Genomic DNA, 121,896 nt, shown 5'->3' on the forward strand with positions numbered 1-121,896 from the left:
ATTTTTTGTAGAGACAGGGTCTCCCTAGTTTGTCCAGGCTTGTCTCAAACTCCTAGGCCCAAGATATCCTCCTACCTCAGCCTCTGAAAGTGCTGGGATTGTAGGGATGAGCCACCATGCCCAGTCTACTTCAGGTTTTTTAAAGATATGAGACATTACACAGTTTAAGACCCTGTATATCCCTCTCCAGAGGTAAGCACTACCCTGAATCTGGTGTATATTATTCCTATGCATGTTCTTATTTTAAAATATATATGTATAAATAAAACGTTGCTGGGTTTTTGTTTTGTTTTTTTGACAAAGTTTAACTCTTGTTGCCCAGGCTGGAGTACAATGGCGCGATCTCGGCTCACCGCAGCCTCCGCCTCCCGGGTTCAAGCGATTCTCCTGCCTCAGTCTCCCAAGTAGCTGGGATTACAGGCATGCACCACCACACCTGGCTAATTTTTGTATTTTTAGTAGAGACAGGGTTTCTCCATGTTGGTCAGGCTGGTCTCGAACTCCCGACCTCAGGTGATCTGGCTGCCTCGGCCTCCCAAAGTGCTGGGATTACAGGCATGAGCCACTGTGCCCGGCCTATATTGCTGGTTTTAAACTTTACACAGACCAGGCTAGGCGCAGTGGCTCACGCCTCTAATCTCAGCACTTTGGGAGGCCGAGGTGGGAGGATCACGAGGTCAGGAGTTCGAGACCAGCCTGGGCAATACGATGAAAGCTCATCTAATACAAAAGTTAGCTGGCCGTGGTGGTGTGTGCCTATGGTCCCAGCTACTCGGGAGGCTGAGGCAGGAGACTTGCTTGAACCTGGGAGGTGGAAGTTGGCGGTGAGCCGAGATCGCACCACTGCACTCCAGCCTGGGAAACAGAGCGAGACTCCCATCTTGGAGAAAAAAAAAAAAACTTTACATAGACCATACCACATTGTACTGCAACTTGCTCTTCTCTCCTCAAATTATATTTTTAAAATTTCTCCATTTTGGAACACTTGGCTTCATTTGTTTGATAGTCTTTGATTATATGAATATATCACAGTCTGTCTTTTTCTTCTGCTCCCTGGCATGCCTCTATGAATACACACATAAGCATTGACAGTTCTTGAAGTGAATTGCTGTATCATAGGATAAGCATGTCTTCAACTTTACTGTATGTTACCAAATTGCTCTCCAAAGTGGCTATGCTGATTGACAATAGAGTAGGAATGTTCACTTTGCTTCACATCTTGACAACACACGATGCTATCAGATGTTTTACTATCTCTAACATAGTACCACATAATAAGTCTTGCTATCTGATAGAACAATCAATCACCTTCCATCTTGTTCCATAAGACTGTCTTCATTATTCTCGTCTTGGTTCTTCCATGTTCTTTAGGATCAGCTTATCAAATTCCACAGAAAGCTCTATTGGGATTCTGACTGGACTTGCTTTGAATCTATAGATTCATTTGGGGACAGAATTGACAGAAGGCAGAAAGATCCATGTAATTGACTATTAGATTAAGAAGATGGGTGGCCGGGCGCAGTGGCTTACGCCTGTAATCTCAGCACTTTGGGAGGCCAAGGCAGGCGGATCACAAGGTCAGGAGATCGAGACCATCCTGACAAACATAGTGAAACCCCATCTCTACTAAAAATACAAAAAAATTAGCCGGGCATGCTGGCAGGCGCCTGTAGTCCCAGCTACTGGGGAGGCTGAGGCAGGAGAATGGCATGAACCTGGGAGGCGGAGCTTGCAGTGAGCTGAGATTGCGCCACTGCACTCCAGCCTGGGCAACAGAGCGAGACTCCTTCTCAAAAATAAATAAATAAATAAATAAAAGAAGATGGGTGTTCTCCTAGCTGGCCACAGTGGCTCACGACTGTAATCCCAGAACCTGGGGAGGCCAAGGCAGGTGGATCACTTGACCTCAGGAATTCAAGACCAGCCTGGGCAACATGATGAACATGATGATGATGATGGATAATCATAACGATATGATGAAAGCATGAGAAACAGTCATGGCCCAACAATGAAACAAATTAAAATGTAGCATAATTTTGTCTTTCTTTTTTTTTTTTGAGATGAAGTCTCACTGTCGCCCAGGCTGGAGTGCAATGGCGTGATCTCGGCTCATTGTAGGCTTTGCTTCCTGGGTTCAAGCGATTCTCCTCCCTCAGCCTCCCAAGTAGCTGGGATTACAGGCATGCACAACCACGCCCAGCTATTTTTTGTATTTTTAGTAGAGATGGGGTTTCACCATGTTGGCCAGGCTGGTGTCAAACTCCTGACCTCCCTCCCTTCCTTCCTTCCTTTTCTTTCTTTTTTTGAGACACTCTCCCTCTGTTGCCCAGGCTGGAGCGCGGCGGCATGATCTCGGCTCACTGCAGCCTCCCTGCCTGGGGCTCCCGTGATTCTCCTGCCTCGGCCTGCCAAATACCTGGGACTGCAGGCGCACACCACCATGCCTGGCTGGTTTTTGTGTTTTTGGTGGAGACGGGGTTTCGCTGTGTTGGCCAGGCTGGTGTCCAACTCCTGACCTCGAGTGATCTGCCCGCCTCGGCCTCCCGAAGTGTTGGGATTACAGACGGAGTCTCGCTCACTCAGTGCTCAATGTTGCCCAGGCTGGAGTGCAGTGGCGTGATCTCTGCTCGCTACAACCTCCACCTCCCAGCCGCCTGCCTTAGCTTCCCAAAGTGCTGAGATTACAGCCTCTGCCTGGCCGCCACCCCGTCTAGGAAGTGAGGAGCGTCTCTGCCTGGCCGCCCATCATCTGGGAAGTGAGGAGCGCCTCTGCCCTGCCACTACCCCGTCTGGGAAGTGAGGAGCGTCTCTGCCCGGCCGCCCCGTCTAGGAAATGAGGAGCGCCTCTGCCCGGCCGCCCCGTCTGGGACGTGAGGAGTGTCTCTGCCCGGCCGCCCCATCTGGGACGTGAGGAGCGCCTCTGCCCGCCTGCCCCGTCTGGGAATTGAGGAGCATCTCTGCCCGGCCGCCACCCCGACTGGGAAGTGAGGAGCGCCTCTGCCCTGCCACTACCCCATCTGGGAAGTGAGGAGCGTGTCTGCCTGGCCGTTGTGCAACCTTCCAAGTGTGAAGTGACAGCCTTCGTTGTGGAATGAATGAAGACACTGGCACTGATTATATAACACCGTGGCAGCTATCTCAAGTCGTTGATGGTGGAGGTATTGGAATTATAGAAGAAAGCAAACACACAAATTTGACTAAAGGCGATTTTGTGACTTCTATTGGCCCTGGCAAACCAAGGTTATTCTGGATGGAAATAGCCTTGAAAAGGTTATATATGAACGTATCTGATTTTTTTCCCCGTATAATTCTTACTTTGTGCATTTGATATTCAGTTGTGTTTGTAATCATGGAAAAATGAAAGCATATATTTTCAAAAAAAAAAAAAAAAACTCCTGACCTCAAGGGATCCACCCACCTCAGCCTCCAAAAGTGCTGGGATTACAGACATGAGCCACCACACCCGGCCAAAATGTAGCATAATTCTGAACAACTGATAAGAATGAAAAAAAGAGAATCCATTTGATCTTGATGCTTGGAACATTCTTACTAGGCTGGCACAGGGTTAATGGCATAGAATTATATTTTTGCCTCTATAGATTCATTTACTGTAACTGATTCTTCAGTAACAATGAAAATAATGTAATGTTTTCAGTTATATGGTTTAGAAACAATCCATACATAAAGCCTGCAAAAGTTAACTATGGTAGACCAGGCACAGTGGCTCACGCCTGTAATCCCAGCACTTTGGGAGACCAAGGTGGGTGAATCACCTGAGGTTGGGAGTTTAAGACCAGCCTGACCAACATGGAGAAACCCCGTCTCTACTAAAAATATATAATTAGCCGGGTGTGGTGGTGCATGCCTGTAAACTCAGCTACTCAGGAGGCTGAGGCAGGAGAATAGCTTGAACCCAGGAGGCGGAGGCTGTGGTGAGCTGACATGGTGCCATTGCACTCCAGCCTGGGCAACAAGAGTGAAACTCCGTCTCAAAAAAAAAAAAAAAAAAAAAAAAAAAAAAAAAAAAAAAAAACTATGGCAACAGAACAGAATATAAATATTAGAAACTTCGCAATATAAAGGAAGTGGTATGGCTGTTGTCAACTGGCAGAAGAGATGAAGGGAAGTACTAGAGAACTAATTATCTTTATATACTGAATGAGTCAAGAGATGAAAATGATGGAATACAATCTAGAATCTTAAACATATTATTTTAAATTATAAAGCTGACCAACAGAGGCACAAAAACTATCAAAAACTGGGGAGAAGATAGAAGAGGGATTGTATAAGTGAACTAATGCCTAATTTTTCATAGTAATTAATTAATGCTGTCTAAACTTGATAAATCAAGTTACTGTAAGCATATTTAGATTGGAGGAAGCCACTTTAAAAACTAAAACAAAAATGGTTAAAAGTGGTTGCCCTCACGTGGTTAACTGAATGTGGAGATAAGAATGAAACAGGGGCCGGGCGTGATGGCTCACGCCTGTAATCCCAGCACTTTGGGAGGCTGAGGAGGGCGGATCACGAGGTCAGGAGATCGAGACCATCCTGGCTAACACGGTGAAACCCTGTCTCTACTAAAAATACAAAAAAATTAGCCGGGTGCAGTGGTGGGCGCCTGTAGTCCCAGCTACTTGGGAGGCTGAGGCAGGAGAACGATGTGAACCTGGGAGGCGGAGCTTGCAGTGAGCTAAGATCGCGCTGCTGCACTCCAGCCTGGGGGACAGAGCGAAACTCCGTCTCAAAAAAAAAAAAAAAAGAATGAAACAGGAGATTTTTATCTTTCACTTGATGCTTCTCTGAACAGACTGATTTTTTAAAAATGATATTTGATAAATGAAATATAAAAACCAAATAAGCAAAAAGGACATCCAATACCATACCCAGGCCAGACAGCTACTCTTTTTTTTTTTTTTCCTTTTTGGGACGGAGTCTCACTCTGTTGCCAGGCTGGAGTGCAGTGGCGCGATCTCGGCTCACTGCAACCCCCGCCTCCCAGGTTCAAGTGATTCTCCTGCCTCAGCCTCCTGAGTAGCTGGGACTACAGGCGCCCGCTACCACGCCCAGCTAATTTTTGTATTTTTAGTAGAGACAGGGTTTAACCATGTTGGCCGGGATGGTCTTGATCTCTTGACCTCGTGATCCACCCGCCTTGGACTCCCAAAGTCCTGGGATTACAGGTGTGAGCCACTGCACCCGGCAGAGACAGCTACTCTTAAAACACTTCAGGCCAGGCGCGGTGGCTCACACCTGTAATCCCAGCACTTTGGGGGGCCAAGGCGGGTGGATCACGGGGTCAGGAGATTAAGACCATCCCGGCCAACATGGTGAAACCCTGTCTCTACTAAAAATACAAAAATTAGCCGGGCGTGGCAGCACACACCTGTAGTCCCAGTTACTCGGGAGGCTGAGGCAGGAGAACTGCTTGAACCCGGAAGGCAGAGGTTACAGTCAGCCAAGACTCCAGCCTGGGCGACAGAGTGAGACTGCGTCTCAAAAAAACAAACACTTCATTGTACACCCTTCCAAAATAGCTTTTCTGTAGTATTTAGACCCCACTGTAAAAGTTGTGAGGTAGGGATATCCTAGGTTAAAGATATACAGAGCACCTCATGAATGTGCGCTAGGTGTGCTCCTATGTGGACAATCATGGCATCCTGATAGTAAGTCATGACTAAAGGCCCCTCATAAATAATATTTAGTCACCCGGACAACCTTACATTGTTCAAATATTCTCATGCAACAATGTCTACCCTTGAGTAAAGATTAACAATGTTGACAAAAGTATTAACAATAGATTGCAGGGTAAAAATACCCTTCTGAGTTAATTTCTGAGAAATCTTGCTACCTGAGAAACAGGAGCATCAAGTGACTGTGACCCCTTACAGGATCCAGTTCCATGACCTACCCACAAAGGTGAACAGGTCTTACCTAGAGAGACGAGAGTCTCATAATTGCTTCTCATCACATGCTTGTAAAGCTCCTTCTGCCATGCCTCTAGATCCTGCCATTCTTGCTCGGAGAAATAAATGGCAACATCCTCAAAAGTCAGAGGTAGCTGAAATTGTAGACATAAGACATATACATTCATGGTTGCTTCAAAATGACTCCAGCTCCTTCTTGTTAATTTAAAAGACTTCTGCAGTGGACAAATGTTTTTGGTTGCTCAGCAGCTTCTTCCTGGAGAACTACTCCTTCTTCTACTCCAATTACATCGTTCTGCTGTTAACCACTACATCCCCCGCTCCACGTTTCATTATGCTTGTTCAAAGTATATATACATATGTAGAGTATGGAATTTTTTTCTTTACAAAATGGGAACAAGTCACTTTGTAACTTCATTCACTTAATATGTCACAGACCTCTTTCCAGGTTAATAATATATATTGAGGCAAACACATTTTTTTGGTAAAGTCACACTATATTCCATGAGTAGATATACCCCACTGATGGGACATATAGTTTGTTTCCCTTATAAATTACAGTATTCAGCCAGGCGCGGTGGGTCATGCCTGTAATCCCAGCACTTTGGGAGGCTGAGGTGGGCAGATCACGAGGTCAGGAGTTCGAGATCAGCCTGACCAACATGGTGAAACCCTGCCTCTGCTAAAAATACAAAAATTAGCCGGGTGTGGTGGCGTGCACCTGTAATTCCAGCTACTGGAAAGGCTGAGGCAGGAGAATTGCTTGAACCTGGGAGGCAGAGGTTGCAGTGAGCAGAGCTCGCACCACTGCACTCCAGCCTGGGCGACAGAGCAAGACTCGGTCTCAAAAAAAAAAAAAAAAGTTAGTGTTCTCATCTGCTTTCTATGTATTAGTGCTTTTACTTCTTCAGGATAAAGTATAAAAGGAGTACTAAATCAAAGAGAATACACATCTTCAGTTTTAATAAATAACATCAGATTGCCTTCCAAAAAGAATCCAGCACATTTACCCTTGCTATTAACATGAGACTTCTTGTTTCTTTATACCTTTGCCAGCACAAGATGTTCTCAAACCTTATTTTTTGCCAACGTGGGGTGGCAAGTTGTATTTCAGTATTTTAATTTACATTAATTTGTAAGGCTGGAAGTCCTTGCCACAGCAATCAGGCAAGAGAAAGAAATAAAGGGCATCCAAATTGGAAAACTATCTGTTTGCCAATGATATGATCCTCCGCCTAGAAAATCCTAGAGATTCCTCCAAAAGACTCCTGGATTTGACAAATGAATTCAGCAAAGTCTCAGGTAACAAAATTAATGTATATAAATCAGTAGCACTGCTATACACCAACAGCGACCAAGCTGAGAAATCAAGAACTCAGTAGTTTTTACAATGGCTGGAAAAAACAATAAAATGCCTAGGCATACACTTGACATGGTTGGCTCTGTGTCCCCACCCAAATCTCCTGTTAAATTGTAATCCCCAGGGTTGGAGGAGGGGCCTGGTGGGAGGCGACTGAATCATGGGGGCGGACTTCCCCCTTGTTCTCATGATAGCGAGTTTTCACAAGATCTGGTTGTTTAAAAGTGTGTAGCACTTGTCCCTTCGCTGTCTCCCTCTTGCTCCATCCATGAGAAGACCGTATGATTGTAAGTCTTCTGAGGCCTCCCCAGAAGCAGAAGACTAAGAGTTACCAGCAATTGGTTTTGAATTTTATTGCTTTTCTAAAAACTGCATTAGGAAAAATGCAATGTATGCAAATGTTTAGTATTGTTTAATACTTGTGTTTATTATGGTTGACTTGGATAAATGGATACTTCCTGAGGCTCACAACTAGGAGTATGTAAATTATATATTTGTTAATTTAAAACACTCTAATTACATAAGCATACATCCCACCTTTTATTGAACTGCCATTGTTACTGCCATATGTCCTTATTTTCTATAAGTATTAAAGTTTATCTTGTTCCAACTTAAATTTTTTTTTTTTTTTGACACGGCATCTCACTCTGTTGCCAGGCTGGAGTGCAGTGGCATGATCTTAGCTCACTGTATCCTCCACTTCCCAGATTCAAGCAATTCTCCTGCCTCAGCCTCCTGAGTAGCTGGGACTACATGTGTGCACCACCACACCTGGCTAATTTTTTTTGCATTTTTAGTAGAGATGGGGTTTCACCATGTTGGTCAGGCTGGTCTCCAACTCCTGATATCAAGTGATCCACCCAGCTTGGCCTCCCAAAGTGCTGGGACTCAGGCATGAGCCACTGTACTCAGCCTATTCATCTTTTATTTTTATTTATTTATTTTGAGATGGAGTCTCACTCTGTTGCCCAGGCTGGAGTGCAGTGGCGTGATCTCGGCTCACTGCAACCTCCACCACCCTGGTTCAAGTGATTCCCCTGCCTCAGCCTCCTGAGTAGCTGGGATTACAGGCACACGCCACCAAACTGGGCTAAATTTTTTTGTATTTTTAGTAGAGACGGGGTTTCACCATGTTGGCCAGGCTGGTCTCGAACTCCTACCTCAGGCAATCTGCCTGGCTGGGCCTCCCAAAGTGCTGGGATTACAGGCGAGAGCCACTGCGCCCAGCCAGCCTAGTCATCTTTAAATTTTTTTTTTTTTTTTTTTGAGACGGAGTTTTGCTGTTTTGCCCAGGCTGGAGTAAAGTGGCACGATCTCAGCTCACTGCAACCTCTGCCCACTGGGGTTCAAGCGGCTCTCCTGCCTCAGCCTCCCAAGTAGCTGGGATTATAGGTGCCGGCCACCACCCCCAGCTGATTTTTGTATCTTTAGTAGATACAGGGTTTTGCCACGTTAGCCAGGCTGGTCTCGAACTTCTGACCTCAGGTGATCCACCCGCCTCAGCCTCCCAGTGCTAGGATTACAGGCGTGAACCACCGCGCCCGGCCAAAGTTTATTTTTATTTATTTATTTATTTTAAATTTTAGTTTCAGGCGTACATGTGCAGGTTTGCTATACAGGTAAATTGCGTGTTGTGGGGGTTTGGTGTGCAGACTGTTTCATCACCTAGGTAATAAGCATAGTACCTGATAAGTAATTTTTCAGTCCTCATTCTCCTCCCACCCTCCACCTTCAAGTAGGCCCCAGTGTCTGTTATTCTCCGCTTTGTATCCGTATATACTCAGTGTTTAGCTCGCCCTTATAAGTGAGAACGGCACTTTGTTTTCTACTCCTGTGTTATCTCACTTAAGATAATGGCCTCCAGCTCCATCCATCTTTCTGCAAAGGATATGGTTTTCTTTATGGCTGCATAGTATTCCATGGTGCATATGTACATTTTCTTTATCCAGTCTGCCACTGATGGGCATTTAGGTTGATTCCACATCTTTGCTATGGTGAATAGTGCTGCAATGAACATATGCAAACATGTGTCTTTACGCACAACAATTTATATTCCTGTGGGTATATATTCAATAATGGGATTGCAGGGTCAAATGGTAATTCTGGCTGGGCATGGTGGCTCACGCCTGTAACACCAGCACTTTGGGAGGCCAAGGCGGGCAGATCCCCTGAGGTCAGGAGTTCTAGACCAGCCTGGCCAACATGGAGAAACCCCATCTCCACTAAAAATACAAAAAATTAGCTGGACATGGTGGCACGCGCTTGTAATCCCAGCTACTCAGGAGGCTAAAGCAGGAGAATTGCTTGAACTCGGGAGGCAGAGGTTCCTGTGAGCCGAGATGGCACCAGCCTGGATGACAGAGCAAAACTCCATCACAAAAAAAAAAAAAAAAAAAAAAAAAAAGGTAATTCTGCTTTGAGTTCTTTGAGAAATCACCAAACTGCTTTCTACAATGGCTGAACTAATTTACATTCCCACCAGCAGTGTTTATGTGTTCTCTTTTCTCTGTAACCTTGTTTTTTTTTAACTTTTTAATAGCCATTCTGACTGATATGGTTTTGATTTGCATTTCTCAAATGATTAGTGATGCTGAGCATCTTTTCATAAGCTTGTTGGCCATGTGTATGTCTTCTTTTGAGAAGTGTCTGTTCATGTCCTTTACCCATTTTTTAATGCAGTTGTTTTTTGCTTGTAAATTTAAGTTCCCCACAGATTCTGGATATTAGACCTTTGTCAGTTGCATAGTTTGCAAATATCCCATTCTGTAGGGTGTTTGTTTACTCTGCTGATAGCTTCTTTTGCTGCATAGAAGCTCTTCAGTTTAATTAGGTCCCATGTGTCAATTTTTGTTTCTGTTGCAGTTGCTTTTGGAGTCTTCATCATGAAATCTTTGCCAGGGCCTATGTCCAGAATGCTACTTCCTAGGTTATCTTCCAGGGTTTTTATAGTTTTAGGTCTTACATTTAAGTCTTTAATCAATATTGAGTTGATTTTTGTATATGGTGTAAGGAAGGGGTGCAGTGTCAGTCTTTTGCATATGGCTAGCCAGTTATCCCAGAACCATTTATTAAATAGGGAGTCTTTTTCCCACTGCTTGTTTTTGTTGACTTTGTAGATCAGATGATTGTAGGTGTGTGGTGTTATTTCTGGGCTCTCTATTCTGTTCCGTTGGTCTGTATGTCTGTTTTCTTACCAGTACCATGCTGTTTTGGTTACTGTGGCCTTGTATAGTTTGAAGTCAGGTAGTGTGATGTCTCCAGCTTTGCTCATTTTGCCTAGGACTGCCTTGGCTATTTGGGCTCCTTTTTGGTTACATATGAATTTTAAAATAGTTTTTTCAGCCAGACACTGGCTCATACCTGTAATCCCAGTAATTTGGGAGCCCAGGAGTTTGAGAACACTCTGGGCCACATAGCTAAACCCATCTCTACCAAAACAGTAACAAAACCCACAAAAATTAGCAGGGCATGGTGGCACATGCCTGTAGTCCTAGCTACCTGAGAGGCTGAGGTGGGAGAACTGCTTGAGTCCGGGGTTTCACCATATTGGCCAGGCTGGTCTCGAACTCCTGACTTCATGATCTGCCTGCCTCGGCCTCCTGAAGTGTTGGGATTACAGGCGTGAGCCACCACTCCCGGCAATATAGTTTTCTTCTAATTGTCATTGGTAGTTTGATAGGAATAGCAATGAATCTGGAAACTGCTTTGGGCAGTATGGCCATTTTAACAATATTGATTCTTCCTATCCATGAGCATTAAATGTTTTTCCCTTTGTGTTATCTCTGATTTCTTTGAGTAGTGTTTATAATTCTTGTTGTAAAGATCTTTCACCTCCTTGGTTAGCTGTATTCCTTGGCATTTTTGACTAGATGTGAATGGGACTGTGTTCTTGATTTGGCTTTTAGCTTGGATGTTTTTGGTTTATAGGAATGCTACTGATTTTTGTACACTGGTTTTTGTATTCTCAGACTTTGCTGAAGTTGTTTATCAGATTAAGGAGTGTCTGGGCACACCATGGGGTTTTCTACATATAGAATCATACAGTCTGCAAACAGGGATAGTTTGACTTCCTCTATTTCTATTTGGATGACTTTTATTTCTTTGTCTTGCCAGACTGCTCTGGCTAGGACTTCCCATCTTTTTGTTATATTCATTATGAAATTTAGAGTTGAGTTTTAAAAACTCTAATGACTCCTTTAAATTTGTCTTAGTCTGTTTAGTATTGCTGTAAAGGAACACCAAGGTGGGGTAATTTTTTTAAAAAAAGAGGTTTATTTGGTTCACAGTTATGCAGGCTGTATAAGAAGCACATCACCAGCATCTGCTTCTGGTGAAGGCCTCAGATGGCTTTTGTTCATGGTGGAAGGTAAAGGGGGCTGGGCACGGTGGCTTACACCTGTAATCCCAGCACTTTGGGAGGCCAAGGTGGGCAGATCACCTGAGGTCAGAAGTTCAATACCAGTTTTGCCAATATGGCTAAACCGTGTCGCTACTAAAAATACAAAAATTAGCCGGGCGTGGTGGCAGGGGCCTGTAATCCTGGCTACTTGGGAGGCTGAGGCAGGAGAATCGCTTGAACCCAGGAGGCGGAGGTTGCAGTGAGCCAAGATCACACCATTGCACTCCAGCGTGGGCGACAGAGTGAGACACACACACAAAAGGTGAGCTGGCATGTGCACAGATCACATGGCAAGAAGAAGCAAGACAGAAGGGGGGATGTCAGGCTCTTTTCAACCAGCTCCCTCAGGAACTAATAGAGGACAGCACCAAGACATTCATGAGGGATCCACCCCCCATGACCTAAACACTTCCCATTAGAGTCCACTTCCAACATTGCAGATCTTTTTTTTTTTTGAGATAGAGTCTTGCTCCATCGCCCAGGCTGAAGTGCAGTGGCACGATCTCAGCTCACTGCAACCTCCACCTCCCAGGTTCAAGCAATTCTGTCTTGGCCTCCCAAGTAGCTAGGACTACAGGCGCCTGACACCCTGCTCGGCTAATTTTTGTATTTTTAGTAAAGACAGGGTTTCACCTTGTTGGTCAGGCTGGTCTCAAACTCCTGACCTCAGGTGATCCACCTGCCTCAGCCTCCCAAAGTGCTGGGATTACAGGCGTGAGCCACTGTGCCCAGCCGCAAATCCAATTTTGACATGAGGTTTAGGGACAAATATCCAAACTGCAGATATAGCAACACTTAAATCAGAAATTCATTATTTTAAGCTTAAGGAAATATAGTCATTTCTGCTATAATGCTTGTTTTGAAACGTGAATTTGTTCCAACATGATTGATATATTAGGAGACAATATATTACAAAATTTTGCATTTGCTTATGTGCAATTCTGTCTATAAGAAACACTAGATTAGTGGTTCTCAATCAGAACAATTTTGTCCCCTGGCAACATTTTTTATTGTTATAATGTGGGGAAGCGGGGTAGCCTACTGGCATCTAGTGCGCAGCAGCCAAGAATAGTGATAAACATCCTACGATGCACAGGACAGCCTGCAAAACAGAAAATTATCCAGCACAGGATGTTAGTAGTGGCAAGGGTGAGAAACTTTGTACTATGTGAACAAACAGAACTGGGCTGCATAGACATACACAAAATGCACACATGCAACACACTTCAAACATCAGATTACCCTGTGTTATGAGCCCTACCTATTCACCACCAGGGTCACAACTTTCCGTCTCATTTCAGATAACCTTCCTTTCACCACTTCACAATAGCTCACAAACTGCAACCCTTGCTCTGCCCACTTCCACAAGCACATTTCAGGTCGTTCTTTTAGGTTTTTTTTTTTTTCTTTGAAACGGGGTCTCATCTGTTGCCCAGGCCAGAGTGCAGTGGTGCCAACGCAGCTTACCATAGCTTTGATGTCCTGGGCTCAAGTGATTCTCTTGCCTTAGCCTCCTGAGTAGCTGGGACCACAGGGATATGCCACCATGCCTGGCTCATTTTCTGTAGAGAGGGGTCTCACCATGTTGCCCAGGCTTTTTGTTTGTTTGTTTTTCTTTCTTTTGAGACCAAGTCTTGCTCTGTCACCCAGGCTGGAATGCATTGATGCGATCTCAGCTCACTGCAACCTCCGCCTCTGAGGTTCAAGTGATTCTCCTGCCTCAGCCTCTTGAGTAGCTGGGATTACAGGTGCCCGCCACCACGTCCAGCTAATTTTTTTATTTTTAGTAGAGACGAGATTTCACCATGTTGGCCAGGCTGGTCTTGAATTCTTGACCTCAGGTGATCTGCCTGCCTCGGCCTCCCAAAGTGCTGGGATTACAGGTGTGAGCCACCGCGCCCGGCCTGCCCAGGCTTATTTCAGGCAGTTTTTAAGGCAATTAAGATAATTTATTAATCACTAAAGTGCATAAAACTGCTTTTAGGTCCTTTCAACACATTACTGATGAGAGTTTGAGTATTGTATATGTAACATTTCTCCCAATAAGCTCTGTGGTTTTTATTGCACAATTTTGCATAGCACTATGATTTTTAGAAATGCATATGCTGTATTATTACAGAACTGAACGTATGTTTATACTTCTGTGTTAAAGGTACTCATTCTCTCCTCTGATTAAAATTCCTTACTTTTAAAACTTTTTTTAATTTTTAGAAGTTTAAAGATCCAGAAAGTTAGAGAGAAAACTATAAGCATCCTAGTATTCACCACTGACTTAACAAGTTTAACATTTTTCTTCAGAGTTCCTTTTAATGAAATAGAATGTGACAGGTGAAACTCAAGTTCTTGTGGTTCCTCTCTTCAATCATGTTCTGATATTGTCACATTCTCCTTCCTTTGTAAAGGCAAACATTATAAATATGGGAACTTTCCAGTTCATTTTAATACATATATGTATCTGTATTCAGTATTACTTTGTGTCTTTTATACATAAATACTTTATTATACTTGTATTCTTCCCTCAACATTTTGGGATCTGGCCCTGTTGAGTTTTTTTTTTTTTTTTGAGTCTTGCTCTGTCACCCAGGCTGGAGTGCAGTGGCGCGATCTCGGCTCGCTGCAAGCTCCGCCTCCCGGGTTCACGCCATTCTCCCGCCTCAGCCTCCGGAGTAGCTGGGACTACAGGCTCCCGCCAACACGCTCGGCTAATTTTTGTTTTTGTATTTTTAGTAGAGACAGGGTTTCACCGTGTTAGCCGGGATGGTCTCGATCTCCTGATCGCGTGATCCGCCCGCCTTGGCCTCCCAAAGTGCTGGGATTAGAGGCGTGAGCCACCACGCCCGGCCCTGTTGATTATATATGTAGCTAATTTATTTTAATTTTGTATAGTGTTCCACCGTCTGAATGTCACAAGTTTGTTTTTGAGATAGAGTCTCGCTCTGTCGCCCACGCTGGAGTGCAGTGGCGCCATCTCAGTTCACTGCAACCTCCACCTCCCGAGTTCAAGCAATTCTCCCTACCTCAGCCTCCCGAGGAGCTGGGATTACAGGCGCCCGCCACCACACTCAGCTAATTTTCGTATTTTTTAGTAGAGACGGTTTTTCGCCATGTTGGCCAGGCTGGTCTTGAACTCCTGACCTCAGGTGATCTGCCCACCTCTGCCTCTCAAAGTGCTGGGATTACAGGCGTAAACCACCGCGCCTGGACTCAATGTCACAAGTTTTAAAATCCATTCTTTTACTCATTAATAATTTATTTTCAGGTCTGTGATTTGGCTGTTTATATCCTTTCCCCATATATATAGGTATGTACATATTTTTGGAGACGGAGTTTCGCTCTTGTTGCCCAGGCTGGAGTGCAATGGCGCAGTCTCGGCTCACTGCAACCTCCGTCTCCCGGGTTCAAACAACTCTCCTGCCTGAGCCTCCCAAGTAGCTGGGATTACAGGCGCCCGCCACCACGCCCGGCTAATTTTTTGTATTTTTAGTAGACTTGGGGTTTCACCATGTTGGCCAGGCTAGTCTCAAACTCCTGACCTCAGGTGATCCACCCGTCTCGGCCTCCCAAAGTGCTGGGATTACAGGCATGAGCCACCGCGCCCGGCCTTATTCATTTAATAATCAGCAAAAATCCTCAACATTAAAGTTTACAAGATAAAAATACCCTCTAAACCTCGATTTCAAGAAACCACTAACTTAATTTTTTGTATCCTCTTCTACTTCTCCCAACGTATCATCTTACACTTACCACAAATCACGCTAGAAAATAAATTCTGACATTGAAGCCCCCGCCAAACACCATTTCAACCATTCGGAATCTGAAATTTTTTGGAACAGTTGTTCTGATTTCGGTGACTATGATGTAAAACTGGTTGACCTGTAACATCCACCTCTACCTTTCTATCCTTTCCGCCGTCCGCTCCCCGCCCGCCTGGCATCCTCGCCCAGGCTCCGCCCCGCTCCTAGGTCGGCCTCGGTCCACGCTCGGCTTTGTCCAGGGGTTTGGCTACGGACAAGCCGCGGGAGCGGAGGCCACCGGCTCACCGCAAGGCCCGGAATCCACACCCCCAGCAGAAGCGGCCTGCAGACTCCTTTCTACCCGTGCACCGCGGGCACTCACGGGGACCCCAGGCCACGGGCGAGTCCAGAACCTGAGGACCCACCACGACCCCGAAACCGGGCGTCCAAACAGGCCAGCCCGCTTACCCGAGGCGGCTCCGCCATGGTCCCCGCGGTCCCGCCCGGCCCTGGCAAAGCCGACCGTCTCCGGCGGCTCCGCGGGAACCGGCCCTGCAGCTCACTGATTCCCCTCCGCTCCGCCCCAACCCGACTCCCACGCACAGCCCGGGTGGCCCCCAAACGCAGCGCCAGCCGGGCGCGGTGCATGCTGGGACCCGGCGCCCGGCCGCGGCTGCCGCTCCGCCCTACAGCGCCTCCTGCCGGCGGGAGAAGCGGGGCTGCCCGAGCGTCGGTCCTCAGAGGAGGGACCGAGGGGCCTGGGCGCCCTCAGAGCCGGCCGCAGCACGCCGGTCTTTGAGGGACCGTCGGATTCCCGGGATCTGGAGAGGGAGGCGGTCAGAGACAAGCCAAGGAGCTGACCGGAGGGGAAACGGAGGGGCAGGACATGGAGAGATCAGGGACAGGGAGACGCGCTTCACAGAAACCCAGACTGAGAGGCAGCGAGAGGGGAGCGTCCGGTGCGGTTCCTCCCAAAGCCGCCCCCGAGACAGGCTTCGTCTGTGAGGGGGTCCCGGGAATCCAGCGAGGCCGGAAAGTGGGTGGGGGGCGCGCGCTGCCCGCAGTGGCCCGGGGCATCCGTCCCGCCGGGGGCGCGGAGGCCATGGGGGCCCCGTGCTTGTCCCGGCGGGGACGCGGAGGCGGGGTCCGCCTACCAGGTCCGGTCGCCGTGGGTCTAGAGCCCTTCTGGGCTCCCCGGGCGGCCACGCTCCTTCCTTAGCAGAGAACGGCCTTGGGCAGAGACCCCATGCGGAAGCCACCCCGGCCTCAGGGCCGCCTGCAGGGACTCAGGGTGGCCCAAAGCTGCGGCCGGGCACCCACGGCCACTGCAGGAGACAGAGATAGGGTGGGAGGAGAAGACGGAGGAGGCTATGACGCAGGGCGTGAGAAACACGAGAACGCAAGAACAGGGGAGAGGTGGGAAGACGCAGAAGGGGAAACCAGGAAGAGACAGAAAGGAGAGAGAGGGCAAGGAAGGGGGTGGCGATTGTCCCCAGAAAATCGACCTCGCATTCTTAGTCATGTCTTAGGTGTCAGGCTAAAGTAGCAAAGGAAAAGTGTGCAGTTGGGAGAGGATGTGCATAAGAAATAAAATAGTCCCTGCACAGGCTGAGGAGCGTGTACACATCTGTGTTTGCCACGGAATTGTGAAATGTACATGCACCTTACTGTTTAACGTTTTTTATTTTTACAACTGTTACACAGTACAATTTTTTTTTTTTTTTGAGACAAAGCCTCACTCTGTCACCCAGGCTGGAGTGCTGTGGCGCAATCAAGGCTCACTGCACCCTCTGTCTCCTGGATTCAAGCAATTCTCCTGCCTCAACCTCCCGAGTAGCAGGGATTAGAGGCACCTGCCACCACGCCTGGCTAATTTTTGTATTTTTAGTAGAGACGAGGCTTCACCATGTTGGTCAGGCTGGCCTCAAACTCCTGACCTTGTGATCTACCTGCCTCGGCTTCCCCAAGTGTTGGGATTACAGGCGTGAGCCACCGCGCCTGGCTTTTTTTTTTTTTTTTTTGAAACAGAGTCTTGCTCTGTCACCAGGCTGGAGTGCAGTGGCGGGATGTCGGCTCACTGCAAACTCCGCCTCCCGGGTTCAAGCGATTCTCCTGCTACAGCCTCCCGAGTAGCTGGGACTACAGGCACGCGCCACCATGCCCAGCTAATTTTTTGTATTTTAGTAGAGACGGGGTTTCACCATGTTGGTCAGGCTGGTCTCGAACTCCCAATCTCAGGTGATCCACCCGCCTCAGCTTCCCGAAGTGTATACAGTACAATTTTTTAATACATACTGCTATGAACTTTTTTTTTTTTTTTAGACGAAGTCTTGCTCTTGTTGCCCAGGCTGGAGTGCAGTGGCATGATCTCGGCTGCTTGCAACCTCTGCCTCCTGGGTTCAAGTGATTCTCCTGCTGGCCGGGCGTGGTGGCTCACGCCTGTAATCCCAGCACTTTGGGAGGCCGAGGCGGGCGGATCACGAGGTCAGGAGATCGAGACCATCCTGGCTAACACAGTGAAACCCCGTCTCTACTAAAAATAAAAAAAATTAGCCGGGCGAGGTGGCGGGCGCCTGTAGTTCCAGCTACTGGGGAGACTGAGGCAGGAGAATGGTGTGAACCCGGGAGGTGGGGCTTGCAGTGAGTTGAGATCGCACCACTGCACTCCAGCCTGGGCGACACAGTGAGACTCTGTCTCAGAAAAACAAAACAAAACAAAAAAAAACAAGTGATTCTCCTGCTTCACCCTCCCGAGTAGCTGAGATTACAGGCGCACGCCACCGTGCCCGCCCCGCTAATTTTTTGTATTTTTAGTAGAGACGGGATTTCACCGTGTTAGTCAGGATGGTCTCCATCTCCTGACCTCGTGATCTGCCCACCTCGGCCTCCCAAAGTGCTAGGATTACAGGTTTGAGCCACTGCGCCTTGCCATGAACTTTTAACTATTAACTTTTTTTATAACTGTAAGTTACATAGAAGTATAACTTCTATACTACTACATAGAACTCCAGATTTTAACATATGTATAAACATGTAACTGACATCATAATCAGACTGTTGTAGAACCCCAAAATCAGGCTTTTGTACCTCATGGGCAGCTGAGGCCAAACACTGAGACACTGGTGCTTGGAGATGCAAAAAGATTTAATCGATTTGGCCAAAGCGAGAAGGCAGCAGAGCAAATCTCTAAAATCTGTCTTAACAAAAGGAAGCAGGGAGTTGTTATGGGGCTAGAGAGTAAGGGAGGGGGAGTTCAGGGAACCAAGGGGGAAAGTCTGTGTTTCTTCAGTCTCTTATAACACCTTGAGCAATCAGGCTTCTGGGCGTCAGGGGCTGGCCTCAACGACCCTAAAGGCATTCCCCCGGCAACAATTTTTCATGACCCTGAAGTTATCTCCTCCTCCTTGACAATTAAACAGTACATCAGCAGTATGTAATTATATTGTGAGAACAAGGAATATGGGGTAAAAAGCAAGTGGTTAAAACATGCAAACAAGCAAGGGCCTGATCAGAATTTTCATTTATTCAGTCCTTAAGAACTGCAGAATGCTGAAGTCTCAAGGGACCCAGTTACAAGGCTATTGGAAGTTTCATCACGCTCTAAAATGCCCTTAAATAGCCTTTTTTTTTTCTTTTTTAAAAAATTGTTGGTCCAGTGCAGTGGCTCACGCCTGTAATCCCAGCACTTTGGGAGGCTGAGGCAGGCGGATCACCTGAAGTCAGGAGTTCGAGACCAGCCTGGCCAACATGGTGAAACCCTGTCTCTACTAAAAATACAAAAATTATCTGGGCGTGGTGGCACGCGCCTGTAATCCCAGCTACTGGGGAGGCTGAGGCAGAAGAATCGCTTGAACCCTGGAGGTGGAGGTTGCAGTGAGCTGAGATCACGCCATTGCACTCCAGCCTGAGCAACAGAGCAAGACTCCATCTCAAAAACAAACAAACAAACAAAAAAAACTAGCCAGGTATAATGGCGGGTGCCTGTAATCCCAGCTACTGGGAAGGCTGTGGTGGGAGAATCACTTGAACCCAGGAGGCGGATGTTGCATTGAGCCAAGATTACGCCATTGCACTCCAGCCTGGGCAACAGAGCAAGACTCTGTCTCAAAAAAAAAAAGTTTAGAGACAGGGTCTTGCTATGTTGCCCAGTCTGGTCTCAAAATCCTGGCCTCAAGCAATCCTCTGCCTGGGCCTCCCAAAGTGCTGGGATTATAGGTGAGAGCCACTGTGCCCAGCTATCTTGTAATGTCTTTTGATCCACCTCCCTTCCTATATCTGTAACCCCTAGCAAGGGCTGATTTATTTCTGTCCCTATAGTTTTACCTTTCAAGAATGTCATATAAATGGAATTATACAGTATGTAACCTTTCGAGACTTATAAAAGTTTACAACATACATCCACTCAGTATACCTTTGAGATTCACCCACATTGTTATTAAGGAGCACCAGCTATAGTGGCTCTCACCTGTAGGTCCCCTCAAGGGATCCTGAGGTGGGAGGATCCCTTAAGCCCAAGAGTTCAAGGCCAGCCTGGGCAATATAGCGAGACCCCTGTCTCTAAAAAGAAAAATAAATGCAGGCCAGGCACAGTGGCTCACTCCTGTAATCCCAGCACTTTGGGAAGCTGAGGTGGGTGCATCACTTGAGATCAGGAGTTTCAGACCAGTCTGGCCAACATGACAAAAACCTGTCTCCACAAAAAATACAAAAATTAGCCAGGCACGGTAACGCCTGCCTGTAGTCCCAGCTGCTTGTGAGGCTGAGGTAGGAGAATCGCTTGAACCCGGGAGGCAGAGGTTGTAGTGAGTGGAGATCACACCACTACACTCCAGCCTGGGTGACAGAGCGAGACTTTGTCTCAAAAGAAAAGAAAAAAATGCATTAGTACTATGGATGTATCACAGTTTGTATAGCCACCATCCATCAAAGGACATTTGGATTGTTCCAAATTTTAGCAATTCTGAAGGGAGCTGCTGCAAACATTCATGTACTTTTTTTTTTTTTTTTTTTTTGAGACGGAGTCTCGCTCTGTCGCCCAGGCTGGAGTGCAGTGGCGCGATCTTGGCTCATTGCAAGCTCTGCCTCCCAGGTCCACGCCATTCTCCTGCCTCAGCCTCCCAAGTAGCTGGGACTACAGGCACCCGCCACCACGCCCAGCTAATTTTTTTTTATTTTTTATTTTTAGTAGAGACGGGGTTTCACCATGTTAGCCAAGATGGTCTCAATCTCCTGACCTCATGATCCGCCTGCCTCAGCCTCCCAAAGTGCTGGGATTGCAGGCGTGAGCTACTGTGCCCGGCCACATCATGTACATGTTTTTGTGTGAACAGAGGTTTTCATTTGTCTAGGATAAATACCCAAGAGTGGGGTTGCTGGTCATTCAGTAAGTACATATTTATAAGAAACAAACCATTTTCTAGAATGGCATGATGCTGTTTTGCATTCCCATCAGCAATGTGTGAGAACTCTAGTCGCTCCATATTCTCCATAGTAGCTGGTATTGTCAGATGTTCTAAGGAGTAGAAAGCCTACAGTGGGCTGTGCCTCATGTTTCACCTGTTTAATCCCAGCACTTCAGGAGGCCAAGGCAGCAGAGGATAACTTGAGGCCAGGAGTTCAAGACTAGCCTGGGCAACATAGCAAGACCCTGTCTCTATTTAAAAAAGAAAAGAAAGGCCGGGCACGGTGGCTCACGCCTGTAATTCCAGCACTTTGGGAGGCCGAGGCAGGTGGATCACAAGATCAGGAGTTCAAGACCAGCCTGGCCAAGATGGTGAAACCCCATTTCTACTAAAAATACAAAAAAAAAAAATTAGCCGGGCACAGTGGCAGGCATCCATAATCCCAGCTACTTGGGAGGCTGAGGCAGGAGAATCGCTTGAACTTGGAGGGTGGAGGTTGCAGTGAGCCAAGATTGCGCCACTGCACTCCAGCCTGGGCGACAGAGTGAGACTCCATCTCAAAAAATAAAAAAAAAAATTAAAAAATAAAATAAAAGAGCCTACAGTGCAGGGCACTGACAACTGAACATGTCAAATAGAAACCTTTGAAACAGCCCACACAGCAAAAATCCTAAGTATGAAATAGTCTTTAGTTTTAGGAAGAAGACATAAAATTTTAACTGCAGGCTGGGTGTGGTGGCTCATGCCTGTAATCCCAGCACTTTGGGAGGCCGAGGTGGGCAGATCACCTGAGGTCAGGAGTTGGAGACCAGCCTAGCCAACATGGTGAAACCCCGTTTCTGCTAAAAATACAAAAAGTAGCCGGGCATGATGTGCACACCTGTAGTCCCAGTTGCTCGGGAGGCTGAGGCAGGAGAATCGCTTGAACCCAGGAGGTAGAGGTTGCAATGAGCCAAGATTGCGCCACACTGCACTCCAGCTTGGGTGACAGCCATCTCAAAAAAAAAAAGAAAAAAGAAAAAAAATTTTTGAGTAGTTTTTCTCAAATTCACTGTTTGGAAAGAAAATGGGAGGGGAAGGGTAATGATACAAAATTAGCATGTCAGAATCACCTGTGACAGCTTTGAAATGTACATACATTCTTTTCCCATCTAGTGGGACTGGGAGACATGATTTCAAGAATGTTTGATTTCTCCCTCATGTGACCCAGTCACAAACCCTGCTTAATCTTCTTTACCTTTTTTTTCATATCCATCCTTTCTATCCTCAGTACCCAAAACCCAATTCATCGCTCCTTCTGACCATTCAAGAAGAATTTCTAGAATGTCTTGTTTTTCTTCCTTTTAGAAACGGGCTCTTGCTATGTCCTCCAGGCTGGCCTCAACCTCCTGAGCTCAAGCGACCCTCCCACCTCAGCCTCTCAAGTAACTGGGTGTGCCACCACGCCTAGCCCTAGAATGTCTTCTATGTCAGGCGTGTGTTAAGTGGAGAAAATGCAAAAACAAGAGCATACAGACGCCCTCCAGGGGTTCAGGCTATGAGGGGAAGCAGACAGGGTTTCAGTGAGGAGTGCTTTAGAGGAAGGAATTTAGAGGTGCTGGGAGAAGAGACAAGCATATAGCTAAAACATTCCTGGTCTGTGGACTGAATCATGGAATGTGAGGGAGGTGAGGTGAGGGAGGGAAGGCATTCCAGACAGACGAGAGTCATGAGAGAATATAATGCACTTGAGAAAGATACATTCTGTGCGATGAGGCTGAGGCTCACATTGTGAAGGTCAAAACTGTAGCACCAGGTCAGGGTCAGCTCACAGGTTCTTCTAGGTCCCGCCACCTCGCCCAGCTAATTTTTTGTATTTTTAGTAGAGACAGGGTTTCACCGTGTTAGCCAGGCTGGTCTCGATCTCCTGACCTCGTGATCTGCCCATCTCGGCCTTCCAGAGTGCTGGGATTACAGGCGTGAGCCACCACACCCGGCTGTTTTGTTTTTGTTTTTGTTTTTTTTGAGACAGAGTCTCGCTCTGTCACCCAGGCTGGATTGCAGTGGCGCCATATCGGCTCACTGCAACCTCTTGTCTCCCAGGTTCAAGCAATTCTCCTGCCTCATCTCCCGAGTAGCTGAGACTACAGGTGCCCGCCACCATGCCCAGTTAATTTTTTTTTTTTTTTTTTGGTATTTTTAGTAGGGGCAGGGTTTCACCATGTCAGGCTGATCTCGAACTCCTGACCTCAAATGATCCGCCTGCCTAAAAATACAAAAAAATTAGCCAGGCCTGGTGGCAGGCACCTGTAGTCCCAGCTACTCGGGAGGCTGAGGCAGGAGAATGGCGTGAATTCGGGAGGCAGAGCTTGCAGTGAGCCGAGATCGCGCCACTGCACTCCAGCCTGGGCGACAGAGCGAGACTCTGTCTCAAAAAACAACAACAACAAAGAGGGGTAGAGTGAGGGTTGATACAGGTGACAAGTCTTACTTGAGGCATTTTGTGTTTGAGATGTTCATGGCACAAGTTGAAAATATGGATTTACAGATTTGAAAGTCATTAGCACATATGTGGTAACAGAAGAGATGGCTGTACCAGATGCAGCTGGGGACAGCCAAATAGTCACGCACACAAACAGCCATAGCTTGCTGCTGGTTTTGGAGGTGGGCGTGCTTCTCCCTCATTCTTGGTATTCCCCCTACTGAGGTGGAGCTCCATGAGCACAGCACTTGCAGCCTCTGCCTCCTCACCCACTTTGCTCAGGTCCATGCGCACGCTGGGCTCTCCTGTGTTAGTTTTATGCCTAGTAAAGGTGTCATGTTGATCTTAACAGTCACACTGGGGGTTAGGGATTCAACCTGTGAATTTGGAAAGGGGAGGGGACATGATTCCGTTCATAACATGGGGTTACATCTTACTGAACGCCTACTCTTTTTTTTGAGACAGGATCTTGCTCTGTCACCTAGGCTAGAGTGCAGTGGCATGATCTCAGCTCACTGTGACGTCCGTCTCCTGGGTTCAAGTGATTCTCCCATTTTAGCATCTCGAGTAGCTGGGGCTATGGGTGCATGCAACCACGCCCGGATAATTTTTGTATTTGTAGTAGAGACAGGGTTTCGCCATGTTAGCCAGGCTGGTCTCGACCTCCTGCCCTCAAGTGAACCACCCATCTCGGCTTCCCAGTGTGCTGGGATTACAGGCATGAGCCACCGTGCCAAGCCCTGAATGCCTACTCTTGAGTAGACACTATGTATTTCACATTCATAATCTCATGTTCATCCTCACATTATAGTGTCCATTATTAACTTGGCCTTTATTTCCAGAATCTGAGTACTGGTCATGAAACAATTTATACTCCCTTACTTAGGTGACCAGATTTGGGGGCAAAGACAGCTTAGATAGAAACTTCTACTTGGCTCCTGATCAGCATGAGCATCTGGAAAGTTCCAGGTAATGCTTACCACAGTTCCTTTCTCCTTTCTTGTTTGTTTGTTTGTTTGTTTTTCTTTGAGACGCAGTTTCGCTCTTGCTGCCCTGGCTGGAGTGCAATGGCGCGATCTCAGCTCACTGCAACCTCCGCCTCCTGGGTTCAAGCGATTCTCCTGCCTCAGCCTCCCAAGTAGCTAGGATTACAGGCGCCTGCCACCATGCCCAGCTAATTTTTTTATCTTTAATAGAGACAGGGTTTTACCATGTTGGCCAGGCTGGTCTCAAACTCCTGACCTCAGGTGATCTACCTGCCTCGACCTCCCAAAGTGCCGGGATTACAGGCACAAGCCACGGTGCCCTGCCCTTTCTCCTTCCTTTTTTTTTTTTTTTTAGACAGAGTCTTCCTCTGTCGCCAGGCTAGAGTGCAGTGGCACGATCTCAGCTCACTGCAACCCCTGCCTCCCAAGTTCAAGCGATTCTCCTGCCTCAGCTTCCTGAGTAACTGGGACTACAGGCGCGTGCCACCATACCCAGCTAATTTTTGTATTTTTAGTAGAGACGGGGTTTCACCATTTTGGCCAGGATGGGCACCATCTCTTGACCTCGTGATCTGCCCGCCTCAGCCTCCCAAAGTGCTGGGATTACAGGCGTGAGCCATGGCGCCTAGTCCCTCCTCTCTTTTTTTTTTTTTTTTTTTTGAGACGGAGTCTTGCTGTCACCCAGGCTGGAGTGCAGTGGCGCGATCTCGGCTCACTGCAGGCTCCGCCCCCGGGGGTTCACGCCATTCTCCTGCCTCAGCCTCCCGAGTAGCTGGGACTACAGGCGCCCACCACCACGCCCGGCTGATTTTTTTTTTTGTATTTTTAGTAGAGATGGGGTTTCACCGTGTTAACCAGGATGGTCTCGATCTCCGGACCTCGTGATCCGCCTGCCTCGGCCTCCCAAAGTGCTGGGAGTACAGGCGTGAGCCACTGTGCCCGGCCAGTCTCTCCTTTCTTAAAGCTATCCCTCCTCCTTGTTCTCAGCTCCTCCCCATTCTCTACCTGCACTTGGTCACTTTCTTCTCCTAATTCCTGCCTCGGCTTGACCTCAGAAGCACTCCTTATTGCTGTTTCTATGCCAGTCCCCCATGTATGGACTGGGAGTGATTCTGTAGGCCACTCCATGTACTGCAATCCATCACCTAGCTCATACTAGAGAATGCCTGTGTTACCAGTATAGCTGAAAAACAGCATTTTTTTTTTTTTTTGTAGATGCGGCTGATTTTAATAAAGGTACCCTCCCCTCACCATTATATTAAATGGAGAAAGTAAAACTTACAGAGCTCTAGTGTCTTGCCCAAGGCCAGAACCAGGGTCTGTTATATTTTGCGGGTCTTACTCTAAGCCCTGTGCTTTTTGGACTATGGCACGGAACTGCCCCTTCTCTTCTGTCTTCTACTCAGCCCCGTGCTTTTGCTTCAGCCACTCAGGGTAATACGTCTCATTGACATTTATAATCCTTTAACTTCTTCTTCGACCTCTTTCTGCAGCACGTGGTACTGTGGGGTACTCATTATTATTATTATTTTCATTTGTTTAGAGATGGGGTCTCACTCTGTCACCCAGGCTGGAGTGCAGTGGTGCAAACATGGCTCACTGCAGCTTTCACCGCCTGGGCTCAAGCAATCCTCCCACCTCAGCCCCCAAGCAGCTGGGACTACAGGTGCAAACCACCATGCCCTGCTAATTTTTCTATGTTTTGTAGAGATGGGGTTTCGCCATGTTGGCCAGGCTGGTCTCGAATTCCTGACCTCAGGTGATCCACTCACCTTGGCCTCCCAAAGTGCTCAGATTACAGGCGTGAGCCACTGTGCCTGACCCATTATCTTTTAAAACTCTTTCTGGAAAGCATTTTTTTAAAAATGTCTTTATTTTCACAGTTTTATTTTTAGTTCTGAATTTACCTGTTAAACTGTTGGCATTTCATTTATCTGATCATTGGCACTTTATTGTTTTTTGAGGTGTACCACATAAATAGCAGCCTATTCCCTACCCACAGGACTGTCCCAAACACAGGTGGCACCTTTTTCCTCTTTGTATAGACGCTGTGATTCTTTTTTTTTTTTTTTTTGAGACAGAGTCTCGCTCTGTCCCCCAGGCTGGAGTGCAGTGGTGAGATCTTGGCTCACTGCAAGCTCCACCTTCCGAATTCACGCCATTCTCCTGCCTCAGCCTCCCGAGTAGCTGGGACTACAGGCGCCCGCCACCACGCCCGGCTAATTTTTTGTATTTTGTATTTTAACACGGGGTTTCACCATGTTAGCCAGGCTGGTCTCGAACTCCTGACCTCAGGTGATCTGCCCGCCTTGGCCTCCCAAAATGCTGGGATTATAGGCGTGAGCCACCGCGCCCCACCGATGCTGTGATTCTTGTAACGACTTTGGTCTCAGCAGATTCTGACTTTGGTAACTGGGGACCACGTTTTGTGCAACACACACAAAATTTATGAAGGCACTCAAATTTCCTAAGGAAGGCTGTAAGTTCTCTTAACAGTAATGTCAAAGCCTGGGTGCGGTGGCTCATACCTGTAATCCCAGCACTTTGGAAGGCCAAGGTGGGCGGATCACAACGTCAGGGGATGGAGACCATCCTGGCTAACATGGTGAAACCCCGTCTCTACTAAAAATACAAAAAACTAGCCAGGCATGGTGGCAGACGCCTGTAGTCCCTGCTACTTGGGAGGCTGAGGCAGGAGAATCACTTGAACACAGGAGGTGGAGTTTGCAGTGAGCCGAGATGGCGCCCCTGCACTCCAGCCTTGGTGACAGAGCGAGATCCATCTCAAGAAAAACAAACAAACAAAAGAGTAATGTCAAAGATTGACAGTCTGAGAGACAGATGAGGGTTTGCCAGAATAGCCTGGAAAATTATCTTATAATGTTAGATTAGGCGACAGGGCAAAAAAAAATAGTGATGTTGAGGACTGACAGTATTTTTCCCTTTGGTATTTTCCTCAGAGACCCTAATGTTAAGTATAGTTCTTTGAGAATTGACCTAACACTGTCGAAAATGCAGAGGGGTTAGATAAATAACACTGCCTGTTACTCACAGTGGTGGATTTTTAGATGATTTAAGTAAAATTCAGAAGGAAAGAACACATGGGTAATCATTTTAACAAATGAGATAGTGGAAGACATTTATGTTTAGCAATATGGAAACATTCCAAGAAACAGAAGCCCTCTCACCATCTGAGAGAAAATGAAAATCCACTATGAGAGAAAACTGAAGACTTTAATACAGATTTAAGTAAAATGGCCTGGTAATGGAAAAGCTGACTGAGGAATATGTTCCTGCCTGTAACATTTCTTCACTCAGGCTGTAGTTTCTGAATTTAATGAAGGGATTATTGGATGACACTGAAGAGATCGTTGGACTAGCAGATCAGTATGAATGTTTCCTCCACAACTGGCAGGTCTTTCCTAGGACGATTATTGAGGGAGATGTCTCTTTGACTGTCTTTGACTGGATTCTTTGGAACTTTTGTCAAGGAGCCACAGAGTTCTGCAGACCACACACCCGTCCAGTGTGTCTGTAGCCAGTATTTTGTGATTTTTTTTTTTTTTTTGAGACAAGATCTTGCTCTGTCACCCAGGCTGGAGTGCAGTGGTGTGAGCATGGCTCACTGCAGCCTCTGCCTCCTGGGCTCAAGCAATCCTCCTGCCTCAGCCTCCCAAAGTAGCTGGGACCACAAGCATGTACCACAATGCCTGGCTGACTTTTATATTTTTTGTAGAGATGGAGTCTTGCAATGTTGCCCAGGCTGGTCTCAAACTCCTGGGCTCAAGCGATCCTCCCACCTGGGCCTCCCAAAGTGCTGGGATTACAGGCGGGAGCCACTGTGCCCCATCTTACCCTGTGAATCCTTTAACCTGCCTCAACTCGAGCCAACAGAACTGCTGGCACCTCCTGAAAGCTGTGATTGCGTGACTGCTGCATGGCCTGACCTAGAGGCTGGAGGGCTTCTCCTTGGCATGCACCGCAATGTGGGTCTTGAGCGCTCCCACGTACGTGAAGCTCCTTCCACACTCATCACAAGAAAAAGGCCTCTCCCCACTGTGAAGGCACAGATGGGCCTTCAGGCTTCTCTTCTGGAGGAAGCCTTTGCCGCACTCGGGACACTGGAAGGGCCTCTCTCCACTGTGCTTATACAAGTGGACCTTCAAGCTGCCCCTGATGCAGTAGCTCTTGTCACACTCCGGACACTGGAAGGGCTTCTCCCCGCTGTGGACTCGAATGTGTTCTGTGAGCCGGTACTGTTGAGTGAAACTTTTGCCGCACATCACACAAGAGAATGGCTTTTGGCCACTGTGCTGCAGCAGGTGGCTTTTCAGATTTCCCTTGAGGCGGAAAGTCTTCTCGCATTCAGGACACTGGTAGGGCTTCTCTCCGCTGTGCAGCCTCAGGTGCTCGGTGAGCTGAGACTGATGCGTGTAGGTCTTGTCACACTCACCGCACGCGAAGGGCTTCTCGTCCCTGTGCATCCGCTGGTGGAACTTCATGGAGGCCTTCCAGGAGAAGCTCTTGTCGCACTCGGGACACTGGAAGGGCTCCTCGCCACTGTGAAGCCTCGTGTGCTCTGTGAGATGCGCGCGCCGGCGGAAACTGCGGCCGCACTCGGCGCAGGAGAACGGCTTTTCCCTAGTGTGGACCTTCAGGTGCTGCGTGAGCCGCGACTGCTGAGAAAAGGTCTTTTTGCACTCGCCGCAGGGAAATTCCTTCTGCCTGTCGTGGACTCTGGTGTGGCAGGCGAGCTTGGAGGGCCGCGTGAAGCGCTTGCCGCACTCGGCGCAGGGGAAGGGCTTTTGCTCGCTGTGCAGGCGCTGGTGGGCGCGCATGGCATTCCTCCAGAAGAAGCCCCTGCTGCACTCCGGGCACTGGAAGGGCCGCTTCCCGCTGTGCTGCAGCCCGTGGGCTTTCAGGCTTCTCTTGAGGCGGAAACTTTTGTTGCACTCGGGACACGAAAAGGGCTTCTCTCCCGTGTGAACTCTGATGTGCTCGTCCAGCTTAATCTTGTAGATGAATTTCCTGCCACATTCACCACAAGAAAACGGCTTTTCCTCGCTGTGCGTCCTCTGGTGGGTCTTCAGGGCAGCCTTCCGGGAGAAGCTCCGGCCACAGTCGGGACAGTGGAAGGGCCTCTTGCCGCTGTGCTGGGACAGATGGACCTTCATGCCCCTCTTCAGGCGGAAGCACCGGTCACACTGCGGACACTGGAAGGGCTTCTCTCCGCTGTGCAGCCGCAGGTGCTCCGTGAGCTCGCACTGCTGCACGAAGGCTCGGCCACACTCCCCGCAGCAGAACGGCCGCTCCCCGCGGTGTAGACACAGGTGCTTCTTCAGGTTGGCCCTGTACCGGAAGGTCTTGTCGCACTCAGGGCATGGGTAGGGCCGCTGGCCGGTGTGGACAACCTGATGAGTGACGAGGCTGCCCTTCAGGAAGTAGCTCTTCTCACACTCACTGCACTGGAACCGCTTCTTCTGACACCGGAGCCTCTGCGTCCGCCCGAGTTCGGACTTCCCTCTGGACGTGTTTTTGTACTTCGGGTATCTGCAGAGCTGGCTCTTGGAGTGGCTCCGTTTGTGCTTTAGCAGATCCCTCCTTACTTGGAAGACTTTCCTACAGACATAGCAGGAATAGCATCTTGGCCCTGTGGGAATTTCTAAGCACCCTGGGGTCTCCCGAGGTTTATGCCGCAGGTCTTTCTTGTCTGGATCATACGCTGTGATGCTGACTTTTTTATTTAGAGTCTCTGTTTCTCGGAGACTTGGAGACTGGAAGGTGGCTGTTTGAGCTGATAAAATCTTTCTCTCTTTCCCTCGTAAGGCAGCACACAAGTCCTGTTTTTGAGGACCATTTAAACGGCAATCCTTTTCTTTTGTCCTGAGAGTTCCTTGGTCATCTGGAGCAGAAAGAAGTATCACTCTCATCAGTGATATGTCTACCCTATAATTGGGTTCAAGGACTGTCTTTTAAAAATTTATTATTATTATTATTTTTTTTTTTTTTGCGATAGAGTCTCGCTCTGTTGTCCAGGCTGGATTGCAGTGGCGTGATCTTGGCTCACTGCAACCTCCACCTGCCGGGTTCAAGCAATTCTCCTGCCTCAGCCTTCCCAGTAGCTGGAATTATAAGCGTGTGCCACCATGCATGGCTAATTTTTTTTTTTTTAGACGGAGTCTCGCTCTGTCGCCCAGGCTGGAGTGCAGTGGTGCGATCTCAGTTCACTGAAAGCTCCGCCTCCCAGGTTCACACCATTCTCCTGCCTCAGCCTCCCGAGTAGCTGGGACAACAGGCGCCCGCCACCACACCCAGCTAATTTTTTGTATTTTTAGTAGAGACGGGGTTTCACCCTGTTAGCCAGGATGGTCTTGATCTCCTGACCTCGTGATCCACCTGCCTTGGCCTCCCAAAGTGCTGGGATTACAGGCGTGAGCCACCGCGCCTGGCCATGCACTGCTAATTTTTGTATTTTTAGTAGAGACAGGGTTTCACCATGTTGGTCAGGCTGGTCTCGAACTCCTGACCTCAGGTGATCTGCCCGCCTTGGCCTCCCAAAGTGCTGGGATTACAGGCGTGAGCCACCGCGCTTGGCCTTTTAAAAAAATTTTTTTTTCTTTTTTCTTTTTCTCTTTTTTTTTTTTTTTTTTTGAGATGGAGGCTTACTCTGTCGCCCAGGCTGGAGTGCAGTGGCACAATCCTGGCTCACTGCATCCTCCACCTCCTGGGTTCAAGCAATTCTCCCGCCTCAGCCTCCTGAGTAGCTGGGATTACAGGCACCCATCACCACGCCCAGCTAATTTTTGTATTTTTATTTTTACTTTTATTTATTTATTTATTTATTTATTTTTTTTTTTTTTTTTTTTTTTTTTTTGAGACAGAGTCTCGCTCTGTCACCCAGGCTGGAGTGCAGTGGCGCAATCTCGGCTCACTGCAAGCTCCGCCTCCCGGGTTCACGCCATTCTCCTGCCTCAGCCTCTCCGAGTAGCTGGGACTACAGGCGCCCGCCACCACGCCCGGCTAATTTTTTTGTATTTTTAGTAGAGACGGGGTTTCACCGTGGTCTCGATCTCCTGACCTCGTGATCCGCCCGCCTCGGCCTCCCAAAGTGCTGGGATTACAAGCGTGAGCCACCGCGCCCGGCTAATTTTTGTATTTTTAGTAGAGACAGGGTTTCACTGTCTTGGCCAGGCTGGTCTTGAATTCCTGACGTCCTGATCCACCCACCTCAGCCTCCCAAAGTGCTGGGATTACAGGCATGAGCCACCACGCCCGGCCTAAAATTTTTTGAGACCAAGTCTCATCTGTTGCCCAGGCTAGAGTGCAGTGGCGTGATCTCGGCTCACTGCAACCTCTGCCTCCCTGGTTTAATCAATTCTTGTGCCTCAGCCTCCTGAGTAGCTGGGACTATCCACCACCACACTCGGCTAATGTTTTTGTATTTTTAGTACAGACAAGGTTTCACCATGTTGGCCAGTCTGGTCTCAAACTGACCTCAAACAATCCACCCACCTTGGCCTCCCAAAGTGCTGGGATTACAGGCATGAGCCACCGTGCCCAGCCATTCAAGGACTGTCTTCATGTGACTAACAAAGTAGAAAAGGGAATCCCACTGATCTCAATGACTTTGTCAATCTGCCTCCTGCAGGTAAATCATATTTAACTTTTATATTCCTTTCACCATGTGTTAAGAAATAACTTAGCACGAAAAAAATTGCAAGCAAATTGAAATTCATAGTTCACATCTTGTGAACTATAAATTATCCTCAGAGGGTAAGCAGAAGTTGGAGACAGTGAAAATGAGTTACTCTGATCATCTGACTACACCATTACATCTATGAAATAAACGGCAAATATTTAAGGAGGTGGCCAGGCGCAGTGGCTCACGCCTGTAATCCCAGCACTTTGGGAGGCCGAGGTGGGCAGATCACGAGGTCAGGAGTTCGAGACCAGCCTGGCCAATATGGTGAAACCCTGTCTCTACTAAAAATACACAGATTAGCTGGGTGTGGTTGTGTGCGCCTGTAGTCCCAGCTATTCGGGAGGCTGAGGCAGGAGAATCTCTTGAACCCAGGAGACGGAGGTTGTAGCGAGCTGAGATCACACCACTGCACTCCAGCCTGGGTGACAAAGTGAGACTGTCTCAAAAAAAAAAAAAAAAAAAAAAAAAATTTAAGGAGGACAGCTTAGGGCCATATTCTTGTCTCCCTTCTACCAGAGATTTCAGGAAAGATTTTCTGGAAGAAATGCTAATAGAAAATATCTTTCTTAGGAATATAAAAATGACAGCTTACTGAATTCACAAATAACGCTGTAGAAATTTTTTCCTTTTCCAAAGAACTCTGCATTATAAGAATTATTTATTTATTTATTTATAGATTTTTTTGAGACAGAGTCTAGATCTGTTGCCCATGCTGGAGTGCAGTGGCGCGATCTCTGCTCACTGCAAGCTCCACCTCCCGGGTTCATGCCATTCTCCTGCCTCAGCCTCCTGAGTAGCTGGGACTACAGGCACCCACCACCACACCCGGCTAATTTTTCGTATTTTTAGTAGAGACTGGGTTTCACCGTGTTAGCCAGGATGGTCTCGATCTCGTGACCTCGTGATCTGCCCGCCTCGACCTCCCAAAGTGCCGGGATTACAGGCGTAAGCCACCGCACCCGGCCAAGAATGATATATTTATATAGCATAATCACTACTGTTCCCAAAGTAGAAGACATGATGACAGGAAATAGAGGAACCCGTGTTATCATTATTACCCACTAGATCTGGAAAGGGCCATTGCAGACATTCACTTAAGCCATTATATTTCAGAACTGCTTTTCCTCCAAAGTCTTGTTGAACTGGATAATAGAACTGTCTCCCCTTTATTTATTTATTTATTTATTTATTTTTTTGAGACAGGTCTCACTATGTTGCCCAGGCTAGAGTGCAGTGGCATGATCCCATTTCACTGCAGCCTTGACCTCCAGGGCTCAAGTGATCCTCCAACATTAGCCCCTACCTCCAAGTAGCTGGGACTACAGGCACGTGCCATCATGCTCAGCTAACTTTTTTTATTTTTTGTAGAGATGGGGTCTTGTTATGTTGCCCAGGCTAGTCTCAAACTCCTGGCTTCAACTGATCCTCCCACCTCAGCCTCACAAAGTGCTGGGATTACAGGCATGAGCCACTGTACCTGAGCAAACTCCGAGCCTACAGGCACCCACCACCATGCCCGGCTAATTTTTGTATTTTTAGTAGAGACAGGGTTTCACCATGTTGGCATTTTTTAATCTCTTAACCTGGGAGGAAACCCAAGTGACACTGCCCCCAGAGGACTCTCAGTGTGGTCTGTGGTCACCTTAGGGACAACACAGGTGATGTTTTCAACATGATCATATGATTTAGTAAGTTAACACTAATACCTTTTGCCTGGATTGTGACGAAAGTATATTTACCATGAATCCTCTTCCTCATCACTGGAAGTTAAATCTTCCTAAAAACATGCTTTACTATTTAACCCAGGCAGACGAGCAGCTGTGATTATTGGCTGAGCACCACCTTGTACTAAGGGAACAACATTTATTTTTAGGGATAGCTACCAAAGTTGTTAACTCTTTGGTACTCAAAAATCTTTCCAGGACTGGGTGCGGTGGCTCACGCCTGTAATCCCAGCACTTTGGGAGGCTGAGGTGGGTGGATCATGAGGTCAGGAGATGGAGACCATCCTGGTCAACACGGTGAAACCCCATCTCTACTAAAATACAAAAAATTAGCCGGGCATGGTGGGGTGCGCCTGTAGTCCCAGCTACTCGGGAGGCTGAGGCAGGGGAATCGTTTGAATCTGGGAGGTGGAAGTTGCAGTGAGCTGAGATTGCGCCACTGCACTCCAGTCTGGCCACAGAGCTAGACTCTGTCTGAAAAAATAAAAATAAAAATCTTTCCAAGCTCCTCCCATTCTATAGGATGAAGTCAAACTTTCCACCTTGGCAATCCTGGCCTCAGGTTGTCTAACACCAGTTTATGTTTTTCCTCCCATGTCCCACTATGTCCCAAGAGTAACATTCAGCTACAGGCAGGTTGGTGTCTTCTCTGTTTTCTTTTTTCTTTCTTTTTTTTTTTTTTTTTGAGATGGAGTCTCGCTCTGTCGCCAGGCTGGAGTGCAGTGGCGCGATCTTGGCTCGCTGCAACCTCTGCCTCCCGGGTTCATGCCATTCTCCTGTCTCACCCTCCCGAGTAGCTGGGACTACAGGCAGCTGCCACCACGCCTGGCTAATTTTTGTATTTTTAGTAGAGACGGGGGTTTCACCATGTTAGCCAGGCTGGTCTCGATCTCTTGACCTCATGATCCACCCGCCTCAGCCTCCCAAAGTGCTGGGATTACAGGCATGAGCCACGGTGCCCAGCCTAGTCTTCTCTGTTTTCTAAATGTAATGGATTTGTTCCTACCTTTGAGCTTCAGTTCATGTATGACCCCAACTGATTCTTCTTTCTCTAACCAAATCTGCCCATTTTTTGCTATTTATATCTTAATTCCTTTTAGAATCCTCCTGGGATATTGCTCTCTCTCTTCCGCTCCTTCTCCTCTAAATCCCTATAGCACAGAACTAGGGATTACTTACTATTTTATTAAGTCATATGCAATCTTATTTTATAGTTGACTAATTCAACTATGTATAGTTCAATATAATTGGCTAACTTAATTGCCATGTCAGTAAGACGATCAACATCTAGAATATAACAATTGTTTTATTCATATGTATACATACACATACATTATATAAAGTTTTTGCCCTTGCCTAAAATAATATTAACGTACTCCTGTGACTGTGGTAGGCACTCAGTATTGGTTAGATGAGTGAATGAATAGACAGTGGCAATGAAATGAAACCCTTGATAATTCTTTATTTATTTACTTTTTTTTTTTTTTTTTTTGGAGACAGAGTCTTGCTCTGTTGCCCAGGCTGGAGTGCAATGGCGCAATCTTGGCTCACTGAAACCTCTGCCTCCAGGGCTCAACCAATTCCCCTGCCTCAGCCTTCTGAGTAGCTGGGATAACAGGTGCCTGCCACCACGCCTGACTAATTTTTGTGTTTTCAGTAGAAACGGATTTCATGATGTTGGCAAGACTGGTCTCAAACTCCTGACCTCATGTGATCCGACCTCCTCAGCCTCCCAAAGTGCTGGGATTACAGGCGTGAGTCACCCCACCTGACCAGGGAATTCTTTTATCCTGTTGATGGGGCTTGGACACACTTCCTGGCCTGAAAGTCTCCTGCTTCAGAGGATTCCTTGACTCCCAAGAACCTAGAAAAGCATTCGCACAGCTGGGCATAGTGGCTCACGCCTGTAATCCCAGCACTTTGGGAGGCCGAGGTGGGTGGATCATCTGAGGTCAGGAGTTCGAGACCAGCCTGGCCAACATGGTGAAACCCCATCTCTACTAAAAATATAAAAACTTGCCAGGCGTGGTCGTGGGTGCCTATAATCCCAGCTACTCAGGAGGCTGAGGCAGGAGAATTGCTTGAACCCAGGAGATGGAGGTTGCAGTGAGCCCACACGGTGCCACTGCACTCCAGCCTCGGCAACAGAGTGAGACTCCGTCTCAAAAAAAAAAAAAGAAAGAAAAGCATTCGGCCGGGCACGGTGGCTCACGCTTGTAATCCCAGCACTTTGGGAGGCCGAGGCGGGCGGATCACGAGGTCAGGAGATCGAGACCACGGTGAAACCCCGTCTCTACTAAAAAAATACAAAAAAATTAGCCGGGCGTGGTGGTGGGCGCCTGTAGTCCCAGCTACTCGGAGAGGCTGAGGCAGGAGAATGGCGTGAACCCAGGAGGCGGAGCTTGCAGTGAGCCAAGATTGCGCCACTGCACTCCAGCCTGGGTGACAGAGCGAGACTCCATCTCAAAAAAAAAAAAAAAAAAAAATTAGCCAGGTGTCGGGCATGGTGGCTCACGCCTGTAATCCCAGCACTTTGCGAGGCCGAGTTGGATGGATCACAAGGTCAGGAGTTTGAAACCAGCCTGGCCAATATGGTGAGACCCCTTCTCTACTAAAAATACAAAAAAATTAGCCAGGTGTGGTGGCAGGCATCTGTAGTCCCAGTTACTCTGGAGGCTGAGGAAGGAGAATCCCTGGAACCTGGGAGGCAGAGGTTGCAGTGAGCCGAGATTGCACAGTTGGGCTCCACCCTGGGTGACAGAGCAAGACTCTGTCTAAAAAAAAAAAAATTATATATATATATAAAACTTCTTTCTGTATGAGAGTAATACATAACACAGTCTCACATTTGCTACCCTCTTTTTTCCTCTTTTTTTTTTGAGATGGAGTCTCGACCTGTCGCTCAGGCTGGAGTGCAATGGCATGACATTGGCTCACCACAACCTCCGCCTCCCAGGTTCAAGCGATTCTCCTGCCTCAGCCTCCAGAGTAGCTGGGGTTGTGGGCACCTGCCACCACACCTGGCTAATTTTTTTGTATTTTTAGTAGAGATGGAGTTTTACCATGTTGGCCAGGCTGGTCTGGAACTCCTGACCTCAGGTGATCCACCCACCTCAGCCTCCTAAAGTGCTGAGATTACAGGTGTGAGCCACCGTGCCCAGCCCACATTTGCCACCCTCTTGAGTAAAGAAAACTAACATTCTCCATCAGAACAACTTTTCTTATTGACTAGATCTAGCCAGGTATCCAAAAAGAAAGATTCAGGAAACAAGGCTAGGAAAATTAAATAATTCATGACCTTAAATCCATCTTACTCACCAAAACATAGCAACTTTCCAGTATTCTTCATGTTCAACTGTTCATCAGTAGGAGGGCTAGTTGTCCTTCTTGTTTTATCTAAGCATCCCTGTTCACTGATTAATAGCATTCTCCCTTGTTCCATCCATGTGATCAAATCTGGCTTGGAAAAAGCATACCCTGCAAATAGAGTCCACACAGACTTTGAGTTTACTGCATACTTAAATAATTTTTTGACTGGGCGTGGTGGCTCACGCCTGTAATCCCAGCACTTTGGGAGGCCAAGGCAGGCGGATCTCTTGAGGTCAGGAGTTAGAGACCAGCCTAGCCAACATAGCAAACTCTGTCTCTACTAAAAATACAAAAATTAGCTGGGCATGGTAGCGCACACTTGTAATACCAGCTACTCGGGAGGCTGAAGTGCGAGAATCACTTGAACCTGGGAGATGGAGGTTGCAATGAGTAGAGATCACACCTCTGCACCCCAGCCTGGGCAACAGACCGAGACTCCATCTCAAAAAAAAATTATTTTAAAAAATTATTATCATTATTTTATTTTATTTTTGATACAGGGTCTCACTCTGTCACCCATGCTGGAGTGCAGTGGCACAATCTTGTCTCACTGCAACCTCTGCCTCCTGGGGATCAACTGATCCTCCCACCTCAGCCTCCTGAGTAGCTGGGACTATAGGCATGAGCCACCATGCCCTGCTAATTTTGTATTTTTATAGAGATAGCGTTTTGCCATGTTGCCCAGGCTGGTCTCAAACTCCTGGGCACAAGTGGTCTGCCTGCCTCGGCCTCCCAAAGTGCTGTGATTACAGGGTGAGCCACCGCGCCCAGCCCTGTGACCTTTTTTTTTTTTTTTTTTTGAGACAGAGTATCGCTCTGTCTCCCAGGCTGGAATGCAGTGGCCCGATCTCGGCTCACTGCAACCTCCACCTCCCAGGTTCAACCAATTCTCCTGCCTCAGCCTCCTGAGTAGCTGGGATTACAGGTGCGCGCCACCATGCCTAGCTAATTTTCGTATTTTTAGTAGACAGGGTTTCACCATGTTGGCCAGGATAGTCTCGAACTCCTGACCTCAAGTGATCCGCCCACCTCAGCCTCCCAAAGTGCTAGGATTACAGGCATGAGCCACCATGCCCGGCCTCTCTCTCTTTTTTACCATTACCCACAGTAAAAATCATTTTCATAGTTGACTTTGATTCCTAGAGATGTGAGATCAAAGTTAAGTCAAAAAAATGAAAGCCGTTGAAATGACATGAATGACAATAGAATACAGCCTTACCAAGACTGTTTAGTTCAGGCCAGGTGTAGTGGCTCATGCCTGTATACCCAGAACTTTGGGAGGCTGAGGTGGGAGGACTGCTTGAGCCCAGGAGTTTGAGACCAGCCTGGGCAACATAGGGAGACCCCATCCCTACAAATTTTTTTTTTTTTTTTTTTTTTTTGTGAGAGAGTCTCGCTCTGTCGCCCAGGCTGGAGGGCAGTGGCACGGTCTTGGCTCACTGCCAGCTCTGCCTCCCGAGTTCATGCCATTCTCCTGCCTCAGCCTCCCGAGTAGCTGGGACAATAGGCACCCGCCACCTCGCCCAGCTAATTTTTTGTATTTTTAGTAGAGATGGGGTTTCACCGTGTTAGCCAGGATGGTCTCGATCTCCTGACCTTGTGATCCACCCACCTCGGCCTCCCAAAGTGCTGGGATTACAGGCGTGAGCCACCGCGCCTGGCCCAAAAATTTTAAAAATTAGCTAGGTGTGGTGGTGTATGCCTGCGGTCCCAGCTACTCAGCAGGCAGAGTTGGGACGATCACTTAAGCCCATGAGTTTGAGGCTGCAGTGAGCTGTGATTGTGCCACTGCACCCAGCCTAGGTGATAGAGAGAGACTCTGTCAAAAAAAAAAAAAAAAGACTGTTCAGTTTAAATATCCTCTGCAATGTTTCACAAAATTTTTTGAGACAGTCTCGCTCTGTTGCCCATACTGGAGTGCAGTGGTGTGATCTTGGCTCACTGCAACCTCTGCCTCCCGGGTTCAAGTGATTCTCCTGCCTCAGCCTCCTGAGTAGCTGGGATTACAGGTGTGCACCACCATGCCCAGCTAATTGTGTGAGTGTGTGTGTGTGTGTTTTTAGTAGAGACGGGGTTTCACCAAGTTGGCCAGGCTGGTCTGGAACACCTGACCTCATGATCTACCTGCCTCAGCCTCCCAAAGTGCTGGAATTACAGGCGTGAGCCACCGCACCCAGCCTTTTTTTTTTTTTTTTTTTTGAAATGGAGTCTCACTCTGTCACCAGGCTGGAGTGCAGGGCACAGTCTGGCTGGAGTGCAGTGGCACAGAGTGGCTCACCGCAACCTCTGCCTTCCGAGTTCAAGCAATTCTCCTGCCTCAGCCTCCTGAGTTGCTGGGATTACAGGTGTGCGCCACCATGCCCAGTTAATTTTTTGTATTTTTAGTAGAGACGGGGTTTCACTATGTTGGCCAGGCTGGTCTCGAATGCCTAACCTCATGATCTACTCACCTTGGCCTCCGAAAGTGGTGAGATTACAGGTGTGAACCACTGTGCCCGGCCCAATGTTTCACAAAATTAAAGGAAGCAGACAAGTTAAGGATGATGTGGATTTTAAAAAGTGATCATTATGAGAACACTGTGAGTAAATAAATAAATAAATAAATAAATAAAAGAAAACTTACAGGGAGTTAAGGAGGGAACTTCAATCATTAAACTTTTCTGATGAGATGGCTCACATACAATCCTCACTATTGAGGTACCAAAATTCTTTTTTTCTCTTCTTTCTTTTCTTTTTTTTTTTTTTTTTTTGAGACACAGTTTTACTCTGTCACCCAGGCTGGAATGCAGTGTTGTGATCTCGGCTCACTGCAACCTCCAACTCCCAGGTTCAAGCAATCTCCCACCTCAGCCTCCTGAGTAACTAGGATTACAGACGTGTGACACCATGCCGGCTAATTTTTTTTTTTTTTTTTTTAGTAGAGATGGGGTTTCACTATGTTGGCCAGGCTGGTCTCAAACTCCTTACCTCAAGTGATCTGTCCGCCTCGGCCTCCTAAAGTATTGGGATTACAGGCGTGAACCACCACACCTGGTGAATATTGAGGTACCAACATTCTTGATCAGTGAAGTGATAGAAAACAGGAGGTTGTTAAATAACAGTGATTAAGAGTTAGCGAGTAATGCAGTCTAGTGGCATAAGCCTAAAAGAAGGGTTTTTGCTGGGTGCGGTGGCTCACGCTTGTAATCCCAGCACTTTGGGAGGCCGAGGCGGGTGGATCATCTGAGGTCAGGAGTTCAAGACCACCCTGGCTAACATGGTGAAACTCTGTCCCTACTAAAAACATAAAAATTAGCCAGGTGTGGTGGCACATGCCTGTAATTTCAGCTACTCTGGAGGCTGAGGCAGGAGAATAGCTTGAACCCGGGAGACAGAGGTTATAGTGAGCTGAGATCGTGCCATTGCACTCCAGCCTGGGCGACAGAGCGAGACTCTGTCTCAAAAAAAAAAAAAAAAAAAGAAGGGTTTTCATAAATCAGCAGAGAGTCTTCAGAGTAGGCAGCAGGAAGCCTCTTCCTCTGAGCCTTTGGTGGTGTCAGCTACAGCTCAGCCCTCAGATCAAGGCTTCATCTCCAAGGGAAGTGGGTACCGCCAACATTAGCAGCACCTCAAGTACTTATGAAAAATGTAGATCCCTGGGCCTGAGCCCGAACCTGCTAAATCCTAAGCTCTGGGGCTAGGATCCGGATGTTCTGTACAGAAAATCATTGGCAGGTAATACCATTTGATTTTTAAAATTTGGAAAAATCAGGCTAAATTTTCCAAGTTGAAGGACACTAATTGTGATACCTCAAAACAACACTGGATCAGCAAACAGCTCTCATCTGTCCCACCCTGCTGGCTACTGGGCCTCAGCGTCCTCAGGTTAGCCTCTAAATGAGGGGGTGTCCCGGTCTCTTTCTGTTCTGTCTACACATTCTCCCTAGATGATCCCAAACCAGCCCCACAGTTTAAAATACCATCACTATAACGTCTTCCAATTCTGTAAATCCAGTCCTGACCCTGACATGGAATTCCAGTTTCACATACTTTGTTTCCATGGAAATGTCTACGAGCATCTCAGATGTAATGTGGCCCAAATGTGCGACCTTCCTACCCGTCCTCCTGTTAGTGAACAAAGCCACTTGCCATCAGGATACTCAAACCAAAAATCGAGGAGTTGATTCTTCTTTTTTTCCACATCTAATCCATCAGCAAAATCTGGGATTCTGCCTCTAAAGCCTATCTGGGGACCATCTTCTTCTGTCTTAATTACTACCTACCTGGTTCAGTTGCCATGAAATCGCATCAGAATGGCCAACACTCTTGGCTAGTCTCTCTCCTTTCATTGCTGTCCACTGTGATTCATTCTCCACATAGCAACCCAAGTAACCATTTTAAAAGTAAATCACTCCCCTCTGTTTAAATCCCCCCATCATCTTCCCCTTGTGCTGAGAATAAAATCCAACTCCGTATCTTGTCCTTTGGGGCCCTTCCTGCCTCGGCATCCCTTTCTCACCAGCCCTCTGTGCAGGTCCTACCACAGGCTCAGTGCAGGTCTCAACAACCTGAGCCCAGGCACTCCTACCCTGGGGCCTTTGCCCTAGTTTTTCTCTGCTTAAAATTGTCTTCCCCCTAATTTCACATGGTTGACTCTTGTCATTCATATCTCACACAATAAAATATAAATCCCCCAAGCAGGGAATGAGTCCTTCAGGCTAGACTAAGATCACTTATTATATTGATACCAGTAGAAATGGTTTTAATGAGGCCAGACGTGGTGGCTCATGCCTGTAATCCCAGCGCTTTGGGAGGCTGTGAGCAGATCACGAGGTCAGGAGTTCGAGACCAGCCTGGCCAACATGATGAAACCCCGTCTGTATTAAAAATGCAAAAAAAAAATTAGCCAGTGCGGTGGCGGGCACCTGTAGTCTCAGCTACCTGGGAGGCTGAGACAGGAGAATCACTTGTACCCAGGAGGCAGAGGTTGCAGTGAGCGGAGATTACGCCACTGCATTCCAGCATGGGTGAGAGTGAGACTCCATCTGAAAAAAAAAAAAAGAAAGAAAGAAATGGTTTTAATGCTACAAGAATGTGTCAGAATAAGCTGGATAAGCAGCAAGTTATAATTTCCCCAAATTTCTCTTTAATCTTTTTAATCTACTCCTTGAGTATGTCCCTAGAGTTACCTAAGTGTCCCATCCCACTGCTCTCTCCTCCCTTCCTCTACCCTTTTCTTGCCTGTTATATTCACACCATGCACTATGTTGCATCCCAGCTTATTCTCACTTAATCACTCTGTCCCCTTCATGGAACCAATAGTTCCTTGAAGATGAGAAATTCATCTTATTCAGGCAGGCAACACACTAAGGAGGCATGAAAGTATTAAAGAAACAAAAGAATACACTTTTTAAAAAAGAGGGGCAATTAGATTACTTAGTCATTTTTTTTTTTTTTTTTTTTTTTTTTTGAGACGGACTCTTGCTCTGTTGCCCAGGCTGGAGTGCAATGGCACGATCTTGGCTCAATGCAACCTCTGCCTCCCGGGTTCAAGCGATTCTCCTGTCTCAGCCTCCCAAGTAGCTGGGATTACAGGCATGCGCCACCATGCCCGGCTAATTTTGTATTTTTAGTAGAGACAGGGCTTCTCCATGTTGATCAGGCTGGTCTCGAACTCCTAATCTCAGGTGATCTACCCACCTGAGCCTCCCAAAGTGCTGGGATTACAGGCGTGAGCCACCACACCTGGCTAGATTACTTAGTAATTCTATTTGTGGGAGAAATGGGGGAGGGTTAAGGTGGGAGCCGGGCGCGGTGGCTCACGCTTGTAATCCCAGCACTTTGGGAGGCCGAGGCGGGCGGATCACGAGGTCAGGAGATCGAGACCACGGTGAAACCCCGTCTCTACTAAAAATACAAAAAAATTAGCCGGGCTTGGTGGCGGACGCCTGTAGTCCCAGCTACTCGGAGAGGCTGAGGCAGGAGAATGGCATGAACCCAGGAGGCGGAGCTTGCAGTGAGCTGAGACTGCGCCACTGCACTCCAGCCTGGGTGACAGAGCGAGACTCCGTCTCAAAAAAAAAAAAAAAAAAAGGTGGGAGACAGAGAATTCAGAGTATTAATAATACTGAAGGCAAAGATACCACTAGATAAAAAGGAATTTAATATTCCCAGGCCATTATAGGAAAACGGAGGAGACATTATGAATGTAAACTGGGCACAGTATCATATACAACCAGCCCATGGTTCATACAGGGAAGGAAGCCTGCTACTATTAGGTTGGTTCCTAAAAAGTGATTCCATAGAAGCCCATCTTACCCAGGGAATCAAGGGTCTCGTAATTGGTCTTCATCTCTTGCCTATACATTTGCTTCTGCCACTTCTCCAGGATCTCCCACTCTTGTTCCGAAAAATAGAAGGCCACATCATCAAATGTCACAGTTACCTGGAATCACAAATAGTATACACATACATTTTTACTTTACAGCTACTTTGTTTTTCAATGTCTATTACTTTATTGAGATACAGAAAGAAAACATGTTAATTATTTCTGGATGGTGCCATATTATAAAATAAACAACAAAGAGTTCACAAATGTTCACTGGAGCCAAGTAAAATGAATGAATGGGCCAGGCGTGGTCGCTCACACCTGTAATCCCAGCACTTTGGGAGGCCAAGGTGGGTGGACCACCTGAGGTCAGGAGTTCGAGAGACCAGCCTGGCCAACATGGCAAAACCTCATTTCTATAAAAATTAAAAAATTAGCTGGGCGTGGTGGCACATTCCTGTAGTCCCAGCTACTCAGGAGGCTGAGGCAGGAGAATCGTTTGAACCCGGAAGACAGAGGTTGCAGTGAGTTGAGATCCTGCCACTGCACTGCAGCCTGGGCTACAGAGTGAGCCTCTGTCTCAAAAATAATAAAAATAAACTAAAATGAATGAATGAATAGCAGGCCTTTGAGCATAAAGACCATCTGAAAAGGGATGCTTTACTTAGCAGCAACCAGTTACTGCTGTGGAAGACTGGGTCCAGTATTGCTGGATGTGTCAGTTTTTGAAAAATGTTTTACTTTGAAATAATTATAGATTCACAAGATATTGTAAAAACAGCACAGAAGGCTTCCATGTAAGTGTGCCTACTACTTGGGAGGCTGAGGCGGGAGGACTGCTTAAATTCAGGAGTTCGAAACTGGCCTGGATTTTTTTTTTTTTTTTTTTTTTTTTGAGATGGAGTCTCACTCTGATGCCCAGGCTGGAGTGCAGTGGCACAATCTTGGCTCACTGCAAGGTCTGACTCCCAGGTTCAAGTGATTCTCCTGCCCCAGCCTCCCAAGTAGCTGGGATTATGGGGTGTGCCACCATGCCTAGTTCGAGAGACCAACCTGGCCAACGTGGCAAAACCTCATCTCTACTAAAAATACAAAAATTAGCTGGGCGTGATGGCACACCTGGATTAAGGCACGAGCCACTACGCCTGGCCCAAAAATTATTTTTAAAAAGGTTCCATGTACCCTTCACCCAGTTTACCCAAAAGGTCATATTGTATATTATAGTACAATATCAAAACAAGTAAACTGACATTGGTACAATGTGTGCATATAATTCTGTTATTTCATCGCATATGCTCACTCATTTAACCACCACTGCAATCAAAAAACACAACTACAATCAGCCTTTGTATTCACAGGTTCCACATCCATAAATTCAACCAACCTTACATCAAAACTGCTTTAAAAACAAAAGCCAGGTATGGTAATCCCAGCACTTTGGGAGGCTGAGGTGGAAAGATTGCTTGAGCTCAAGTTTGAGACCAGCCTGAGCAACACAGCAAGACCTCATCTCTATTAAAAAATAAAATAAAGTAAAAATTTAAATAATGTATTTTAAAATGCAAGAATAAAATACACTACAAATTTTTAAAAATCCAGCATAACTATTTACATAGCATTTATACTGTATTAGGTATTATAAATAATTGAGACATGATTTATGTACAAAAAGATGTGCACGGGGTGTATGTAAATTCTACCATTTTATATAAGGGACTTGAGCATCCATGGATTTCGCTATCTGTGAGGGGTCCTGGAACCAATCCCCTGCGGATACTGAGAGACAACTGCATCCCATCACCACAAAAAGCTCCCTTGTTCCAACCCTTTATAATGACACCCACGAATCTATTATCGATCACAATTCTGCCATTTCAAGAATGTTGGCTGGGTATAGTGGCTCACGCCTGTAATCCCAGTACCTTGGGAGACTGAGGCAGGCAGGAGTTTGAGACCAGCCTGGCCAACATGGTGAAACCTCGTCTCTACTAAAAATACAAAAGTTAGCCAGGCATGGTGGCACATGCCTGTAGTCCCAGCTGCTCGGGAGGCTGAGGCAGGAGAATTGCTTGAACCTGGGAGGCGTAGTTGGCAGTGAGCTGTGACTGTGCCACTGCACTCCAGCCTGGGTGACAGAGTGAGACTTTGTCTCAAAAAAAGAAACAAACAAAAAAAGTTATATAAATGGAATCACATGGTATGCGACCTTCTGAAATTGTCTTTTTTCTCTCAGCATAATGTCCTTGAGATCCATCCAAGTTGTCATGTTTACCAATATTGTCATGTGCCACATGATGCTTCAGTGAGAGACCACATACACAACAGTGGTCCTATAAGATTATAATATTGCATTTTTACTGTACGTTTATGTTTAGATACACAAATACTTACCATTGTGTTACAACTGCCTACAGTATTCAGTACAGTAACATGCTGTACAAGTTTGTAGCCTAGGAGAAATAAGCTATACCATACACCCTAGGTGCGTAGTAAGCTATACCATCTAGGTTTTTGGAAGCATACTCTGATGTTTGCACGACCACAAAATTGCCTAACAATGTGTTTCTCAAAACACATTCTTGTCGTTAAGCAACCCAGGACTGTATTTCATTTCTTTTTTTATTGCTGAGTAGTATTCCGTGGTATGGATGCACTAGTTTGATTAGCCATTCACCTACTGAGAAATATTTTGGTTTTAACTTTTTGGATATTAACAAAAGAGCTGTTATGGACAATCATGTACAGGATTTGGGGTGGGCATGTTTTTATTTTTCTGGGATAAATGCCCAGGACTACAGCTACTGTGTCATATGATGAGTATATGTTTAGTTTTTAAAGAAAATGCCAAACTATATTCCAGAGTGGCTGGGCCATTTTACATTCCGTTTTTTTTTTTTTTTTTTTTTTTTGAGAGGGAGTCCTGCTCTGTGGCCCATGCTGGAATGCAGTGGTGTGATCTTGGCTTACCACAACCTCCGCCTCCTGGGATCAAGTGATTATCCTGCCTCAGCCTCCCGAGCAGCTGGGACTGCAGGCGTGCGGCACCATGCCCGGCTAATTTTTGTATTTTTAGTAGAAATGGGGTTTCTATGTTGGTCAGGCTGGTCTCGAACTCCTGACCTTGTGATCCGCCCACCTCAGCCTCCCAAAGTGCTGGGATTACAGGCCTGAGCCATTGTGCCTGGTCGCCATTTCACGTTGCCTACCAGCAATCTATAGACAGCATTTCTTAGCACCCTCGCCAGCATTTGGCAATGCCACTACTTTTAACTGTTCTAATAGGTGTATAGTGATCTCTAACTGTGGCTTTAATTTGGTTTTCCTAATGAGTAATGATGTTAAACATCTTTTTATGTGTTTTTTCCCATGCATATATTCTCTTTGGCGAAATGCCACTTTATATCTTTTGCCCATTTTCTTTTTTTTGTTTTTTTTGAGACGGAGTCTCGCTCTGTCGCCCAGGCTGGAGTTCAGTGGAGCAATCTTGGCTCACTGCAAGCTCCGCCTCCCAGGTTCACGCCATTCTCCTGCCTCAGCCTCCTGAGTAGCTGGGACTACAGGCGCCCATCACCACCGCCGGCTTTTTTTTTTTGTATTTTTAGTAGAGACGGGGTTTCACCGTGTTAGCCAGGATGGTCTCGATCTCCTGACGTCGTGATCCGCCCACCTCGGCCTCCCAAAGTGCTGGGGTTACAGGTGTGAGCCACTGCTCCCAGCCATCTTTTGCCCATTTTCTAATTGGATTTTTTTTTTAACTGTCCAAGGAAGATTCTTTTTTTTTTTTTTTTTTTTAATAAAGATGGTGCCTTGCTACGTTGCACAGGCTAATCTGAAACTCCCGGGCTCAAGCAATCCTCCTGCCTCAGGCTCTGGAAGTGCTGGGATTATAGGCATGAGCCACCTTGCCTAGTTGAGCTCTTTATGTAGTCTAGATAGGAGTCCTTTGTCAAATATGTGGTTTGCAAATTTTGGCCCCAGTCTGTATCTTTTCACCCTCTTAACATGATCCTTCAAAAAGCAAACGTTTTAAATTTTGATTATGTCCAATTTATCACTTTTTTCCCTTTATTGATTGTGCTTGTGGTACAACACCAGGGACTTCCCACTGTGCCCTAGGTTCCAGAGATTTTCTCCAGTGTCACCTTCTACAGGTTTTGTAGCTTTGTTTTACATTGAGACATGGGTTTTTTTCTTTTTTTGTACACGGAGTCTCGTTCTGTCACCCAGGCTGGAGTGTAATGGCACAATCTCGGCTCACTGCAACCTCCGCCTCCCGGGTTCAAGCAATCCTCCTGCCTCAGCCTCCTGAATAGCTGGGATTACAGGCATGTGCGACCATGCCCAGCTAATTTTGTATTTTTAGTAGAGACGGGGTTTCACCATGTTGGCCAGGCTGTTCTTGAACTCCTAACCTCAGGTGATCCACCCACCTCGGCCTCCCAAAAGTGCTGGGATTACAGGTGTGAGCTACCACACCTGGCCTGGGATGCCTCATTTTCTTAAAGAGAAACTGGAAACATAGATCATTCTATGTGAAATCATGTTGGCAACTAAAATTCCCAATTATAACAGGGTTGTTTCAAACAAAATGTCTGCAAGCCATGATTGGCTGACTCTTGGACCATTAACCTACAACCTGTAGTATGGACTGAACTAACCAGGGTGGCTCTTCCTGGGTATTTGAGGACAGATCCACTTTGGCAATAGGGAAGCAACAGAACATGTGTAACTTTTGAAAATTCCATTTTCACTCCTTTCAGATTCTGTGCTATAAATATAGATGACAGCCTAAAAGAAAAGCACTGGACATCTTGAAAGATGGCTAAGGCTCTTCCCAAGTGTATAGAAAATGTTGGTCAGAAGCATTACAATTCTCCCAGTAAGAGAATCTAGGAGACCTAACGTTTGACACTTAGGATTTTGGAGTAAAAGTTTCAGAGCTAAAATTCTATCTAAACTATCATAAGCTCTGAAAACTGAAGTATCAGCTATTATGACAAACAAGTTCAAACTTGTTTTATTTTTATTTATTTTTCGAGGCGGAGTCTCGCTCTGTCCCCAGGTTGGAGTGCAGTGGCACAATCTTGGCTCACTGCAACCTCTGCCTCCCAGGTTCAGGAGATTCTTCTCTCTCAGCCTCCCAAGTAGTTGGGATTACAGGCGCCCACCACCACACCCGGCTGATTTTTCTATTTTTAATAGAGACGGGGTTTCGCCATGTTGGCCAGGCTGGTCTGGAACTCCCGACCTCAGCTGATCCACCCGCCTCGGCCTCCCAAAGTGCTGGGATTACAGGCGTGAGCCACTGCGCCCGGCCTTGCTATTTTGTTTTTTTTTTTTGAGATGGAGTCTCACTCTGTCGCCCAGACTGGAGTGCAGTGGTGCCATCTCTGCTCACTGCAAGCTCCGCCTCCCGGGTTCACGCCATTCTCCTGCCTCAGCCCCCCGAGTAGCTGGGACTACAGGAGCCCACCACCATGCCCGGCTAATTTTTTGTATTTTTAGTAGAGACGGGGTTTCACCGTGTTAGCCAGGATGGTCTCGATCTCCTGACCTCGTGATCCGCCCGGCTGGGCCTCCCAAAGTGCTGGGATTACAGGCGTGAGCCACTGCGCCCAGCCTGGCCTTGCTATTTTTTAAAAAATTTATTTATTTTTGAGATGGAGTTCCCTCTGTCGCCCAGGCTGGGGTGCAGTGGCGCGATCTCGTCTCACTGCAAGCTCTGCCTCCCGGGTTCACGCCATTCTCCTGCTTCAGCCTCCCAAGTAGCTGGACTACAGGCCCCCGCCACCACTCCCGGCTAATTTTTTGTAATTTTAGTAGAGAGGGGGTTTCACCGTGTTAGCCAGGATGGTCTCAATCTCCTGATCTCATGATCCGCCTGTCTCGGCCTCCCAAAGTGCTGGGATTACAGGCATAAGCCACCGCGTCCGTCCGGATGGCCTTCTTAATTTTACAACGCGATTTAAACCAAATTCCTCTACAGTTTTATTGTACCTCACCCATGTGTTTTTGTTGTTGTTGTTTTGTTTTGTTTTTGAGACGGAGTTTCGCTCTTGTTGCCCAGGCTGGAGTGCAATGGCACGATCTCCGCTCACTGCAACCTCTGCCTCCTGGGTTCAAGCGATTCTCTTGCCTCAGCCTCCCCAGTAGCTGAGATTACAGGCATGCACCACCATGCCAGGCTAATTTTGTATTTTTGGTAGAGACGGGCTTTCTCCATGTTGGTCAGGCTGGTCTCGAACTCCCGACCTCAGGTGATCCGCCCGCCTCGGCCTCCCAAAGTGCTGGGATTACTGGCGTGAGCCACCACACCCAGTCATCCATATGTTTTCCACCTATAAAATTCCCATTTATGACCATATTTACAATTAGCATTAAACTGCTACAGTGGAAAGGAAAATCAAGAAAACGATTTTTCCTTGCCTATCCCAAATAATACATTAGCAAAGAAACTGTTACATTTTCTATGAACTCAATGTACAAAGAAGAGCTACCACAAACTTTCCCAGAACAGAGAGGAATATTCCTGGAGGTTCCCAACCATTTAAAGAGGAGAGAAAAAAAGAAAGCCTGGCTATAGAAACACAGCTTGAAGAAATCAAAAAGAATCTGTACCTGCCAAAGGAGGCTGGGGAAAAGGGGTGGGAGGCAAAAGGGAAGAATCAAATGCAAATAAGGAGCATTACATTCGTAAGATTATAAAATTTCATTGGGGGCACAAGAAAAACTTGCACACTTAAGCAAGTTATACTTAACTGAATGTAACAGGGTTTCCTGGATTAAGCCTCAGGACATGCCTTTCAAACTCTAAAACCGGTGCTCAAATTTTCAATACTACATTGCAATACTACAGCATTTACGGTAAATTCGATTTACGCTAACCACGCAATTCATTTTAAGTTTTCTGTCCTTTCCTAGAGGGAGCGGTCTCCAATTTCTCTCAGTTCCAGTTTTCCCTCTCCTTTTTCTCATCTGCTTAATACTGATGTGCTTCTCTGAAGCTACCTTCAGCAGGAGAGCACGGGCCCCAGAGAGACCCCGAGGTTCAGAGCCCCGACACTGAAGGCAGGGACAGCGTTGTTGATCTGAGCCTACAATAGGCCGAGAAACAGATCTTTCCCACCCGGATTCTTTCTCCCAAACCAACTTTTATTTATTTATTAAACAGACAGGGTCTGGATGTTGCCCAGGCTGGAGGGCAGTGGCTATTCACAGGCGCGATCCCACTAACGATCAGCACAGGAGTTTTGCCCTGCTCGGTTTCCGAGCTGGGTCGGTTCCCCCTCCCTGGGGAACCTGGTGGTCCCCGCTCCCGAGAGGTCACCACACAGATGCAGACCTCGGAGGCACTGCGCGATGGACCCAGCGCATAGACAGCGCAGAGCTCCCAGGCTCAAGCGCTGCTCCCGCCTCAGCCTTCCGAGTGGCCGGGGCCACAGACGCGCGCTGCCAAGCCCGGCCAGACTAGCTTTTCCCCAGGTCAATTCCAGAACAGCACACGCAGCAAGACTCCGCCTTCTCCAGCCCAGCCCGGAGCTCAGTCCGTGGGCCACTGCCAACCCCCAGGCCCAGGCCCCCGCCGCCCCACTCCCTGGACGCGGACCCCAATCCAGCTGCGACAGGAACCCGAGTTTCGACAGAGCCTGCATTCTCCACCGGCCCCTCTTACCGAAGCCGGCTCGGCCATGGCGGTTCCGCACGAACCGGCCTCGCCTGGCACGGCCTCCCCTCCGCTCCGCCCCAACCCGACTCCCAAGACCTGCCCGGCTGGCCCCCAAACGTAGCTCGAGCCGGGCGCGGTGCATGCTGGGACTCGGCGCCCGGCAGCGGGGGCCGCTCCGCCCCATAGCGCCCCCTGCGGGCGGGAGGAGCGGCGCCGCCCGGGGGGTCGGTCCTCAGAGGAGGGGCCCGGGCACCCTCCGTGCAGGCCGCAGCACGCGGGTCTTTGAGGGACGCTCGTTCTCCCGGATCTGCATGCGAGGGACGCGGTCGGAGACGAGATGAGGGACCTGACGGGAGGGGAAACGGAGGGGCAGGTGAACATGCAGAGAGCAGGAACAGGGAGAGAGTAGGGACAGCGACTGGGAGACGCGCTCCACAGAAACCCAGACTGAGAGGCAGCGAGAGGGTAGTGTCCGGTGCGGTTCCTTCCAAAGCCGCCCCCAAGTCAGGGATGAGCTCGAAGGCTTCGTTTGTGAGGGGGTCCTGGGAATCCAGCGAGGCCGAGTAGGTGGTGGGGGGCCCGCAGTGGCCCGGGGTGTCCGTCCCGCCGGGGGCGCGGAGGCCGTGGGGGCCCCGGGCTTGTCCCGTCGGGGACGCGGAGGAGGGGTCCGCCCACCACCTCCGGTCCCCGTGGGTGCAGCGCCCTTCTGGGCTCCCCGAGCGTCCACGCTCCCTCCTTGGCAGAGAAAGGCCTCGGGCAGAGACCCCATGCGGAAGCCACCCCGGCCTCGGGGCCGCCTGCGGGGACTCAGGGTCGCCCAGGGATGCGGGCCGGGCACCCCTAGCCCCCAGTGGGAGACTGTGAGAGAGCGGGAGAAGACGGAGGAGGCCATGACACAGCGTGAAAAACACGGGGACGCAAAAGCAGGGGAGAGGTGGGAAGACGCAGAAGGGGAAACCAGGGAGAGACAGGAGAGAGAGGGCAAGGAAGGGAGTAGCGATTGTCTCCAGAAAATCAACCTCGCATTCTGTCCTAGTCATGTTTTAGGTGTCAGGCTAAAGTAACAAATGAAAAGTGTGCAGTTAGGAAAGGGTGTCCATGAGAAATAAAATAGTCCCTGCATAGGCTGAGGAGCGTGTGCACATCTGTATTTGTCCCGGAATCGTGAAATGCAGATGCACCTTACCGATTAAAGGGTTAAAAAAAATCTTACATTAAAACTAACGTTTTGGCCGGGCGCAGTGGCTCACTCCTGTAATCCCAGCACTTTGGAAGGCCGATACGGGCAGATCACGAGGTCAGGAGATCGAGACCATCCTGGCTAACACGGCGAAACCCCGTCTCTACTAAAAATACAAAAAAATTAGCCGGGCGTGGTGGCGGGCGCCTGTAGTCCCAGCTACTCGGGAGGCTGAGGCAGGAGAATGGCGTGAACCCGGGAGGCGGAGCTTGCAGTGAGACGAGATCGCGCCACTGCACTCCAGCCTGGGCGACAGAGCGAGACTCCGTCTCAAAAAAACAAAAACAAAACAAAACAAAAAACGTAACGTTTCTTTGGGTGTAAAGTTCTATGAATTTTCACGTATGTATGGATACGTGTAGTAACCACTGTAACCAGGATACGGAAGAGCCCTGTCCCACCCTGAAACTCCCTGTGCTGCCGTTTTCTTCTGTGCTTCATTTGCTTTATAGTCACTCCCTTCCACACCTGGACCCCTGGGAAGGACTGATCTGCTCTTGGAACCTAGTTTTCTCTTTTTAGAAATGGTGTATAAATGGAATCATACAGTATGATGTAACCTTTTGTGACTGGCTCCTCAAAAGCGTAATGCTTTTGTGATTCATCCATGTTGACGAAGAGTCAAACTAAAATATTTAGAAGTTTATTCTGAGCCAGATATGAGTGAGGAAGGCCAAGGTACTGTCTGAAGAGGTCCTAAGAACATGTGTCCAAGGTGGTTGGGTTACAGCTTGATTTTACACGTTTTGGGAAGACTTAAGACATCAGTCAATACATGTAAAGTATACACTGGTTCTGTCAGGAAAGGCGGGACAACTCCAAGCGGTGCTTACAGGTCATAGGCGGATTCAGCGATTTTCTGATTGGCAATTGGCTATCTGAAGACCAAGTTCATAGAAACGAGTGTCCGGGTTAAGATAAGTGGAGACCAAGATTCTTAGGATGTCTCGTAGTGACTGGCTTTAGGTGGCAAAAATTTCCTATTTAAACCTTTAAAAGGTGCTAGATTCTCTGGCCGGGCGCAGTAGCTCACGTCTGTAATCCCAGCACTTTGGAAGGCTGAGGCAGTAGGATTGCCTGAGCCCAGGAGTTGAAGACCAGCCTGGGCAACATGGCGAAACCCCATCTCTACAAAAAATACAAAACTTTGCCGGCACGGTGGCAAAGAGGTTAATCTCAGCTATTTGGGAGGCAGAGGTGGGAGGATTACTTGAGCCTGGGAGGCGAAGGTTGCAGTGAGCCCAGATTGTACTGACACTACAGCCTGGGTGACAGAGGAAGACAGAGGGAGACTCTGTCTCAAAAAAATAAAATAAAATTATAAAATAAAATTATATATATATATAGTTTGTTTGTTTGTTTGTTGGGTTTTTTTCCAGACGGAGTCTTGCTCTGTTGCCTAGGCTGGAGTAGAGTGGTGTGATCTCGGCTCACTGCAACTTCTGCCTCCCAGGTTCAAGCGATTCTCCTGCCTCAGCCTCCCGAGTAGTTGGCATTACAGGTACGTGCCACCACGCTGGGCTAATTTTTGTATTCTTAGTAGAGATGGGGTTTCACCGTGTTGGCCAGGCTGGTCTTGAACTCGACCTCGTGATCCACCTACCTCAGCCTCCCAAAGTGCTGGGATTACAGGCATGAGCCACCATGCCTGGCCCTATATTTTCATATAAATATATAATATATACGGCAAAGAAGCATATTTGGGGATAAAATATTTTGATTTTCTTCTTTGTCATGCAATGTTATGCCAGAGTCAGGTTGGAAACTAAGCCGTTATATAGGGTTAAATAAAACCCTTCTGGTGAGATTTTTATGGTTTGTAGGGCGTGACTCCCTATGTCCCTTAGTTAGAAATTTGGACAAGAAAGGAAAAAAGGTCATAATTTAGTTGGTATCCTTATCATTGTGTGTGAAAACAGTTTATTTATTTTTTATTTTTATTTTTTTGAGACAGAGTCTTGCTCTGTTGCCCAGGCTAGAGTGCAGTGGCTCGATCTTGGCTCACTGCAACCTCCACCTCCCAGGTTCAAATGATTCTCCTGTCTCAGCCTCCTGAGTAGCTGGGACTGCAGGTGCATCCCACCACGCCTGGCTAATTTTTATATTTCTAGTAGAGACAGGGTTTCACCATATTGGTCAGGCTGTTCTCCAACTCCTGACCTCAGGTGATCCACCCACCTCGGCCTCCCAAAATGCTGGAATTACAGGCATGAGCCACTGTCCTTGGCCTACAATAGTTTTATTTTAATCACTGATAGTATTCCATGTTATGATATACTAAAGAGTATCCATTGAAGGATATTTGTATTTTTTCCCGTTTTATTATTCTTTTTATTTATTTATTTATTTATTTATTTATTTATTTATTTATTTATTTTCTGAGATGGAGTTTCACTCTTGTTGCCCAGGCTGGAGTGCAATGGCGCAATCTCGGCTCACCACAACCTCCGCCTCCCATGTTCAAGCGATTCTCCTGCCTCAGCCTCCCTAGTAACTGGGATTACAGGCAATGTCCCACCACGCCTGGCTATTTTGTATTTTTAGTAGAGACAGGGTTTCTCCATGTTGGTCAGGCAGGTCTCGAACTCCTGACCTCAGGTGATCCACCCCCCTCAGCCTCCCAAAGTGCTGGGATTACAGGCATGAGCCACCGCGCCCAGCCTATTTATTTATTTTTGAGATGGAGTCTCACTCTGTTGCCCAGGCTGGAGTGCAGTGGCATGATCTTGGCTCACTGCAACCTCCACCTCTGGGGTTCAAGTGATTCCCCTGCCTCAGCCTCCCGAGTAGGTGGGATTACAGGTGCACACCACCCCACCTGGCTAATTTTTTGTATTTTTAGTAGAGAAGGGGTTTCACCATGTTGGCCAGGCTGGTTTCAAACTCCTAACCTCAAGTGATCCACCTGCCTTGGCCTCCCAAAGTGCTGGGATGACAGGAATGAGCAACTGCACCCGGCCTTTTCCAAGTTTTGGAATTCTGAATAGAGCTGCTATAAACATTTGCATACAGGTTTTTGTGTGAAGATAAATTTTTATTTGTTTAAGGTAGATAACCAGGAGTGGGACTGCTGAGTCATGGTAAATATGTATATTTAATTTTACAAGGAACTAGCAAACCATTTTTAAGTGACTGTACTATATGTGTTCTCCTTGTGAACCTATGAGAGTTCAGTTGGTCCACATTCTTTATTTGGTATTTTTAGCATTTTAAAAAACTGTTAGACATTCTAATCAATAGTGTTGTTACTGAAACACCAGGGGTTTGGTCTAGGTGCTGCTGTTTGTAGCTCAGAAAGCCAATCATGGAGACAACAAGTGTTGCCAAGGAAGAAGGCTTTAACTGGGTGTTACTGCTGAGGAGTTGGGAGATCAGCCTCAAATCCATCTCCCTGATAGGCTAAAATGAGCGGCTTCTATTGCTGGGAGGAAATGTAACCATATGTGAAAAAACATGAATTGGTGACTGATAAGGAAGAGGGGTTGGTCAACAGGAAGCAGGTGGTGGGTTAGGCAGTCATGATGGGTGAGGGGTCTGACTTTCATTGTCCAAATTTAGTGATCTTGTGAGTTTCAACTGGTTAATACTATCTGGGAGGCCTGATGGTTGGTTTCCTGGGAAAGGAACTCAGATAAAACAAATGTAACTGTCTCAAGTTTTAAGACTAAAAGGATCAGTTACTGTGTTTATTCGAAGAAACCATAAATATCAGTTCTATAGGGCAATTGGATCTGTTTCAGTGTAGAGGCATCTCAATGTAGTTTTTATTTGCATTTCCCTAGTTGCTAATGATATAAAAAATTCTTATTATGTACTAAATTGCCAACTTTTAGTTAAGTTTTTGTTCTTGTTCCTTGTCCATTTTTAAATTGCATTTTTCTCAGGTTGATAAATATGGACTTTTTATTAAGGAAAGATTTTATTATGGGCAATTCTTTTAACATATTTAGAACAGGCTGGGCATGGTGGCTCACACCTGTAATCCCAGCACTTTGGGAGGCAGAGGCTGGTGGATCACGAGATCAGGAGATCGAGACGATCCTGGCCAATACGGTGAAACCTCGTCTCTACTACAAATACAGAAATTAGCTGGGTATGGTGGTGCATGCCTGTAGTCCCAGCTACACAGGAGGCTGAGGCAGGAGAATCGCTTAAATCTTGGAGGCATAGGTTGCAGTGAGCCAAGATCGGGCCACTGCACTCCAGCCTGGTGACAGAGCGAGACTCTGCCTCAAAAAACAAAACAAACAAACAAAAAACATACGCAGAACAATGTAATAAGCCCCAGCCATAATCCAGCTTTGGAAACATTAAAAAAATATATATTTTATTTAGCATTTCTATTGAATTTGAAGTAGGGGGGAGGGTTTCCTGTTTTAGCTTAGTCTATTATCCTAGTGGAAAATTCTTTGCTTTTGACATTTTTAAACAGTTTTAGACATTTTAAATATGTTCACACCTTCTTTAATAGCTACGCAGCATACCAATTTACCACAATTTATTCATCCAGTCCTCTACTAGACATTTTGTTTATAGTCAAATTTTAGTTTATAGTCAAAAAGCATCAAATATTGCTTTTGATGAATCTTACGTTTGCAAATATATTTATAGAATACATTCCTACAAAAATAATTGCTTGATCAAAAGGTCTACTTATTTATAATTGATACACTACTAAGTTGCTCAGAAGAGGTTATATCAATTTATATCTCCACCAACTTCCTTATATATATATATTTTTTTGAGACAGAGTCTTGCTCTGTCACCCAGGCTGTAGTGCAGTGCCACGATCTCAGCTCATTGCAACCTCCACCTTACGGTTTCAACTGATTCTCCTGCCTCAACCTCCACCTTACGGTTTCAACTGATTCTCCTGCCTCAGCCTCCCGAGTAGCTGAGATTACAGGCATGCGCCACCACGCCCTGCTAATTTGGTATTTTCAGTAGATACGGGGTTTCTCCATGTTTGTCAGGCTGGTCTCAAACTCCTGACCTCAAGTGATCTGCCCACCTCGGCCTCCCAAAGCACTGGGAATACAGGCGTGAGCCACCCCGCCTGGCCCAGAGAATAGCTTTCTCTCTTTCAAGAGAGAAGGGCACCCGAATGGGACCTCCAGACCTCAGTGGAGTGCACCGGATTTTATAGGCAGGCTTGAGGAGGCGGTGTCTGATTTACCAGGGGCCCAAAGATGGGTTGGACCAGGTGGGACGTCTACATAGCATGAGAGGAAGCTGGCCACCCACCCTAATCTTAATGCAAATGGGCTTTCCACTGGGCCAGTGCCATGTTGTCTGCTGCCTACTGCACAAGTGGTTGGAAAGAAAAACAGAAGATGGAGACGCCATTTTGAACACGCCTAGTCTCCGGTAGCCTTTTCCCATTGGCACAACTGCGGGCATTCACCTGTGCAAGCTTCCGCTTGCTTGTGTATGTCTGCAGCTCAATTTTACAGGCTCCTTGTTAGAAAGTAAAATGATTTTGGGGCTGCTTTTTATTAAAAGGAAACCCTTACCGAGGACTTCCTTACCCTCACTATCTGCCTAAATGATTTCTTTTTAACTCCTGTATCAGCGGTGAGGACAACCAGAGGTCACTCTGATTGCCATCTTGGTTTTGGTAGGTTTTAGGCTGGCTTCTTTAGTGCAACCTGTTTTATCAGTAAGGCTTTTTTTTTTTTTTTTTTTTTGATAGTTTCACCCTGTCGCCCAGGCTGGAGTGCAGTCGCACAATCTTTGATCACTGCAACCTCCGCCTCATGGGTTCAGGCAATTCTCCTGCCTTAGCCTCCCGAGTAGCTGGGATTATAGGCCTGCCATCACACCCAGCTAACTTTTGTATTTTTAGTGGAGATAGGGTTTCACCATGTTGGCTAGGCTGGTCTTGAACTCCAGGGCTCAAGTGATCTGCCCACCCCAGCCTCCCAAAGTGCTGGGATTATAGGCATGAGCCACTGTGCCAGGCCATCATCAGCATGGTCTTTATGACCTGTATGTTGTGCTGACTTCCTGTCTCATTCTGTGATTTAGAATGCCTTAACCATCTGGGAATGCAGCCCAGCCTCATTTTACCCAGCCCCTATTTAAGATGAAGTTGCTCCAGTTCAAAGGCTTCTGACAAAGTGATCTGCCTGCCCCAGCTTTCCAAAGTTCTGGGATTACAGGCGTGAGCCACTGCACCTGGCTTTTTGGTTATTTTTGTGTTTTTAAAATATATATATGTATATTTGTTTTTTGTGACCTTCAGTTTTTTTTTTTTTTTTTTTTGAAACGGAGTTTTGCCGTTGTTGTGCAGGCTGGAGTACAATGGTGTGATCTCGGTTCACCGCAACCTCTGCCTCCCGGGTTCAAGCAATTCTCCTGCCTCAGCCTCCCGAGTAGCTGGGATTACAGGCATGCGCCACTTGCCCAGTTAATTTTGTATTTTTAGTAGAGATGGAGTTTCTCCATATTGGTCAGGCTGGTCTCGAACTCCTGACCTCAGGTGATCTGCCCGCCTTGGCTTCCCAAAGTGCTGGGATTACAGGCGTGAGCCACCGCACCTGGCCCTGTTGTTTTTGTCTTTTCTTTTTTTTTTGAGATGGAGTTTCGCTCTTGTTGCCCAGGCTGGGGTGCAACGGCATGATCTCGGCTCACTGCAACCTCTGCCTCCCAGGTTCAAGCAATTCTCCTGCCTCAGCCTCCCAAGTAGCTGGGATTACAGGTGCCCGCCACCATGCCCAGCTAATTTTTTTTTTTTTTTTTTTTGTATTTTTAGTAGAGATGGGGTTTCACCATGTTGGCCAGGCTGGTCTTGAACTCCTGATATCAGGTAATCCACCTCCCCCTCAGCCTCCCAAAGTGCTGGGATTACAGGTGTGAGCCACCGTGCCCTGTCTGTTTTTGTCTTTTTGATATGAGATCTCATTCTTCTGCCCAGGCTGTAGTGCAGTGGTGTGATCATAGCTCACTGCAGCCTCCACCTTCTGGGCTCAGGATGCTCCCACCTCAGCCTTCCAAAGTTTGGGGACTACAGGTGTGAGCCACAGCATCCCATCCTTTATATTCTTAATGATCTTTCTGTACAACTTAAAGTTTATTTTTTCAACTCTGAGTTAGTACTTCTAAAGATATATTAACTGGACATTAGGTAGTAGGTAAAAGAGTAACACCTAATCATTTGTTATTTATTTACTTATTTATTTAGAGATGCAGTCTCACTCTGTTGCCCAGGCTGGTTTTTTTCCTTCAGCACTTTTATTTTTATGTTTTCGGACAGAGTCTGGCTCTGTCGCCCAGGCGGGAATGCAGTGGCGCAATCTTGGCTCACTGCAACCTCTGCCTCCCTGGTTCAAGCAATTCTCATGCCTCAGCCTCCCGGGCAGCTGGGACTACAGGCATACACCACCACACCCAGCTAATTTTGTGTTTTTAGTAGAGAAGGGGTTTCACCATGTTGGCCAAGCTAGTCTGGAATCCCTGGCCTCAAGTGACCTGTCCAGCTCGGCCTCCCAAAGTGCTGGGATTACCACCTGACCTCATTTATTATGTTAAAGACTGTTAGAGATAATGCTGATTGCAATAACCACATTAACAAAGCCTAGTAGAAGAAGGCAGGCATTTGAAAGTGGTTTATTTTCTTATTGTTCAGTTTGGACAGTTATTAATTTATTCTGAATGTAAGTCCTTTGTTGGATACATGATTAGTAAATATTTTATCCTGGCCAACACAGTGAAACCCCGTCTCTACTAAAAATACAAAAAAATTAGCCAGGCGTGGTGGCGGGCGCCTGTAGTCCCAGCTTACTCAGTAGGCTGACGCAGGAGAACGGCGTGAACCCGGGAGGCGGAGCTTGCAGTGAGCAGAGATAGCGCCACTGCACTCCAGCCTGGGCGACAGAGCAAGGCTCCATCTCAAAAAAAAAAAGAAAAAAAGAAAGCTTTAATTTTAAGTGGGAGCTAAGTTATGAGTACGCAATGTCATAAGAATGATACAATGGACTATGGGGACTTGGGAAGAGTGGGAGCGGGGGTGAGGGATAGAAGACTACACATTGGATGCTGCGTACACTGCTAGAGTGATGGATGCACCAAATCCCAGAAATCACACCTGGAGAACTTATCCATGTCACTAAACACTACCTGTTCCCCAAAAACTATTGGAATAATAATAATAATAGTCCGGGTGCGGTAGCTCACGCCTGTAATCCCAGCACTTTGGGAGGCTGAAGCAGACAGATCACTTCAAGTAGGGAGTAGTTGAAGATCAGCTTGGCCAACATGGTGAATCCCGGTCTCCACTAAAAATTCAAAAATTAGCTGGGCGTGGTGGTGCGTGCCTGTAGTCCTAGCTACTCAGGAGGCTGAGCCTGAGAATCACTTGACCCCAGGAGGCGGAGGCTGCAGTGAGCCAAGATCATGCCATTGCACTCCAGACTGGGAGACAGAGGGAGACTACGTCTTAAAAAAAAATAACAATAATAATAATAAAGTTTTCATTTTGATTAAGTCCAATTTGTACTTTGTTGCTTTTTGTGGATTGGGCTTTTGGTGTCATGTGTAAGAACTCTGCCTAATTCAAGGTCATAATTATTTGTTTTTGTTCTTTTTTTTTTTTTTTTTTTTGAGACCGAGTTTTGCTCTTGTGGCCCAGGCTGGAGTGCAATGGCATGGTCTGGGCTCACCACAACCTTCACTTTCCGGGTTCAAGTGATTCTCTTGCCTCAGCCTCCCAAGTAGCTGGGATTACAGGTGCCCACCAGCATGCCTGGCTAATTTTTGTATTTTTAGTAGAGATGGGGTTTAGCCAAGCTGGTCTCGAACTCCTGACCTCAGGTGATCCTCCCGCCTCAGCCTCCCAAAGTGCTGGGATTACAGGTGTGAGCCACGATGCCCAGCCCATTGAATTGCACTTACACCTCTGTAAAAAGTCAGTCATCCAAATTTGTGTGGGTTTATTTTTAGATTCTTGTTTTACTGATCCATGTGTCTATCCCTTCCCCAATATGACATGCTCGTGATTACTGTAGCTTTGGAGGAGTGTTGAGAGTAGACATCCTTGCCTTTCTCAATCTGAGGGGAAGCCATTTAGTCTTTCACTATTGAGTATGATGTTAACTGCATACTTTTATTTTAAGACAGAGTCTTGCTCTTTCCCCCAGGCTGGAGTGCAGTGGCGTGATCTCGGCTCACTGCAACCTCTGCCTCCATGGTTCAAGCAATTCTCTCTGCCTCAGCCTCCTGAGTAGCTGGGATAACATGCGTGCGCCACCATGTCTGGCTAATTTTTGTATTTTTAGTAGAGATGGGTTTTCACCATATTGGTCAGACTGGTCTCGAACTCCTGACCTCGTGATCCACCCGCCTTGGACTCCCAAAGTGCTGGGATTACAGGCGTGAGCCACCGCGCCTGGCATGTAGATACTTTTTATCATGTTGTGCTAATTCCCTTTCATCCCTAGTTTTGTAAGAGTTTTTATTGTGAGTAATGTGAATATTTGTTTTGTCAAATCATTTTTCTGCATTTATGGGCAAGCAAAATCACTTATATGTATTTAGTTGGGAAAAGCTGGAACCTAAACGTGTAAATAAGTCGGAAGCATCCATAAGATGAAATATGTAGAAATTAGTTTATGATTTTGAAAAATATTTGGCCAGGCGCAGTGGCTCACGCCCATAATCCCAACACTTTGGGAGGCCGAGGCGGGCGGATCACCTGAGGTCGGGAGTTCAAGACCACCCTGACCAACATAGAGAAACCCCATCTCTACTAAAAATACAAAAAATTAGTTGGGCATGGTGGCGCACGCCTGTGATCCCAGCTACTTGGGAGGCTGAGGCAGGAGAATAGCTTGAACCCGGGAGGCAGAGGTTGTGATGAGCTGAGATCAGGCCACTGCACTCCAGCCTAGGCAACAAGAGCAAAACTCTGCCTCAAAAAAAAAAAAAAAAAAAAGAAAAAAATTTAATGCTATGCAAGATATTCAAGTATATTAAATAACAAAGGCAGGTTTCAAAACAGTATTTATGGCTGGGTGCAGTGGCTCATGCCTGTAATTCCAGCACTTTGGGAGACCGAGGTGGGTGGATCACCTGAGGTCAGGAGTTCGAGACCAGCCTGGACAACATGGTGAAATACCATCTCTACTAAAAGTACAAAAATTATCCGGGCGTGGTGGTGCACACCTGTATCCAGCTACTCTCAGGAAGTTAAGGCAGGAGAATCGCTACAATCCAGGAGGCAGAGGTTGCAATGAGCAGAGATCGTGCCACTGCACTCCAGCCTGGGTGACAGAGTGAAACTCCATCTCAAAAACAAAACAAAACAAATCAAAAAACAGTATTTATGGTTTCAACTGTATTAAGAAAATAAATTTTTTTTTGTGTGTGTATATACATATATATATTTATATAAAAGAAGGTCAGAAAGATAAGAACCAAAATGCTTCAAGTGATTATCTCTGGATTGTATGATTATATGTGGCCTTCGTCTTTATACATCCCTGTATATTTCAAATATTCTGCAAAGCACAGAAAAATAATAATAAATGTGCTCACTGCAGCCTCAACCTCTGGGGTTCAATTGATCCTCTCATCTCAGCCTCCTGAGTAGCTGGGACTACAGGTGCATGCCACCATGCCCAGCTAATTTTTTTTTTTTTTTTTTTTTTTGAGATGGAGTCTTATTCTGTCATCAGGCTGGAGTACAGTGGCACATCTTGACTCACTGCAACCTCTGCCTCCCAGGTTCAAGCAATTCTCCTGCCTCAGCCTCCGGAGTAGCTGGGACTACAGGAGCACGCCACCACGCCCAGCTAATTTTTGGATTTTTAGTAGAGACGGGGCTTCACCATGTTGACCTGGATGGTCTTGATTTCTTGACCTCCTCGTGATCCGCCCGCCTCGGCCTCCTAAAGTGCTGGGATTATAAGCACAAGCCACTGCGCCCAGCCAATTTTTTTTTTAAAGTTTTAATTTTTTTTGTAAAGATGGGGTCTCACAATGTTGCTAAGCTGGTCTTAGACTCCTAGGCTCAAGTGATTCTCTCATCTGGGCCTCCCAAATTGCTGGGATTATAGGCATAAACCAGTGTACCTGGCCTATCGTTACTGTGTGAATACCTACTTTTAAATTTAGGTATTCTAAATTCCAAATGTAACTTGAAGTATAAAATCTAATGATGTGCCGGGTGCGGTGGCTCACACCTGTAATCCCAGGACTTTGGGAGGCCGAAGCGGGCACATCATGAGGTCAGGAGTTCGAGACCATCCTGGCCAACATGGTGAAACCCCGTCTCTACTAAAAATACAAAGATTAGCTGGGCGTAGTGGCACATGCCTGTAGTCCTAGCTATTTGGGAGGCTGTGGCAGGAGAATCACTTGAACCTAGGAGGCGGAGGTTGCAGTGAGCGAGATCAGCCACTGCACTCCAGCCTGGCAACAGAGAGAGACTCTGTCTCAAAATAAATAAATAAATAAAAATTTGGCCGGGCGTGGTGGCTCACGCCTGTAATCACAGCACTTTGGGAGGCTGAGGTGGGTGGATCACGAGGTCAGGAGATCAAGACCATCCTGGCTAACAGGGTGAAACCCCGTCTCTACTAAAAATACAAAAAATTAGCTGGGTGTGGTGGCGGGCACCTGTGGTCCCAGCTCTACTCGGAGAGGCTGAGACAGGAGAATGGCATGAACCCAGGAGGCGGAGCTTGCAGTGAGCCGAGATTGCGCCATTGCACTCCAGCCTGGGCGACAGAGCGAGATCCATCTAAAAAAAAATAATAATAATAAAATAAAAATTTAAAGATAATAAAAATAAAATCTGATGATGTGCTTTAATGTTCAAATCCTAGCAGTCAGTTGAAGTATATATGAATATATATTTAATACTGCAAAAGTAAAATGCTATAATAATTACTGAGGATTATGAAAGATGTTATTTTATGTAATAAACAGGAACTTTCAAATAGTTACATACATTGACAGTATATTTAGAGTGTGTTATCTAGATAACTTTAGAAAGAACATTATGTTCTTTTTGAGCCTACAGATGTTTATAAAAATATAATTCTACCATAGGGAAAGAGAATGAACATTAGATATAATAATTCTAGTTACTATGGAATTATTTTGCACAGTTGCATTCATAACAGTACATAAAATACTCTTTTTTTTTTTTTTTTGAGACAGAGTCTTGCTCTGTTCCCCAGGCTGGTGTGCGATGGCATGATCTCAGCTCACTGTAATCTCTGCCTTCCAGGTTCAAGCAATACTCCTGCCTCAGCCCCCCTAGTAGCTGGGATTACAGGCACATGCTACTATGCCCGGCTAATTTTTGTATTTTTAGGAGAGACGGGGTTTCACCATGTTGGCCAGGCTGGTCTCAAACTCCTGACCTCGGATGATCCACCCGACTCTGCCTCCCAAAGTGTTGGGATTACAGGCGTGAGCCACCATGCCAGGCCCATAAAACACTCTTTAGAAACGAATATTTAACAATTTTGTTCCATTCCCTCCCTTCAAAAAAAAAAAAAAAAAATTCCCTGGCTGTGCATGGTAGCTCACACCAGCAATCCCAGCACTCTGGGAAGTCAAGGCAGGAGCATTCCTTGAGCCCAAGATTTGAAGACCAGCTGGGCAACATAGCAAGACCTTCTCTCCCTTTTTTTTTTTTTTTTTTTTGAGACGGAGTCTCGCTGTGTCGCCCAGGCTGGAGTGCAGTGGTGCAATCTCGGCTCACTGCAAGCTCCGCCTCCCGGGTTCACGCCATTCTCCTGCCTCAGCCTCTCCAAGTAGCTGGGACTACAGGCGCCCGCCACCACGCCCGGCTAATTTTTTGTATTTTTAGTAGAGACGGGGTTTCACCGTGGTCTCGATCTCCTGACCTCGTGATCTGCCCGCCTCGGCCTCTCAAAGTGCTGGGATTACAAGCGTGAGCCACCGCGCCCGGCAAGACCTTCTCTCTACTAAAAATTTAAAAGTTAGCCAGGTGTAGCAGGGTGGGCCTGTAGTCTCAGCTACTTGGGAGGCTGAGACGGGAGAATTGCTTAAGCCAAGGAGGTCAAGGCTACAGTGAGTCATGCTTGTGCCACTGCACTCCAGCCTGGGTGACAGAGGGAGAGCCTGTCTCAAAAAAATAATAAATAAATAAAATTCCTATTTGGTAATTTTTCACACATTAGGGAGAAAAAAAGCACAGTGTCAACTTGGTCACCTCAAAATTTCACAAGGAAATTTTGTACAACACATATATGATAAATCATCTTTAAATCATCTTTGAGACATGATTAAAAATTTTTTTTTAAAGAGAGTATGAAGACAAGGAGAAAGTTTAGATTAAAATGGGGCACTCCAAATACAACTGTTCTCTCTAATCCACAGACTTTTTTTTTTCTTTTTTGAGACGGAGTGTCGCTCTTGTGGCCCAGGCTGGAGTGCAATGGCACGATCTTGGCTCACTGCAACCTCTGCCTCCTGGGTTCAAGTGATTCTTCCGTCTCAGCCTCCCGGGTAGCTAAGATTACAGGCATTGCCATCACGTGCAGCTAATTTTTTTTTTTTTTTTTTTGAGACAGAGTCTCACTCTGTCGCCCAGGCTGGAGTGCAGTAGCGTGAACTTGGCTCACTGCAGGCTCCGCCTCCCAAGTTCATGCCATTCTCCTGCCTCAGCGTTCTGAGTAGCTGGGACTACAGGCGCCCGCCACCACGCCTGGCTAATTTTTTGTATTTTTAGTAGAGACGGGGTTTCACCGTGTTAGCCAGGATGGTCTCGATCTCCTGACCTCGTGATCTGCCCGCCTCGGCCTCCCAAAGTGCTGGGATTACAGGCATGAGCTACCGCGCCCGGCTACATTTTTTTTTCTTTTTTGAGATGGAGTTTCACTCTTGTTGCCCAGGCTGGAGTGCAATGGTGCAATCTCGGCTCACTGCAACCTCCTCCTCCTGGGTTCAAGTGATTCTCCTGTCTCAGCCTCCTGAGTAGCTAGGATTACAGGCACCCACCACCACGCTTGGCCGGTCTCGAACTCCTGACCTTAGGCGATCCACCCACCTCGGCCTCCCAAAGTGCTGGGATTATAGGCGTGAGTCACCATGCCGGGCTTCTCAGCTACTACATTTTAAATAATAAAATTATACAACAGAATTTTCTTTCCAAGAAAATTCAGATTATTATTTTTTGTAACCTAGTCATATTGTGATTCAGAGAATGACAATTTTCATTATTAAACATTCACCATCTGACCAATATGTATATTCAGGTAAATCCCAAATTACGGACTGCATATGTAGCCACAGGCTAAAAGTAACTTAGTCTGCTCAAGAGCAGTTGCCCCAACAGGATAGTTCTCATACTTTTGTGATTTACAGATAGTTATACTGTTATGGGCATTGACTTGATTCATGTGTTGAAATACAGGTTTGGCAAGGTTTGATTCATACATATTTGAAATGAAGACTTCCTGGAAAACCAGGGTCATGTGCTTATCCTATCACCACACACATGAAACCGCCCAAACAGGGTTGACAAAAATTGCATGCAGGTTCTGGACAGAAGTATAGTTATAATTAAGCATTAATCAGGCTGCACTTCGGCCTACTTCCTTGTTGCTAAGTCACAAGGCACTAGATACTGACATTTGCATCTCTATTGTTTCTATAGATAGGATTTCAGACATCAGACTAAGAATTGATTTGCATCCCTGTTGTTCCTGTAGACAGGATCTCTGACATTAGAATCATAAGGCTTTTGTTTAAGGATCGCTTAAGATGTTTTTCAGACCACGAATTCCGGTGAAATAGTTGAGTTCAACCAGTTTGAAGGCCCCCCACAGAGGAATGGGATCGCATGAGAATGTAGTTTCTTCATCTCCTTGTACCACGATTTCACCAGCACTCTCCCACCAATCAGTCAACTCCATTACCCTTACAAACCCTAACCCCAAATTCCTAGGAGAGAGGGATGTGAGGGATCTTCCTGTCTCCTCCTTAGGTGGCCCTATGATTAGACCTCTTTGTCTGCTGCAACCTGGTGTCTCAGCATATAGACTTGCTATGTGCATTGGGCAAGGAACCTATTGCAGTTACACACACTCTGTTGACTTAAAACACAAACTCCCCAGATAACACTTCGTTCTCGCAGGTCCTTTTCTTTTTATTTTTTATTTTTAGATGGAGTCTAGCTCTGTCGCCCAGGGTGGAGCGCAGTGCTGCGATCTCTGCTCATTGCAACCTCCACCAGCTGGGTTCCAGCGATTCTCTTGCCTCAGCCTCCGGAGTAGCTGGGATTACAGGTGCACGCCACCACGCCCGGCTGATTTTTGTATTGTTTAGTAGAGACGGGGTTTCACCATGTTAGCCAGGCTGGTCTGGAATTCAGGTGATCTGCCCGCCTCGGCCTCCCAAAGTGCTGGAATTACAGGCGTGAGCCACCGCGCCTGGCCTGTTCTCGCAGGTCCTTTAGCTCAGACGCAGCAAACCGTAACCTCAAGCTCGATCTCTGCTGCTCTCAGGAATTCCACTTCCTCCAGCTTGGGCAACATAGCGAGACCCTGTCTCTACAGAAAAATGAATAAGTAAATAAATAAATACAAATAAATAAAACATTAGCCGGGCTTGGTAGCTGCTGCGCCTTGTAGTCCAAGCTGCTCGGGCAGGCTGAGGGGAAGGATCGTTTGAGCCCAGCAGTTTAAGGCTGCAGTGAGCCTTGTTTGTGCCACTTGCACTCCAGCCTGGACGACAGAGGGAGACTCTGTCTCTAAATAAATCAATAAATAAGGCCGGGCGCAATGGCTCACGCTTGTAATCCTAGCACTTTGGGAGGCCAAGGCGGGTGGATCATTTGAGGTCAGGAGTTTCAGACCAGCCTGGCCAACATGGTGAAACCCCGTCTCCACTTAAAAAAAAAAAAAAAAATTAGCTGGGCATGGTGGTACATGCCTGTAATCCTAGCTACTTGGGAGGCAAAGGCAGGAGAATCGCTTGAACCCGGAAGGCGGTTGCAGTGAGCCGAGATTCCGCCACTGCACTCCAGCCTGGGCGACGGAGTAAGACTCCGTCTCTAAATAAATAAATAAATAAAAATTAAGAATCCCATTTCCAGACCAGGCCCCGGAGAGTCAATAATCCGAGATGTGAAGGAGACCTTAGAATATTATTTGATCCCAACACGGGCCGCGTGGGACGTGAACCGCCTCACCTTGGCAACCACATTTGTAATTTCTGCAAATGATCTATATCTTTTTCATTCCAAAATTGTGCCTCTCCGTCAATCATTCCACCCACAGGCTCCCTTCAGCCCTGTCCCCCTTACTCTCACCCTGCACATTTCCGCTCTTCTAAATACGGCTGCCCTTCAGCAGAAGCTGTTCCCTGCAGACGGCGCCTGCGTATCGAGCCTCCGTGAAGAAAATCACTCCCCAGAATGAGCCCGGCTTTGCGGCTGGGTCCTAAACTGCGCTCAGCTGAACCTTCTCGTGGGAATGTGAGAAAGAAGAACACACGTGGGCCCCAAATAACAACCCTCCCCACACGGAAGCCCAAGAGCCGGGGGTGGGGGGGAGGGGCGGAGGCGACGCGAACGGCGCTGGCTGCGGGGGCCGGCAGGGGGCGCGCTGGCCGCGGCGGCCGGGCAGCGCGAGCCTGCGGCGCGTCTAGGCCCGCGCGGTTCCCGGTGCACTCGCTGCCCACAAAGCGCCAGCTGAGGGGCCGCTGCGGGCGGAGTCGGCCTCGCGACCCCAGCTTGACCCGTCGCCTGCCGCCCTGCGCCTCCGCCGCGTTCCTGCGCGTCCCGAGCCCCGACGGCCTCGTGAGTCCCGTCCGTGCGGGGAAGGCAGGGCCGGGTCGGCGCCGCCTGTGGAGAGGACCCGGCGGCCGGGCCTGCGTGGAGCCGCGCGCGGCGGCAGCGGCGGCGGCGACTTCCGAGGCCCGGGCCAGACAGCGCAGGACCATGGCTGAGGCGGCCCCGGCCCCGGTAAGGGCGGCCGCGCGCGAGCGTTGTGAGCCCCCGAGACCCAGACCCCGAGGGAGGAAGGCGGGCGGGCAGGGAGCTGCCAGGCACAGGCGCCGTTCTCGGGTCCCGCCGGCCACGTCGCCTGTCGCCCGTGCTTGGCGGCTGCAGCCTCGCGTGAGGGGACTTAGCGGGTGGGTGTGAAACCGCCCACCCAGGGACACCAGGCTGGGCCGCAGGTCTGAGGGGGACTCGCAGGCAGCTGTGAGACCCGGGGCCTTGCAGTTGGGCTGAAGCCGAGGGGGTACCTGCTGCGTGTCAGCCCCACGCCTGCCCTCCAGACGCGCAGCGGGGTTGGGCTGGGGAGCAGTCAGCCATTCTCGCGGCCGCGGGAGCGGTCGTCACCAGCAATCTGAGCGGTGGCGCGGGCGGCATTTAGTGTGCGGAGTCGCATTCCCGCCGCGCTGCGTGACGCCTGGGCTCCCGGCACCGGACTCGGGACACGCGGAAGGCCCTCCCGAAATATCTGCTGAATGAATGGTGCGGACCCGGAGGCTGGAGTGGCCTCGCGTGCGTGGCGGTTCATTCGCGGGTGTTTGCCAAGGCCTGCGGGGACAGGCAGCGGTCAGTTGCCAGGGCGACCGAGGCGACCGGGCCGCGCCTGCACGCAGCCCCGTAGAATGAGAAGGGGACGGTCAGGCCGCGGGGAAAGCATTTGCCACTCAAGAGGTCTTTGGTCACCTCTAGGAGAGCCATTGTACTGGGTCAGGAGCCACACTGGCACATGAGGGGTGACTGGGAAAAGGAGGAAGAGCAGCGATGGGTAGGGGATAGAGCAGAGGTAAGTGCCACCTCCACTCTTGGACCTGTTTTTCTTTTTTCCAACCTGTTTTTTTTTTTGTGTATAGATGGGATGGTAGCGATGATCTTGTGTCTATGCCAGTCCTGGCTAATAGAAATATAAGGGAAGCCGCATACAAAACTCTAAATCAAGCTTGTCCAACCCGCGGCCCCCAGGCCGCATGCGGACTAGGACTGCTTTAAATGCGGCCCAACACAAATTCGTAAACTTTCTTAGAACATTATGAGATTTATGCACGGACCTTTTTCTTTGTCTTTTTTTTGTTTGTTTAAGCTCATCAGCTATCATGATCAGTATTTTATGTGACCCAAGACAGTTCTTCCGCTGTGGCCCAGGGAAGCCAAAAGATTGGACACCCCTGCTTAAATTCTCTAGGCGTCACGTTTAAAAAGTAAAAAGCCAGGCGCTGTGTTGTGCGCGCCTGTAGTCCCAGCTAGGCTGGGGGCTGAGGCGGAAGAATCACTGGAGCTCAGGAGTTCGAGGCAGTTCACACCGCGTCTCCAAAATAAAAAAAAATTCTGAGAAGTTAAAAAATAAAGATAAATAGATGAAATTAATTTTAATTACATATTTATTTAACTCGATATATGCAAAATATTATTTCAACATGTAATCAATTTATTTTTTTATTTTTTTGAGGTGAAGTCTCTGTCCCTCAGGCTGGAGTGCAGTGGCGCCATCTGGGCTCACTGCAACCTCTGCCTTACCGGTTCAAGCGATTCTCCTGCCTCAGCCTCCCGAGTAGCTGGGACTGCAGGCGCGTGCCACTACGCCCGGGTCCTTTTGTATTTTTAGTAGAGACAGGGTTTCACCGTGTTTGCCAGGATGGTCTCAATCTTCTGACCTCGTGATCCGCCCGCTGGGATCCAAAGTGCTGGGATTACAGGCGTGAGCCACCGCGCCCAGCCTCATGTAATCAATTTAAAACATTAATGGCCAGGTGTGGTGGCTCAAGCCTGTTATCCCAAGCACTTCAGGAGGCTGCTGTGGGAACATAGCTTTAGCCCAGGAGTTGAAGACCAGCCTGGGCAACACAGGGAGACCCCATCTCTAAAAAAAAAAAAAAAATTTTTTTTTTTTTTTTTGTAATTAGCCAGGCGTGGTGGCATGCACCTGTACTCCCAGCTACTCAGGAGGCTTAGGTGGGAGGTATTTGAGCCAGGGAGGTGGAGGCTGCAGTGAGCTGTGATCCTGCCACTGCCGTCCAACCTGGGCAACAAAGTGAAACCCTGTCTCAAGCAAACAAATATTTTTTTCATACTAAGTCTTCAAAATCTCATGTATTTTATACTCATAGCACATCTCAATTTAACTAACCACATTTCAGGTGCTCAGTGGCCACATGTAGGTAGTGGCTACTGAATTGAACAGTGCCAGTCTACCCTATGGAGAAGAATCAGGAGACAGATTGACAGTAAGAAAGGAACAACCTACCCAAAAAGGTGGAAGGGGTTGGCATAAGTGAAGCAAATGTGGAGAGTTAAGATTTAAATAGGATGCAACTTCCTTAGGAAGTAAAGAAGAAAACTTAGATTCGGTTACTGATAAGTTTGAAGCAAGGAGTATGAAGAGAAAGTTGAATGAATTTAGGTCTGATTAATTTTCGTCTCAAAGTAAGAGGACATGTCATCTTCTGAGAGTGGGGGCTGCAGCAGACAAGTCTTACTACTCAGTGTCAGCATCACCTGGGAATTTGTTAAAAATACAGAATCTCAGACTGTGTACCGTGGCTCACGCCTGTAATCCCAGCACTTTGGGAGGCTGAGGCAGGTGGATCACTTGAGCTGAGGAGTTTGAGACCAGCCTAGGCAATATGGTGAAACCCTATCTCTACCAAAAATACAAAAATTAGCGGGGCATGGTGGTGTGTGCCTGTGGTCCCAGCTACTCGGGAGGCTGAGGTGGGAGAATCGCTTGAGCCCATGAGATGGAGGTTGCGGTGAGCTGAGATTACACCACTGCACTCCAGCCTGGGTGACAGTGAGACCTCATCCCAAAAAAACAAAAACAAAACCCAACAGAATCTCAGTTTTTACAGACCTACTGAGTAAAAATCTGTACTTTGAAAAGATCTCCAGGTGATTCTTCCCCGCCACCCCCCCGCCCCAAGACAGAATCTCGCTTTGTCACCACGCTGGAGTGCAGTGGCACGATCTCAGCTCACGGCAACTTCCGCCTCCCGGGTTCAAGTGATTCTCTAGCCTCAGTCTCCCGAGTAGCTAGGATTACATCGCTTACCACCGCACCCAGCTAATTTTTGTATTTTTTAGTAGAGATGGGGTTTCACCACGCTGGTCAGGCTGGTCTCAAACTCCTGGCCTCAGGTGATCCACCTGTCTCGGCCTTGCAAAGTGCTGGGATTACAGGCATGAACCACCGCGCCTTGCCCCTCCAGGTGATTCTTATTCATGTTAGTTTGAGGACAAACTGTACTAAAAGCTGAAGGACTGCTGAGGCTTTGTAGTAGCCACTTTATGGAATGGGACAAGCGGCATGGAGGGCACGAGTCAGTGTTGAGATCCCCACTAAGCTGAGAAGCCATTGGTATGTGGTGACAGCAGTTTACCTGGTGATTTCCTCTAGGCACGCTTACCAATCTGCTTACAGGAATGGAGAAAGAATGATTGGATTGATTCAAGGCCGGAGGTTAGCTGAGCAGGTGAGGCAGAAAGACATGAGAGAAGGGGGCTTGGAAGTGACTGACGTGATCAACTAGAGAAAAAAAGCCAGGAACGGGCAGATAAACCAGGAGCGAATGGAATGGTCAAAGGACTAGGTGAAATGAGAATAAAGTAGTGGGTAAGCTGGAAAGATGTGGTCAGAGAGTGGCTTATCAGGTTCATAGAGTTAGAAGGCTTTGTATACGTCATCCTAGTCCAACTTATTTATTGTGGGAATTTTTTCCTTTTATACTACTCTTTGTTTTGAAGTAAATTATTTTGAAACAGCCTTTTATTTTCTTGGAAAGATCAATAACCCAGGAGTTATAGGTCACAATGAGCTATGGTCATGCCACTGCACTCCAGCCTCAGTGACCCTGTCTCTAAAAATAAAAAAATTAAAAAAAATTAAGCTATAGAAGACACCCTGGTTTGCATGCAAGCCTATTTATTTATTCATTCATTCAATAAAAATTTCTTTCTTTTTTTTTTTTTTTTGAGACTGAATCTCATTCTGTTGCGTAGGCTGGAGTACAGTGGCACAATGTTGGCTCACTGTAACCTCCGCCTCCTGGGTTCAAGCAATAAGTGGATAACATTTAAACTATACATTTTAGACTTTAAAATCATATATAAGATAACATGGCCGGGCACGGTGGCTCACGCCCCTAATCCCAACACTTTGGGAGGCCGAGGAGGGCGGATCACGAGATCAGGCTAACACGGTGAAACCACGTCTCTACTAAAAATACAAAAAATTAGCCGAGCATGGTGGCTCACTCCTGTAGTCCTAGCTACTCGGGAGACTGAGGCAGGAGAATCGCTTGAACCCGGGCAGCAGAGGTTGCAGCGAGCTGAGATGGCACCACTGCCCTCCAGCCTGGGCGACAGAGCGAGACTCTGTCTCAAGAAGTAAATAAATAAATAAATAAATAGTAATGTGATTTCCCTTAAATATTTTTTTTTTTTTGAGACGGAGTCTCACTCTGTTGCCCAGGCTGGAGTACAGTGGCCCGATGTCGGCTCACTGCAAGCTCTGCCTCCTGGGTTCACCCCATTCCGCTACCTCAGCCTCCGAAGTAGCTAAGACTACAGGCACCCGCCACCACGCCTGGCTGATTTTTTTGTATTTTTAGTAGAGACAGGGTTTCACCATGTTAGCCAGGATGGTCTCGATCTCCTGACCTCGTGATCCACCTGCCTTGGCCTCCTAAAGTGCTAGGATTGCAGGCGTGAGCCACCGTGCCTGGCCTAGGTTTCTTTTTTCTTTCTTTTTTTTTTTTTTTTTTTTTTTTTTTTCCTGAGACGGAGTTTTGCTCTTATTGCCCAGGCTGGAATGCAATGGTGTGATCTCGGCTCACCAAAACCTGTGTCTCCTGGGTTCAAGCTATTGTCCTGCCTCAGCCTCCGAGTAGCTGAGATTACAGGCATCCGCCACGATGGCCGGCTAATTTTGTGTTTTTAGTAGAGACGGAATTTCTCCATGTTGGTCAGGCAGGTCTCGAACTCCCGATCTCAGGTGATCGGCCTTTCACAGTACTGGGATTACAGGTGTGAGCCACCCACCACACCCGGCCTCCTTTTTTTTTTTTTCTTTTTTTTTTTTTGAGACAGAGTCTCCCTCTGTTGCCCATGCTGCAGTGCAGTGGCATAATCTTGGCTCACTGTAACCTCCACTTCTCAGGTTCAAGCTGATTCTCCTGCCTCAGCCTCCCGAGTAGCTGGTGTTACAGATCTGCACCATCCCCCGGCTAATTTTTGTATTTTTAGTAGAGACGGGATTTCACCATGTTGGCCAGGCCGGGACTCGCGCTCCCAAACTCAGGTGATCTGCCCACCTCGGCCTCCCAAAGTGCTGGGATTAGAGGCATGAGCCACCGCACCAGCCAGAATTTCTTTTTTTGAATAGTTCAATAATTATTTATTAATGGGTCACAATGGCACACACCTGTAGCCCCAGTTACTTGGGAGGTTGAGGCAGGAGGATTGCTTGAGTGAGCCAGCCTGGACAACATAATGAGACCCCGAGACCCCGTCTCTAAAAAGAAACAGAAAATGTATTTATTGTAGGCCAAAGTTTGCCTGTCTGAAACTTTTGTTATGTTGGTTCTAGTTCTGCCCTCTGGAGTAACATAGTGTAAGATGAAACAAGGCTATTCTGCCTTCTGTTTTGTAACCTTCATTATTTGAAAACAGCTCTCATGTTTTCTTCAGATTCAAGATTCTTAGCTTATTCAGCCATTACTGAATGGTGTGGCTATAGTTTGTAAACAGGATGATTGACAGGTCTAGAGCTTAAGTCTGTAATGGATTTATCAGAGGGCACTAGGTTCAGTGAGGCCTGGAAAGGATCCTTGTGCACATTTGCCTTTTCCAGAGATAGAGGATGCTGCAGCAACCTAAGCTGGGCCTTATATCAGAGGAAATACACCAGACTAGTTCAAGAGCCAATTTCATTAATGCACTGTATTACCCAATCTATCCCAGAACCACCAAATCAGGTCTCTTGGCTGTTGATGCCAGTGAGCTCCAGAAAGATGAGGCATACGCAGGCAGTACTAAAACTATATTCAAATTAATGTCTGCTGGACAGTTAAGCAGTCCTTATCTGATTTTAGTTTGGAGTTAGGGTTCCTTCTAACACTCAATATCTTGTTCCATCTTTCCACTGCATGCAGACATCTGAATGGGACTCCGAGTGCCTTACATCCCTGCAGCCCCTTCCTCTTCCTACACCCTCAGCAGCAAATGAGGCACACCTGCAGACAGCAGCTATCTCTCTGTGGACAGTGGTGGCTGCTGTGCAGGCTATAGAGAGGAAGGTGGAGGTCCATAGCCGGCGACTCCTACACCTAGAAGGTCGGACAGGGACAGCAGAGAAGAAACTAGCCAGCTGTGAAAAGACAGTTACCGAGCTTGGGAACCAGCTGGAGGGCAAGTGGGCCGTTCTGGGAACCCTGCTGCAGGAGTACGGGCTGCTGCAGAGGCGGCTGGAGAACTTGGAGAACCTGCTGCGCAACAGGAACTTCTGGATTCTGCGGCTCCCTCCAGGTATTAAGGGAGATATCCCAAAGGTAATACCTTCATTTCCAGATGTAAAGTACCACTAGAACTTACACTAGTAGTAGTCTTGGTCATTCAGTTACTTAGATATTTTTATTTCCTTTTAAAGTTTCTTAAAATGTCTCAGGCTGAAAGAATCATGAAGGTGTTTTATGTTTGTCTATTTGGGGAACATTTTATGTTCAATTTAGTACCCATTTAGAGTGCCAAGATTCAGATTGGAAACCTCTTTCCGGACCAAAGTTGGCTATCTGGTAGATGGATTTTTTTTATCTTTTGGTTTCTTCTACCCATTACCCATGAGCAGCTTCTTTCTTCGTTAACTTGTGTGCCAGAATCTTGGGGAGGAGACTACATCAATATTCATTTAAATCAGTCAATTTGAGGCTGGGTGCGGTGGCTCATCCCAGCACTTTGGGAGGCTGAGGTGGGCAGATACCTGAGGTCAGGAGTTCGAGACCATCCTGGCCAACGTGAGGAAACCCTGTCTCTACTAAAAATACAAAAATTAGCTGGGTGTGGTGGCGCACGCCTATAATCCCAGCCACTCGGGAGGCTGAGGCTGGAGAATAGCTCAAACCCAGGAGTTGGAGGTTGCAGTGAGCTGAGATCATGCCATTGCATGCCAGGCTGGGCGACAAGAGCAAAACTCCTTCTAAAAAAAAAAAAAAAAAAAAGGCCTGGTGAGGTGACTCACGCCTGTAATCCCAGCACTTTGGGAGGGTGAGGCAGGTGGATCTCCTGAGGTCAGGAATTCAAGACCAGCCTGGCACCAACATGGTGAAATCCGGTCTACTTAAAATACAAAAATTGGCCAGGCGTGGTGGCTCACACCTGTAAACCCAGCACTTTGGGAGGCCGAGGAAGGCAGATCACGAGGTTAGGAGTTCAAGACTGGCCTGGCCAACATGGCCAACAAGGCGAAACCCCATCTCTATTAAACATACAAAAATTAGCTGGGCTTGGTGGTGGGCGCCTGTAATCCCAGCTACTTGGGAGGCTGAGGCAGGAGAATTGCTTGAACCCGGGAGGCGGAGGTTACAGTGAGCCGAGATCATGCCATTGCACTCCAGTCTGGGTGATAAGAGCAAGACTCCATCTCAAAAAAAAAAAAGTTAGCTGGGCTTAGTGGCAGGCACCCGTAATCCCAGTCAGAAGGCTGAAAAAGGAGAATTGCTTGAACCCAGGAGCCTGGGTGGCCCTGTCTCTAAAAATTAAAAAATAAAATAAATAAATAAAAATTGGCTGGACGTGGTGGCTCACACCTGTAATCCCAGCACTTTGGGAGGCCAAGGCAGGTGGATCATGAGGTCAGGAGTTCGAGATCAGCCTGGCCAATGTGGTGAAACCCTGTCTCTACTAAAAATACAAAAATTAGCCTGGCAGCCGGGCGCGGTGGCTCACGCTTGTAATCCTAGCACTTTGGGAGGCCGAGGCGGGCGGATCACGAGGTCAGGAGATCGAGACCACGGTGAAACCCCGTCTCTACTAAAAATACAAAAAATTAGCCGGGCGTGGTGGCGGGCGCCTGTAGTCCCAGCTACTCGGAGAGGCTGAGGCAGGAGAATGGCCTGAACCCGGGAGGAGGAGGTTGCAGTGAGCCGAGATTGCGCCACTGCACTCCAGCCTGGGCAACAGAGCAAGACTCTGTCTCAAAAAAAAAAAAAAAAAAAAAAAAAAAAAAAATTAGCCTGGCGTGGTGGCATGCACCTGTAATCCCAGCTACTCAGGAGGCTGAGGCAAGAGAATTGCTTGAACCTGGGAGGCAGAGATTGCTGTGAGCAAAAATCGTGCTACTGCACTCCAGCCTGCGTGACAGAGCAAGACCCTGTCTCAAAAAAAAAAAAAAATTAAGCTACAGGAGAGAGCCCTGAGTAAGCTGGTTTGCATGCAAGCCTACTTATTTACTCATTCATTCATTCAACAAAAATTTGTGTTTTTTGTTTTTTGTTTTTTTTTAAGACGGATCTCTGTTGCCGAGGCTAGAGTACAGTGATGTGATCATAGCTCACCACAACCTCGAACCCCTGGACTCAAGCCATCCTCATACCTCAGCTGAGACTATAGGTGTGTTTCACCACACTCAGCTAGCAAATATTTTTTGAATGCTTACTATTTGCTACCTACATCCTGAGGGCATAGCAGCAAACAATTCACTTAAGCTCCTCTGGAGCTTAGATTTTTTTGAGGAAAGAAAAATAATATAAACCCACATACACATTTAGATGCTTTGATAAAAATAAAACGAGTGCTATCTGGTAATCTATTTTCATATTTTCAATTGGGTGTCAGAGAAGCTCTCATAAAGGAGCTAATATTTAAGTTGATTCTGAAAGACAAGGAAGGATTCAACAGTGAGAAGATCTGAGAAAGAGCGTTCCAGGCAGAAAGAATAGCTATGCCCTAAGGCACAAACAGATTTGGAACCCTGAGGCAAAGGAAAGATGCCAGTAAGTTGGTATGGATGAATGAACAAGAGCGTGACTGGAGAAAGGGGCAGGGGTCAGATCATTTAGGGTGGTGATGTTCAGCCCTGGCTATACATAAGAATCACCCGGGGCCAAGCGTGGCTCATGCCTGTAATCCCAGCACTTTAGGAGGCTGAGGTGGGCAGATCATGAGGTCAAGCGATCGAGACCAGCCTGGCCAAGGTGGTGAAACCCTGTCTCTCCTGAAAATACAAAAATTAGTTAGGTGTGGTGGCAGGCACCTGTAATCCCAGCTACTCGGGAAGCTGAGGCAGGAGAATCGCTTGAACCCGGGAGACGGAGGTTAAGTGAGCTGAGATTGTGCCACTGCACTCCAGCCTGGGCAACAGAGTGAGACTCTGTCTCCAACAACAACAAAAAAGAAGAATCACCTGGTAGGCTTTTAAAATTTTGGTGAGCATCACATCCAGATTCTGACCTAATAGGTCCAGGATGGAGCTTAAGCATGAATAATTTTTTAAAAACCTCCATAGATGATTCTAATATATGACTAGGGTTGTGAACCACTGATGTGTAGGGCATTTAAGACCAAGGAAAGGAATCTGGATTTTTAACTAAGATGTAATGAGGAGAAATTGGAGGGTTTGAAGCAGAGGAATTATATAGGGTTTTATTTATATATATATGTATATATATATATATATATATATGTTTTTTTTTTTTTTTTTTTTTGAGACGGAGTCTCACTTTGTCGCCCAGGCTGCAGTGCAGTGGCGCCATCTCGGCTCACTGCAAGCTCCGCCTCCCGGGTTCACGCCATTCTCCTGCCTCAGCCTCCTGAGTAGCTGGTACTACAGGCGTCCACCACCACGCCCGGCTAATTTTTTGTATTTTTAGTGGAGACGGGGTTTCACCATGTTAGCCAGGATGGTCTTGATCTCCTGACCTCGTGATCCGCCCTCCTGGGCCTCCCAAAGTGCTGAGATTACAGGCGTGAGCCACCGCGCCCGGTCGGTTTTATATATTGAAAGAATCCCTTTGGCTGCTTTGTGGAGAATGAATCCGTAGGGGAAGAACTGAAGAAGGGAGGAAATACTAACGCAGGGAGGGATGCAAGTGGCTTGGATGAGGGTAGCAGTTGTAGAGATGGAGAGAAGTGGACAGATGCAGGATGTTTGGTGGTAGAAATGACAATAAGAGTTACTGATGGGAAGGCCGGGTGCAGTGGCTCACGCCTGTAATCTCACCACATTGGGAGGCTGAGGCGGGCGGATCACGAGGTCAGGAGTTCAAGACCAGCCTGGCCAACATGGTGAATCCCCGTCTCTACTAAAAATACAAAAAAATTAGCCGGGCGTGGTGGCGGGCGCCTGTAGTCCCAGCTACTCGGAGAGGCTGAGGCAGGAGAATGGCGTGAACCCCGGAGGCGGAGCTTGCAGTGAGCCGAGATCGCGCCATTGCACTCCCGCCTGGGCGACAGAGCGAGACTCCGTCTCAAAAAAAAAAAAAAAAAAAAAAAAAGAACTGTAGTTGTAGGCCAGGCGCAGTGGCTCACGCCTGTAATCCCAACACTTTGGGAGGCCAAGGCAGGTGGATCATCTGAGGTGAAGAGTTTGAGACCAGCCTGACCAACATGGAGAAACCCCATCTCTACTAAATATACAAAAAAGTTAGCTGGGCGTGGTGGCACATGCCCATAATCCCAGCTACTTGGGAGGCTGAGGCAGGAGAATCGCTTGAACCCAGGAGGCAGAGGTTGTGGTGAGGCGAGATTGTGCCACTGAACTCCAGCCTGGGCAACAAGAGCGAAACTCCATTTCAAAAAAAAGAATAATTATAAATTTACTGTGTGGTAATTTAGTTAGAATTTACTATTCTAAGTGTTCTACTTATTTTAAGGCATATGAGTCTCAGAAGAACCCAACTTGCCCGAGATCACATAGTTAATATAAATAACAAAGTTGTGTTGTAACTAGGTTGGCTTCAGAGCAGATGCTCTTAACCACGCTAGGTTTCCTGACTCAAGCTTTCTGCTTGAACTGGGTAGATGGTGTTGGAGTTTCCTTGAGGGGAATACCTTGGGGAAGTGTGGCCTTGGGGGTGGGAGGAAATTAGGAGTTCCCCTTTGACAATGTTAGGTTTGAAATGCCTGTGATACTTTCAGGAGAGACATTAAGTGGACTAAGAAAGTCCTGGACCGGGCGGGGCTAGGTGGCTTACGCCTGTAATCCCAGCACTTTGGGAGGCCGAGGCAGGCGGATCACGAGGTCAGGAGATGGAGACCATCCTGGCTAACACGGTGAAACCCCGTCTCTACTAAAAAATACAAAATATTAGCTGGGCGTGGTGGCGAGCGTCTGTAGTCCCAGCTACTCGGGAGGCTGAGGCAGGAGAATGGTATGAACCTGGGAGGTGGAGCTTGCAGTGAGCTGAGATGGCACCACTGCACTCCAGCCTGGGCGACAGAGCGAGACTCCGTCTCAAAAAAAAAAAAAAAAAAAAAAGAAAGTCCAGGACAGGCAGGGCGCGGTGGCTCACGCCTATAATCCCAGCACTTTGGGAGGCCAAGGCAGGCGGATCACGAGGTCAAGAGATCGAGACCATTCTGGCCAACATGGTGAAATCCCGTCTCTACTAAAAGTACAAAAATTAGCTGGGCGTGGTGACGCTCGCCTGGAGTCCAGCTACTCGGGAGGCTGAGGCAGGAGAATTGCTTGAACCCGGGAGGCGGAGGTAGCAGTCAGCCGAGATCTCGCCACTGCACTCCAGCCTGGCGACAGAGCAAGACTCTGTCTCAAAAAAAAAAAAGAAAGTCCAGGACCAAGTCCGGTGGTAGGAGGAGCCGGCAGAGGAGATTAGGAAGGAAAGGCTGGGCCAGTGCCGTGGCTCATGGTGGCAGGTGCATGTAGTCCCAGCTACTCGGGAGGCTGTGGCAGGAGAATCGCTTGAACCCAGGAGGTGGAGGTTGCAGTGAGCCGATATTGTGCCATTGCACTCCAGTCTGGGCAACATAGCAAGACTCCGTCTCCAAAAAACAAATAAAAATAAAAATAAAAAACAAGGAAAGGCTGATGAGGTAGAGGAAAAAACAAACAGGAAAGTATGTGGTGTCACAGGGCCAAGGAGAAAAAAAAGCATCCCAAGTAGAGAGTTGTCATTTATGTTGAATATGTTACTGGGAGGTTTAGAAAGATGAGGACAGTGAGTATGATTTGTCTGCATAGATGTCACTGGTGGTTTTTACAATAATTGCTTGTGTGGACTGGTGGGATAGAAGACTGAATGGAGCCGATTTTGAAGAGTGAATGCGAAGAGAAAAAATGGAAAGATGATCCACAACTCTTTCAGATTTTTCTGTGAAGTGGGGTGGAGGATGAGGAAGTACCTGGGAAGGATATTGGAGCCATTTCTCATAGAGAACCTTCTCCGTAGTACATTTTGTTTGTGCATCTGGAGCTCCTCCAGGAGTTCCTTGGGATAATTTAAATTTAGTATTCATGGCCTGGCGCGGTGGCTCACACCTGTAATCCCAGCACTTTGGGAGGCCTAGGCAGGCAGATCATCTGAGGTCAGGAGTTTGAGACCAGCCTAACATGGTGAAACCCTGTCTCTACTGAAAATACAAAATTAGCTGGGCATGGTGGCGCATTCCTCTAATCCCAGCTACTTGGGAGGCTGAGGCAGGAAAATTGCTTGAACCCAGGAGGCAGAGGTTGCAGTGAGCTGAGATCATGCCATTGCATTCCAGCCTGGGTGACAGAGCAAAACACCATTTCAAAAAACTTAGTATTTATTTTAAGAATAATAGTAAAGTTAAGTTAAAGTTATTGTCTTATCTGGAATAAGTGGTTAACAGTTAAACTGTCCGTCTTGGACTCTAAAATCATATATAAAATAATGTGATTTCCCTTAAAGATTTTTTTTTTTTTTTTTGAGATGGAGTCTCCCTCTTGCTCAGGCTGCAGTGCAGTGGCGTGATCTCGGCTCACTGCAACCTCCACTTCCCAGGGTCAAGCAATTCTCCTGCCTCAGCCTCCCAAGTAGCTGAGATTACAGGTGTGCACCACCATGCCTGGTTAATTTTTGAATTTTTAGAGGAACTCTGACCTCAAGTGATGCACCTGCCCTGGTCAACCAAAGTGCTGGGATTACAGGCGTGAGCCACCACGCCTGGCCATCTCTTAAATATTTCTTTTTTTTTTTTTTTTTTTTTTTGAGACGGAGTCTTGCTCTATCACCCAGGCTGGAGGAGTGCAGTGGCCCGATCTCGGCTCACTGCAAGCTCCGCCTCCCGGGTTCACGCCATTCTCCTGCCTCAGCCTCTCCGAGTAGCTGGGACTACAGGCGCCCGCCACCACGCCCGGCTAATTTTTTGTATTTTTAGTAGAGACGGGGTTTCACTGTGGTCTCGATCTCCTGACCTCGTGATCCGCCCGCCTCGGCCTCCCAAAGTGCTGGGATTACAAGCGTGAGCCACCGCGCCCGGCCTTTAAATATTTCTTAATGAAATTAAAATGCGTTTGATTCTAGTCAAAATGTATTAAAGATTTACTAAATTGAAATATGAGAAATAAACTTATGTGTCCTTGCTTTGTTGAAAATGCTCTTTTTCATCTGGGCGTGGTGGCTCACACCTGTAATCCCAGCACTTTGGGAGGCTGAGGCAGGTGGATCACGAGGTCAGGAGATTGAGACCATCCTGGCTAACATGGTGAAACCCTGTCTCTACTAAAAATACAAAAAAAATTAGCCAGGCATGGTGGCGGGTGCCTGTAGTCCCAGCTACCCGGGAGGCTGAGGCAGGAGAATGGCGTGAACCCGGGAAGCGGAGCCTGTAGTCAGCTGAGATCGTGCCACTGCACTCCAGCCTGGGCGACAAAGTGAGGCTCCATCTCAAAAAAAAAAATGCTCTTTTTTCTGCTCTTAAATTTGAATTCCAAGTTCCAGGTCCAAAATAAATGTTCTTCAAAAAAAAAAATTTTTTTTTTTTTTGAGATGCAGTCTCACTCTGTCTCTGTTAGAAAGATGGAGTGCAGTAAGTAGCACAATCTCCACTCACTGCAGCCTCCACCTCCGGGGCTCAAGCGATTCTCATGTCTCAGCCTCCCGAGTAGCTGGGACTAAAAGCATGCACCACTTTGCCTGGCTAATTTTTGTATTTTTAGTAGAGATGGGGTTTCCCCATGTTGGCCAGGCTTGTCTCAAACTCCTGACCTCAGGTGATCCTTCTCCCTCAGCCTCCCAAAGTTCTGGGACTACAGGTGTGAGCCACCAGGCCCAGCCAGTGTGATACTTTGATACATTTGCATAAAGTGTAATGATAAAGTGAGGGTAATTTGCATATCTATCACCTGAAGCATTTATCATTTCTTTGTGTTGGGAACACCAAAAAATCCTCTCTTCTAGGCCGGGCGTGGTGACTCATGCCTGTAATCCCAGCACTTTGGAAGGCCGAGGTGGGCGGATCACGAGGTCAGGAGATCAAGACCATCCTGGCTGACACGGGGGTCTCAACTAAAAATACGAAAAAGTAGCCAGGTGTGGTGGCGGGCGCCTGTAGTCCCACTCGGGAGGCTACTCGGGAGGCTGGGGCAGGAGAATGGCATGAACCTGGGAAGCGGAGCTTGCAATGAGCTGAGAGTATAGACCAGTCTATACTAGGAAGTGGGATTCTCTTCTGCATGTGGCCATTCCCTACATGCAATCTTAACCCCAACAAGGCAGAATTCACAGTCCTCCTCTGAATGCACTCTTCAGTTTCCTTCACTTGAATGTTTTCTCCATTCCCATCAGGACTAGCCAAAGTCACATCTTTTTTTGAGTCATGCCAGCCCCATGTCTTGTCCATGTCATTCATTTGCAGATAGTCATATTCCCCTTTGGGGCAGAAAACCATATTTTAATTATCTCAGTGCTTAGGGAAAACTTTGTATATAGTGGATACTCAGAATGTTTTCTCGTGTGAGTTAAGTACGCTTTGCGTTTGTACCTAACTCTGAGTAACTGTTTGGAAGTAATGTCCTCCACCCTCCAGAAGCTCATAGCTTTAGATTATCACCTTTCTTCCTGAAAGCATTGTGAACTCCTAGAGATTGGTCTGTGTCTTATTTTTCCTGTATCCTTTCAGTACCCCATATAGTTTTCTCAGTCAGGAGGCACTTAGTAAATAGTAAAGATTTTTAGACTGAAGGGGCTGGAGTGGGGACGGGCTGCTGGCTGAGGTGGTGTCTCTGCTCCGCACCCCAAGGAGGCCTGTCAGGAGGAGGTGGGCTTTCCCCAACGCTGCCCTCTTGACCCTTGGAGCTCTCCCAGGATTCCTCAGATTTCCCCAGCGCCCCTCTGGCACTGTGTCTCCTCCTCTTTGCCCTGCCTCCTCCCTGTCCCATCACCACCTCCTCACCCAGTCTCTCCCTCCTCCTCTTTGCTTTGGCTCCTTGCCACCAGGATCTTTTCCTAACTTTTTTCTTTCCTAGTAGAGACAATGGGCTGACAACCTGACTTCCAACAAATATTGAGGAAAGGTAAAAACTAGTTTTTAGGCCAGGTGTGGTGGCTCAAGCCTGTAATTCCAGGGCTTTGGGAGGCTGAGGTTGGAGGATTGCTTGAGGCCAGGTGTAGGACACCAGCCTGGGCAACATAGCCAGACCCATCCCTACAAAAATTATGTTTCTAAAGATTGACTTGCCATAGTGGCGTGTGCCTGTTGTCCCAGCTACTCGGGAAGCTGAAATGGGAGGATGACCTGAGCTCAGGAGATTGAGGCTATAGTGAGCCATGATCACGTCACTGCACCCCAGTTTGGGTGACAGAGTGAGACCCTGTCTTCAAAACAAAACAAAACAAAACAAAAACCAAAAACAACTAGTTGCCAGATTCTGAATGCCTAACATACAAGCATACAAGGTGGCAGGATGAGTACATAAAGTCGCAAAAAGTACTCAAGCGCCTATTAAATGAAAAGCAAACACACCAGGAAAAACTTCAGCTCCTGCTTGAAGAACTAAGAGGGGAATTAGTAGAAAAACTAAGGACTTAGAAGAAATGAAGCTGCAGGTATTAACTCCAAAAAAAAAAAAAGGGAATTGTTAAAAGCCCAAATGCAGCAAAAATTAGAAACTCCAATGTTTTTGCAATTGGGATGAAGAAGTGGAAAAGTATAGAGCTGCAACCTTTGCTATAAACACACATTTCTTAAATAGAATCTGAAACACTAGGAAAAAGAATTTGCATGTATTTTGGAAAAAAACTCTAAAATTTGAATTAGAGATTTATTTTTATTTTTATTTATTTATATATTTTTCAAGACAGGGTCTTGCTCTTGCCCGGGCTGGAGTGCAGTGGTGCTATCTTTGCTTACTGCAGCCTTAAGGCTCAAGTGAGACTCTTGCCTCAGCCTCCTGAGTGGCTGGGACTACAGGTGTGCATTACCACAGCTGGTTAATTTTTTTTTTTTTTTTGAGTCGGAGTCTCACTCTGTCGCCCAGGCTGGAGTGCAGTGGCGCGATCTTGGCTCACTGTAACCTCTGCCTCCTGGGTTCACGCCATTCTCCTGCCTCAACCTCCCGAGTAGCTGGGACTACAGGCTCCTGCCACCACGTCTGGCTAATTTTTTATATTTTTAGTAGAGACAGGGTTTCACCATGTTAGCAAGGATGGTCTCGATCTCCTGACCTCGTGATCCGCCCGCCTTGGCCTCTCAAAGTGCTAGGATTACAGGCGTGAGACACTGCGCCTGGCCCCACAGCTGGCTAATTTTTAAATTTCTTTATACAGACAGGATCTCGCTATGTTGTCCAGGCTGGTTTCGAACTCCTAACCTCAAGTGATGCTCCTGCCTTGGCCTCCCAAAGTGCTGAGATTACAGGCATGAGTCAGTGCACCTGGCCTAAATTATAGATTGCAAGACTGGGGAAAGACGTAGAACTATATAACTAGCTGCTTAGTGTTGATCCCACAAGAGACAACAAATGAGTAGAGGAACTTCTTTGAGAAAAAGTCCATTTGTTTCAGAAATCAAAATATTCATAGGCTGGCTAGGCACAGTGGTTCACACCTGTACTCCCAGCGCTTTGGGAGGCCGAGGTGGGCAGATCGCTTGAGGTGAGGAGTTTGAGACTAGCCTGGCCAACATGGTGAAACCCTTGGGGCCGGGGGGGGGGCCAGAGGTTGCAGTGAGCTGAGATCGTGCCATTGCACTCCAGCCTGGGCAACAGCGAGAGTCTGTCTCAAAAAAAAAAAAAAATTATATATATATATATATATATATATTCATTCAGAGGCTGAAGTAGCAAATTTAATGGCTGAAAAAGAGAATTCTGGTGCTCAGTTAGAAAATGTCCTAAGAATACAGGTGTGACAGTTGGCTGAGATGCAGTTACAGTCAGGTCCCAGGAGGCCAAAAATGTCACGTAAACTATAGGTTAAATGCTCGGAAAAAGAGCCACAATCAAACAAGGAACAAAATATCTGTTTTTTTTTGTTTGTTTGTTTTCAGACGGAGTTTCGCTCCTGTCACCCAGGTTGGAGTGCAGTGGCGTGATCTCACCTCACTGGAACCTCCATCCCCCAGGTTCAAGTTCAAGCGATTCTCCTGCCTCAGCCTCCTGAGTAGCTGGGATTATAGGCATGGCCATCATACCTAGCTATTTTTTTTTTTTTTTTTTTTTTTTTTTTTTGAGACGGGGTTTTGCCCTTGTCGTGCAGGCTGAAGTACAATGGTGTGATCTCGGCTTACCGCACCCTCTGCCTCCCGAGTTCAAGCGATTCTCCTGCCTTAGCCTCCCAAGTAGCTGGGATTACAGGCATGTGCCACCACGCCCCTGGTTAATTTTGTATTTTTGGTAGAGACGGGGTTTCTCCATGTTGGTCAGGCTGGTCTTGAACTCCCGACCTCAGGTGAGCCACCGCGCCTGGCCACGCCCAGCTAATTTTTGTGTTTTTAGTAGAGACAGGGTTTCACCATGTTGGCCAGGCTGGTCTTAAACTCCTGACCTCAGGTGATCCACCCGCCTTGGCCTTCCAAAGTTCTAGGAGCCACTGCGCCTGGCCAAAGTACCTTTTTAATAATTAAAGATTACATAAAACTGAACAAGAAAGAAATACCCTGACCAGGCTGGGAGTGGTGGCAGTGGCTCATGCCTGTAATCCCAGCACTTTGGGAGGCTGAGGTAGGTGAATCATTTGAGGTCAGGAGTCGAGACCCACCTGACCAACATGGTGAAACCCCGTGTCTACTAAAAATACAAAAATTAGCCGGGCGTGGTGGTGTGCACCTTTAATCCCAGCTACTTGGGAGGCTGAGGCAGGAGGATTGCTTGAACCCAGGAGACAGAGGTGGCAGTGAGCCGAGATAGCGTCACTGCGCTCCAGCCTGGGTGACCGAGCAAGACTCCATCTTAAAAAAAGAAAGAGGGCTGGGCGCAGTGGCTTGCGCCTGTAATCCCAGCACTTTGGGAGGCCGAGGCAGGCGGATCACAAGGTCAGGAGATTGAGATCATCCTGGCTAACACGGTGAAACTCCATCTCTACTAAAAATACAAAAAATTAGCCGGGCATGGTGGTGGGCGCCTGTAGTCCCAGTTACCTGGGAGGCTGAGGCAGGAGAATGGCGTGAACCCAGGAGGCAGAGCTTTCAGTGAGCCGAGATCGTGCCACTGCACTCCAGCCTGGGTGACAGAGTGAGACTCCGTCTCAAAAAAATAAAAAATAAATATAAAAAAGAGAAAGAAAGAAATACACTGACCACCAAAGTCAAAGAACGAAACTTTCAGGCATACTAGAAATAACAGCCATGAAACTAGAGGCAGCAAGACTGAGCTGAAAGGGAAAGGGAAAAGATTCAAAGTGAACTGGATGGTTTACAGTGAGACAATGAAATTCTCAGACCAGCTATTGAACACCACAAAGTGCACTTAGTAAAAAGAAGATCATATATTAATATGTAAGGTACCAGATGCCAAGGAAGAAGGTTGTAAAAGACTTGTGGTATTACAGGATGAAAAGCTAGAATTTGAGAACAAGTTAGCAGATAGAAAATGAAAGTGGAGCACGATGTCTGGAAGCAATGTGAAAAGCATCAATGTGAAAAGAAATTGTGGGAGGCCGGGTGCGGTGGCTCACACCTGTAATCCCAGCACTTTGGGAGGCTGAGACAGGTGGATCACGAGGTCAGGAGCTCGAGACCAGCCTGACCAACATGGTGAACCCCATCTCTACTAAAAACACAAGAATTAGCAGTGTGTGGTGGCGGGTGCCTGTAATCCCAGCTACTCAGGAGGCCGAGGCAGGAGAATTGCTTGAACCCGGGAGGCAAAGGTTGTAGTGAGATGAGATCGCTCCTCTGCACTCTAGCCTGGGTGTACAGCGAGACTCTGTCTCTTAAAAAAAAAAAAAAAAAAAAAAAAAAAAAAAAAAAGAAAAGAAGGAAAATGCAGAGGAAGAAAGAAAAAATGAAAATTTTGACCTGGAATAGTAAATCAGTAGTTTTCAGATCCAAGTTACCTCACTTGCAGAGTTCAAACCGAATGCTGAAGGAAACGATGGGGATGTTAAAACAGGAATGCTGAAATATAAGAAATCAAGCTGAAAAAGTCTAACTAGAAGTCAAAAAGACATTGGAAAAAGAACAGACACAGCAGTTAGAAGAAAAGCATATGCTTCATGAATGTATCTCAGAGAAATGTATAGTCAAGCTAAAGAGAAATTGCAGTGAGCTGCAGTTGCCCAGAAAAAGAGGAAATCTTGCCGTGAAAACAACTGAAGAGATGGCAGGACAAGGTGTAAATCTTGGAGGCAGGTAGAGAAGAACTGAAAACAGAAAATTGGGTTTTAAATAGACAAAATGTTCCATTTGAAGAATATACAAAGCTTCAGAAAAGACTAAAGGATACACACAGAAGACATAATGAATTTTGAATTTAATTTTGGTTCCTAACATGCCTCCAAAATCAATCCTGTTTGCTCTCAGTCATCAGCCATGGTATTATCCTTTCCTCCTCATGTGCATGATGAACAGCATCAAAGGGAACTCTGTACTTGGCAAAAGTACAGAGGAACTAGAGGAACTAGAAATAACACAAAGAAAACAAATAGAGGAATTTGGATCTCCTGGAGAGTGATGTTCTTAGAGAAAAAGCATCTTTTTTTTTTTTTTTTTTTGAGACGGAGTTTTGCTCTTGTTGCCCAGGCTGGAGTGCAATGGCACGATCTCGGCTCACCACAACCTCCGCCTCCCGGGTTCAAGTGATTCTCCTGCCTCAGCCCCCCGAGAAGCTGGGATTACAGGCACGCACCACCACGCCCGGCTAATTTTGTATTTTTAGTAGAGATGAGGTTTCTCCATGTTAGTCAGGCTGGTCTTGAACTCCCAACCTCAGGTGATCTGCCCACCTCGGCCTCCCAAAGTGCTGGGATTACAGGCGTGAGCCACTGCACCCGGCCGAGAAAAAGCATTTTAAAAGAGGTGAAATCAAAGACTCAATAAAGTTTGAAGTTTTAACATACATGGTATTTAGATATTTTATTACTGCTTACTGAAATACTCGAATGTGCCTCAAGAAAAGGTACCAGCTTTATTTAAGGTACTCATGCTGTATTGCATGAGTACTGGGATTTTAGGATTTTCTAATGACATGTGAAGCATTAAAAGAAACCGTTTCAGAGATATTTAGAATATTTATTGACCACCCTTTGAAAATGTAAAAAAAAAAGGAACTAATTGGGATAAAGAGATTTATTGAATGACTGAATTATAATGGGAGGGACTAACCCATGTGATTGTAATTTTAGGTGCCTGTGGCATTTGATGATGTCTCCATCTACTTTTCCACTCCAGAGTGGGAAAAATTAGAAGAATGGCAAAAGGAACTTTACAAGAATATCATGAAGGGCAACTATGAGTCTCTCATCTCCATGGGTGAGGCTGAGTTGGCACCTTTTGAATGAAGTGACAGCAGTTCCAATAGGGTTCAGAACAGTCCCTTTTCCTCCTGTGACCTCATTCTCACTCTGTCTTCACACACTTCAAATTCTGGTTTCAAGCCAAAATATGACCAATTCATGCTTGCTAACTAGGAATCATAATCTCTTTTTACCAAATTGTAGGACAGAGAATGAAGTTCAGGGTTACGGGTGTGACAGCCGGTGGTTTCCATGGGTATCCTTCACTTTGAAAGGAGCTTGACTTCTCCCCCTTGAGGCACACTGTCACTCTGAAAGCAGTGCTAACCTAGCACATGTGCTTTCCCCACACATTACATCTCCACTGCCTGCTTTCCTGAATAGATATCCACAGTTGAAGATGGATAGATGGGAAGAAGTGATATGAAATCTAAAAGAAATTCCCTGGCACTGTCACCACAAAGCTTCAGCTCAGCCTTGATGGCAATTAGTTGTCATCCTCATTTATCTCTTTTTGTAATACTCTTCCTTTTTCCTCTCCTAGATTATGCTATAAATCAACCTGATGTCTTATCTCAGATTCAACCAGAAGGGGAACATAATACAGAGGACCGGGCAGGGCCAGAGGAAAGTGAGATTCCCACAGACCCCAGTGAAGGTAAGTGGGAGAAGAGATTCCTACTTCTTGTCTCCCTTTCCTGGTCAGACATAGTGGCTCAGAACTAAGCAGGGCTTAGGGGCTTCTAGAGCCATTCGTTGCTAAAGCAACTAGATTTTGAATGTGTCTTCAGGCATTTAAATATAAAAGGGAGCTTAGAGGTCACCTTGTCCAGTATCTTCACCTATCAGTACTACACATCTAACAGTTACAAGTTGCATTCCCTGACAGAAGTACTGACACCTAGCTGTTTAGTAAAATAAACATGTCCTTACATGATGAAGGAGGCAGTCATCCTCATCTGGACTAAAGTGGCTTGAGCAAATATAAGCGTGGCCCTTCATAAGTGCTGAAGGGGCTAGGAGTCTGCATGGTCCCTCTAAGATGCATGGAACCAGTAGACACTGATGACATCCACCTGGGCAACATGGATTTTTCTCAGGTCTGGGAAGCTGGCTATCATGAACTCTTCCTAACTTTTTGGTTGGCAGCTGCTTAATACTGTGTGGGAAAGACTGCCAACCAAAGTCCAGTTTATTGTTTCCCTCATGCTTCACCTTCGCTGTCAGAAAATTCTCATACACTTTTTTTGTTTGATGGATAGAAGCACACAGAAAGTTCATCCTCCGGGCATCTCTATTACATGAACTCTTACAACCCACCCGCTGTCCCATACAGTTATATAGTTATTTTTTTCTTTTCTTTTTTTTTTTTTTTTTTTTTTGAGACAGAGTCTTGCTCGCGCGATCTTGACTCACTACAAGCTCCGTCTCCCGGGTTCACACCACTGTCCTGCCTCAGCCTCCCAAGTAGCTGGGACTACAGGCGCCTGCCACCATGCCCAGCTAATTTTTTCTACTTTTTAGTAGAGATTGGGTTTCACTATGTTAGCCAGGGTGGTCTCGATCTCCTGACCTCGTGATCCGCCCACCTCAGCCTCCCAAAGTGCTGGGATTACAGGCATGAACCACCGCCACAGTTATTTTTTTCTAACATTTTATTATGAAAATTTTCAATCAGAAAAGTTAAAATATTTTTATAGCGAACACCTGGATATCCAGCGCCTAAATTCTGCCACTAACATTATATCATCCTTCCTTATCATGCATATATCTGTCACTGCATCACTCCATCCAGCCATCCATCTATTACTTATTTATTTATTTATTTTGGAGATGGAGTCTCACTCTGTCGCCCAGGCTGGAATGCAGTGGTGCGATCTTGGCTCACTGCAACCTCCACCTCCTGGATTCAAGCGATTCTCTGGCTCAGCCTCCTGAGTAGCTGGGATTACAGGTGCCCGCCACCACACCTGGCTAATTTTTGTATTTTTAGTAGAGACAGGGTTTCAGCCTGTTGGCCAGGCTGGTCTCGAACTCCTGACCTCAAGTGATCTGCCTGCCTTGGCCTACCAAAGTGCTGGGATTACAGGCGTGAGCCACCACACCCAGCCATCTATCCTATTTTCAAAATCAGTAAAGACATCAATGCGTTTTCCTATAAATAGTTCAGCATGAATATTTTTTTTTTCCGTTATCTGTCTTGATTTTATTTTATTATTTTTTTTTAATTTTTTTTGCACACAAAACAATAAACATTTTCTAAAAATACATACAAACAAAAAGATGCGTATCAAACATATTAGGAAGGTTGCACATGGGAAGTCGGGGAATAGAAATGGGGGGTGGGAATTAAAATAAATGAGAGAGGGACTTTATATGGATCAGTGATAATAACTCAATCCTCTATTTGACAAAGAAGAAGAAGGAAGAGGAAGAAAAAGAAAGTGGGATAAAGGATCAGAAAGGGAGGAAAATAGAAAAAATTAGAGTGTGACTCCAGGGTAGACCTGTTTTGTTGTCACTGAGTTGGTTGGTTGGTTTGTCTGTTGTACTTTTCATGTTTCGCCATGTTGGCCAGGCTGGTCTCGAACTCCTAGCCCGAAGTGATCAACCCGCCTCGCCCCCCAGAGTGCCGGGACCACAGGCGTGAGCCACCACGTCCAGCCCCCACATTGCTTCTGGCCTCCGTGGTAGACCTCCCAGACGGAGCGGCCAGGCAGAGGAGCTCCTCACTTCTTCCCAGACGGGGTGGCCGGGCAGAGGTGCTCCTCACTTCTTCCCAGACGGGGCGGCCGGGCAGAGGCGCTCCTCACTTCCCAGACGGGGCGACCGGGTAGACGCGTTGCTCATTTCTTCCCAGACGGGGCGGCCGGGCAGAGGCGCTCCTAACTTCTTCCCAGACGGGGCGGCCGGGCAGAGGCGCTCCTCACTTCCCAGACGATGGGTGGCCGGGCAGAGGCGCTCCTCACTTCCCAGACGATGGGTGGCCGGGCAGTGGCGCTCCTCACTTCCCAGACGATGGGTGGCCGGGCAGAGGCGCTCCTCACTTCACAGACGATGGGTGGCCGGGCAGTGGCGCTCCTCACTTCCCAGACGATGGGTGGCCGGGCAGAGGCGCTCCTCACTTCCCAGACGATGGGTGGCCGGGCAGAGGCGCTCCTCACTTCCCAGACGATGGGTGGCCGGGCAGAAGCGCTCCTCACTTCCCAGACAGGGCGGCCGGGCAGAGGCGCTCCTCACTTCCCAGATGATGCATGGCCGGGCAGAGGCGCTCCTCACTTCCCAGGCGATGGGTGGCTGGGCAGAGGCGCTCCTCAATTCCCGGACGGGGCGGCCGGGCAGAGGCGCTCCTCACTTCCCAGACGAGGCGGCCGGACAGAGGTGCTTCTCACTTCTTCCTGGACGGGGCGGCCGGGCAGAGGCACTCCTCACTTCTTCCCAGACGGGGCGGCCGGGCAGAGGCGCTCCTCACTTCTTCCCAGACGGGGCAGCCGGGCAGAGGCACTCCTCACTTCTTCCTAGACGATGGGTGGCCGGGCAGAGGCGCTCCTCACTTCCCAGACGATGGGTGGTCGGGCAGAGGCGCTCCCCACTTCCCAGACGGGGTGGCCGGGCAGAGGCGCTCCTCACTTCCCAGACGATGGGTGGCCGGGCAGAGGCGCTCCTCACTTCCCAGATGATGGGTGGCCGGGCAGAGGCGCTCCTCACTTCCCAGGCGATGGGTGGCTGGGCAGAGGGGCTCCTCACTTCCCGGACGGGGCGGCCGGGCAGAGGCGCTCCTCACTTCTTCCCGGACGGGGCGGCCGGGCAGAGGCGCTCCTCACTTCCCAGACGGGGCGGCCGGGCAGAGGCGCTCCTCGCTTCCCAGACGGGGCGGCCGGGCAGAGGCGCTCCTCACTTCTTCCCGGACGGGGCGGCCGGGCAGAGGCTCTCCTCACTTCTTCCCAGACGGGGCGGCCGGGCAGAGGCGCTCCTCACTTCCCAGACGGGGCGGCCGGGCAGAGGCGCTCCTCACTTCCCAGACGGGGTGGCCGGGCAGAGGCGCTCCTCACTTCTTCCCAGACGGGGCGGCCGGGCAGAGGCGCTCCTCACTTCCCAGACGATGGGTGGCCGGGCAGAGGCGCTCCTCACTTCCCAGACGATGGGTGGCCCGGCAGAGGGGCTCCTCACTTCCCGGACGGGGCGGCCGGGCAGAGGCGCTCCTCACTTCTTCCCGGACGGGGCGGCCGGGCAGAGGCGCTCCTCACTTCCCAGATGGGGCGGCCAGGCAGAGGCTATCCTCACTTCTTCCCAGACGGGGCGGCCAGGCAGAGGCGCTCCTCACCTCCCAGACGGGGCGGCGGCCGGGCAGGGGCTGCAATCCCAGCACCCTGGTAGGCTAAGGCAGGCGGCTGGGAGGCGGAGGTTGCCGCGAGCCAAGACCACGCCACCGCACTCCAGCCCGGGTGAGCGAGACTCCGTCTGCAGTCCCAGCACCTCGGGAGGCGGGCAGAGCACTCGGGATCAGGAGCTGGAGACCAGCGTGGCCAAGATGGCGAAACCGCGCCTGCAGGGAAAGGAGAAAAAGCAGGCGGCGCGCGCCGGCAGTCACAGGCAGTCCGCGGTGGGGGGTAGCAGCGAGCCGAGTAGTTTGCAGCCTGGGCCACAGAGGGGAAAAGAAAGAAAGAAAGACAGAAAGAGAGAGAGAGAGAGAGAGGAGGGGAGGAGGGGAGGAGGGGAGGGAGGGAAGGAAGCCAGCATGAATATTATTAACCTGGAGTTCAATATTTGTTTTTTTCTTTTCAGGTAAATTTTACATATAATGAAATTTCAAGTTTTAATTGAGTTTTAAGCAATGCACACATCTGCCACACATATTATTATTATTATTATTATTATTATTATTATTATTATTATTATTTTGAGATGGAGTCTCACTCCGTTGCCCAGGCTAGAGTGCAGTGGCATGATCCTGGCTCACTGCAACCTCCACCTTCCAGGCTCAAGTGATTCTCCAGCCTCAGCCTCCTGAGTAGCTGGGATTCCATGCCCGGCTAATTTTTGTGTTTTTAGTAGAGATGGGGTTTCACCATGTTGGCCAGGCTGGTCTTGAACTCCTGACTTCAAGTGATCCACCCGCCTCGGCCTCCCAAGGTGCTGGGATTACAGGAGTGAGCCACCGCACCTGGCCATATTATTTTTTAAGAATGTGCAGGTGATTGCATTTAGGCAGTGTAACAGGTTGAATTTTACTAATCTTTATATCACAGATATAAGTAATAAGGCTAAAATAATACCACCAATAAAGATGAGTGACTTGACTACAGAAAGATTTCTTATTGGGTATATTTCTTTGGTCTACATTATTAGTTATCTGACATAGCCCTCAGCAAGTACAAATGAATATATCATTGTATTTTATGGGATGGGTGAAAAAGATAACAAGTAATTAGGTTTTGTAATAACGTATCAAAGTTTCATTTTGCTGTCATCTTGTCAGTTTGTTTTTACCATGTTTTTTCAAGATGCTCCTGCCTCAACCCCCCGAGTAGCTGGGACTATAGGCATGTGCCACCATGCCCAGCTAATTTTTGTATTTTTAGTAATGATGGGGTTTTGCCATGTTGGCCAGGGTAGTCTTGAACTCCTGACCTCAGGTGATCCACCCACCTCGGCCTCCTAAATTGCTGGGATTACAGGCGTGAGCCACTGCGCCTGGCCAGTTATTTTCTATTGGCTGATCAAATTGTCAACTTCACAATTTCTTTTGTTTGTTTGTTTGTTTTTAAGACAAGGTCTGGCTCTATTGCCCATGCTGGAGTGCAGTGCCATGATCTGAGATCAGTGCAACCTGTGCCTCCTGGGCCCAAGCCATCCTCCCATCTCAGCCTCCCAAGTAGCTGGGACTACAGGCACACACCACCGTGCCCGGCTAATTTTTGTATTTTCTGTGGAGATGATGAGGGTTTGCCATGTTGCCCCGGCTGGTTTTAAACTCGTGAACTCAAGTGATTCACCTGCTTCAGCCTTCCAAGGTGCTGGGATTACAGGCCTGAGCCACCACACCCAGCCTCAGTACTTGTTTTCTTAAAAAAAAAAATATGCTCCTGGCTCTGTTGGAGAGCCCAAAGACCACTCCCAGATTTGGTGATCTGCTAGGAGGACTCAACAGGATTTCCATATGGTTGTACTCCCAGCAAGATTTGTTAGAATGATACAAAGTAATATCAGCAAAGGGAAAAGGTACCTGGGACAAAGTCTGCAGGAAACCGGGGACAGGCTTCCCAGAGTCCTCTCCCAGTGGAGTCTCATAGGATACGCTTAATTGTTCCAGTAATGAGTTGTAACAACCAGAAAAGCTCATTAGAGACTCAGTGTCCAAGGTGTTTATTGGGGGCTAATCACATGCATACCCTCTGTCTAGCACTTACCCAAATTCCAGACTCATAGAAGGAAAGCACGTGTTCTGCATATACCACACTGTTTGACAAACACAGTCATGCGCTGCTGAACAATGGGGATATCTTCTGAGAAATGCATCATTAGTTGATTTTGTCATTGTGCAGACATCATAGCGTGAACTCACACAAACTAGATGATGTAGCTTTCTATGTACCTAGGCTATATAGTATAGCCTATTGCTTCTAGGCTACAAACTTGTACAGCATGTTATTGTCCTGAATACTGCAGGCAATTGTAACGCAATGATAATTGTGTATATAAACACATGTAAAGGTAGGAAAGGTACAGCAAAAATCTGGTATAAAAGATACAAAATGAGCCGGGCATAGTGGCTCATGCCTGTAATCCCAGCACTTTGAGGCCAAGGCAGGTGGATCACGAGGTTAGGAGATTGAGACCATTCTGGCTGACACGGTGAAACCCTGTCTCTACTAAAAATACAAAAAATTAGCCAGCCGTGGTGGTTGGCGCCTGTAGTCCCAGCTACTCGGGAGGCCAAGGCAGGAGAATTGCTTGAACCTAGGATGCGGAGGTTGCAGTGAGCCGAGATTGCACCACTGCACTCCAGCCTGGGCAACAGAGCGAGACTCTGTCTCAAAAAAAAAAAAAAAAGGGTACATTTCTATAGGGCACTTGCCATGAATAGAACTTGCAGGACTGGAAGTTGTTCTCACTGAGTCAGTGAGTGAATGTGAAGGCCTAGGACATTACTGGACTGCTGTAGACTTTATACACTGTATACTTAGGCCACACTAAATTTATAGAAAAATTTTTTCTTTTTTCTTTTTTTTTTTTGAGCCTCCGGGGTTCAAGTGATTCTCCTGCCTCAGCCTCCCGAGTAGCTGAGAGTACAGGCACGTGCCACCATGGCCGGCTAATTTTTTGTTTTGTTTTTTTTTTTTTTTAGAAGAGACGGGGTTTCACCATGTTAGCCAGGATGGTCTCGATCTGCTGACCTCGTGATCCACCCACCTCGGCCTCCCAAAGTGCTGGGATTACAGGCATGAGCCACCGTGCCTGGCCAAAAAATTTTTTCTTTAACCATAAATTAACCTTAGCTTACTGTATTACTTTATAATACAGTAATATACTTATAATACTACTTTATAATACAGTAATATACTTTTATTATTTTTTAACTTTCTGACTTGTAATAACATTTGGTGTAAAACATATTGTACATATATATATAAAAATATTTTTTCTTTATACCCTTTTTCTATAACTTTTTCCTATTTTTAAATTTTTTACTTATTTTTTTGAAATGAAGTCTTGCCCTGTCGCCCAGGCTGGATTGCAGTGGCGCAATCTCCGCTCACTGCAACCTCTGCCTCCTGGGTTCAAACGGTTCTCCTGCCTCAGCCTCCCCAGTAGCTGGGATCACAGGCATGCGTTCCCACACCCATCTAATTTTTGCATTTTTAGTAGAGACAAGGTTTCACCATGTTGGCCAGGCTGGTCTCAAACTCCTGACCTCATGATCCACCCGCCTCTGACCTCATGATCCACCTGCCTCGGCCTCCCAAAGTGCTGGGATTTACTTTTTTTTTTTTTTTTGAGATGGAGTCTCGCTCCGTCACCAGGCTGGAGTGCAGTGGCGCTATCTCAGCTCACTGCAACCTCCACTTCCCAGGTTCAAGCAATTCTCCTGCCTCAGCCTCCCGAGTAGCTGGGATTACAGGCGCGTGCCACCACGCCCAGCTAATTTTTCTATTTTTAGTAGAGACGGGGTTTCACCATGTTGGTCAGGCTGGTCTCGGTCTCGTGACCTCGTGATCCACCCGCCTCGGCCTCCCAAAGTGCTGGGATTACAGGCATGAGCCACCGCGGCCGGCGGGATTTACTTTTTATTATTTATTTATTTTGAGATGGAATCTTGCTCTGTAGCCCAGGCTGGAGTGCAGTGGTGTGATCTTGGCTCACTGCAACCTCCGCCTCCTGGGTTCAAGGGATTCTCCTGCCTCAGCCTCCCAAATAGCCTATAGGCTCGAACCACCACACCTGGCTAATTTTTTCATTTTTTATAGAGATGGGGTATAGCCATGTTGCCCAGTGTGGTCTCAAACACCTGGACTCAAGTGATCTGCCTGCCTTGGCCTTACAAAGTGCTAGGATTACAGATGTGAGCCATCATGCTTGACAGTGGCCTGTTTTTGACCAAAACACCATTATGCAGTGCATGACTCCATGTGTCTTGCTCAAAACTGTCCTTATATTCAGCACAAATATAAACCTTTGTACTACTATACAAATGTTACATGGTATGTGACTGCAGTTAGGTACAGCCAACCACTCATCATTTAGGGGAAGTTTTGTAACAGAATAGAGACTACATACAGTAGTCCCCCTTTATTGATGGTATCATTTTCCACAGTTTGTTACCTGCCGTCAACTGTGATATGAAAATATTAAATGGAAAATTCCAGAAATTATAAGTTTTAAATTTGCCGTTCTGAGGCCGGGCGCGGTGGCTCACGCCTGTAATCCCAGCACTTTGGGAGGCCAAGGCAGGCGGATCACGAGGTCAGGAGATTGAGACCATCCTGGCTAACACGGTGAAACCCCGTCTCTACTAAAAATACAAAAAAATTAGCCTGTCTTAGTTGCGGGCACCTGTAGTCCCAGCTACTCGGGAGGCTGAGGCAGGAGAATGGTGTGGACCCGGGAGGCGGAGCTTGCAGGGAGCTGAGATCGCGCCGCTGCACTCCAGCCTGGGCGACAGAGTGAGACTCTGTCCCAAAAAAAAAAAAAAATTTGCCATTCTGGGTAATATGATGAAATCTTGCACTATCCTTCTCTGTCTCATCTGGGGCGTGAATCATCCCTTTGTCCAGTGCATCCACACTGTATACGCTACCTGGCCATTAGTCACTTAGAAGCTATGGCCATTAGTCACTTAGAAGCTATGTCAACTGTGGCAGTATTGCAGTGCTTATGTTAAGTAACCCCCCGCTCCACCCCTTTTTAAAAACAAATAATGGCCCCAAACTGCAAAAGTAGTAATGGTGGCAATTCAGATGTATCAGAGAAGCCATCAAGTGCTTTCTTTATGTGAAAAGGTGAAATTTCTTGACTTAATAAGGAAGGAAGGAAGTTACATGCTGAGGTTGCCAAGATCTCTGGTAAGAACAAATCTTCTATCTGTGAAACTGTGAAGAAAGTAAAAGAAATTTGTACTAGTTTTACTGTTGCACCTCAAACTGCAAAAGTTACGGTCACAGTGTGTGATAAATACTTAGTTAATATGGAAACAGCATTAAAGGCAAGTACAGGCATCTCCAGGATATTGTGGGTTCAGTTCCAGACTACTGCAATAAAGTGAATATTGCAGTACAAGTCACAATAACTTTTGTTTTCCCAGTGCATGTGAAAGTTAAGTTTACACTATGCTATACAGTCTATTAAGTTGGCAATAAATTATGTCTAAAAAAAAAATGTACACACCTTAATTTAAAAATATTGCTAAGAATCCTAACAATCGTCTGAGCCTTCAGAGTCATCATCTTTTTGCTGGTGGAGGGTCTTGCCTCAGTATTGATGGCTGCTGACTAATCCGGGTGGTGGTTGCTAAAGGTTGGGGTGGCTGTGGCAATTTCTTTTTTTTTTTTTTTTTGAGACAGTCCTGCTCTGTCGCCCAGACTGGGGTGCAGTGGCACGATCTCGGCTCCCTGCAACCGCCGACTCCCGGGTTCAAGCAATTCTCTTGCCCCAACTTCCCGAGTAGCTGGGATTACAGGTGCCTACCACCATGCCTGGCTAATTTTTTTGTATTTTTAGTAGAGACAGGGTCTCGCCATGTTGGCCAGGCTGGTCTCGAACTCCTGACCTCAGGTGATCCACCTGTCTCAGCCTCCCAAAGTTCTGGGATTACAAGCGTGAGCCACCACGCCTGGCTGAAATATGTTTGTTTGTTTATTTATTTATTTATTTTGAGACAGAGTCTAGCTGTGTCACCCAGGCTGGAGTGCATTGATGCTGAAATATATTTCTTATGCAATAAGACTTCAAAGTAAAAATTACTCCTTGATCTGTGGGCTGTAGAATGGATGTTGTTTTACAGGGATGAAAACAATATTCATCTCCTCGTTCATCCCCATCAGAGCTTGTGGGTGACCAGGTGCGTTGTCAATGAGCACTAGTATTTTGAAAGGAATTTTTTCTTCTGAGCAGTAGTTCTGAACAGTGGGCTTAAAATATTCTGTAAACCATGCTGAAACAATTGTGCTGTCATCCAGGCTTTGTTGTTCCATTTCTAGTACAGAGGCAGTGTAGATTTAGCATAATTCTTTTTTTTTTTGAGACAAGTTTGGCTCTTGTTGCCCAGGCAGGAGTGCAATGGCGCTATCTCAGCTCACCGCAACCTCCGCCTCCTGGGTTCAAGCAATTCTCCTGCCTCAGCCTCCTGGGTAGCTGGGAATACAGGCATGCACCACTATGCCCAGCTAATTTTGTATTTTTGGTAGAGACAGGGTTTCTCCATGTTGGTCAGGCTGGTCTCAAACTCCCGACCTCAGGTGGTCTGCCCGCCTTGGCCTCCCAAAGTGCTAGGATTACAGGCGTGACCCACCACTCCTGGCCTGATTTAGCATAATTCTTAAGAGCCCTAGGGTTTTCAGAATACTAAAATGAACACTGAGTTCAAGTCACCAGCTGCATCAGCCCATAACAAGAGAGTCAGCTTGTCCTTTGAAGCTTTGAAGCCAGACATTGATTTCTCTCTAGCTATGAAAGTCCCAGATGACATATTCTTCCAATAGAAAGCTGTTTCTTATACATGAAAATTTGTTGTTTAGCGTAGCCACTTTCCTCAAGTAATTGTAGCTAGATCTTCTGAGGACTTGCTGCAGCTTTTCCATTAGCACTTGCTCCTTCGTTTTGCACTTCCCTTTTTTTTTTTTTTTTTTTTTGAGACGGAGTCTCGCTCTGTCGCCCAGGCTGGAGTGCAGTGGCGCGATCTCAGCTCACTGCAAGCTCCGCCTCCCGGGTTCACGCCATTCTCCTGCCTCAGCCTCTCCGAGTAGCTGGGACTACAGGCGCCCGCCACCACGCCCGGCTAATTTTTTGTATTTTTAGTAGAGACGGGGTTTCACCGTGGTCTCGATCTCCTGACCTCGTGATCCGCCCGCCTCGGCCTCCCAAAGTGCTGGGATTACAAGCGTGAGCCACCGCGCCCGGCCGTTTTGCACTTCCTTAAACCTTATCAATCCCACTACTGCTAGCTTCAGACTTCTACGGCTTCCTCACCTCTACCAGCCTTCATAGAATTGAAGAGATGTTAAGGCCTTACTCTGGATTAGACATTGGCTTAAGGGAATGTTGTGGCTGACTTGATCTTCTATCTAGAGTGCTCAAATTTTCATCATATCAACAATAAGATTATTTTGCTTTCTTCGTCTTGTGTTTACTGGAGTGGCACTTAATTTAAGAGCTTTTCCTTTGCATTTACAATTCGGCTGTTTGGTTCAAGTGGCCTACCTTTCAGTCTACTTCCCCTTGGCTTTTGACATGCCTTCTTTGCTAACCTTAAGCATTCTAGCTTTTGATTTAAAGCGAGAGATGTATAAACTCTTCCTTTCACTTAGAGGCCGTTGTAGGGTTATTAATTGGCCTAATTTCAATATGGTTGTGTCTCAGGGAGTATGGAGGTCCTAGGAGAGGGAGGGAGAAAGGCAGGGGAATGGCTGAGTCATTCATTGGACCAGTCAGAACAACACATAAAACATTTATTAAGTTCGTCATTTTATATGGGTGTGGTTTTGTGGTGCCCCAAAACAATTACGATAATTACATCAAAGGTCACTGATCACAGGCCAGGTGCCGTGGCTCATGCCTATAATCCCAGCACTTTGGGAGGCCAAGGTAGGAGGATTGCTTGAGCTCAGGAGTTGGAGACCAGCCTGGGCAAAATGGTGAAACTCCATCCCTACTAAAATACAAAAAATTAGCCAGATGTGGTGGCACGTGCCTGTAGTCCCAGCTACTCGATAGGCTGAGGCAGGAGAATCGCTTGAACCGGAAAGGCAGAGGTTGCTGTGAGCCGAGATTGCACCATTGCACTCCAGCCTGGGCAGTAGAACCAGACTTTGTCTCCAAAAGAAAGAAAAAAAAAAAAAGATCACAGATCACCATTAACATACATAATAATAATGAAAAAATTAGGAATATTATAAGAATTACCAAAATGTGACCAGGTGTGGTGGCTCACACCTGTAATCCTAGCACTTTGGGAGGCCAAGGCAGGTGAATCACCTGAGGTCAGGAGTTGAAGACCAGCCTGGCCAACATGGTGAAGCCCTGTCTCTACTAAAATACAAAAATTATACAGGCATGATGGCGGGTGCCTGTAATCCCAACTACTTGGGAGGCTGAGACGTGAGAATCGCTTGAACCCGGGAGATAGTGGTTGCAGTGAGCGGAGATGGTGCCACTGCACTCCAGCCTGGGCAGCTGAGCGAGACTCTGTCTCAAAAAAACAAAACAAAAAAAAAATAGAAGTGCCAAAATGTGACAGAGGCACAAAAAGAGCACATGATGTTGCTGCCAATGGACTTGCCTCAAGAAGGGTGCTACAAACCTTTAGTTTGTTTTGTTTTGTTTTGTTTTGTTTTTGTTTTTGTTTGAGACGGAGTCTCGCTCTGTCGCCCAAGCTGGAGTGCAGTGGCGTGATTTCGGCTCACTGCAAGCTCTGCCTCCCGGGTTCATGCCATTCTCCTGCCTCAGCCTCCCAGGTAGCTGGGACTACAGGCACCCGCCACCACGCCTGGCTAATTTTTTTTGTATTTTTTAGTAGAGACGGGGCTTTACCGTGTTAGCCAGGATGGTCTCGATCTCCTGACCTCGTGATCCGCCTGCCTTGGCCTCCCAAAGTGCTGGGATTACAGGCGTGAGCCACCGTGCCCGGCCTTCAATCTTTAGTTTGTAAAAATAAAACAGAAAGCAGTATCTGAGGTGCAATAAAACAAGATATACTTTTTAAGTATATATAGGTTTCATTACTATCTGAGGTTTCAAGTATCCACTGGGGGGTCTTGGAACATATTCCTTATGATAAATGGGGGACTACTGCATTTGCTTATATATTTACAAAGAAACAATGGAAGATTAAAACAATAATTAGTAAGAATGGCTTCCCTGTATAAGGAGAGAGGGAATAAGATGGAAGCTAGACTTCTCTGAATATATCTTGTTTTATAGTTTTGATTTCAGAACCCTGTAGATATTTCACATATTTATTATTATTATTTTTTTTTTGAGACAGAGTTTTGCTCTTGTCACCCAGGCTGGAGTGCAATGGCACAATCTTGGCTTACTGCAACCTCTGCCTCCTGGGTTGAAATGATTCTCCTGCCTCAGCCTCCCAAGTAGCTGGGATTAGAGGCATGCGCCACCACGTCCAGCTAATTTTTGTATTTTTAATAAAGACAGGGTTTTGCCATGTTGGCCAGGCTGGTCTTGAACTCCTGACCTCAGATGATCCGCCCGCCTTGGCCTCCCAAATTGCTAGGATTACAGGCGTGAGCCACTGCGCCCGGCCTATTTTTATTTTTTAATTTTAGTAGAGACAGGTTTTACTATGTTGCCCAAGCTGGTCTTGAACTCCTGAGCACAAGCCATCCTCTGCCCTGGCCTTCCAAAGTGTTGGGACTACAGGTGTGAGCTACCTCGGCTGGCCTACGTAGTTTTTAAAAATTAATTTTAAGGGCCGGGCATGGTGGCTCACAGCTGTAATCTCAGCACTTGGGGAAGTGAGGCGGGCAGATAATTTGAGGTCAGGAGTTCGAGACCAGCCTGGCCAACATGGTGAAACCCCATCTCTGCTAAAAATACAAAAATTAGCCAGGCATGGTGGCATGCACAGTCCCAGCTACTTGGGAGGCTGAGGCAGGAAGGTCGTTTGAACCCGGGAGGCAGAGTTGCAGTGAGCCAAGATCACATCACTGCACTCCAGTCTGGGAAACAGAGAAAGACTGTCTCAAAAAAAAAAAAAAAAAAAGGCCGGGCGCAGTGGCTCACGCCTGTAATCCCAGCACTTTGGGAGGCCGAGGTGGGCGGATCACCTGAGGTTGGGAGTTTGAGACCAGCCTGACTAACATGGAGAAACCTCATCTCTGCTAAAAATACAAAATTAGCCGGGCATGGTGGTGCGTGCCTGTAATCCCAGCTTCTCGGGGGGCTGAGGCAGGAGAATCGCTTGAACCCGGGAGGCAGAGGTTCTGGTGAGCCGAGATCGTGCCATTGCACTCCAGCCTGGGCAACAAGAGCAAAAACTCCATCTCAAAAAAAAAAAAAAAAAAATTTAAAAAGATTAACTAAACCTAACTGTGTATGGGTTGGTGACATAAATACATAGAGAAGATTTATTTCAAATGACTTTAAAACATAGTATTTTAACTGTCCCTAGATATAGATATATATCCTAAAAACTAAATCACACACAAAAAATCTTGAGTTCATATATTTGTTGATACTGGTATTATTTTGAAACATACATTTGATTAAAGCAAAGATTATGTTAATGTCATTAGGAACCAAGGTTTTCAGGTTAAGAGAGAAAAGATATAAGTATAAAGTAAAAGGACTTAAGCCCTGTAACCTTAAATATTAATCCAAAATATTAATATCGACTCAGGACACTTTTCTAGAATTGTGTATTTTATACCTTTATCCATTGAAAAATCCCAGAAGCAATGGTAACCGATGAGCAGTTAACAGCCCTATTATAAATTGCATTTCTCAGAGACCATTGATTGTGAGCCTAGAGGAGGAAATGTACAAGATAAGCCTGGGATGGTTTGTCATACCACAAAGGAAGGAAAGTAGACGTCTGAGATTGTGTGAAAAGGACATAGAACTAATCTGCAGGGGCTCCCGATGGCCAAAGAAGGGACAATTTAAGCATTCAAAAGAATAATGGGGCCGGGCATGGTGGCTCACACCTGTAATCCCAGCACTTTGGGAAGCTGAGGAGGATGGATCACCTGAGGTCGGGAGTTAGAGACCAGCCTGACCAACATGGAGAAACCCTGTCTCTACTAAAAATACAAAATTAGCTAGGCATGGTGGCACATGCCTGTAATCCCAGCTACTCAAGAGGCTGAGGCAGGAGAATGACTTGAACCTGGGAGGCAGCAGTTGCGGTGAGCTGGGATCACACCATTGCACTCTAGCCTAGGCAACAAGAGCAAAACTCTGTCTCAAAAAAATTAAATTAAATTAAAAGAATAATGGGCTAGGCATGGTGACTCACATCTGTAATCCCAGCACTTTGGGAGGCCAAGGCAGACAGATCACCTGAGGTCAGGATTTTGAGACCAGCCTGGCCAACATGGTGAAACCCTTTCTCTACTAAAAATACAAAAATTAGCCGGGTGTGGTGACACACACCTGTAATCCCAGCTATTTGGGAAGCTGAGACGGGAGAATTGCTTGAATTCGGGAGGTGGAGGTTGCAGTGAGCTGAGATTGTGCCACTGCACTCCAGCCTGGGTGACAGAGCAAGACTCCGTCTCAAAAAAAAAAGAGAAAGAATAGACTGGGCAAGGTGGCTCAGATGCCTGTAATCCCAGTACTTTGGGAGGCCGAGCTGGGTTGATCACTTGAGGTCAGGAGTTTGAGACCAGCCTCATCAACATGGTGAAACAAAATTAGCTAGGCATGGTGGCGGGCGCCTGTAATCCCAACTACTTGGGAGGCTGAGGCAGGAGAACCGCTTGAATCCGAAAGGTTCAGGCTGTAGGGAGCCAAGATCGCGACATTGCAGTCCAGCCTGGGTGGCAAAGTGAGACTCCATCTCAAAAAAAAAAAAAAAGAAGAAGAAGAATGACTGCAATGGATTGAAACTAATCAAATATATAACAGTCTGTAAATTTATAATGATCAACAATAAGACTTTGATCAGAAAGTGAAAACCTCTTGAATCACATTTGGTGGTTTCTAGAGCACTAACTCGTCATTCAGAAATTTTTTTTTTTTTTTTTAAGATGGAGTCTCGCTCTGTCGCCCAGGCTAGAGTGCAGTGGCACAATCTCAGCTCACTGCAACCTCCACCTCCTGGGTTCAAGCAATTCTTCTGCCTCAGCCTCCTAAGTAGCTGGGATTATAGGCACGCGCCACCACAGCCAACTAATTTTTGTATTTTTAGTAGAGACGGGGTTTTACCATGTTGGTCAGGGTGGTCTTGAACTCCTGACCTCGTGACCTGCCCGCCTCGGCCTCCCAAAGTGCTGGGATTACAGGCGTGAGCCACTGTGCCCAGCCCATTCAGAAAAGTTTTAAAAACAAGCAGGTAAGTGTTTTAAAAGTCAGGTTTTTTGGCTAGGCATGGGGGGTCATGCCTATAATCCCAGCACTTTGGGAGGTTGAGGCAGGTGGGTCACCTGAGCCCAGGAGTTCAAGAACAGCCTAAGCAACATAGTGAGACCCCATCTTTACCAAAAATACAAAGAATTAGCTGGGCGTGGTGGCACACACCTGTGGTCCTAGCTACTAGGGAGACCAAGGTAGGATAATCACTTGAGCCTGGGAGGCAGAGGTTGCATTGCAGTAAGCCAAGATCATGCCACTGTAGTCCAGCCTAGGTGACAGAGTGAGACCCTGTCTCAAAAACAAACAAACAAAAGTCAGATGTTTTGAATGGGAAGTTAATCCTCTGGATATCGGTTAAGAGGTTTTCTTCCTTATATCCAGTCTTTCCCCCTCTGCCTTTTTCCTCATACATATGTATGTGTATAACATCTGGAAGAGAACAAAGATAAGATTGGACTATGTTTAATACACTTCAGCTTTGCTTTTAGGTCAGAACAGGAAGTTGGAAAGGCAACTGTTGCATGTGCTAAAATCTATTTTTCAAATTGCTCCCCATAACTGATGGTCTTTTGGGCTTTTGTCTTATCCCAGCCTCTTATTTCTGCTTTGAGAACACCTTTAGATTTCAGTGGCGTCTAACTGATTTAAAAGACATTGGGTAAAGTAGTGAGTTCTGTTAATTTGCTGTGAATTAAACTATATTCTGCCCATAAGGCTGTGTTTGAGAAATAACTATAGAGAGCTTCAGGGTACTCTCTGGAGCTTGACAAGCTCTCTTGTCAGCTTGCCAGCTTGTCCATTTAGTCCAAAAAAAAAAAAAAAGCCATATAGGCCTAGGTTGTAATAGCTAGCACAGCTGTTTTGGTACTGATCAGATGAGGCATGTTTTGTGCAAAGCCTCTATAGGCTGTGCCCTTTTTCTTTCAGAAAGAACCCCCAAGACCTGAAGGACTTGCCAATACTATATTCTTCCCCCTCCCAGCATTTAGGAAACAATGACTTGTATCATTTAATAGACAAAGATAATATATCTCTTAGAAAGAGCCCAGAATTGGGAATCTGGAAAGTGTGTTTCTAGGGAGTTGAATTCTGCATCTATACTGACCTAACTTTGTAATTCTGGAAGTTGATTTGTTTTTTGTTTGTTTGTTTGTTTTGAGATGGAGTTTTTTTGCTCGTTGCCCAGGCTGGAGTGCAATGGTGCAATCTCGGCTCACTGCAACCGCTGCCTCCCAGGTTCAAGCGATTCTCTTGCCTCAGCCTCCTGAGTAGCTGGGATTACAGGCGCCTGCCACCACGCCTGACTAATTTTTTTTATTTTTATTAGAGACAGGGTTTTGCCATGTTGGCCAGGCTCGTCTTGAACTCTTGACCTCAAATGATCCACTTGCCTTGGCCTCCCAAAGTTCTGGGCTTACACGCGTGAGCTACCACACCCAGCCTGTATGCATTTTTTAAAAGGCTGGTTCTGTGTTATTGTTATAGTTATTTAGAAATAAATATTTGGGGCTGGGCGCGGTGGCTCAAGCCTGTAATCCCAGCACTTTGGGAGGCCAAGGCGGGCGGATCATGAGGTCAGGAGATCGAGACCATCCTGGCTAACACGGTGAAACCCCATCTCTACTAAAAATAAAAAAATTAAAAAAAACTTAGCTGGGCGTGGTGGCGGGCGCCTGTAGTCCCAGCTACTCGGGAGGCTGAGGCGGGGGGATAATGGTGTGAACCTGGGAGGCGGAGCTTGCAGTGAGCCATCGCGCCACTGCACTCCAGCCTGGGCGACAGAGTGAGACTCTGTCTCAAGAAAAAAAAAAGAAAAGAAAAGAAAAATATTTGGGGCAAAACATAGTATTCAACAAACCAACATGATTATCTCACTTCTTATTCAAGTTCATGAAGTCCATTTTTTTTCCTCCCACAAATTAGAGCCTGGTATTTCAACATCAGATATTCTGTCTTGGATTAAACAAGAAGAAGAGCCTCAGGTTGGGGCCCCACCAGAGTCCAAGGAGAGTGACGTGTACAAAAGCACTTATGCTGGTGAGTATGAAATTAAAGAGGTGTTCATGTCCATATCCAACTCATGCCAGGACTGACTGAAGAAACAGCAGGTGAAATTTGTAAAGGCAAATATGTGGGAGAAGAATGAGGGAAAGAAACAAAGCCATGCTCAACATTATGAATGAAACCAAACAGTCACTAAGATAAATTTTAAGTGAATGAGAAAATACACTCTTACATGCAAAGACAAATGAGAATTGTCAGAAGAAGAAAAATAAGTGCATACAGACGAACCAAAATTATGGGGGTAGGGAAAGACAGAAAAACATTTGAAAATCATGTAGAAAGGGTAGAAAAAGTGGGAGTGGGGTAGGGAGACAAGCCCTGGAGACAGAAATGGCCATGGGGAGGTGTAAATGGGAATGTTAAGTAAGAGCCCTCCCTCAGTGAAAGGAAAATCAATGATGGGAGAAGAAATAGAAGTATCTTCCTTCTAAGATAACTTTTGCCATTTGTATTGTAGAAGAGAATCTCAAGATCAGAAGGGTCCCAGTCATTTATACAGCTTAATGCAGTCTGTTTTTTTTTTAGTATTTTCTGTGCTCTGTGTTCTTTTAGACTGGGAAACACAAATGAAAAATAAGACAGTTTTAGCTCTTGAAGAAACTTATACTAGGGACATACATATCAGTACTAGGCAAGCCTGTTAGGATGAGTGGGGTGGATGACTTATATAAATGAATGAGAAGTTTCAGGAACATGCATCAGGTTGGGCTTGGTGACTCATGCCTGTAAGCCCAGCATTTTGGGAGGAGGTTGAGGTAGGTGGATCACCCAAGCCCAGGAGTTCAAGACCAGCCTGGGTAACATAGGGAGACCCTGTCTCTAAAAAAAAAAAAAGGAGAATATGCATCAGTTTTAGTTTAGGTATTTAGATAAGACCTAAAGAAGGGCATAAAGCCACAATTGTACCTTAAAAGATAGATATGATATGGCTGGGTAAAATTTGGGAAGATGGGTAGAGAGGGGTAGCATTCTGCAAAAGGGAGGACAGAATAAGTAAAGATGCATAGCAGAAATGTGTACTCTGTTCTCAGGGGAAGTAAAGAGACAGCTGACCACAGTGATGGGTTGATCTGATAGAATACAGAGAAATAGGAATAGGTAATTATGTGATTTTAGGCTTTGTCACAATAGGCAATAGAGAAAGTTCTTGAGTAGAGGTAAAATATAGTGAAAGTAATGTTGGGAAGATTGATGCCAAGGATTTTCTGTTTCTTAACAGATAGCATAGAAGAGGTACAGTGTTAAATTTTCTGATGAGGGCTGGGCGCGGTGGCTCATGCCTGTAATCCCAACACTTTGGGAGGCTGAGGCAGGTGGACCACTTGATGCCAGGAGTTCGAGACCCCTGGTCAACATGGCAAAACCCCATCTCTACTAAAAATATAAAAATTACCTGAGCACAGCCAGACGCGGTGGCTCACGCCTGTAATCCCAGCACTTTGGGAGGCCGAGGTGGGTGGATCATGAGGTCAGGAGATCGAGACCATCCTGGCTAACACCGTGAAACTCTGTCTCTAATAAAAAGACAAAAAAATTAGCCGGGCCTGGTGGTGGGCGCCTGTAGTCCCAGCTACTCGGGAGGCTGAGGCAGGAGAATGGCGTGAACCCAGAAGGCGGAGCTTGCAGTGAGTCGAGATTGTGCTACTGCACTCCAGCCTGGGTGACAGAGCAAGACTCTGTCTCAAAAAAAAAAAAAAAAATTTACCTGAGCACGGTAGTGCATGCCTGTAATCCTAGCTACTCGGGAGGCTGAGGCAGGAGAATCGCTTGAACCCAGGAAGTGGAGGCTGCAGTGAGCCAAGGTCACGCCACTGCACTCCATCATGGGCGACAGAACGTGATTCTGTCATAAAATAAATTTAAAATGTCATTTCATTTCTCTGATGATTTGCCACAGAGACCACAGATATCTTGGTTATTATTGCAGCCTTCTGCTGAATTTCTGATCTGAGCTAGGTAAGAGTGATCTGTTAGAGCTGGGTAGGAATGCATGAGAGTTGCTAGTGAGACAGTTGTTGATGGGTATAACTCTGGAGTCTTTTCTTTCAGATGAAGAGCTTGTCATCAAAGCTGAAGGCCTTGCTAGATCCTCGTTGTGCCCTGAGGTTCCAGTCCCTTTCTCTTCTCCACCAGCAGCAGCAAAGGATGCTTTTTCAGATGTGGCTTTCAAAAGCCAGCAGTCTACATCCATGACACCTTTTGGACGTCCAGCCACTGACCTGCCTGAAGCCTCTGAGGGACAAGTGACTTTTACTCAGTTGGGTAGCTATCCCCTCCCACCTCCAGTTGGTGAGCAGGTGTTCTCATGCCACCACTGTGGCAAGAGTCTCAGCCAAGACATGTTGCTGACCCACCAATGTAGCCATGCTACTGAGCACCCCTTACCCTGTGCCCAGTGCCCTAAGCACTTTACTCCACAGGCGGACCTCAGCAGCACATCCCAGGACCATGCCAGTGAGACGCTCCCCACCTGCCCACACTGTGCCAGGACTTTTACTCACCCATCAAGACTTACCTACCATCTTCGGGTCCATAACAGCACTGAGCGTCCTTTCCCCTGTCCTGATTGTCCCAAGCGCTTTGCTGACCAGGCTCGACTCACCAGCCACCGGAGAGCTCATGCAAGCGAAAGGCCCTTCCGCTGTGCCCAGTGTGGCAGGAGCTTCAGCTTGAAAATCAGCCTCCTCCTCCACCAGCGGGGTCATGCACAAGAGCGCCCTTTCTCCTGCCCTCAGTGTGGCATTGACTTCAACGGCCACTCGGCCCTGATCCGCCACCAGATGATCCACACAGGCGAGCGTCCTTACCCCTGCACTGACTGCAGTAAGAGCTTCATGCGCAAGGAGCACCTGCTGAACCACCGGCGGCTGCACACAGGCGAGCGGCCCTTCAGTTGTCCTCACTGTGGCAAGAGCTTCATCCGCAAGCACCACCTAATGAAACACCAGCGCATCCACACCGGGGAGCGGCCCTACCCCTGCTCCTACTGTGGCAGGAGCTTCCGCTACAAACAGACACTCAAGGACCACCTGCGTTCGGGCCACAATGGAGGCTGTGGGGGTGATAGTGACCCATCAGGTCAGCCACCCGACCCACCAGGTCCCCTCATAACTGGGCTTGAAACTTCTGGCCTGGGTGTCAACACTGAAGGTCTAGAGGCCAATCAGTGGTATGGGGAAGGGAGTGGAGGGGGAGTTTTGTAAATCCAAATCTCTGTGGCTTCATGGTTGTTTATGCTCACAGCAGGGCACAAAATCCAAGAGAAGGTCTGTGAGCCCCACCCAACACCCACAGTAATTATTATCTGGCACATCAATGAATTTGGGGTCCTATACACTTGACTAGAGACATGCTTGTGTTTTGGAATTTCACACTCTTACAAGAATACCACATTTTGAAACCCAGAAAGACCTGGAAAGGAGCCCAGCATGTCCATTTTTTCAAAGATACAACAAAAGCAGAAGTTACAAGAATATTGCGGAGAGGTTGGAAAGCAGGATTTAACCTCTGGTTCTCTTGTTCTCAGAGAACAGCAGGTTGATAGTAGGTTATGTCTCTAGGTAGAGACAGGTACATGAGAAGAGCCTCCAAAACTGGAAGCCCATCATGAGGCATGAGAATGTTTAACTATAAAGCCTTTTATTAGCTCCTTGATAGCTAAGATGGTTGTTGGAGAAAGTGCTTAAGCCACTGTTTATGTTGCTGCCTCCTCTCTCAAAACCAGCCAAGATCTGTTCACACACCTTTGTGGCTGCCTTTCCCTGAAACATGGTAACTCAAGACTGCCTGCCTAGGTTTCTTAGATTAATTATTCACATACATTTTGTTTAATATTGGTTGAACAAGAATTCTGACTTTAAAAGATTATTAAGGAGAACATTCCTTAACTATACTGGCTTGATTTGAAACAGGCTCTTATTGCCATTTAAACTGCCAGAAATCTTTGCCAAGGTCCTGCCTAAAAAATTGGAAACAGTTTTCTCAGCCCCAGCTTTAAAAGCTAGAGATCTCAGAGAAATAGCTGGCTTAACAATGACAGAACAGCCTAAAATTTGTGCCTACACCATGTTCTGAGAGTCGTTCACATCAAATTCTTATCTTTTCCAAGCCAGTAAGTTGGCTTCTCCATTCCTGGTGTCTGATATTCTTGACACTCATCAGCAACAAAGATCACAGCACTTTCCAGAAGCATGGAGCTTCAGAAAGTGCCAGTGAACTCTTGGTCCTCATTAGTGAGATGCTGACAGTGTTGTAATGCAGCTTTCTTGAGCCATCAGAGAAAGTGTATGTTAACCCTATCTGGCTGTATCCCATTGGCAGTGGACAGATTGAGGAACTTCCTAGATCACTGAGAGCTAAGCACCATGCATAGACAACAACAGTTTGTTCTTGCCTGTGTTGCTTTTAGGGACTTTGACTACCACGTGTTCTTTTCTTGGGGTGATTTAATCACCTGGGAGCATCTGAGTCTGCTCCTAAGTGGCTTTGCAACTGGGCCTAAGTTCTGTTTCCTTTGTGGATCTCAAATTTTCATCTGCAAAATGAGGCTGTTGAAAGGAAAAAAAGTGGCCGGGCGCGGTGGCTCAAGCCTGTAATCCTAGCACTTTGGGAGGCCGAGGTGGGCGGATCACGAGGTCAGGAGTTCGAGACCATCCTGGCCAACATAGTGAAACCCTGTCTCTACTAAAAATACAAAAAAAATTAGCAGGGCGTGGTGGCGGGCGCCTGTAGTCCCAGCTACTCGGGAGGCTGAGGCAGGAGAATGGTGTGAACCCGGGAGGCGGAGCTTGCAGTGAGCCGAGATGGTGCCACTGCACTCCAGCCTGGGGGACAGAGCCAGACTCTGACTCAAAAAAAAAAAAAAAAAAAAAAAAAAAAAGGAAAAAAAGTGAGCCTCTAGGAATTATTCAAAAAAAATCTTGTGATACATTCCTTTTCCTGCCAAAATTCTGTCTCTGTCTTTGGCTTCTGTCCAGGCAAAGCTAAATAAGACAGCAAAGTCAAAGCAGATAAATTCTTGTTGAAACTTGACTAAAATTTATTTGATTTGTTGTTTTACTCCCACTTGGAATCCTGAGGTAGAAGACAGAATGCAGAAGTCCTACATCTTGGGCAGAAAACTTGTTTATTCCTATACTCTTGTTTCCTCTGCTTCTTCCTGAGGTGCCTAGAACAAAGTCTGGAAATGTTTAGACAGGATATTTTCTTGGTGATAAGGAAAGGACCCATTTTTTCGCTTATCACCTAACCCAACCTTCCCTCTCTCTAGTTATGCATAACAACACTAGGAGAAGGTGTTAGCCCAGCTAACTTTGCTTCTGGGAAGGCTATGTCTGAACATGTTGCTCTGTAGGATGATCACGCTTATAAAATATCTGCCCCATGACATTCACAATACCAGGGACCATGGGAGACACAAGAAATGTGTGTCTGCTGTCATAACTTACAGTGAAAAAGCCCGATAATACAGAACAAGACATGATGGGCAATACCCTAGCATATTGGGATTAAGAGCTTTCTAGCCAGAATCTGGACCTATACCATGGGAAAATTTAGGGGTTCTGGGAATCCCAAAGCCAGGGTTCTGGGAATCTCAAAGCCAAGGTTCTGGCTTCATTGGCAACCCACTAGGAACTTGAATGTGAGATTCAGCTCTAGTTTGCACCTTGATTTCCCCAGTGAAAAGGGAGAAGAGCCAAAGTATTGTCTAGGTGCTGAGTTCCCTTTTCTGAGTGGATTTCAAGCATTTGCCAGGGTATGCTGGAGGAGGGATTCCTACAGTAGGTGAGATGTGGGACTAGGTAACACTTTAAATACTTTTTTACTCAAAGATTTGCCAAGAACACAGCTTATTAATGAAAGAGACCTGTGGATTGAAATGCTGCAGATAGATCCCGCAGTCCTTTCTGAAAGGAACTGTGTAGCCAGCAGGGACCTAAACTTTGGCAAAAAGCGAACACAATTCAAATAAGAATGAAGCAAGAGCCCTAAAATGGAATGAAAGGGGATGTGCAAGGCCATCCCAGAGAGAAGCAGGTGTGATACTAATCCTCAGCCCAGGAATAAAAGAGAGTTCAACTGTTATTCTTTTCTTTCATCAATCCCCTATCAGTTAGAACTGCAGGCCAGCTCCAAAGAGTGTTTGCTTAAGATTCAAAAGTGGATAAATAAAATGGATCAGTGGGAAGGATAAGGTGTCCAACAGAAAGTGTGGAGGAGAAACTCTTGGCCCATCAAGTGCTCCTGAGAGAAACCATGCAATTTAACTCTTCAGTTAAAGAAGTACATGAGAACTGCTTGTCATGACCAGACAAGATAGGAAAGGGGAAACCCCAGAAACGTGCTCTTCATCTGTCAGCCTTTTGGACCAAGAAGGTGTCACTATCACACATAAGCACCATTCCCTTAGAGTGGATCCAGGTGTTGACTATAACCAGATTTACTCTTTGCTTACTAGGTTTTTCATTGTCACCATTGGATGAACCTCTGGTTTAGCCACAGTTGTGAAAATAAATGGAAGGTGGTTGATTGTCTAGAAAGTGCAAGAAGATGGCCCTGCTCCTTTTCTGCTGAACATTTAGTATTGGAAACTCCTACTTCCCTTTTCATTAATAATAAAGTGTGCAAGGGGGGAAGGTGTGGGGCGCTGCTGGGCTTCTCTTAAGCATATCTGAGAAATGATGTTCATGCCTATCTCAACCAGGACCAGACCCTGTGACTTACTAGGTAATAGTCCACAAAAGCCTCGTTGATACATAAAAAGACCTCATCCCAAATGGAATGGGAATCCCAAATTTCTGCTCAGATTTTCTCTGAGGAGGGGGCAGGACACCCGCCCTTCCTGTCATGTCTTAGCTTCTTAAACTTCTAAAAGCATCCTCAGTGGCTGCCTGAAGGCAGCTCAGTAGCCATGAGCAAAACATCTTTCTTTCTCAAAAATATTTTCTTATGGACAAGGACCTCTGATGTCACCAAATATGTTTTTTTTCTTTCTTTGTGCCTGATATTTCTTTTTTCTCTTTTCTTTTTCTTTTTTTTTTTTTTTTTGAGACGGAGTCTTGCTCTGTTGCCCAGGCTGGAGTGCAGTGGCACAGTCTTGGCTTACTGCACTCCACCTCCCGGGTTCATGCCATTCTCCTCCCTCAGCCTCCTGAGTAGCTAGGACTACAGGCGCCTGCCACTACACCTGGCTAATTTTTTTGACTAAAGTCTCATTCTATCCATATAATAACTCCAAAGCTACACAAAACCGAAAAAGTTCTAGCAAAAGTATAACATTTTGTTTTAAATATAAAACATACATTTAATTCACTTTTTCAAAACAGGAAAACAAAGTAATTCTTTTGCTAGGGTGCTAGGGTAATTCAATGATTAATTTTCCCTATAAATTTTGTGTAATGTAAAGCTCTTTGTGTAAACTTTTTTTTTTTTTTTTTTTTTTTTTTGAGATGGAGTCTCGTTCTGTTGCCCATGCTAGAGTGCAGTGGCCCAATCTCAGCTCATTGCAACCTCTGGCTCCCAGGTTCAAGCAATTCTCCTGCCTCAGTCTCCCAGGTAGCTGGGATAACAGGCGCCTGCCATCATGCCCAGCTAATTTTTAGTAGAGATGGGGTTTCACCATGTTGGCCAGGCTGGTTTCGATCTGACCTCAAATAATCCACCTGCCTCAGCCTCCCAAAGTACTGGGATTACAGCCACCAAGCCCAGCTGTGTGGTTTTTGTTTTTGTTTTTTTGAGACAGAGTCTCACTCTGTCCCCCAGGCTGGAGTGCAGTGGCATGATCTCAGCTCACTGCAACCTCCCAGGCTGGAGTGCAGTGGCGCGATATTGGCTCACTGCAACCTCCGCCTCCCAGGTTCAAGAGATTCTCCTGCCTCAGCTTCCTGAGTAGCTGGGACTACAGGCACCACCACACCCAGCTAATTTTTTATTTTTAGTAGAGACAGGGTTTTACGATGTTGGCTAGGCTAGTCACGAATTCCTGACTTCAGGTAATCTTCCTGCCTCGGCCTCCCAAAGTGCTGGGATTACAGGAGTGAGCCACCGCGTCCGGCCCGCATAAAGCATTTTTAATGTTTTTGTAAGAATAAGAATTATTGTCATGAAAAAGATCCTGGAAAGCAAGTCAGGAGGCCAGAGTTTTAACCTTGCTTTTAGTTTTCTCATTCATAATGTGAGGATAATACCTAGTTTACAAAGGTGTTGTGAAGATCAAATGAGGAAAGTTTTTTTTTTTTTTTTGAGGTGGAGTCTTGCTCTGTCACCCAGGCTGGAGTGCAGTGGTGCAATCTCAGCTCACTGCAACCTCTGCCTCCGGGGTTCAAGCGATTCTCCTACCTCAGCCTCCTGTGTAGGTGGGAATACAGGCGCGCACACCCCCACCACTCTCGGCTAATTTTTGTATTTTTAGTAGAGAGGGGGGTTTCACGGTGTTGGTCAGGCTGGTCTTGAACTCCTGACCTCCTGATCCGCCCTCCTCGGCCTCCCAAAGTGGTGGGATTACAGGCATGAGCCACCGCACCTGGCAGGAAAGATTTTAAAGTGTTTTGAAGTCTATATGTCAAACATAAGAAGACAGTGTTGATATAGTAGTTGCAGGAGAATTACTTTGTTAACCAGTTAAACAATATCATGGGTCATATTGATGCTTCTCTTCAAGACTGGGCAGAGGCTGGGTGTGATGGCTCACTCATGTTATCCCACCACTTTGTTAGGCCGAGGCAGGAGGATCACTTGAGCCCAGGAGTTTGAGACCAGCCTGAGCAATATAGTGAGACCCCCGTCTCTACCAAAAAATGTTTAAAAAGCTGGGTGTGGTGGCACATGCCTGTAGTCTCAGCTACTTTGAGGCTGAGGTGGGAGAATCCCTTCAGCCCGGGAGGTTGAGGCTGCAGTGAGCCATGATTGCACCACTGCACTCCAGCCTGGGTGACAGAGTGAGACCTTGTCACACACACACAAAAAAGGCAGTAGTTGTTTGTTTCCAATTTGCTTGCCTATGATGAGGAGAAGCTAGCCCAAGATTGCAATTTGGGGAGCAATAGAAGTGGAAGTATGGACAGAGATGAAAAAATTTGATGCCAAAAAATTAGTTTCACATGTATAGTGTGTTTAGCTCTGGCAGCAACTTTTGTAAGATAACCACTTGTATGTATACTAAGAATTAGAACATCAGGAAGGCAGGCACGTTACTGGAGAGAATTGACTAAACCAGCAGGATTCAAAATTAAGGATGTACATCAATCTGTGTACATCAGGTCAATTCTTGGCCTTGAGTTCATAATTTTTATTTTATTTATTTATTTTTATTTATTTATTTTTTTTGAGACGGAATCTCGCTCTGTCGCCCAGGCTGGAGTGCAGTGGCGCAATCTCGGCTCACTGCAAGCTCCGCCTCCCGGGTTCACGCCATTCTCCTGCCTCAGCCTCTCCTAGTAGCTGGGACGACAGGCGCCCGCCACCACGCCCGGCTAATTTTTTGTATTTTTTTAGTAGAGACGGGGTTTCACCGTGGTCTCGATCTCCTGACCTCGTGATCCGCCCGCCTCGGCCTCCCAAAGTGTTGGGATTACAAGCGTGAGCCACCGCGCCTGGCCGAGTTCATAATTTTAAAAAATTCTGTACCTACAAGCCACCCTCAGTGATTAAAGAGCAGGAACAAGAATAATTACACCAATCATATTTATGTTATTAGCCAAGAAAGTAGTCATTTAGAATGTTTATTTTCCCAGATGGTCTTGTGTGGCTGAGACAAGGAGATGAGTAGGAGGAAGATTCTGTTGCACTAGTTTGTTTTGGGCTGAACTTTACAATAACCTGGGGAGCTTAAAAAAATATTTATGCCAAGGCCCACCATGGCATGATTTAATTGGTGTGTGATAAGGCCCAGATGTTTTGTTTTTTAGAGTTCTCCCAAGTGATTTTAATGTGCCTGCAAGGTAGAGAAGATCAGAGAGAAGGTGAATTATTGGACTGGAAATGGCTACTTAGCGTGCTTTACTGGAGCAGGGAGCTGTGGATTGGAGATTAATAAAGGGTCTTTGAATCCACAATGGGAAGTCATAATTTGATTCTAGAGGCAGGACTCAGAAGGATATAAAGCTATGGGAATGGTGGTTGAAAAAGTTCTGACCTCAATAGTTAGGAGCTCTAGAGTCAGTGGGAAAAGCAGCATTCACTTCAGGCTGCAGAGCTGTGTCCAGAGCCTGTGATTAAAAAAAAAGTTGGCAGGACTAGGGGAGCACAGATGAGACTGGCACCCCATGCCTATGCTGTAGACCTAACTAACTTCCAGAATGGTGAGGCTAGTGCCTCCTCATAAGAGCAGTTTAGTGAAGAACAAAAAGAGACTTTAGTCGACATCCTTACCAACTTGGATTTAACAATAACACATGGTTTTTTTTGTTATTGTTGTTTGTTTGTTTTTTTGTTTTGTTTTGAGATGGAGTCTCGCTCTGTGGACCAGGCTGGAGTGCAATGGCGCGATCTTGGCTCACTGCAAGCTCCGCCTTCCCAGTTCGCGCCATTCTTCTGCCTCAGCCTCTGGAGTAGCTGGGACTACAGGCGCCTGGCTATTTTTTTAAATTCATTTTATTTGTATTTTTAGTAGACACGGGGTTTCACTGTGTTAGCCAGGATGGTCTCTATCTCCTGACCTGGTGATCTGCCCGCCTCGGCCTCCCAAAGTGTTGGGATTACAGGCTTGAGTCACGGCGCCTGGCCAACACTTGGTTTTAATACCTTATTTTTGAATTTGGAAGAACCAGGATGTTTCTGTATAAGCACTAGACTTTATTTTACATTAATTTCGGCCATTTTTAATAGTCAAATCTGCACTTAAAAGCTGAAAGGTTGCTGGGCGCGTGGCTCATGCCTGTAATCCCAGCACTTTGAGAGGCTGAAGTGGATCGCTTGAGGTCAGGAGATCGAGACCAGCCTGGCCAACATGGCGAAATCCCGTCTCTACTAAAAATACAAAAATTAGCCGGGGGTGGCGGCGCATGCCTGTAATCCCAGCTACTTGGGAGGCTGAGGCAGGAGAATCACTTGAACCCGGGAGGTGGAAGTTGCAGTGAGGAGATCGCACCACTGCACTCCAGCCTGGGCAACAGAGCCAGACTCAGTCTCAAAAAAAAAAAAAAAAAAAGGTTGAAAGGTTGTCTACTGAGGAGATTCAAGAGAACATACAGCAATTACCAACATAAAACCTGTCATTGCATAAAGGGTTTCTAAGCCCTAGGTGTCTGTTGTGTTTGTATGTTAGTAGCATACTCAGTTACCTGAGCAGTGGAGAGGTACCATGGAGTCACTAAGAACTGACAAAAAGCCAGTGAACTTTACTCATCTACAGTGTCAAAACTTGTAAAGGTAAGAAATGCTTATTTGAAGGAGACTGAGAATGAACTCGAGGAAAAAAGTATTTTCTCCAAACGTTGCATATGTATAAAGCAAAAATTTTCAGAAATAAGAGGAGAACGTGTATGTGTTTGGGTGTTTAAGTTTGAAATAAAATGTTGCCAAAAGGAGGGTCTGTAAAGGGCAGAGATGTTAAAAAATGCCTTTACAAAAGCAAATTGCCGTAAAACTTTATAATACAAAATATTTAACAGTGTTTCTCCCCCACCCCCTCATTGATACTTTCTGCCCCATTAAGTGGTCTGGGAGTTTTGTCACCTTACTCCTAGTGCCCATCCCCTCCATAAAGCCCTGCCTCTGATTTTTTATCACACTGAGGCTGTCACTTATATTGTAACCTAAATTGTTGCTCTGCCCAGTGCAGTGGCTCATGCCTGTAATCCCAGCACTTTGGGAGGCCGAGGCAGGCAGATTGCCTGAGTTCAGGAGTCAAGACCAGCCTGGGCAACATGGTGAAACCCCGTCTCTACTAAAATACAAAAAAATTGGCTGAGTATGGTGGCACGTGCCTGTAGTCCCAGCTACTTGGGAGGCTGAAGCAGGAGAATGGCTTGAACTCGGGAGGCGGAGGTTGCGGTGATTGGGTGACACAGCAAGACTCTGTCTCCAAAAAAAAAGAGTTACTCTTCTTTGGAGTTTGGCATAACTAGGCAGAGTGTCCTAAAATGAAGGGGGAAAGCTGTGACTAGGGACATGCCAGTGGCAGAGGAAGCCTGAGAAGCTGAGCTGCCTTCCTTTCCCTATCTTGCTGACCACATTGGTACTTCGTAGCCTGCTCATTAAATTAGGTATGGGGCAAAAAACCAAGATAGGAGTGCAAATTTGGTTGCCCTCTTCACTTAGCTAACAGTGAGTCTAGAGGTTTTCTTCCTCAAATAAAGCTTTATTGCAGTTGTTGAAAAGACGCAGAGCGCCGGGCGCGGTGGCTCACGCTTGTAATCCCAGCACTTTGGGAGGCCGAGGCGGGCGGATCACGAGGTCAGGAGATCGAGACCGCGGTGAAACCCCGTCTCTACTAAAAATACAAAAAATTAGCCGGGCGTGGTGGCGGGCGCCTGTAGTCCCAGCTACTCGGAGAAGCTGAGGCAGGAGAATGGCGTGAACCCGGGAGGCGGAGCTTGCAGTGAGCCGAGATTGCGCCACTGCACTCCAGCCTGGGCGACAGAGCGAGACTCCGTCTCAAAAAAAAAAAAAAAAAAAAAAAAGACGCAGAGCACCGGAAATCTTTAGGAAATAGTAGACATAAATGTTCTGGCGTTGATGCATCCCCTCTCCATTGGCCTCTCCTGTATTTTTTTTTTTTTTTTTTTTTTTTGAGACAGAGTCTTGCTCTGTCGCCCAGGCTGGAGTGCAGTGGCGCGATCTTGGCTCACTGCAAGCTCCGCCTCCTGGGTTCATGCCATTCTCCTGCCTCAGCCTCCTGAGTAGCTGGGACTACAGGCGCCCGCCACCACGCCCAGCTAATTTTTTTGTATTTTTAGTAGAGAGGGGGTTTCACCGTGTTAGCCAGGATGGTCTCAATCTCCTGACCTTGTGATCCGCCCGCCTTGGCCACCCAAAATGC

The 121,896-nt window shown here is 47.0% G+C and overlaps 3 protein-coding genes across 16 annotated transcripts in view; 1 reads left to right on the top strand and 2 right to left on the bottom strand.

The window, feature by feature from the left end:
• The window catches only part of ZNF786 (zinc finger protein 786), a 22,919-nt gene extending 6,004 nt beyond the window's left edge, over window positions 1-16,915 (bottom strand). The window contains exons 1-4 of one of the 9 annotated variants that reach the window (XM_055284399.2): window positions 15,889-15,987; window positions 8,973-9,291; window positions 5,935-6,061; window positions 1,309-1,432 (exon numbers count right to left, since the gene is read on the bottom strand). In XM_055284399.2, coding sequence (XP_055140374.1) covers window positions 1,309-1,339 — 31 coding nt within the window. In that variant the 5' untranslated portion in view covers window positions 1,340-1,432; window positions 5,935-6,061; window positions 8,973-9,291; window positions 15,889-15,987. The other 8 variants (XM_055284395.2, XM_055284394.2, XM_055284393.2 and 5 more) reach the window with 8 other exon arrangements.
• A 10,569-nt stretch (window positions 16,916-27,484) lies between these two features.
• ZNF425 (zinc finger protein 425) lies at window positions 27,485-69,577 on the bottom strand. Of its 3 annotated transcripts, XM_063641704.1 has the most exons (5): window positions 69,504-69,577; window positions 68,566-68,716; window positions 43,362-43,488; window positions 37,014-37,172; window positions 27,485-30,171 (listed from the first exon to the last, which is right to left on the bottom strand). In XM_063641704.1, the coding sequence occupies exons 2-5, from the start codon at window positions 68,572-68,574 to the stop codon at window positions 28,217-28,219; spliced, it is 2,250 nt and encodes a 749-aa protein (XP_063497774.1). In that variant the 5' UTR covers window positions 68,575-68,716; window positions 69,504-69,577; the 3' UTR covers window positions 27,485-28,216. The 3 variants fall into 3 exon arrangements, 2 of the variants coding, with proteins under 2 accessions (XP_063497774.1, XP_055140384.1); XM_055284409.1 differs by lacking the exons at window positions 68,566-68,716; window positions 69,504-69,577 and adding an exon at window positions 51,044-51,172; XR_008658348.2 differs by lacking the exons at window positions 27,485-30,171; window positions 37,014-37,172; window positions 43,362-43,488; window positions 69,504-69,577 and adding an exon at window positions 67,381-67,804 and having other exon boundaries at window positions 68,566-68,803.
• On the top strand, window positions 68,858-120,453 carry ZNF398 (zinc finger protein 398). Of its 4 annotated transcripts, none has more exons than XM_063641707.1 (6): window positions 68,858-69,219; window positions 75,396-75,791; window positions 89,997-90,123; window positions 90,652-90,765; window positions 108,777-108,890; window positions 110,967-120,453. In XM_063641707.1, exons 1-6 carry the CDS (start codon window positions 69,196-69,198, stop codon window positions 112,118-112,120), a joined length of 1,929 nt encoding a protein of 642 aa, XP_063497777.1. In that variant the 5' UTR covers window positions 68,858-69,195; the 3' UTR covers window positions 112,121-120,453. The 4 variants fall into 4 exon arrangements, with proteins under 4 accessions (XP_063497777.1, XP_063497778.1, XP_063497776.1 ...); XM_063641708.1 differs by lacking the exon at window positions 68,858-69,219 and adding an exon at window positions 69,592-69,735; XM_063641706.1 differs by lacking the exon at window positions 68,858-69,219 and adding an exon at window positions 69,714-69,819.
• Window positions 120,454-121,896: the final 1,443 nt, after the last annotated feature.

The sequence above is a fragment of the Symphalangus syndactylus genome, chromosome 6, assembly GCF_028878055.3.
Source record: "Symphalangus syndactylus isolate Jambi chromosome 6, NHGRI_mSymSyn1-v2.1_pri, whole genome shotgun sequence".
Classification (NCBI taxonomy): domain Eukaryota; kingdom Metazoa; phylum Chordata; class Mammalia; order Primates; family Hylobatidae; genus Symphalangus; species Symphalangus syndactylus.

What these genes read in the sequence shown, in the direction of transcription:
- ZNF398 (XM_063641706.1), top strand. Translation starts at nt 69,733, where the DNA reads ATGGTGCGGACCCGGAGGCTGGAGTGGCCTCGCGTGCGTGGCGGTTCA. An exon ending in GCCTGCGGGGACAGGCAGCG is followed by an intron (nt 69,820 to 75,395) that starts GTCAGTTGCCAG and finishes CACTGCATGCAG; the next exon opens with ACATCTGAATGGGACTCCGA. An exon ending in TTAAGGGAGATATCCCAAAG is followed by an intron (nt 75,792 to 89,996) that starts GTAATACCTTCA and finishes TTGTAATTTTAG; the next exon opens with GTGCCTGTGGCATTTGATGA.
- ZNF425 (XM_055284409.1), bottom strand. An exon ending in CGAGACCCTTGATTCCCTGG is followed by an intron (nt 37,173 to 43,361) that starts GTAAGATGGGCT and finishes CTCTATTTGCAG; the next exon opens with GGTATGCTTTTTCCAAGCCA. An exon ending in TGGAAAGTTGCTATGTTTTG is followed by an intron (nt 30,172 to 37,013) that starts GTGAGTAAGATG and finishes TTTCTGCTCCAG; the next exon opens with ATGACCAAGGAACTCTCAGG.